This window comes from Protopterus annectens, chromosome 1.part1, assembly GCF_019279795.1.
Source record: "Protopterus annectens isolate FY-2018-M chromosome 1.part1, PAN1.0, whole genome shotgun sequence".
Lineage (NCBI taxonomy): Eukaryota > Metazoa > Chordata > Ceratodontiformes > Protopteridae > Protopterus > Protopterus annectens.
The window spans coordinates 874,143,458-874,287,636 of NC_056726.1; positions in this window are offsets into that span (position 1 = coordinate 874,143,458).

The following is a 144,179-nucleotide window of genomic DNA, read 5'->3' on the forward strand; positions in this document are numbered from 1 at the left end:
TAACAGCCATTATTATGACTTTGCAGAACTAATGTGCATTTTCATGAATGATGTACCATTGCTGCAGTTTGTGTAAAACAAAAATGAAATACATTGCAGTTTTTTATTATTTTTATCACAATCAGGCCATTACTGTGACTTTGTAGAGCAAATGCGTGTTTGTATGAATGATGTACTTTGTCTACAGTTTGTGTGAAACAAAACTGAAATTACAGTGGGTATTATTTCCATCACTCTCAGGCATCCGCAGTGTATGCAGTCAACAAACTGGCTATAGGTTTTTAGTGTGGTGGATGTCTGCAAATTAGAGTGAATGAACCTGCTGTCATTTGATCGAGTTTAATAGTCATGATTTTGGTTTTGCAGGACTAATGTGTTTTTATGAGAAGTGAACTGGAATACTTTATTGTAGCTACTGTTTATGTGAAATAGTTAACATACATTACTGTGAGAATGTTTTTCTTGTTTTCTTCTCAGTAAAACCTCAGATGTATATATCTGACCAACATTTGTAAGTGTAGTTAAGACAGAATGCTGTTGATATATGTCTGTCAGAAACAAGTTGAATTATATTACTGTTGTCATTATTGTTTTCGCGCGCATGCGCAGGCGCAGAGTAGTAGTCCGACGTCGTGTCTCTATCGCATGCGCGGGCAGTCGGCAGGACCAGAGCGCGAGAGGATACATCGCGATCGGACGGGATCTCGCGTCGGGAAGATCTCGCGGGTCTTTGTGAGTATTGCACGGGCAGGATATGACCCACCCATTTGTAAAAAATTGCAGATTTTGATGGTGTAGTAGTAGCATTGTTGCCTCACAGCTGCAGGTTCTTAGGTTTGATTCTTGGCTGGTGATTAACAAATGTTAAATAAAATTGACAGGCATTTGAATTTCAGACTTCAGGTTTCTGAATGTTTAATTCCTCACAGATTTGATGGTGCAGTGGTAGTATTGTTGCCTCACAGCTATAGGTTTTCTGGTTTGATTCTTGGTTGGGATTTTAAAAAAAGATGTCTGCCAGTATTAATTCCCTCGTCTCTAGACTTCAGGTTTCTGAATGTTTATTTCATTTGAATTTCAGACTTCAGGTTTCTGAATGTTTAATTAGATTTGATGGTGCAGTGGTAGTATTGTTGCCTCACAGCTATAGGTTTTCTGGTTTGATTCTACAAAGGCAGCGTCTGCAGTATTACTAAGTTTATAAGATGAATATTTTAAATTTGTCCCTATTTTACTAATAATGGTGGACTGTAGAATTGTGTATATTTACTAATAATGGTGGACTGTAAAATGAATCTTTATCTGCCACTGGCAAAATGTATTTAATGCTAAGTTTTCATTGTGAGACTGCATTGCTTTGTTTAACAGATGACTTAATGTTTGTGCAGTTCAACCATTATTTTGTCAGGGGAAAGGCAGCAAACTCAGGAAATAACTGTAATAATCAAAGTTATAGATTATGCAAGACCTATTCTATTATCTTTCTAAGTTTATTAGAGCAATATTTAAAACACACTCTTCCAGTTGACCCCCCATCCATTCGTCTCCTGCAGCCCCCCTGTGATTTGAAGTCACCAGCCGCCACTGCATTATTGGTAAACTTTATTCCTAATCTAATGTCAGAAAGGTACACAGAATGTGGGTATTGTCATAGTGTAATTTTACTTTCTTCCCAGTCTGGCAATGAGGGGTACACAGAAGGTTATTATCTCTCCTTTTTGAGGATAGAGAAGCAAGCAGTAGTCCCAGAAATGCTGTACCTAACCTTGCAAGATCTGCATTCTTCATTTATTGGGAGTCACTCTCTAGTCACCTTTCAGTATTAGGCTTTGGACACGGTTGATTTCTTACTAAGGAAAAAATAAATTTCTCAATTTACTCTTGATTTCATTGAACCAAGCAATTGAAAAATGTTCTACATTGTACCTCAGATCACCTAGGATCTCATGACTGCTGGAAGCATAGCAGCCCTCAGAACCCCATCTTAATTCAGTTTTCCCCTATAGTTAATACAGTGTTGTTTTAGCCAGTTAATGTGTGCTGAATGGTTGGTGTAAACAAAAAAACAGAAGTATAAGAAATATGTAAAGAAACAAGAAAGAAGTAATATGAGTAGACAATTTGGTATTCAGGATAGGGGAAACCAAGAAGGCACTGGGAATGTAGGAGGACCAGTGTGCAATAGAGAGTCATCAAGGTGTCCTTTATCTAGGGCTCCACTACCCCTAAGGCTGGACCTGTTGGTTGCAGTTTGACATTGTAGATATGTCTGTAGTTAATAAAGTGGGTAGATAGAATGGATATTAAGACAGGCTTTGGGTGGAACTGACCCCAATTGTTTGTTCAAAAGTAAACTGTATTTGACTTGTTGTAATATTGTCCCACCCTCTGTCTTTAGTCTCAGCCATTCAGATTGCTTATTGTATTTTCCTATGCCTTGAAGTTGGCAGCTACCACTAGTAATTTTCTCTCATTTCAAACTAAGAAATGCATTCTTAATCTGCATGTCATTTGTACATGAATGCTATATTTGACATGCTTTTCATATTTTGTATCCCATTTTGAGCTGGACAGTACTTTATGTGTTTGTCCATAGGTATGTTTGTGAAAGAGACGTTCTTGGCTCATACAGTTTTTTTTTTCTATGATGCAAGGAAGTAGTCTACCTAAGCAGTCAGAATGAAGATACTTTGTGTAGAGTCTGACTTCTGTGTTTTACCACATACAATAACTGCACTATTTTGAGTCTTGACAGCAAATTTTTACTTTAAGGCCACTTCCAGGTTGAAATGAAATTGTTCTGAAGATAATTTTGACATGGCAAAGATTATGATTGGCTCTTGTGAAGACAGTATCATTTGCATACATGATACAGTTGGTGGAAGAAGTCAAGGAAGATTAAAAAAAGGAGAGGAATAATGACAGATCATAGAGGAACATTTTTGCAGATAGTATCAGAGATATAGGTGTTACCTGACCCAGGAAGGGTGAAAGTACAGTTGGAGAGGGAGTTCTTAAATTACAGCATGACGTCAAAGAGAAATCTATTTCTGATAGTTAATGAAGTAGAAATAAAGTAGAAATTAATGATAAGCCTTTTTATTTTATTTTACTTTATTTTAAAATCAAGGAATGTAACTCTAGTAAGTTTGCCTTACTCCATGCTTGAGTAAATGTGCCCAGTAAGTGGGTAGATTGTTTTACTGGTACTATAACTGGGAGAGAAACTTTGCAACCTATTCTTGACAATGTCATATTTTGTTATGTAATCTAGCATTTGATCAAAGATGATATTTTCCAGAATTTTGGTGAGCTGACAGAATTGAACATAGGTCTGAACTCATTGATAGAGGACATGGTGATAACTTTCGCAAAAGATAACACTAGACCATGTTTAAAATTGTGGGATGGGGTATTGGTAGTGAGGGTTAGATTAAACATAAAAGCAAGAGGTTTATTGAGAAATGTGCAGCCAAGCCTAAAAACACAGAAATGAATAGTACAGAAGAATGGGATATATGAGCAATTATTTTTTTCTAGATGTTTTTGTACTTCAGCTTTAGTGATAGATTTGAAGTGAAATGGAGGGGGTAATGGTTTATCTTATGTAGAGGAAGGAAAGGTGGAATTGGGGGAGTTGCTGAAAAAATATCAAATGTATATTATAAAAACTGATAATGTAATTTCCCACTTTAAAGTGAAATTATTCTAAGCATGATGTATTATGAGCTATACAAATTTTCTCAAATGCAGCAGTTATGAGACTTAAATAACCTAACTAACTCTGTCTGAAATTATCCAAAATAGTATGCACAACTGCATAGGCTTGAATGTGATAAAAAGCACACAGCACTGCCATTCTCAAATGTAGCTAAACTCCCAGTAAGGTGTTTATATGCTATTGTATACCAGAACTCTTCAAGATATTCCCCCGGATTCTACAAGCCTTGCACAGCATTCAGGATTAGTGCAGGAGCTCTAGCAGGCAATATGTCTGCTGTGCGATCCAGGAATAGCCTGCAGGGGCGTGCACAAGCGCTCCTGCACTAGTCCTGCATGGACTCAGCCCCTGTATGCAAATTACTCCATTTGCAGGAGAAATCCATGCAAATGAGGTAAATTTGCAATCCAGGAAGCTGGAAACTGGCTGTGCAGGACTAGTGTAATCTGCAGAAATGTACTCAATTAGTAACCAAGTACATTTCTGCAAATTCCAAAATGGAGCCGTGACAGCTCCAAATAAAGGATGCATATCAGTCAGGAGGCATGCCAATGGCCAAGTATAAGGCCATTGGCATTGAAAACAGCTTAAAAAAAAATCAACATTTAATTTTTTTTTTTAGCCAATCTCGGCAGTTTAAGCATAGGGCAGCAGCGTGCAAACGGGATCGGGGGAAAATAAGAAAATAAACCTAAAATAAGCATTCTAACTAAAATCACTATTCTGCCTTTAAAGTCAATGGCAGGCAGAAGACAATATGGCCAGTGAGTAGTGGTTGTTAAGGGGGTAGGCTCAGTGTGAAACATGTAACTATGCATTTGCAGGCAGTCCTATGCAAATAAGGGGAATGATAGTGAATCCCAGTTTTCCCCAGCATGCTAGTCAGATCCCAGCAGTGCAGGAGCAGGAATAGCTTGGTGTAAGCCTAGGAGTCAGCTGACATCATGGGGGGGGGGTGTCATGCATACTGTAAGTGGATTGGAGCCCTGTGGCTCAGGTTTGCTCCTAGCTAAACACAGCTAAGCAAGCGGGTGTGTCTGAGTCTGCCTAGCAGTCTTTACATTGCCTAAGTGGGTGTGCATGCTGCGCACCGGGTTTTAAAAGAAAAAAGAAAAGGTAAACCAGGAAATAGCAGCTCTGTGCACATTTGAGCACTGTGTTTGTGCGGCGCACCACTGGGCTTAAACAGGAAGGCAATGGGAAGGGAAAACAGTAGTAGGAAGTTAATCAAGGAGAACTAGCATAGCTGGCAGGTGAAATGTATCAGAATCAGCCGATTACACAGGCAGCAGACCAGCCCAGCCCAGAACTCTACTTTAAACTATGCAAACACCTTCCACTCTGGTTTTTCCCATACTCTACACCACCAGTGTATACAAACGCGGAAGTTTTAACAGACAAAACAACAAAATGATAGGGGCTGCAATATCTATCATACAACTTGTGGAAGAGGCTGAGGGTGGTGAGGATGTGAATGCTGCCGACCAACCCACAGTGAGGAGACGGAGAAGAATGTACAGACCCATGGTAATCTACCAGGGGCTACATGAGCTGGAGATAGTGGAGTGCTATAGGGCAGACAGGGACCTCCTCCTACAGCAAATTGTTGATCTGTGCCGGCCACACCTGACACACAGACCTAACAGGGGGGAACCCATCCCAGTGGATACCAAGGTATGTGTAGGCCTAATAATACTAGCTACAGGTACCTTCCAAAGGCCAACTGGGAATATGATGGGGATCTCACTGGCATCAGCATACAGGGTACTCCGCCAGTTCCTGGGTGCCATGTCAGCACATGCCGGTAAGCATGTATATTTCCCCAACACCCGTGAGGTGCTGGCCAGCAATATGCAACTGCTCCACCAAATAGCGGAATACCCTGAGATAGTAGGTGCTATAGACTACATGCACATACTCAGCAAAGCACCACCCGGTGAGCGGGGTATGGTCTACATCAACCACAAGGACTTCCCCTCCATTAACTGCCAGGTCGTGTGTGATGCCCAGGGCATAATAATAATGAATGTGTGTGCTGGCTGCCCTGGAAGCTATCATGATTCCCACATCTGGCATCTGACACAGCTGTATCAGAGATTTGCCAATGGTGACATCCCTTATGGTCACCTAGTGGGGGATGCTGGATATGCACTGGCGCCGTGGCTGATGACACCCATCAGAAATGCAGACACACACCCAAACAAAAACTCCATAATGAGGCACACGCACAGACCAGGATTATAATAGAGCATGTATTTGGGATGCTCAAGCCACAGTTCCAGTGCCTGGACACATCTGGTGGAGCCTTGCTTGCAGTTCTCACCAGCTACATGTACCCAAATTGTCATTGTATGTGCCATGCTACACAATATGATCCTGTGGAAACAGCTGCAGCAGGAACAGCATGGGGCAGGGCCACACAGACTCCCACCATTGACAAGGCTTGCACAGGCACAGAGTGACTCAGAGGAGGAACAACCTGAGCCTGTGCCAGTAGGCAGAAGGAGGCATGCCTAGTATGCCTTGGCATTGGCAAAGAGGCAACTCATAGCACATACACTGACACAGGAGGGATCCAGAGAATAACACCTCTCTCTGACTCTCACATATAGTAAAAGGGATGCCAAACATGACACTACCTGTGCTCAACCATGTTTAGGGAGTGTACAATGTGCATCCAACATAGGCAGCCTTGCAGCACCACCCTCAATACTGGGACACCCACAAGGTAAGTGACTCACACATGCCAGTCTGGGAGGTTCACATGCCCAACAACAGTCACAGCCAGCAGAACAGGAGTAGACAAACACAAACAAAGGGTGTGCTGTGGCCTCGGAAAGATGTGTATGAGTAACCTCGCCCCCCAGGCCTACACAGACAGACTACAGCAGGTCAGGCAGTGGGATGTTAGTACTGAAGGGTAGAAAGTCAGAAACTAATATGTAGGTCAATCAAAGCTAAGACCTGTAGTACACTAATATGCCTCTAGTCAGCATGATAAGTTAGAATACAGAATGAAATGGAGTACCTGACATACCAGTACTTTCATAGCAAATGTGTACAAGTGTTAGGTGTGCCCCCCCCCATCCTAAGCAGAAATGTAATAACAGTCAGGTGTGCCTCTCCCCATCCTGTGTAGAAATGTAGAAACAGTCAGGTGTATTCCCACCAACCTTACCTATTTATGGAGGAATGGTCTGGTGTGCCCCCAACAATCCTGTGTAAGAATGTCAAAACAGTCAGGTATGCTCCCCCCAACCCTACGTATGTATGTAGTAATGGACTGGTGTGCCCCCCCAATCCAATGTACACACGTCTTAACAGTCAGGTGTGCCCCCCACAACCCTATGTAGAAACGTAGGAACATGTATGTGTAGGTATAATACCAATGGAGCACAGATGCACAGAGGTGGCCAAGGTAGCAGGATAGGTAGTAGCATCTGCACAATATGCAGCTATGTGTGTGTTAGGTTGGTGTGTGTTTCATATTGTGTGAGAGTGGTCAGTGTGTATGCATGTTGAGGTAAGACCTGGTGGCCAATGCCCACTAATGCTGAAGACAGGGACAAGTCCTCACAACTGCAGTGCCAAACATAATACCCACCAGTATAACACAAGCTAGCAGTAAGCCACTGCAAATGTATGGTGGTAATATGTGTCACCATCTGAAAGACTGACATGGCATAGCTGTTGGGCTACATATACAAGCAGTACACAGGCGAAAGTACCCCAGACATACAGTATATATTGTGTCATTGTGAAATGGGCACACTCTTGGAATAGTACAAACAGGTATGCATCACATTATCTGGTCCTGTAGTAGGGGATACCGGTGTTGTCTTCCCAAACACTCGCAGATCACAAAGGAGGTAGGACTGATGTAGTGGGAAACAGCTGATGCAACTGCACATGCAAAGCATAACTGGAATGCCCAATGCATATCTGTGTGTCAGATGCAAGTAGTGTCCATAGCACACATGCACCCAGCTCACACAAACACCACTCACAGGTACCTCCCGGGTTGTAACCCTGCTGTGGGGAATGGGTACAATATGACCCCAGCTGTATATGGTAATAGCAAAAGAATGCAGCATGCAGTGCAGGTGTCTGATGCAGGTGTGCCGCCAGCTGTAGGTAGCACCCTGCCAGCATCCCCACCACCAATCAGAACTGATAGAAGGTATTAGCATGAACACCTATCACACAACCCTGTCACCCCGGGGGAATATACTGTATGGCAGTCTGAGACTGTAGGACAGACAAAATGCAATGACCTGCCACATCTAGCCCGCATCAACAGCCAATGGCCCCAGGCCTCTGCCCAGGGCCTGTGTCTCACACATACTGCCAATGCATGTTATGTAATGAACACCCAATTAACAACACAATGCACTCCACATATGCCATATGCAAAGCCATGTGGATAAACCACAGTGACATGTCCACCATGTCCCCCTGCATGAACTGTCAACCAACAACAACACACTGTTATGACGGGGTGATAACCACAGGGAAAGTATCAGAGAATGTATGCATAATGTATGGAAGGGAGAAGATAACTGAGGGTGGGGTGGGAGCGTAGCCAGCATGGAATATGCAAGGTCCGACAAAAAGCTGTGTACACACACTATCCCTGGCTGTAAACACATAAATGGGTGCCTACATACCTGCCCGTACACCACAAAAGGGGTAATGTCCTGACTCATGGCCCCTGACTCTGGGTAACCTGTGTGAATCTGTACAGCTGTGAGGTATTGCCATAGCAATATAAGGCTATACTGTCATGCTGCTGGATGTACATGTATGGGATACCCTGCCAGCACTGTACTAAGGTGCTGAACCGGATATGCAGACCCAGCAGCAAGTGTCTGCAGCACCACTTCCAGGATGGCATAACCTACCATGAATATGTAAGCATCTGCCCACAATACTGCACACAGCTGCAGTCACCCTTGTCCCCCAAGACATAACTGTGATCCCTTGCACACTTTGTCCCCATATTGCCAAATGATCAACAGATACCCTGCAGAAACAGTTTGCTACCAGTAGGTGTACAACACAAAGGTTTGCACTGGAGTACAAACTACCTGGAGTTGTTCCACACATACAGTACAGAAGGGCATACTGTGCATGCTCACACACTTAGAGAAATGAAGGCAATGTCAGACAACAACATACTGAAGGTCATACTGGGAATGCTCACACACTTACATACATGAAGCCCATGCCTGCAAACAACAGTGGACCAGACATATATGGCAGCTGCAGATGTTAGTGCAGAAACTCCTCAGTATGCACCACTCATGCTGTGCACACACAGTGGATAGAAATACAGACATATATCCAAGGACAACAAACTATAATAATCCAAAAGTAGACGTACATAGATGTGTGAAAGAGAGTGACTGTGACAAGGAGCCATCCAGGCCTTTTCCACCCAGCACACAGCTAAATAGCTACAACCACATGAGGTTCAGATGTCACTCACTGTAGATACTAGCTAATGGTATCTGTCATCAGTACCAACTATGTGGTGCACGTGCTAGCTGTGCAACATGGCTGTACAAGGAAGTAGTCATCTAGCAGCTGTATACATGTACCTGTGGAATATGGCCCTGCGTGTGCCCACATGTTGTGTGTCAACCCCTAGATAAATGGGTTATGGCCCATGCACACACACCGGTCTCCCCATAGCCCTACTATGACAAGCCTGCTAAGGTCCTCCACTGTGAAATGCAGCTTTGGGAAGTTGTAGCCCAGTAATCTCCGTGGTACATCCTATAACTGCATACTGCTGTAGTGTGATAAAATAGTTAGGTAGAAGTTCTAATCCCAGACTTGGCAAGTGTGTGTGTGTGTCTGTCTCTGTCTGTGTAGAGAGCAATGCTTTTTAGGCTAGTCACACTCCCTACAATTCAAATGCCCTACTTTGGCAAGGCTGCTGATGTCATCCACCTTGAAATACACCTTTGGAAGGGTTGTAGTCCAGTAATCTCTATGGCACGTCCTATAACTGCGTACTGCTGTAGTGTGATAAAATAGTTAGGTAGGAGTTCTAATCCCAGACTTGGCAAGTGTGTGTGTGTCTGTCTCTGTCTGTGTAGAGGACAATGCTCTTTAGGCTAGTCACACTCCCTACAATTCAAATGCCTTACTTTGGCAAGGATGATGTCATCCACCCTGAAATACACCTTTGGGAAGGTTGTAGCCCAGTAATCTCTGTGGCATGTCCTATAACTGTGTACTGCTGTAGCATGATAAAATAGTTAGGTAGGAGTTCTAATCCCAGACTTGGCAACTGCGTATGTGTGTGTGTGTGTGTGTGTGTGTGTGTGTGTGTGTGTGTGTGTGTGTGTGTGTGTGTGTGTGTGTGTGTGTGTGTGTGTGTGTGTGTGTGTGTGTGTGTGTGTGTGTGTGTGTGTGTGTGTGTGTGTGTGTGTGTGTGTGTGTGTGTGCGTGTGTGTGTGCGTGTGTGTGTGTGAGTGTGTCTGTCTATGTCTGCGTACAGAGCAATACTTTTTAGGCTAGTCACACTCCCTACAATTCAAATGCCCTACTTTGGCAAGGCTGCTGATGTCATCCACCCTGAAATACACCTTTGGGAAGGTTGTAGCCAAATAATCTCCTTGGCACATCCTATAACTGCGTACTGCTGAAGTGTGATAAAATAGTTAGGTAGGAGTTCTAATCCCAGACTTGGCAGCTGTGTGTGTCTGCTTAAAAGAGAGCAATGTTTTAGGCTAGTCACACTCCCTACAATTCAAATGCCCTACTTTGGCAAGGCTGCTGATGTCTTCCACCTTGAAATACACCGTATGAGAAGGTTGCAGCCCAGCAATCTTGGTGATGTGTCCTATAACTGCGTACTACTGTAGTGTGGTAAAATAATTAGGTAAGAGTTCTAATCCCAGACTTGGCAAGTGTGTGTGTGTGTGTGTGTGTGTGTGTGTGTGTGTGTGTGTGTGTGTGTGTGTGTGTGTGTGTGTGTGTGTGTCTGTCTGTCTGTCTGTTTGTCTGTCAAGGAGCCATCCAGGCCTGTCCCACCCAGCACACAGCCAAATGCCTACAACCACATGAGGTTCAGATGTCACTCACTGTGTAGAAAACAATGCTTTTTAGGCTAGTAACACTCAGTACACTTCAAATGCCCTACTTTGGCAATCCTGCTGATGTCATTCACTGTGAAATACACTTTTGAGGAAGGAATGCTCCAGTTATCCCCGTGGTGTGTCCTATAACTGCATAATGCTGTAGCGTGATATAGAACTCTGGTAGGGGTTCTATCCCCACACATAGCAGCTGTGGATGTTTTGTGTGTGTTTCTATGTGTAGGGAGCAATGCATTTTAAGCTAGTCACACTTACTACACTTCAAAAGCCCTACTTTAGCAATCCTGCTGATGTCATTCACTGTGAAATACACCTTTGGGGAAGGAGTACTCCAGTAATCTCCATGATGCATCCTATAACTGCATAGTGCTGTAGTATAATAAACTTGTTAGGTAGGAGTTCTAATCCCAGACATGACAGGTGTGTGTGTGTGTGTGTGTGTGTGTGTGTGTGTGTGTGTGTGTGTGTGTGTGTGTGTGTGTGTGTTTGTAATTCGTATCCTGTGTGGAGGTGGTTGTGAGTGTATAACAACTTGTGTCAATGCAGAGAGGATTTGCAAATCTCTAATATTGTGGCCCTAGTATATATCACAATGTCCACCATACAGGGATAACAGATGTGAAATAGCCAAGAGGCTGGGGTGTATATCCATACCCCTACATTTGACATGAAGGCCAGGCGAACAAAGTGAGTGACCCTAGTATTACCCAGATAAAACTCTCAACCCATGTCTCACACACACACACACACACACACACACACACACACACACACACACACACACACACACACACACACACACACACACTTGCCTAAGCAAAAGCCACTATGTTTGCAGTACCCTGCATATTGCACACTGATAGTAACCATGGTGTGATTGCAGTGGGCTACAGTGGGCATGGCACCCCAACCATCAGTCCAATAGACACATACATGCTGACAGTGCACCTTCCCCATGTTCCCCACTGGACACCTCCAACAACTGTGGTGCCTTGAAATGTGACCCACAAAGGATATACCATGCCTGAAAACATGCCCTGTATGACAAATGCCACGGACACCAGGGAATACCGGTATCATGCTATCTATGTAGGTGCTTGGTCAACCTACCATCCATTAATAGTTCCCACCACATGAGGCCAGGACTGGCACATCTGATGATAACAATCTGTGTACACAACATTGGCCAGACATTCCAGGTACAGTTCCACATGTCACTGTACATGCATGTGGGAGGTGTGCACATCTCAGACACCCTCCATGTCATGGACTAAGGAACACATACATGGCAAGCAATGCACAGCATTGGCCACATGCATTAGTCACCCAGGTGACTGGATGGTGAATACAATACCCACCTGTGTGGACAGATCCAGACACTACACCCCTGAGCCACAATGAAGGCCATTGTCATGTGACCTGATGCCAATGTATACCCATCACCTAGCCTTGTATAGCCATCTGGCACAGTCAACCATGACACAACCTTGCAGCACTGCACTCATGCATGTCAGTACTGGCACCCTGTGTCTGTGTGTGTTGTATGATGCATATGACCACATTCACACTCACTACAAACCCATTGGTATACTGAAGCATACTGTCTGATTTCAGACAACTCCATATACCCTTTGCCCATATAACCTCCATATGACCCCTGTGGTGTATGTGATACCTGCACTGTATTGTGTTGTGGCAATCCCACTAGTGATGATTTGTATTCCTGGCCCTGCCAAATGTGTCAATGTGTGTGTGTCCCCTTGAGAGTGTAGCTGTGTTGATGTTGGCACCTGTTCGTGTGGACAGGCACGTGTACTACACCTACCATATAGCTACCATATCCCTGTGGCAAATGTCACTCGCCATCACATATACATTTTGAGGGCTCCTCAACATGTAACCTATGTGGTGCATCAAATAACTGCATAGACATGTGATAGCAATACATAGTCATCAGGGGGTTTATACCCTTGTACTGGTATGTGTGTGACACAAACATGCTTATGTTTTACTCTCCCACTCCTCCCTGACTATTCTTTGATTTTGCCTGCCTCTCTCACTCCCTCTCTGGTGGATGTAGAGGCTTACACCTGCTGTGCTTAGGCAGCAGCATGTGTATTTTAAGTGTTGGTCATGATCAGTTGATTGCCACTGCATGAATTGCAGCCCTTCTCTAGCTGATTGCATGTGGAACAGCTGAGTTAACATAGTCAATTGCATGGAAACACTCTCCAATATCTAGGAACATCATGTTGGTGTTGGGCCTTTAGATTCATCGTGAGCAGGAACTTGATCTGTTGTTTGGCAAACAGCATCTCAGATGGATTGGTGATCTACATCTAACAACATACATTGTGGAAACAGGGCAACACACAGGTGGATGATGTGCCTGACCTGACTACAGACTGCAAGTGCTGCTGTACTGCATTTGGAGTAATGCTGGTGTAACAGGGTGTGTGTGAATATGGCTGTCCTACATGTTTTAATAGCTGCCATGTCAGTGCTATGTTTATGAGGAAACCCCCATCTGTAGGGATTTCTGCAGACTGGGCAGTGTGTGGTGCCTTTTGTTTCATGTGTTACCCACAGACCACCTGTCTGTGAACTGCAGAAGGTAGTGTGAGGATTGCAGTCTGTAGATGGTAGCAGCCATGAGAGTTACTGACTTCCCATCTCTCATAGGACATATGTTGCAACAAACCCTGTTACAACAGTAAATGTATGAGGGTATCATAGCAACCTGTCAATATTGGCCATGTGTATGCACATCCAACCACAACTTTGTCACCCTTTGTATGTATGTCATGCAGCAAGAGGTGCATATGTGCTGTACACCATAATCAGTGTCATCATATCTGATAACAAGCCAGTGAGATATCAGACTGCTACACATGTTATGTGTAGTATGGGTTACAATTTATGACATAACCTGGACATTCTGTGGTTGTGTGTACAGTATTGAGGTCTGTGTACTCATGGTGATTGTTGACACTGTGTGTATTCATATGTACTTTGACCTGTGTACAGACTGTGGTAGATGTCATTGTTCATGGTCCTGTTCTATCTGATGTTACCTGCTGCTCCACTGTATGTTATCCTATTGGCTTACACGTTTGTAGGGCCATACAGTACACACACATGTCCCATACCACAGTCAGGCTTCGGACAACACTGTGGAGTGGCCCAGTATATGTAGGGTTAGTGTGTGAGTGGCACATATGAGGATGGTGTTGCACAGGTAGTCCATATACTGTAATATTATACTAGCTTACCATATGTTGCTGTGGCTGTGTTCACATTGGCTGTGGTTATGCACTTTCACACAGGTGTATCATACTCTGTGCTGTGACATACCTGTAGAGCCTGCTATACATGCTGGTACATGTGTATTCCCCCATAGGAAGTGTAGGCCAGTGTTGAGCCAGTCTGCCTGCAGCCTGCACAGTGCGTTGTTATATGCCTAGCAACTTAGTGTACTTACCCAGTGAGATTTCATGTCCAGATACTTGCCAGATGTACTGCTGCCGGGCCACCATAACAGTCATGTATGTCAGACAGAGCAGTGGGATGCTGTACAAATGTATGTCAATATCTAGTGGCTAGTATGTGGCCATGGCACCTCAGTACCAGCAGTTGTCATGTGTCAGGACAGACAGGGGTGTGTGAATGCATAACCTATGGGGGCAAATGTGTACCAGTAGTTACATGTTATACCCATCTACATGGCTGTTAACATCCACATTGTCAGGCTTGGTACACATGTCTTGCACTAAGGGTTTCTATGTATACCTCTGGACTGCCCAGAGTGTGTCAAACTGTCCACATATATTGGCCAATATCTCTGCTGTAGTCCACAGGAGCATTACGTGCTAGCAGTGGTTCTGTCCTATGATGTCATTAGGATGTCTGTCAGTAGCCAATGGCACACATGATATAAGCAGATGTGACCACTCACACACACCATGTCTACAGTGCCTTAAGGTATCTGGATGTACATTACCATACAATCCACCGTGGGTAAATGCAGGCCTACCGCCTCTTGCCATACAGACTGTTCTATCTGTCAGTGTGCTTGTGATGGTGTCAGTTATGCCTTGCTATGTAACAGTTACATCCCATTGTATCTACTGAGTTCTTTACCACCTACGGACTGTGTACAGCCTGCATATAGAGGCTGCTGAACTACACATCTGCATTACTTACTGTTGATTGTTTGGTATCCTGTGGCCCAGTCTCTCTTTACTATTGTACTACTTGAAGGCCTCTGCCTGGACAGCAAAATTTGTAAACCATTCTGGACTAATGTATTAGTATAACCGTTTCACAGTTGCATTACTCTGTCTATATGGATGTCAGTGCCTAAACTGCTATGTGACATGGCATATACAACTTTAGTAGTTCACAAATAAAGCTTCCCCATTTATGCAAACCTTTGTGTGGTGTTATATCCTTTGACCTCTCTGTGAGTATATGTTGCAAGCAACGATTGTCATTTGTATGGGTGGCTCATTCAATGTCCAGTTGTTAAGGTGGTAACTGTAGGCATAGTGGCTGTTCCATATTGTGTGCACCTTCTACATAAGTATCTTACTATACATATATCTGGTGTGTATGTATAGTTACATCTCTCTCTCTCTCTATATATATATATATATATATATATATATATATATATATGTATATCTGTATCTGCATATATGTGTCTGTGTACATGTATCCTAGGGATCTTGATAGCTTCTACATTGTACATTCCCTATTAGAGCCAGACTGTACTGCATGATATGTTACTGATACCAGCCTTGCATCATACAGGTGGGATGGAGTACTGTAAATATCCTGTGCCCATGTCGTGTCAGGGCCTGGTTATGGGATCTGCATAGTTGGTAGTGTATTGCAGGGCAGACGTGTTTGGCTGTGGGGGGGCTATACCTATTTGTACAAAATGTATGTTGATTGGGGCCTCTCAACCCCATTAATGGTGCATGTGGACATATATGTTTTTGTTATGTTCCCATTGTTATCTACAGATGTCTGTCCATATATACCTACATACATTATATATATATATATATATATATATATATTATATATATATATATATATATTATATATATATATATCTGCTTACATATATATCACTTGTTGTATATATAAAGATATATAGATGTAGACTTATATATCTATAGATGTATGAATTTGCATGTATATATGTTTATATTTATATATATATATATATATATATATATATATATATATATATATATATATATATATATATCTATCTATATATGGGTTTATACTGGAACATCGAACGAACAAAATCCTGAACCGCATTAAATCAAACATGGAACATCGAACGCAAAAGAACACAGAAAGCCCATAATTCCGAAAACAGAGTTTACGAACAGCAACACTTGGCCATCTACTCACCCGGGCAAACTGCCACTTCACCGTAGCAAACAAAACCACACATCTTCAGTCATTCCAACACCATCCAGTAAAGCAGCACACAACCATTCTTCCAATACACAAAACAAAACACACAAACACTAAAAACTATTCCTTATGTAATGGGCTTCACCCCCCTCACCCCCCAACATGGGGGGCTGTGCCCCCCACCCTCCTACTTATATATGCCAACTCCGAGATCACACCATAGCCATGAAAGCCTCAGTTATCCATGGGGGCGTTGCTCATATTATTGAACATTTCTCACTGACCTCAGGATGTGTAGCTTTGGGAAGGGCAACCATGTACGTCCGGGGTTTCCAGTTTCGTTTGATGTAATGTGATTTGATATTTTGTGATTTCATTGTAATAATACACCCTATATATATATACCTATATATGTGTGTGTGTGTGTGTGTGTGTGTGTGTGTGTGTGTGTTATATATATATACACACACACACACACACACACACACACATATATATATATATATATATATATATATATATATATATATACCACATATATAGATATGTTTTATCTGTTGAATGACTGGTTTGTATAAAACAGCAGGGTTGTTGTGTATGTCTGGATATTAGTGGTAAATTACTCTGGCTATGGTGTGCAGGTCCTGGTTCAAGACCTGCAGAAGCTGTTTAGTTTGTTGGGTTGGGCAGAACAAGGGCATTTGATTTGGGAGGATTAGTTACCCTTTTTTTTGTAAGTAAGTGGGTTTACACGGGCAAGCACTGCTAACTCTGGTTACTGTTTCTTATATTCAGTTTTTAGCTTCTTGCTTAACCTATGTAGACATTGCTTACCCCCACACAAACAAACTTAAACCCGCCCTTTTACTGCTGCTTACTCCCGGGAAGGCTGTGGGAAAGTTGATAGCTGCTCATTTCTTCTACAGCAACAGTTGTGCACATACACTGGTTAGCTATAACAGCATGTATATATATTCCCATATTCCCATTAACCCAGACACCAACAGTAGAGCTTAGCAAACAGAACAAGAACACATGCACATATGGGGTGGTAATAAGAATGAGAACAGCATACAGGTACAGTGATGGCACACCACCAATGGAATAACATAATATAATACATGCTACCAATGGGAACATAATATATTTATCAAACACAAGACAAACAATTAATATTGTTATCACACATACCGGGTTGGGGGGGGTATGTTGTTTATTGCTTTATATGGGGTTGAGAGAAATATGTCAATTGACTACTAGTATATTCTGTAGTCCACATTTCTTCCTAGTCAGTGCTGTTATTTCTACCCACAATAAGTCTTACTACACCCTATAGCATTATTTTGGACAGAAGGATATAGCTTAGTGTCATAATATACCTACCTGACTTTTTACCTGCTGCAGTATACCTCTTACCTCCTGGTATACCTGTGGGAGGTTGTGTAATGTAATAATAACTGTTCTCTCTACACACATACTCTTCCGGTTGATGTTGTGCACATTGCTATGCAACTCTCTCTGCACATACTCTGGTCATGTGTTGACCACATGCAGGTGTACTGAGACATATCAAGCATATTGCCCTTTTCAACCTTTAGTGACTTGTCACACACATACATGCTTTCCTACACAGTTATATTATGTAGGACAGTGTGGGTGATAGTGATCAATGATACTTTATTATCCAGAGAAACTGCAACACTTACAATTCCCTACAATACCAGAGTAAACAGTACCAGTGCAGGGTATAATGGTTTTTATTTCTCAGCACAGTCTTCATATCCGACATACCTGTGGGAGCAATGTTTGTTAGCACTACCTGAATGTTGCCACTCAAAGTTCCAGATTACACATTAGTATTATGCACAGACATCTCACTCTCTTACTGTACACACTCTGATCACAGTTTGACAACATGGGGGTGTAGATGGGACATACTTGGTTTATTACTCTCCTAACAGTTTTGGGGGTTGCTACAGTGACAGGTTTGTTCTCATGGATGTTTGACAATCACTTGTTTTCCCTGTTTGCTGGCTAAACATCTGGAATTATCCCACAGACCTACAAAGGGGACAGCAGGACAGGCAGCAGATATTGCCCCATATACTGGACATGTTGGTCTTATCTGTACAGTTGTGGGGTATGATTCTGTATGCAGCCTGCTTCCTCTCCCAGGATTCAGACCATTGCTGTGTCTGCTACAACTTAAACACTGTCCATCTGAGTTGTGTGTGCTATATAGATATTGTTGTATATCTCCTATCTGCTTTCTGTGTTATAATTCTCCTGTGCTTTTGCATTCTGACCTTGTATTACAACACTCTTATACAGATTTCCTAGACAGTTATATTTTGTAGGACAGTGTGGGAGACAGTGATGAGCAATACCTCATTATTCAGAGCAACTGCATCACTCACAATGTGATACAATACCAGTGTAAACAGTACCAGTACAGGGTATCATTCTTGTATTTCTGGGCACAGTGTTGGTATCTGGCAGACCTGTATGAGAAATGTTTGTTAGCACTACCTGAATGTTGCCACACACAGTACCAGATTCCATATTAGTGTTATGCACATACATCTCACTCTGTTACTGTACACACTCTGGCCACAGCTTGACAAAATGGGGGGTGTAAATGGGACATACGTGGCTTCTTAGTCTCATAAGATTTTGGGGAATTGCTAGTGTGCCAGTTTTGTTCTCATAGATGTGTGCCAATCAGTTGTATTTCTTGTTTGATACCTATACATCTGGGATCATCCCAATGATTTCCCAGGGGGACAGTTTGACAGGCAACAGATATGGGCCACTCTACTGAACATTCTGGACATATCTGTACAGTTGTGGAGTATGATTCTGTATGCAGACTACTACCACTAACAGGATTCGAACCATGGCTGTGTGTACTAAAAAAGACAGCAGTTCACATCTCAGTTGCATGTGCTATTCAGGTTTTGTTGTCTACCTTTTTCCTGTTTTCTGTCGATGTGTCTCTCAGTTGTACTACATGGCCTCTGGGGATTACACCAGTCATATACAGGCATTCCTACACATTCTATTTATTGTGCAAAGCGTGGGTAACAGTGCTTATTACAACAGTACTATTACGTGAATGTAAATCTACATTACCATATGATACCAGAGTATGCACATGCAGTCCAGCAGTTAGACATTTACTGTCAGGCTATTACACTTTTATTTACATACATACTATTTGAGTATTTTCCTGCCATATTCTCCAGTGTATGCAGTACTTGCCTTAAACAATACAGGCTTTATACAGGCAATTAATTTACTAATACTTTTAGATGTATTTCCTATGATAGGACATGCAAGAGTTTTACTGGCCTGCCTCACATTGCAACCTCTCCAGGTGACTGCCATGGGCCTCCTGGTTTGCGGCCTGTTCTATTGCAGCTGTGGAGGACATAAAAGGAATATTTAGCCATACCTATCCATGATATACATGAGCTGGCAATTATTACACACTTAGTGGGGTGATACACACAGCTGGGACATCCCCTGCCGTTCTAGCCTCTTGGATCCACTGATCCAAGTAGTCCCCCTTATGCCACTTCAGGTCAGCATAGTGATGCCTGACCTGCTCACCAGTTTGGGGTATGCCAGTGGCACTGGTGAGGTCATGGGCGAGATGGTCCCAGGCATCCGCCTTATATTGGGAGCCCTGGTACTGGCCCTGCAGCAGTCTCTGTTCATGTTCTTTGACAAGGAGTCTTGCCATGACTCTGGACTCCTGGATGCACCAGCGCTGCGCCTGAAAGTGCACACCCTCTCCCATTCCTGACATAGTGCCTGCAAGGGAAGCTATAACCAGTTATGAGATGTATTCTCACCTCTTGCATTTAAGTAAGGCCAATTTCCCGCACTTTTTCATGATTGGTCAGTTTTGAAAAGGCTAAGCTATGGGCAAACCTGCTTACCTAAGGTTGGCATTGTTTAAAGGGATATAACACTGGGCTCATTGAGTTAGCTGGCCTACACATTTCTGACACCTCCTAAGTTGGCCTGTGCAATGCTTTGCATTGCTTACATTTGACTTTGCATTATATTTCCTTTTTGACATTGATTTATTATTCATTACATTTTATATGTATGCCTGGTATCCATGATTCATGTGTACGTACACTGTATGCGGTCCTTGTGTTTTACTGGGGACTTCAACACTGTATTACAATTACACCTGTCTTCTGACCTTACTGCTGTACTCCAGTTCACATATTTATGTTATGTAGTTGGTTATGGAACATATGTCTGTATACTGATTCCTTTCACAGGTTCAGTTTGATTTTACTATAGTGAAGACTTGTTTGCTGATACCTGTTTCTTTCAGACTGCTGTGATGGCTTGGTGGTTAACTACTATGACTATGGTGTATAGGGTCCTGGGTTCAAGACTTGCACCACTGTTTTTTTTTGTTGATGGGCAGAACAAGGGCCATTGGATACAGAGTGATTAAGGTTCTTTGGAGCATTTGTTAGTGGGTTTGCATGGGTTTGTGCAAGTGTAAGCACTGCTAATGTCTGGTTACATATGCTTACAGAGAGTTAGCTTTAAAATTACTTAACCTGTGTGCGCATTGCTTACCCCTGCACAAATGGGCTTAAACTCACTTACTAGTGCTTAAATATGCTTACTACTGCTTATTGGTGCTTAAACCTGTTTACTACTGCTTTATTCATTATGACACTGACACCTCACATGTGCATTTACTGCAGTAGTCCAGTTCAGAAATATATGTTATTTAGTGGATTATACAACAAAAATATTGGTCATAACGATAACGTGCTTTGCCATGGAAAAAGGAATGTGTTGTAGTGGGACTTGAACCAGGAATGCCTGCCTGCTCGGAAGGCGAATGCTCTGCTGCTTCATTTGCATATATCTTCCTTGTTATCCTCTTCAGCCATTTAAACTGCATTAACCATAGCTAAGCGATGGGCACACCTGTGCACCTATGATTAGCTTTAATCAGATTTTTAAAAAAATAAAGAAATACAGGGTTGTTCATTTTATTTGTATTTACTTGCTGTTGTACACCAGGGGGAATGTTGGTGGGGATATGCAGACACCTATGAGCAGTCTCACTCATTTCTTGAGGCTTTCTGCTGTTCTTCATTGTGGGGGGGGTGTATATTCTGTGATCTCTGCTCTCAGACACACTCCCTGCACTCTTACACACTCTGTGTAAGATTAGGAGGTCAGGCAGCGTGCCTCATTAATATGCATGGTGCGCTGCTTTCCTGCTCCGAAATGGCCACTTCTGTGCAGGACTAAGCTAGTCCTGCACAGAAGATTAGTAAATCCGGGGAACAGAGTATGTATGCAAAGGTTCTCCAAAATCTTCCATTACTCAGTAAAGCATGTACATCTACAAGACATCTATAGGTCTACAACCAGAGTCTTAGCTCAGATACAAGAGAAAAGCAGATTGAGATGTCCAGGTGACCATGATGTTCTGCTTCATAACAGTATTGGCTTTTTAAGAATGAAAATGGCACAAAACAATAGTTTTAAATAAAGAGATATAAATGTGTATCCCATAGATCACAGGTGTATATATGTATGTCAGTACCCTTAGTAGTAGTAGTACCAGCAGGAATGTGAGTTATTTCTCAGAAACATATTTAAAAAACAGAGTGATAAAAATGATGGACAAATAGAAGTACATTTTCAAAGCACAAGCGAAAAAAAATGTAGACTTTAATGTACTCTACTGCAAAATTCTAAAAAGGGAGATGCAAGATGTGTGTCATTTTTCTTAAAGTTATTGGTACCATTAGCATGATGGTCGAGTAATATGGCTTTCTGTACAGAAGATAGCTTCAAAAATTGCGTGTGAGGAGGGGGAATTCAAAACATTGTGTGAAGGGTAAATCAAGCCTTAAAATAGGGACATTCCTCCAAAAATAGACACACCATCAGCATGGGCAAATCAGACCTAAAAATAGAAATGTCCCTCCGAAATATGGACAGATGAGAGGTCTGCTGCAAACTCCACACAATGAAATCTACTCTTTCCCTATCCTGGTTGTTACTGCAGTAGGCTGCATATGTGCTCACCGCTCACTCATGTCAAATTTGTGCTCCCTAAATTTCAGCATAGCTGCCACTCTAACTTGTGCACCCTAAAAGAAGAAAGTATAAGGCTCTTCAAGTGGCTTCCCATATCAGTGTCTTGCTTGGGTCAAATTTGTGCTCCCTAAATCTCAGCAAAGCTGCCACGCTAACCTGTGCTCCCTAAAAGAAGAAAATATAAGGCTCTTCAAGTGGCTTCCCATATCAGCATCTTGCTCGGGTCAAATTTGTAATCCTTAAATCTCAGCAAAGCTGCCACACTAACCTGTGCTTCTTAAAAGAAGAAAGTATAAGGCTCTTCAAGCGGTTTCCCATATCAGCGTGTATGTGATATATTACTTTGTAAAATGGTAGTTATTGTAATATAATTGCAGTGTTTACACTTGCAACCTGCAGCGGCCATTGTCTCTACTCTCTCTGTCTCCTCGTTAGCTACCCCATTGCCTCATTCATAGTGATAACATAAAACTATGTACAACAGATATTTCTCTCTATTTTATTACCTCATACTCTAAAATAATCTAAATGGTTTTGCCAGTACCAATTAGCAAAATAAATATGTTAAAAACAGACACTTCTCTATTTTAGTCCTGTATACGTTTAACATAAGCTTGCGTTTTATGCCACTAAGTGGCACTACAAATGCTCTCATCCATAAATTCAAAGGGAAACTGTAACTCCTAATCCCAGATAAGCTTCTACAAACCTCTGCTAAGCATTTTCATTTCCCCGTAAGCTTCTACAAATCAAACAGGCTTCTAGTGTATGTTATTATCTCTGCACATTTAGCTTCCCCCAAAAACAAACTTCAGCAGGAACATACAGTTTAATGTTGTTTACTGTTTTGTGCTTACCTCTGTGCAAGCCAATAGCTCATTGTGTCTCCTTGAGACTACGTGTGGCTGATTGTTTCCCAGACCCCTTCGTACTCCCCTTTCTTGGCTCTATAGTCAGACACCTCCCCTTTCCTTCCCACTCTTCTCTTTTTGCCCCCTCCCCTGCACTACCCACTCCCCCCCAGTCTATAATGCTCTGGTGCCATCTGTGGCACCATTTTTAAATCTACTCTTTCCCTATCCCGGTCGTTACTGCAGTAGGCTGCATATGTGCTCACCGGTAAGTCTTGTGTGTTACTGTATAACCCTGCTCATGTGTTGTATTTGTTACTTTGTGGCTGCACTTAGAGCCAGTGTCTACTAAGTATAATTACAGCTCTCTAAATACACAGCTTGTTGTACTGAAACATTTGACTAGATATAGGAAACAGTGCAAACACATGTAATTTAGTATCACAGTCTCTTCCTAGCGACCAATTGAATCTCTGGACACTGTATTGCTAAATCTGTAGTGTACCTGAGTGTCCGGCATTAGGTCTGGCTACTTTTACCATATCTTTACTTTTTCTGCTCCATTACAAAGTATTTGCGAATTAACAAACATTACAGCATCAATGAGACCTTATAGTCTTGTTTTATGTGTAAACCTTCATCCCATACTATAAGTTAAAGGGCTGGCAGAGGTCCACATCTACTTATAAAGTTTTGTATATTTGTCTCAGCTGTTCGAACGCTCTCAGCTAATCAGCCATTTTGTTTTAGTTTACTATAGCTCCAACCCTAACAAGTCTCTCTATTAAACTTGTAACCTTCCCAATAAAATTGAATGTTGTACTGCTATCCCAGGTGAAATTCTCTACCCATTCTCCATGTATGTTAAAATGAACTAGTAGTGTAGTAATGTTTCTGCTTGCTCACCAAGTGTTTTATTTTAACAAGGAACAGCAGTTGCCTCTCAGTGTTAGCCGCATGTTCTTGTTCACCAAATGATTTCTCATATGGACAGTAGTTGCTTCACTGTGTGAGTTTCATGTTATTTTTCTGGTGACCTTTGTTATTTTTAGAAACTATGCTAGGGTGATGTCTCTGCTGTGCACTCCTTGCCCACTGTATTTTGTTTGCTGAACATATTCCTGCTGTACAATAATGTGCTAATGTTCTTTTTTTTGTTGATTTTAACAAAGTCTAAATAGTGTAAGACCTGCTTACTTTATTAACTGATGTTATACTGTTTTTGTGGCTATATTCTCTTCCACTACTCTATCCTTTCTATCTGTATCCTTTATATTTTCCTTCTGCCTACGCCCCTCCGTTTCTGACCTTCTCAGCCTAAGGTGAAGTCCCAAGACTGGAAAAACTCCCTTATCAGCCTCAACAAAAAGTTGAGATCTCTCATCAAATCCTCTAAAGATAGCTATGAAAACAGAATTGCAGCAGATAGTTAAGACAACCACAAGGCCTTCTATAGTTATGTAACGAATGTCCATGGCAATACCCAGATTTGCCCAGAGCTGTTGCACAATGGCACCTCCTATACCGAGCCAGCAGATATTGCCAGCATACTGGCTGACATATTCAGTGTCAAATTTACCCCTCCCCTCCAAAGGACCAATCACAATACCAGTAGGTTGCCAGTCACCCAGTATTACTGCTGCACAGGTTAAAACAGCAATGTCCTAGGCAATAATTCAGCTTCTATGGGACCTGACAATATCCCTGGATGTGTCCTACATGAACTACAGAGTGAACTGCCACCTCACCTGTGCGCCCTGTTCAATCACAGCCTCACCTCAGGCTTTGTCCCTTCCGAGTGGTGCACTGCTATAGTCATCCCTCTCCATAAAGGAGGATCGACTACAGACCCTGGGAACTATCGCCCCTTAGCCTGACAATTCTGATATGCAAAGCTATGGAACACATCACCATGGACCTAATAAACAAGGATATAGGGAATCTACAAATTCTGGATCCCACACAGTTTGGTTTTGTGAAGGGTAGATCATGCCTGCTCAACTTGGTTGACTTCTTTGAGTCAGTCACCAGAGCTGTGGAAGAAGGCAAGGTGATTCATACAGCCTACCTTGATCTAGCCAAGGCCTTTGATACCATTCCCCACTCAAGAATCATAGAAAAACTCACTAAGCTAGGCATCAACCCCTATATCACTAGGTCGGTTGCAAACTGGCTAAGAGCTAGAACCCACAGTGTAAATGTAGCTGACTCCAAGTCAGACTGCCAACCAGTCATGAGTGGAGTCCCACAGGGAACAGTCCTGGGTCCTCTCCTGTTTGGCATCTACTTATCTGAAGTCCAGGCCAACACAAAGGGACTTTGGATGACAAAGTTCACAGACGATTGCAAGTTGGGAGTCATTATTGACTCCCCAAGTGATGCTGACATCCTACAGAAAGGCCTCACTTAGACCAATGACTGGTGTCAGAACCACGGCCTTAAGCTCAATGACAAAAAATGAAAAAAAAGTGTTGTCATCCCATTTGGGAAAAAAAAACAGTTCCCATGAATTACCACATCAATGGTAGTCCACTGAACAAAGATGGTGTTATAAGAGATCTGGGAACACAGGTTGACAGCAGCCTCTCTTTTGACCACCACATTGCCACTGTGGTCAGAAAGTCCTTCTATGTGGCACATCTCATTACCAAGGGTTTTGCATCCAAGAAGAAAGAGGTCATCATCTCTTTCTCCACTTTTCCCTCATTAGGCTAATCATTGGGTATAATGCCCCATTTGGCATGTACCTCACTAGACACATGCAACAGCTGGAAAGGCCACAAAAGTACCTCACAATGAGGATCCTAGGCCTTAAACACATGTCCTACATGGACAGACTCAACAAACTCCAGCTATTCTCCATCTCATATCGTCTACTAAGAGGTGATCTCTGCTTGATTAACAAAGCCATGTCTGACTCAGCTCTGTTAGAAATGCTGCATCTAAAGAAATTCCAATCCCTCCGCACCACACATTACAGAGACCTCAACCTCATTACCACAATCAGCAGAACATGCTAGAGGGACAGGTTCATAACCCAAAGACTGCCCATGCTCTAGAATAGACTTCCCATACATGTCAAGCAGAGCACCTCACTGGCCCTCCTCAAGAGAAATCTTGATGAGTTGATGGGAAATAGAAAGTTCACCCCAGGGATTACCGCAGTGGCTCTGCTTGATAGAGGCACTGGGAACTAATGTCTGGCAGCACGATGCCAGGGGACTTCTCTGGGCTAGGCTTGTAAAGGCTCCAGGGCCATTAGCCTAGTACACACCTATGAACCTAGGAACGTATGGACTAACTCTTCAGTGTAAAGGTTTCACCAAGGTGCTATATCCTTGATACCAACTATGATGCCCCTGCGCTGTCCCAGTAATCAAGGAGCCTCAATCCTCACTACTGGCAACAGTGGGGCATGGACGTACACACTAGGAGTATGACAAGTACATGCACAGTAAAGTGCAATTTCCCTTAAGAGGACTCAGAGACCACAGTCAGTTTGTGGCTGGTTTCTCCCTCTTTCTGCAGATTCCCAATAAGACTCCCCACTGGCACAGCTATAGAGCTGAGTCCTTAGCCAGGGTTCCAAACAAAGTCTTCCAATACTCTCTATGTACAACCAGTGCTTCATGTCCCTGCCCTAGTAGCTGACGCACACACTGCTGGAGATTTGTTTCACACACACACACACACACACACACACACACACACACACACACACACACACACACACACACACACACACACACACACACACACACACACACACACACACACACACACACACACACACACACACACACACACACACACACACACACCTGGGGAAGGCTGGCACAGGTTTACTAGCTATGCTCCCTTCTGCCCAGACTATAATAGTTACCACTGTCACCAGAACCCCTTATCAGCTACTTTAATGTCCTTAACAAAGGGTGTCCAATCCTACTGTGTAATATTACTATTAATCCAAATGGTAGTTTGACCAAGAACCAGGAAAGATTGGCACACAGTGTCACCAAATAGATATGCAAGTACTCTAAGAGTTTAAATATGTCTCACAAATATTAGCCACAAGGATAAGTTTAAATATATTTAATAATAAATAATAAAACAACAAGACAATATTTAATAAATCATCACAGTAACTTTAGAGTGAAAAATTACAGGAAATATTTAAAACAACATTGCAGGACAGTCTCAAATAAAGACAGAAAACATCTAAACTAATCTTACTATGTACCTAACTGAATCTAAAAGAAATTACTGTACCCTAGTTAACTTACTTACAGCGAGGAAAGTGCACAAGTGATGAGTGGATATTGCAGGTCAAAGATAAATACAAAAATGCCCTCTCTCTCTCTCAGTCTCTCAGAGAGTTCTTTAATTAATATCAAATATTACTGTTGGGTTAGCTTGGATGACATCACTTACTGTCACTTGACTTTAGTTCCCAAGCTAAACCCCTATTGTCAGAAACTACCAACATTTACCATATTCCTGTGAAAAAAAATACATAAAGGCTTTTCCTCAGATGTTTGCAGATCCTGTAAGTCCTATAACAATAGATCACTTACAATATACGGCAGAAGGCTCCCTAGTACTAGACATCCTGTCTCTTCACTGCATTGAAACTAACTTTTGTAGCACAATCATAAAACAATTTAATTTTGAGTATTTTCTTGAAGTTTTGCAAGTTAACCCTGTATGTTCTAGTTCCCACTGTTAAAACATATACATTTACACAGAATTGTTTATATACATTTCTGTTCTAATCCAACAGAGTACACTGTTGTCACACATCTAGGCTCAGTACTATACAAACCCTGTTCAACATACACTTCTGCACCAGCAGTTTAATATGCACATAACATACAGATCTAATACATTTATAAGATGAGCATATGAATCATGTTGATATTCACAAATTACATATGATCATTTACAAAATTCCGGATAGCTGGGCTGGCAATATTTCCTTTTGTGATACCAGCAGTAGGACAGGACATATTTAAACAACTCTACAGGTGCACACACACAGACACACACACACACACACACACACACACACACACACACACACACACACACACACACACACACACACACACACACACACACACACACACACATACATTGACTGCTATAAGATTAGAACTCCTTACCTACCTAGTTACACAATCTGTCAATAACAGTACTTGGCACAAGTGTCACCATGAAGTCCAACTACTACTGTGTGAGAATGCATGTTATAATTGATGAAATCAGTATTGTATTGCAGAGAAGATGATGCTGGAAGAAAAGTCTGATGATGATGTGGACTAACCCTTTAGTGTAAAGGTTTCACCAAGCTACTATTTCCTTGATACCAACAGTAGGACAGGCCATATTTATACAGATAAACACACACACACACAAGCATGTGCTTCTGTGCGCGTTCACTGCTGTGAGATTAGAACCTCCTTTCCATCTAGTTATACCATCTTGAAGACACAGTGCTTAATGTGAGCACCACCACAGAAGTCAGAATTTTACACTGTGACAGTGCAGTGTCGATAAGACTAGCTTTTCATTGTGCGTCAGAGTAGATAATTATGATGTTGAAGGTTCTGTGCAAATTCATATATATGTTGATAAGGAGTAAGTGCAGTCTTATGATTAATAATAAATACATGCGTCTGACTTAGGTCAGCTATGATGTCGTTAATGTGTATTGCAGAACTGAGACTGAAATGTATATGTATTGTGTACATGAGACACACACTTGTAAAAGACAAGATGGACAATGAAGCAGTCATGGATCATCAGGTTATGATGATGGTATGTAAACCATAATGAATGGTTCTGATATTAACAATGTCATATGCTCATGCATAGGCAATAAGCACTGTCAGTACCATACAATACTTAGTGTTCCAATAGAGGATTGCTAAATAATGATGAAGTGTATGTCCAAGGCTATGTGTTGTATATCATTTAAGTGTAGACCTGACTATTCAGAATGAAGTGGTCAGTTAACTGCACAATTCACTACATTTCATTTGAGTCCATTAAGCAACTTCCATGTAATGAAGTAATATAATCCAGTAACAATACTTATTTTTGCTCAAAATCTCTTCTTAAAGTGCAATGCTAAAAAACATATTTGTGCAGATGTGGTAAAGTGTTAGTGCATGCGTGATTATATGTTGAGGTACTGAACTTGGACTGTAAAGTAGCAGTGTTCAGTGTTGCTCCCTGCCAGCCTTGTATATATATATATATATATATATATATATATATATATATATATATATATATATATACATATATATATATGTATACATACTTGATCTCATCATCACGAACATGGGAGCACAATGTTCAACACCGGAGGTGTACCCCTCACTGGTGAGATCAGACCACAAACTAATCTCGCTGGAGGTCCTCATCCCACCCCCACCTGAAATAAAAAAGACCACAGTAAAGAACTTCTCAAAAGCCGACTTCACACTTCTAAAGACTAGTGTGGTCTCCTTTAAGGCCCCCGAGCCGGCGGAAAACAGTACTCAAGCCGCTGAATCACTTACAAATGCCTTCTACCAGCACCTGCAGGACTGCATGGATAAGGCAATCCCAAGCAAAACAAAGACTCTTTGTACCAAAGGCAAGCGTCCAGTCTGGTGGACCCCAGCCATAAACAAACTCTACAACAAAAGGAGGAAGCTACTACAAGATAGAGCAAAATCCTTAAAAGGTAAGACACCCTTGATCACTATAAGTAAAAACTAAGAGCTCTCATAAAATCATCCAAAGCAAATTTCGAGAGAAAAATAGCTAAAGACTCAAAAGACAATCATAAGGCCTTCTTTAGCTATGTTAGAAACCTGGGAGGAAACTCCCAGATATGCTCAGAGCTAGTTCAAAATGATGTGAAGATTACTGATCCTACAGACATTGCCAACATACTGGCTGACAGGTTCAGTGCAAACTCCCCCCTCCCCAAAAGGAGAGATATCTATACCAAACGATTGCAGCCCCCAAACATCTCCAGCGCCCAAGTGAGAACTGCTCTCTCCAAAGCAAAAACACAGCATCCATGGGACCTGATGGTGTCCCCGGCTGTCTGCTCCATGAACTCAATGAGGAATTAAACCCACAGCTAGGACAGCTGTTTAATCAAAGTCTTACCTCTGGATACGTACCCAGGAGTGGCGACTGCAACTGTGGTACCACTTCACAAAGGCGGTGCCTCCACCGACCCTGGAAATTACCGCCCATTAGCTTGACAAGCCTTATCTGCAAAGCCATGGAGAGGATCATAATGGACCTCATAAATAAAGACATAGGAATTTGCAGACTTTGGATCCAACCCAGTTTGGCTTTGTCAAAGGCAGATCATGCCTTTTAAACTTGGTTGACTTTTTCAAACAGTCACCAAAGCCATTGATGAGGGAAAGGCAGTCCATACAGCCTACCTCGATCTGGCTAAGGCCTTGATACAATACCCCACTCGGGTATCATTGAAAAACTCATCAGCTTAAATGTCAACCCATACATCACAAGATGGGTTGCAAACTGGCTGAGTGACAGAACCCACAGGGTCAGAGTTGCTGGCGCCATGTCAGACTCAAAGCCTGTCACAAGTGGTGTCCCACAGGGCTCAGTCCTGGGCCCACTCTTGTTTGGCATCTACTTTTCCAAGTACAAGCAAACACAGGAGGGTTATGGCTGACAAAGTTTGCAGATGACTGCAAACTGGGCCATAGTAGAAAACACATCTGATACAGATATCCTTCAGAAGGGTCTCACAGAAATGGATAACTGGTGCCAGAGCCACGGCCTAAAGTTAAATGCCAAAAATGCATAGTCATACCCTTCGGGAAAAACAAGGTTACCCCTAGCTACCAAATAGGTGGCAATCCACTGAGCACAGAAGAAGTTATCAGGGACCTGGGGACCCAGGTTGATAGTAGTCTGTCATTCGACACCCATGTAGCTAAAGTAGTTAGGAAGACCTTCTACATTGCCCACCTTATCATGAAGGGATTCTCATCTAGATCAAGGGAGGTCATAGTCTCCCTTTACTCATCACTCATCAGACCAATGATTGAGTACAATGCCCCATTCGGAATGTATCTGACCCGACACTTGCAGCAGCTGGAGAGGCCACAAAAGTTCCTCACCAAAAGGATAAAGGGTCTCAAAAATCTGTCCTATGCTGCCCGACTGAAAGAACTCCAGCTCTATTCAGTCGCTTACCGCTTGCTCAGAAGTGACCTTTGCCTAACATACAAGGCCATGTCAAACCCAGATTTGATGAATATGCTTCACCTCAAAAAATCTAGATCCATCAGAGCCACAAGGGCGGGAGACTTAAACCTTGACACGGCTATTAATAGGACGTGCTGGAGGGATAGATTCATCACCCAAAGACTCCCTATGCTGTGGAACAAAATCCCGGTACATGTGAGGCAGAGCACCTCGCTGGCCTTGTTCAAGAGAAATCTTGACCAATGGATGGGAGATCACAGATATACCCCAGGGATTACCTCAGTGTCACTGCTCGACAGAGGCTCAGCAAAATAATGGGTATAGTTCCCCATACTAAAGGGGTGGCGTAAGCCACAAAACGATGGGCTAGGCTTGTAAATGCCCTCGGGCAGATAGCCTAGTATGAACCTATGAACCTATGAACCTATGAACTTTGCATGTTGTAGTATACCTTTCATGTTAGCACCAAAGCTCAATTCAAAAATGAATTTTTGTGGCTGCTTTGCTTTTTTGTGTGATGTTAGGTGGACAGCAAACATCAGAAAGAAGTGAAAACTTTAATTGGGTTAGACTTCCGTAGCACAAACAGACAGTTGCAATGCACAGCTGTCAGCACTCTGGACAATACTGAGTGGAGAAAATCTACCTTTCAGACTAATTTTCTTTGGAGCACAAGGTGTAAGCTTAGTGAGCTAAATGAAAAAACAGAGATGAAATAGGGTTCAAGTCCAGTATGCAGATCATTTTATAAAGGGTGTCAGAATGTTATTATCATAATTAATTTTGGCTATGATTGTAAGAATACATAGGAATGATTATCCTAAATAAGTTGATTGCCCAAAGTGTGTCAGTACTATATATCAGACATGCTTCAAGGGAAATCACAAGTTAATTGGGTGTTCAGTGTTGTGTAAGGCAAAAATGCACCACATTTTGATAACACTTGAAATGCCATTTAGCATCACATGCTGTGCTTGCATGTTGCCAAACCTTGTGCAAATACTGAGGACTACAGCTGTTAAAACAGAAGGGGGTTACACAGATGCATAAGCAACATAGTCACAGCAAAGACACTTATAAAACGAGCCAATAAGAGTTTCACCTAATGCTGGACTTGAACTGTTATCAAGATGAAAATGTATGTTTCTAGGCTTGATAATTATTTCAGCACACAACAAAGGAAATCATACTTCACACATGTCAAAATCACACTTTTGAAGTAACAGTGATAACCTGTTCAGCCAATGGAGGATGTAGGTATTATTGTTCAGCAAAGTAATGACAGTATGAAAATGCCACAAAATGACACCTACATCCATAAACTTAAAGAATATTAAGAAAGAAGGGATGGTGATATACACAGATGGACAGACATATATGAAAGGATGGTGTTATAGGTCATTAATGTACATCCTTATGGGGTGTTCTCAGTATTCATCTGTCATGCTCTTTATCATAAACTGATGGCTCTGAGGATCAAGAAGCTGTAGGGCAAGCAAAACCTGATAAAGACATGAATAGAATAAGGATAGTTTAGTAAGTCTTTCTTATGGTCATGTATGACTGCAAATGCATTTTGTAACATTATTCAAAATCTGTTAACTAAAGGTTGTAACTGGATAAAAAAAATAAAATATGTGTCACAAAACATCTCAGAGAAGTACATCACAAAAATAATGTAACATACATGTAGAATCGAAACCTTATGTCAACACTCCCCAGAAGAAGGTGCACTTAGCTACATTCAATAGTCAAAGAACTGTAGGAGTAAATGTTGCCAGTTATTTCCTTTGCTCTGCCATTACTCTGAAATCTGATAGTGCAGCATATTTAAATGGTTCCCTATTATGTGATCAAAATCTTAGGTTATTGAACACCCAAAGGTCGATCACTAAATGTCAAAGTCTGAAAATTGCGAATGGCTGTTTCCACACAGGGAAACAAATTGTTTGACTATTACACGGATTTTGTTCTTTCTCCACTGTAGAGTGATCTTGGAGTTGGTATATTTATTTAGGGGGTGTGGGGGTCAAATCCCCCACTTTATTTCTGTTTACAATTTTTTTTTATTTAGCCAATGGCATTGTTTCCCTGTGTGGAAATGGCCATTTTTGATCTTAAGGGTTCGACATTTAGTGATCGACCTTTAGGTGTTCGATAACCTAAGGTTTTGATCACGTAATATAGACACTATTTAAGGACCTTTGTGCAAGGATTACTGGACTACTGCAGGTGATGGCAATGACTAATCAAGTTTTGCCATAGGACATGAACAGCCATTCACTGTCACTCAGCATTTTTGTGTGATGCCAATGTCCATGGAGATGCTGAGTGGAAAAAAGTGAAGGCCTTCTTGTGTGTCATGTCTGGCTATGTGTATTGTGTTTGATTCTATTTTTTGACCAGATTAAACATGTGAAAAATGAGTTGACAATAAAGCAATGAAATGGGGGGGGGGTAGAGGTTTGGACACACCGAAAGAATAGAGGATGTGAAGAAAATAGACACTATAATTTGTGTTAGCATATCTGACTGAAATTTGTGTACATCAGTTTCAGATTAAACTGTGTATTATATGCCAGCATGACTAGTTATGATATTGTAAATCAGTTCTTACATGTTGATTTATAATCTGCTTTCACAAAAATGTTAAGACTTGAACAGTGTTGTTTTACAAGTGTAACTGTGCATATTTAAGAAGATTCTAAATGGAGACTGTCTCAGGATCAGCTGATCTGTAGACAATGTCATCAGAATGTTGACAGTTGCTATGTGCTAATGTCAAAAGCTGAAAGACAGGAAGGAACTTTAGTAAACAGCTATTGGTTGATTTTCAAAATATGAAATGAAAATTAGAGTGGAACAAGGCTATTCTATAAAAGAGCCCGCCGAAGACAGTTGTTGTCAATTGTTGTCAGTTAACAGTCAGTTAACAGCCAGTTGCAGTTGTTCACAGTTGTACCTTGCAGTGGATACCAAAAAGGACTCGCCAAGAACTGTAAGCTTGCCTTTGCTCTGTTGTAATAATTTAGTTTAGCTCAGGAATAGTTTTCTTTAGTTAGATAAGAACATTATAACTAGTCAGTTTTTCTAAAATGTTGTATTTCTATCCTTCAGTATTGATTTCATTTTCCTGGTCATTGAGTTCTGTTTGTTTATTAGAAATTACTGCTTTATAATTTTAATCATTTTTCTCATTATTACATATTTTTATTAACTTACATTGTTGCTGTTCAATCATTGATCTCGTTAGTGATTTGAGAGTGCTTATACAGGCTTTGATAACTTCCCAGGCCACTCTGAAATTCTAGCTGCTTTAGATCATTTACTATCATTTGTTTTAATATCTAATTTTCATAATTGGACACCCCTTTGAAAGGGCATGTAGGGTCTCTGATTGGGTGGCACAGCTGGAAATATGTGTCATACTTTCCCAGAAGTGTTTGGATGTGTGAGATTTAATTTATTTAGTTATGAGAGTATCAGAGGTCATAAACTGGGATACAGTGCTCTGATGTTTGCAATACAGAGTTACTTTTGGGGTGGACAGAAGTACACAGTCCAGTCACAGGTGATAGAGCATGTTTCTGTTGTACTCTTAAGGTAATTTGTGAAATTTTACTCCTGTTTAAGTGACGGTCTTCTATTGGAGTCAGTAATGAGTACTGAAGCTGCTTAGTTACTGACCCAGGATAGTAAGGGATGTCACATTATTTCTGGCAGTCCAGTGGGGTATTATCTGAATGTCACATTATTTGGTGGCAGTAGTGTGGGATTTTTAATTAGACTTCAGGAGTCTGCATGTAATTGACATTAAGGTGTGCACTCTAGACAGCCACAAAGTAAACATACCAAATCTCAGTTCCCCACAGTTTTATTTATTTTTAGTTAGTAAGGGACATCAAGCAAAGATGTCAGCAGAAGACTATAGTAAGCTGTCAAAGAACCAGTTGGTCAAGGAGTGTGAAACCAGAGGACTGGTGCATGCCACTATGACTAAGGAAGCAATTATTTCAGCCTTAGTGGCAGCTTCAACAATGACCAGCTATTCAGAAGATATCCAGGTTGGCATTGGGGATGTGCAACCTGTCGAGACAGGACAGTCCACCTTTTCTTTGCAGGACCTGATAATCCATCTGGAGTTAGAGAGACTGCACCTGGAGCCTAAATGACTGGAGCCCAAAGAGACGCAGCATTGATTTGAACTGGAGACTGAAAGAGACTGTGCCTGGAAGCCCAGTGATGGGATGCTGAGGAAAGGGAGAACCAGCATCAATATAATCTGGAGGTTGAGGAGACACAGTGTCAGTTTGAACTGGAGGTCAAACATTTAGAAGTCAAGGAAAATGAGATACAATGCTTTCATGAAGTGGAGCTTCTTACCCTTTGAGAGGGTCATGATGGTATTGGGAAAGGGAATGACCAGACTCCAGAAGCTGTAAAGGTCAGTAATTTTTTTCCACAATACAGGGATGGGGATGGCTTTGATAAATTTATTCATATATCTGAGAGGGTATGTAGACAGTTTGATATTGACAGTGAACTCTGGGATCAGCTCCTTACTCGCTTATTCCATGTTAAAGCTGTTCAGGCCATGTCAAAATTGTCTGATGTAGAGTATTTGAATTATGATAAAGTTACGAACTGTATTCTTGATCATTTTAAACTAACACCTGAAGCTTACTGAAAAAAGTTTTGTTAACATAGACACAAGGCAGATGAAAGTGTATGTGATTATATTGCTGATTTAAGTACTTACTTTCACAGATGGGTGAGTGGGTGTCAGATTACAACTTTTGATGGACTGGCAGACCTTTTGGTGAGGGAACAAGCTCTCAGTACTTTGTCTGATGACATGATAATCTGTTTAGCAGTCCAAGAGTATAAGTCTGCAGAGGAGTTGGGGAGAAAAGGGGATCTCTACTTAATGAGCAGAGCACTGATGCATAAGAAAGGGATACCCAGTGCTGCAAATGGACATAAGGGAACCCATGGCGGGCAGTCTAAACCACTCCAACAGAGTACACCAGTAGCAGGGGAAACTACTAGTCCAAGTACACGATTAAGGATTAGATTTTCCAATGTAACCAGACAAACAACATGGCAGTCAAATGTCCATCAAGGCAAGGTGATAAACAAAAAGTGAGGGACCCAGCATGTGAGGATGACAAACTGCCAGGGGTAAGTTGTTTAGAATCAACAGGGGTGCCAGTCTGTTACCAAAATGTGTATCTTATCTTAGTAGATGGTAAACAGGTTTCCGCTAAGAGAGACACAGGTTTTGATATAACCATTGTGAGGTCTGCAGTGGTTAGAAAATAGCAGTACTTGCTTGGACAGTCCACTCCAGTCAGAGCTTTGGGAGGGACCACATTCCAAATACCTTTGGCTACGGTTCATTTTGACTGGGACGGCGGAAGAGAAAGCAAGCAGGTAGGTATGTAGATGTCCTGATAGGGGAACGACTTTGATGATGCAGTACTTTATGTGCATGCAGTGACATGCAGTCAAGCTTGGAGACAGGTATGTAGGTCTGGTAGCCTGGGGGAGACCCAGTCAGATCTCATATCTGAAGCTGGGACTGGTGTGGTGGCTGCTTCAGAGAAGGAGCTACCCTGTAGCAGTAAGTCTGAAAGTGAGCCACAGCTGCTGGTAGGTGCTGATGTTCCCTTGGACATGGTGACTGCAAAGATGGAGGGGAGTGATAGTACCCAGACTGACAGTGACGTACAGCTGTTGGATGTTACTTAGGCTTCTTGCAGAAGGGGAGCTTGGGAGGGTCAAATGTAGATTAGAAACAGGCTCAATTTACAGATCCTATATTACAAAGCTTGAAGGAGATAGCTAAGGAAGCACCTGAGGCTCAAGGAAGAGCAGAGTTTGTATACAGGAACAAAGGCTTGCTGTATAGAAAATGGACTCCTAACAGAGAGCTGGAAGGTGAGGTAGTATGGCAGTTGGTAGAGCCAAGAGCCTACCATCTACTACTTTTAGCTATAGTTTCTAATATTTCTTTTGAGGTGATATTGATATAGAAGACATCACAAATGCTTTCCTAGACATATTCAGTAGGGTATGTTTCCAAGGGAGATACTGTCTGGCCAAGGTGTCAACTTTAGGTCAGATATGCCGACTTGTTTGTGGAAGCATTGTGGGGTGACACATTTAGAGACCAACCCCTACCATCCTCAGATTAATGGTCTTGCGGAGAGGTTAAACTCTACATTAAGGACTATGCTAGGAGCATTTGCAGACCAGTTTAAAAGGGCAAAGTTAACCATTAAACCTAGCAAGTGTCAGGTAAGTAAGGCAGGGGTCACTTACTTAGGACACAGAGTGGGAGTAGTAAGATTAGGCCAGAACCAGTCAAAGTAGAAGTTATTCAAGTGTGGCCAGATCCTGTTGCTAAAAGCAAGTAAGAGCATTTCTAAGGACAGCGGGGTACTATAGAAAATTTGGGCCCACTTGTGCCGCAGTGGCTGAACCCCTTAAAGAGATTCTGGGATGACCCCCTGTATTAGCTAGCCCAGATTATAGTAAAAAAATAAATTATGGGGTGGGGGCTGTACTCAACCAAGTTTCCTCAGAAGGAGTATAACACAGCAGTGGGGTTAATAATGCAATTGCAAAATGATTGCCCAGGAGTGGAGTGGGTTGATATTCCCAGACAGACCTTTTTTTCTCAAGCATCATTTTTCAAGGGTCACTTGAAACCATGCCTGAGTCATGGTGAGGGGAGGAATGTGAAGAAATTAGACATTGTCATTTGTGTTAGCATGTCTGGTTGAAGGTTTTGTACATACATTTCTGATTAACCTGTATATTATATCTCAGCCTGACTAGCCATATATTGCAAATATGTTCTTACATATTGATTTATAATCTGTGCATAATGTTTTAAAGACTTGAACAGTGTTTCTTTACACTTCTAACTGTGTACATTTGTGAAGAAGATTCTAAAGACAGACTGTCTCAGGATCAGCTGATCTGCAGATGACATCATCAGAATGTTGACAGTTGCTATGTGTTATTGTCAGAGGCTGAAAGACAGGAAGAAACTTTAGTAAACAGCTGTTGGTTGATTTTCAAAATATGAAATGAAAATTAGAACTGGAACAGTTGTAACAAGTAAGTAGTCTATAAAAGAGCCTGTTGAAGACAGTTGACAGTTGTTGCCAATTAACAGTCAGTTAGCCAGTTGTAGTTGTTCACATTTGTGCTGTGCAGTGGATACCCAAAATGACTCACCAAGAACTGTAAGCATGCATTTGCTCTGTTGTAATAATTTAGTTTAGTTCAGGGACAGTGTTCTTTAGTCAGATAGGAAAATGTTAACTAATTAGAGTTTTTCTGAAATGTTGGATTTCTGTCCTTCAATATTGATTTCATTTAACTGGTGATTGAGTTCTGTTTGTTTATTGGAAATTACTGTTTTATAATTTTAATCATTTTGCTCATTATTAAATATTTTTGTTAACTTACATTGTGGGTGGTCAATCAATGTTCTCTTTAGTGATTTGAGAGTGTATACCTGCTTTGATAACTCCCCAGGCCACTCTGAAAGCCAGGCTGCTTTAGGTCATTTGCTATCATTTGTTTTATTATCTAATTTTCATAATTGGATATTCCTTTAAAAGGGCATGCAGGCTTTCTGATTCATAGCAGCATGCTACAGTATTATTTTGAGAAAGTAGCACAGCTGTAAATCTTTGTCATGCTTTCCCAGAAGTGTTTGGATGTGTGAGATTTAATTTATTTAAGTCTGAGTATATCAGAGGTTTTAAACTGGGACACATTGCTCTGAAGTGTGTAATAAGGAATTATATTTGGGGTGGACAGAAGTACACCGTCCAGTCCCAGGTGATAGAGTGTGTTTCTGTTTTGCTCTTAGGGTAATTTGTGAAATGTTATGGCACTTACATATTATCGCAACCACCACATTCTGAATGACTCACTCTGGTGTGGTACTATCACTGAAAGTGAAAACTACTTCAGCGTTGGTACCCTCGTCTAAATCAGTGGCATTTTGTGTATTCAAACTCCCTTTTGCAGCATTCCCTTCAGCAGGCAACAACATACTGAGTCTGCCTGAAAACAGTAGGATTTCCATTGCCATGTAAGACATTAAATATAATGTTTGCCACATCACAATGTTGTTTTTGCCCCCCATCATAACCTGTCATTGTTAGTAAAAGCATTTTGTTGTTTTTCCTGTCAAGAAGTATTTCCAGTAAAACCTCTGGGAATTGTTTACTGTTTGTAGGATTATTTTGACAAAAATGTCTGGTCTAGCTAAGCTGGTAAACATTGACAGACTTTGTACCAATGTGTGGATCACAGGTCCGCTCAACGCCAAATTAGGATACAGCCGCTGCTGCCTCAGAAATACTCTGAACTATTTCATTTTTTTTCCCAAATTTCAGTGTATTATCATAATTTTGTACTACACTAATTTCACCATGATACACTTCAATTGTGTTTTGTAACATAACAATCTAAACAGACCACTTTTACTTATAATCATGCTGTTTACCCATCTGTAGCATGCACACCTGCAGAGTGAACCGTGTAGAACGTGGCAGTTGCGATAATACATATGTACCAATTTTACTTCTGTTTAAGTGACAGTCTCCTATTTCAGTCAGTAGGGAGGATTGAAGGTCCTTAGTTACTGACCCAGAATAGTAAGGGGTGTCATATTATTGCTGGTAGTCCAGTGGGGTATTATCCAAATGTCACAGGGGCATTTGCAAGTAGGTAGTTCATAGGTTCATAGGATGTACTAAGCCACTGACCCGAGAATGTTTACAAACCTAGCCATAAAATCCCAGTATAATACTAGATGAGAGATATCGTCTATGTCCAAGATTTTTCTAGCAAGTTTTACCCATGTCAAGGAGAGAAGCAGGGACAATTCCCAGCATAAATTTATGGTTTACCATCCAGTTGTCCAGGATGTACTTAAACAGGGACATGGGAGTACTCTGCTTGACATAGACTGGAAGCCTATTCCAGATGAGTGGCAACCTCTAGAAGATGTATCTGTCTCTCCAGCAAGTCCTATTTATGTCACAGGCTGGATTGAGTTCTGTGGAACAGGTGAGTCGAGTTTCATTTGAATTATAGATGCGTGGCATTTTCATTTGCTTTGTGCCAGAGATAGCCCTGTCAGCAAAACACAAGTCACCTCTATGTAGTCTATCTGTACAATCATAGAAATCTGGTTCAAGACCAGAGAAAGTACTCTGGCCTTGCAAGGGTACAATGCTTTCCACATTTTTAGACCACAAATTGAAGGTATGAGAAACAAATGAGGTGGAGTATCTTATCTTCATTAAAGATAATTATGCCTCTAGACTGGCTAGACAAGATAACTCCAAGTCCAAATTACTATAGGTAAGACACCCTTTCATGTCATTGTCAGTTACAGGTCTCCTTCCATGAACCAAGAAGCCCACACAGCTTATTTTGACCTACTTGGAACAATCAAAGTACAACCTAACACTCTAGTTATCGGAATCGTATTCATGCCCAAACTCACTCACACAAAAGTTCTTGTACTTTGTAAACTCAAATGCCCAAGAACCATTAGTGAACCACCCCACAAGGGGCTCTAATATTCTAGCCCTGGTCCTCACCAATATGAGTGATTGATGCAAGCCCTCAAGTGTAGGGCCCTCACCGGTTAAATATTGCCATATATCAGTCATTTTTGAAGTAGCAATAACAGCTGAACTCCCCAAAGGAGAAGTCAGGCTAAAAAAGTTCACCAAAGCTAACTATTCCCTCCTAAGGGATGGTATAATTGACTTCCAAGCTCCATTTTTCACAGATGTCATTGGCAGGTACATTAAGCTATACACTGATGCCCTGTACAAACATCTACACAAATGTATAGACACAACCGTGTCTGGTAGGATTAAGGCAAGATCCTCAAGAAAAAAACAAACCATCCTGGTGGACGTCTAATATTAATAGAGTATACAATAAGTGAAATAATCTGGTGTCTAAAAATACAAAAGTAAGAACCCAGAACTGGAAGAGCACCCTTCTCAGCCTTAAACAAGCAAATACGATAACTCATAAAAAAATCCTCAAAGACCAATTATGAGAAAAATGTAGCAACCATAACAAAGGATAACCATAAGGCATTCTTCAGCTACATCCATAAACTAAAATGTAGGACGTAGATGTGTGTTGAACTAATAGTGGATGATATCACACACACACTAACCCCACAGAAATTGCAAACCTGCGCTCAGACAGTTTTGGTGAAAATTTCACCCCCTAGCCCCCTCAAGCATAACACAATCCATGTTTGTCAACATCATCTCCTCCCTTCATCTCCATAGAACAAGTCATCAATGCTCTCTCCAAGACTAAAAACACAGCCTCCATGGGACCATATGGCATTCCAGGCTATATTTTTAATGTTCTTAAACAAGAACTAGCTACTCCACATGGCACCCCATTCAACCACAGCCTGAGTACTGGCTTTGTCTCCACTGAATGGAAAGCAGTGATTGTTATCCATCTCCACAAGGGCAGCTCGGCAACAGACCCAGCTAACTATTGACCCATAAGTTTAACCAGCCTCATCTGTAAGGCAATGAAGCAAAGCATCATGGATCTCATAAATAAGGACATAGGTGATGTCTAAACCCTAGATCCATCCCAGTTTGATTTTGTCAAGCATAGATTGTGCCTGCTAAACCTGGCAGACTTCTTCAAGAATGTGTCCAGAGCCATAGACAAAGGCAAAGTTGTGCACACAGCCTATCTTGACTTTGCCAAGCCCTTCAACACAATCCCACATTCGAGCATCACTGACAAACTAACCCATTTTAATATCAACTCCTATGATGTCAGATGGGTTGCAAACTGGCTCACAGATCAACAACACTTAGTCAAAGTAGGAGACTTTACTTCTAACAACAGACCTGTTACCAGTGGGGTCCCACAAGGGTCAGTGCTAGGCCCCTTCTTGTTTGGAATATACTTCTCTGAAGTTCAGGTCAAAACAGAGGGGCTGTGGCTAACCAAGTTTGTGGCTGTCTGCAAATTAGGTGCTATCCCTGATTCCCATAGCAATGTCAGCATCCATCAAAAGGGGCTTACACAGACCAATGATTGGTGTCAAAGCCATGGTCTTAAGCTAAATCTAAAAACTGCATCATCATTCCCTTTGTTAAAAACAATATTCCTGCTGATTATAAAATAAGCACTAATACCCTAAATACCCATTCAAGAGACCTGGGAACACAAGTTGACTGTGATGTCAACTACGACCACCATGCATCTAATGTAGTAAGGAAGGCATTCAGCGTTGCACACCTGATTAGCAAAGGCATCCCCTCAAGAGCAAAAGAGGTTATAACTCCCATGTGCTTGTCTCTTATCAGGCCTATTATTGAATATAATGCTACTTTTGGTATGTACGATACCAGACACCTGCAGCAGCTTGAAAGATTTCAGAGATGTCTGACTAAGAAAATTCAGGTTTTCCAACACATGTCTTATTTGGACAGACTGAAGTTGCTGTCAGTGTACTCAGCAGTGTATAGACTACTATATAAATAATGACAATAGAGTCATATACTTCTTTTGCTTCAGAAAATGTATATTATATTCACATTCTCTTAATCTAAAAGTGTCCCTGATTATTTCTGGATCTGTCCCTGATTCTTTTGAGAACTGTCCCTGATTGGTTGAGAGCTATGATTGCAGTACCACCCAACATACATACATGACTCAGCTCAGCATCACAGTGAACCAAGCAACAGAGAGGCCATCCTCTACTTCCCCCAGGATTCAATAAACAGAAATGTCTGTGCAGGAGCAGTGCAGCCATTTCTACACAGAATATGGTCGCCGAGCGATCCAGTAAACTACTGTTCTGACATGCACAAGCCTGCCTACACTATTCCTGCACGGGCACCACTGCATAATGATAATTACCTCATTTGCTGGTGAAAAACATGCAAATGAGGTTAATCAGTAATTCAGCAAGCAGGTCTGTACAAGAATAGTGTTAGTTGCAGAAAGGTATTTGGCTACTAGCCTACATTTCTGTAAAAATTAAAATGGAGGCATGACAGCTCAAAAAAAAAGCATGTATTATAATCTTTAGGCATGCCAATGGCCATACGGAAAAGTGTTTAATTTTTCTAAAAATAAAAGTTTTTTTTTTTTGGCCGATCTCAGCCATTTAAGCATAGGGCAGTGGCACGCAAATGGGATTGTGCCGAAAATAAAAAACAAAAATGTGAAAACACAATTTTAAGGGAAATCTGCATTTTGCCATTATAGTCTATGGCATGCAGAATCAAAACAATACCAGGGAACAGTGGTTGCTAAGGGGAAAGGCTATGGTGTAGTGCAGTAACTATGGACTAAGGCAGTGGGGTATGCAAATGAGGGGAAATTTACTGAATCATAAAAGATTTCTAAGTGCCAAACTGCACCTAACCATGTATGGTGCTATAAGGCAGTGGTGTAAGCAGAAGGTGTAGTAGACATGAAAAGGGAGTGTGTCATGCTTGGTGTAAGCACATTGGAGCTCCACGGCTCACAGATGAGCTTAGCTAAGCACACCTAAGCAAGGGTGTGTGTGTCTCAGGCTGTATTGACTTATTCCATGAAATGAAAATCATGTTCGTGCCCAGGGGAGAGACATTTCTCATTGTTTACCTTAGCGAAATGGGTTTGCGCAGTGTGCACCGGGTCTTAAAAAAAAAATAGAAATAGCAGGACTGTTTACATTTGGGCTCCGGGTTTGTGAGGCATGCCTCTGGGCTTAAAAGGGGCAGAAATGGGAAGTGGAAAAAGAAAAAAAGGAAAATAGCAGAATTAAAGCAATCAAGTACAAATAACAGCTGGCAGGTTGAATGCATCATAGTCAGCCAATCATACAGGCAGCATCTGCAGCACAACAGTATAAACTATAGAAACACCTTACAGTCTGGTTTTACTCACAAACTCTGCACCATTGGTGTACACATGCAGGGGAATTTCAATGGAAAAAATGGTAGGGGCTGCCATTGCTTTGATCCATCAGTATGTGCTAGAGGCTGAGGGCAGTGAGGAGGATAATGCTGACAACTGCTACAGACCAATGGGGAGGAGAAGAGTGCTCAGGCACAGGGTAACTTACCAGTGGCTACATGATATGGAGATAGTAGAGCACTACAGGGTGGACAGAGACATACTGCAGCAAATCATCGAGCTGTGCCAGCCTCAACTCAGACCCAGAGCCAACAGAGGGGAACCCATCCCAGTGGATACAAAGGTATGTGTAACCTTAATAATAGTAGCTACAGGTACTTTCCAAAGACCTACTGGGGATATCATGGGAGTCTCACAGGCATCCACATCCAGAGTACTCTACCAGTTCCTGTATGCCATCCTACCACATGCCAGTGAGCACATTTACTTCCCCAAAACCCATGAGGAGAGGACCAGCAATATGTGTCTCTTCCACCATGTAGCAGAATACCCAGAGGTACTGGGAGAGATAGACTGCACACACATCCACATCAAAGCATCACCCAGTGAACAGGGTAGGGCCTACATAAACCACAAGGGCTTCCACTCCATCATCTGCCAGGTCATGTGCAATGCCCAGGACATTATCATGAATGTGTGAATTGGCATCCCTGGAAGCTATCATGACTCACACATCTGGCATTCCTCACTTCTGTACTAGGCATTTGCTAGTGGGGATATTCCATATGGCCATCTGGTGGGGGATGCTGGCTATACACTGGAGACGTGGATGATAATACCCATCAGAAATACACACACACCCACTCAAGAATGCCATAATGAGGCACACACACAATCCAGGATCATTACAGAGAGTGTGTTTGGGATGCTCAAGTCATGGTTCCACTGCCTTTACATATATGGTGGAGCCTTACAGTACTCTCCAGCCACATGTGCACACATGTTCATAGTATGTGCCATGCTACACGATATGATCCTGTGGTAAAAGCTGCAGCAGGAACAGCACGTGGAAGGGCCACACAGTCCACCACCATTACCAAGGTCGCCACAGACACAGAGGGTCTTAGAGGAAGAGGCCTCTAAGCTTGCTCCTGTAGGCAGACTGAGGTATGCCCAGTATGCTCAGGCCTTGGCAAAGAGGTGATGCATAGTACACTGACACTGGAGGGACCCAAGGACTGACACCTCTCTGACATGCACTCATAGTAAAATGGATGAAAGATACATCACATTACCTGTAACTTACCATGTTTAGGCAATGCACTGTGTGCATCTAACATAGGTGGCCCTCAAGCACTGTCCTCACAACTGCTGCAGGTACAAGGAAAGTCAGTCTTCTTAACAATAAATTAATGGATTAGTATGTTTTGGTAGCATATCTATGGTAATGCTGCATGCATGCAAGGGAATGGGGTGGCCTACTGGTGTAGCAGCAGACAACTGACAGCTATGTGGGACACTATAAAATGTCTGCCCAACACTGGCCTCCCTACACTATGCAGTAGTACCCAAGGTGACAAATCCTACTGAAGTATATATGTGGGGCCAATTAATTGGGGGGTCATATGTCACAGACATAGATGTCAGTGTGGGGGGGGCCATACCCATCCTTCACACCCACACAGCAAGTCAGCTGTAGAAAACTAGGGAAAAATGTCTGGCAAAGGCCCACAAATGGCAGCAATGTTGAATTACCCCCCTACAGACTCACACAGTGATAACACAGCAGGTATTGCAGTTTCAGTAAGGCTATGAAGGGTAAGAAGTCTGAAACTCAAATATATGCCATTACAATCTGATTTGTGGTCTTTACTGATATGCCTCTTGTCCCCAAGGCAGGGCACAATAGTATGGTGTAAATGGAACCAAAATGTAAAGCAAATATCAGCACAGTCTGTGTAAATGTGTACAGTTGACAAGTGTACCCCCATATACCCACAGAAATGCAGTAACATGTATGTTTGCAGGGAACTAGCATCATTGCAGATATTGGCAGGGCTGTCTCAATACATATGAAAACATGTTGCATATTCGCAATATGCAGGGGTCAATGAACTATGTGTATGTGTGGTTAATACAGTCAGCATCTGGCCAGCATGTTATCCTGGCTGTCATCTTGTAGTGCCCTAGGTACATTGATGTCTTTGATAGGGGCATGTACAGATAACTGCAGTGCCAACTATTATGCATGCAAGTTACGCCTACTTCTCTGCCACTGACATACCTAGAAGTCACAGTGCTATGTAGAATATACTACACATATAATGGACATCTTGAAGGCTGTGTAGCCGAGGTGCTAAAACTTTTGTGAATATAGCAACATATGTCAAGCATACAAACACATAGATGTAGGGAAGTGAGAGACAGACAGTAATAGAGAGAGAGAGAGAGAGACAGACATAGGGGGGCACAGAGTGAGTCACACACACGGATACCATGAATGGCATACAGTGATGTCCTGCTGTGGACAGTGGCATACCAGCTGTAAGCAGTTGCACATGCCAACATAAAAGGTGAGCCCCATTGTATAATAGTACTGAGGCTGGGGTTATAATATCACATCACCTGCCTATGTGTTTATGTCCATACATCTAAGTATTAAGAGACTGTTCCCACTCAGTACACTTCACATTGCCCTACTTCACAAGATCTGCTGCTGTCATTTACCTTAGAAGTACCACTGGACACCTACCACTCCTATAAGCTCTGTAGCCTGTGTGATAACTGTGTAACACTATAATACAAATAACTAGATAGGTAGAGGCTCTACCCTCAATACTGGCAATTGTGTGTGTACACGAGTGAGGCAGTGTGTGTTTATTCGTAGGTGAAACAGTTTTAGGACATTCCCATCGATGGCAATTCCCAGTTTGATGTCATTCCCCTTATCAGCATGCCAGTTGTCAGCCCAGTAAGTTCTATAGCACATGTGGTAACTGTGTAATACTATAATAAAAATGAGTAGCTAGACAGGGGTTCTACTCTCATATCTGGAAAATGTATGTGTGGGTGTATAAGTGTGTGCATTTGTAGAAAGAAGTATTTTGATAAGTTTCCCACCCAGTGCTCCACTTTATCTGTCCTGCTGATGTCATTCCCCTTTTGCCAGTTGTCATCCCAGTAAGCTCTGTAGCATGTGCAATAACTATGTGATACTACAGTACAAATAAGTAGATAAGCAGGGGTTCAACTCTCAGATCCTTCAAATGTATGTGTGGGTGTATAAGTGTGTATGTTTGTAGGAATAAGTATTTTAATAAGTTTCCCACCCAGTGCCCTACTTTATCAGTCCTGGTGATGTCATTCCCTTTATCAGCACCTTTGGCCAGTTATCAGCCCAGAGAGCTCTGTAACATGTTCCTGTGTGGGTTATACTATTTTGAGTTGTGTACCACCCTGTACACTTCCCATCACCCTACTTTACAAGGCCGTCTGATGTCATTCACCTTGGAAGTACCTTGGGACAAGGGGAAGTCATATAAGCTCTGTGGCACATCTGATAACTGCATAACACTATTGTAGAAATAACTAGTTAGGTAAGGGTTCTAATCTCAATGCTGGCAACTGTGTGTGTGTGTTTGTGTGAGAATCATATCCTGTGTGGGTTATACCATTTTGATGTGTGTACCATCCACACCTGTTTGCCACCTCCCAATGGCATTACTTTATATAGCGTGTTAATGGAATCTGCCTCACATGCAGCATGTTAAACTGTTGTACAGGCCATACCAGTCACCTGTAAATATGTCTATGGAACATCCAGATGTTTGCAACCTATATGTGGTCTGTGTCCCCAATCAATGGCCATGTATTTGATATTGTTGCCAAATAGATCACAGTTAGTATAGTGACATACATGCCAGCATCAGATATCATACCTGACTGAAACATCATGCTGATACAATGTCTGTTACCCTATCACTTGTCCAGGCTTGTAGGAGCAATAGATGACTCCAGTTGCTATTCCTGGTAGGTGATCTCACCATCCATGAAGGCATTCACAACATTACATGTTGTAAGAGGTAGTGGGTTATGTCCCATGCATATAATCTATGTGGGGCATGTCATGTGTATGCAGCACTATAGTATATAACAGTGAATATTTAGGTTTACTAATCTGTCTATAGCCAAATGTGTTTATGTTACTGTATGCACATCCCCTGTGTCAGTCTTTACTGTGTGTATGAGAAGGATAAACTATATTCTCTCCCTCTTCCAGCCTGTGAACTCAGGAATACATACCACAAACCTGTCACACACAGTACCATGTATGCCTTCACCAAATGCATCAGGGTTGAGTGTATGAGAAAGAAATGGCAGGGGTAACAGGTGCTGACAGGTGAATCTGTTGCAGTTAATCTAATGGTTAATCTTGTGAGGAGCCTACTGACAGTACTCAAGTAACCTGTTCTGTACGTATGAGCCTGTGGTACTACGCAACACTGAGGTTACATGCCTGAAGCCTACCTGTCTGTGACAAGGAGTATGTATGCAAGGTCACACTGCCTGACAACAGTGTCTCTCACACACTGTTGCATGCATACACATCTGGTAAACGTGCATATAAAGCTGTACCTTGGCTATGAAATGGTCAATGTATTTCAACTATACCATATTCCATGTTGGTAATGTCTGCAGAGCCACAGCCTGCAGACACACAGACACCTGGGACACAAACAGAATACAGCATGTCAGACTACATTCAGTCAGTATTACTAACAGCAATAATGCATCATGGCTAATAAGGTACATACACCTTTATGTGTACCCTTAACAAATGCAAGCAGACAGCACCTTACACAGTATTACATAGCTACACTGTAATATATTCATCCTGTGCATCAGATGCATATTAGCATGTCCCTGCATTGATGGTATGGATGACAGGGATGTGGCAACGGTATCATCATATGCACAGGGTGTGGTGTGGGTTTGCCAAAGGCCTAGGCTGAGCCATACGGTTGACATCATGTGTGTATGTTTGGAGGTGTATCATATAGATGGGCTGTGCAGAGGTGCTGTGTGTGTCTGAAGGTGACCTAGAACACCAAAAAGGAAAAAAACTAAGGGTAATGCTGCTCAATGCCAGAAGTCTCAATCTCAAGATGCACGCACTCGAGGCCCTTCTCAATATGGAGAACATCGATGTCTGTGCTGTGACAGAAACCTGGTTCAAGGCTCCTGAGAGCACCCCAGCACTATCAGGTTTCACCTCATATCATGCGTTCCGGCCCCAAAATCCGGACAACACCAAGAAAGGAGGGGGGGTCCATATTCATAAAGGACACCCACACCTCAAGGTTGGTGGCAACGCACGATGCATCGGAGACCATCCAGGTGCAATTAACCATAGGCAAGACTGCTCTGCAATTTGTAGCATGTTACAGGCCACCCTCTCAAACTCACGAACCTCACATGGCCTTCCTGAAAACATTGGAGGGGATAAATGTATCTCCAAACAACATCATACTAGGTGACTTCAACTACCCTAATATAGACTGGGAACACTACTCAAGCCTGAACACTCTAACCCAAAGATTCCTGGAGTTCATAAACTCAAATGCCATGGAACAACTAGTCACCATCCCCACAAGAGGAGAAAACATACTTGATCTCATCATCACTAACATGGGATCAAAATGTTCAACACCGGAAGTATACCCCTCACTGGTGAGATCAGATCAAACTAATCTCGCTGGAGGTCCTCATCCCGCCCCCACCTGAAACAAAAAAGACCACAGTGAAAAACTTCTCAAAAGCCGATTTCACACTTCTAAAAACTAGTGTGGTCTCCTTTAAGGCCCCTGAGCCAGTGGTAAACATTACTCAAACCGCTGAATCACTTACAAATGCCTTCTACCAGCACCTACAGGACTGCATGGATCAGGCAATCCCAAACAAAACTAAGACTCTCTGTACCAAAGGCAAGTGTCCAGTCTGGTGGACCCCAGCCATAAACAAGCTCTACAACAAAAGGAGGAAGCTACTACAAGATAGAGCAAAATCCTTGAAAGGTAAGACACCTTTGATCATTATAAGTAAACAACTAAGAGCTCTCATAAAATCATCCAAGGCAAATTTTGAGAGAAAAATCGCCAAGGACTCTAAAGACAATCATAAGACCTTCTTTAGCTATGTTAGAAACCTAGGAGGAAACTCCCAGATATGCTCAGAATTATTTCAAAATGATGTGAAAATTACTGAACCTACACACATTGCCAACATACTGGCTGACAGGTTTAGTGCAAACTTCTCCCCCAAAAGGAGAGATATCTATTCCAGAGGATTGTAGCCCCCCAAACATCTCCAACGCCCAGGTGAGAACTGCCCTCACTAAGGCAAAAAACACAGCATCCATGGGACCGGATGGTGTCCCCGGCTGTGTGCTTCACGAACTCAATGAGGAATTAAACCCACAGTTAGGACAGCTGTTTAATCTTAGCCTCACCTCAGGATACGCACCCAAGGAGTGGCGACCACTGTGGTCCCACTTCATAAGGCGGTGCCTCCACAGACCCTGGAAATTACCACCCCATTAGCTTGACAAGCCTTATCTGCAAAGCCATGGAGAGGATCATAATGGAACTCATAAATAAAGACATAGGGAACTTGCAGACTTTGGATCCAACCCAGTTTGGCTTTGTCAAAGGCAGATCCTGCCTCTTAAACTTGGTTGACTTTTTCGAGACAGTCACCAAGGCCATTGATGAAGGAAAGGCAGTCCATACAGCCTACCTCGACCTGGCAAAGGCCTTCGACACAATACCCCACTTAGGTATCATCGAAAAACTCATCAGCTTGAATGTAAACCCATACATCACAAGATGGGTTGCAAACTGGCTAAGTGACAGAACCCACAGGGTCAGAGTTGCTGGAGCCATGTCAGACTCAAAGCCTGTCACAAGTGGTGTCCCACAGGGCTCAGTCCTGGGTCCACTCTTGTTCGGTATCTACTTTTCTGAAGTACAAGCAAACACAGGAGGGTTATGGCTGACAAAGTTTGCAGATGACTGCAAACTGGGCACCATAGTCAAAAACACATCTGACAAAGATATCCTCCAGAAGGGCCTCACAGAAATGGATAACTGGTGCCAGAGCCATGGCCTGAAGTTAAACGCCAAAAAATGCATAGTCATACCCTTCGGGAAAAACAAGGTTACCCCTAGCTACCATATAGGTGGCAATCCACTGAGCACAGAAAAAGTCATCAGGGATCTGGGGACCCAGGTTGACAGTAGCCTTTCGTTTGACACTCATGTTGCTAAAGTAGTTAGGAAAACCTTCTATATCGCCCACCTGATCATGAAGGGATTCACATCTAGATCAAGGGAGGTCATCGTCCCCCTGTACTCATCACTCATTAGACCTATGATTGAGTACAATGCCCCGTACGGAATGTATCTGACCAGACACCTGCTGTAACTTGAAAGGCCCCAAAAGTTCCTCACCAAAAGGATAAAGGGTCTCAAAAATATGTCTTATGCTGACCGACTGAAAGAAATCCAGCTCTATTCAGTCTCATACCGCTTGCTTAGAGGTGACCTGTGCCTGACATATAAGGCCATGTCAAACCCAGATTTGATGAATATGCTTCACCTCAAAAAATCTAGATCCCTCAGAACCACAAGGGCGGGAGACTTAAACCTTGACACGGTTATAAATAGAACGTGCTGGAGGGACAGATTCATCACCCAGAGACTCCCTATGCTGTGGAACAAAATCCCGGTACATGTGAGGCAGAGCACCTCGCTGGCCTTGTTCAAGAGGAATCTTGACCAATGGATGGGAGATCGCAGATATACCCCAGGGATTACTTCAGTGTCACTGCTTGACAGAGGCACAGCAAAATGAAGGCATAGTTTTTATTCAAACTAAAGGGGTGGTGAAAGCCACATAACTATGGACTAGGCTTATAAATGCCCTTGGGCAGATAGCCTAGTATGAACCTATGAACCTATGAACCTATGAACCTGCCTATGATACAGATGTGTGTGTGCGCATGTATGTGTAAGTGTATGTGTGTGTGTGTGTGTGTGTGTGTGTGTGTGTGTGTGTGTGTGTGTGTGTGTGTGTAAGCACACCATCACACCATGTGGCTGCCCTACATATGGTTATGTTGGACAGCTGTGGACCGTACATGGCAGGGTGTCCAGTTCACTGTCTCCTGCCATAGACACGGGAACTGGTCCTACCAGGGGTCTCACTGGCACCACCAGACTCAAGGCCGGATGCAGTACTGCTTCCTGATGGTGACTGCTGTCTGCTGGATCTATGTCCCTGACAGGACTGACCAAGGCCACATGCTCATGACCTTTTCCATTGTGGTGTGGACAGCAACCCCCCCTATGGTAGTGCTGATGCCACTGCCACTACAGGAGTGTGAAGGTACATAGCCTCATAGACTCTCAGCTGATGTTGTTGCTGACCTATGTCTACTTGACCAATGCCCATCTCCCACCACATGCTCTAGCACAGACATGCCAAGATCTCACCCGACCGTCTATTCATGACCTCAGTATTTTTATGTGTGGTCTCAACAAGGTCATGTATGTTGTCACCTAAATCAGGAAGAGTTGCATCCAACACCCTGAGTATTTGTCTGGTGTTGCATTCACTGCATGCCTGTGCATCCTGAACAGCCCAAAACATGTGTCTGGTGGCACCTGCTGTGGCACTTGCAACAGTGGCTTGATGAGCAGCAGTCCTCCTATGAGCACCCCTGTCCATCCATCTGTGTTGGACCTTGGCTACACTCTGGCTATGGCCAGTGTCTACACTCACACCTGCCATAGTCACCTCACTAGCCTGTTCCATGCCATCACCTGCCAACTGTCGATCATCTGTGGCTGCTGAGGACAGGGTATGTGTGGGCATTGTGACTGTGTGCGTGGACATTGTGGATGACTGTGTGATGCCAACCAATGGCACAGATTCAGCCCCTTACAACCCCACCTGTGCCTGACTATGACCATCATCATTGTCAGAGTCTGCAGACACACTAACATCAGATTCTGAGCGGGAGGGACCACAACCACCATGTCCACCTGTGGAGAGAAGACAACATATGTAAATTAATACATGCACTGTAATGTTTGCTGCTACACACACACACACACACACACACACACACACACACACACACACACATGCACACACAAAAGTGAGATGGTGGGCAGGCATTACACAGACCTCACAATAGCGACCTGGTGACATTCACAACACAGTCAGACCACTACATACACACCTTGGACAGGCCATTGACATCATGCAGTGCAGCCCTTTCTACTTAATGTTACTACTTATATACAGCCAAAAGCACTGTATCGAGGAGAAACCAAGCACCAGACAGCTCTAAAAGCCACAAACAGTTTATTCAACCACATACAACGTGAAACGCTTGACGAAACTCCGCGTTTTTTGTCTATAAAACAGACTTCATCAGATAACCGGTTGTCTGATGAATTCTGTTTTATAGACGAGAAACATGGAGTTTTGTCAAGCATTTCATGTTGTATGTGGTTGAATAAACTGTTTGTGGATTTTAGAGCTGTTTGGTGCTTGGTTTTTCCTCGATACAGTGCTTTTGGCTGTTTATTAGTGTTTGGTTTGCACTGTTCTTCATTTGTGGTTTACTACTTATATACACCTCTGTTATACGTAAGTAGTGTTAGTAGGTGATGGGCCTTCAAGTTGCACACACTGTACCTAAATACACATAATTGTTGTTCACCTGTATAGCACAGTGGTAACTCCTACAGAACATACCTCTTAACTGTGCAGAGTGTCACTGAATGTCTACATGTGTGGTGCATGTTTCTGGTCTGTTCTTCATAAACCCTGTGTTTGTCTGACACATTACTGGTATGATCTGAGGACAGGTGTCACTAATTAATGACATATTTTGAGTTTGACACTTCACAACCTGCAGTACATGTATGCTACAACAGAACCAGTTACACTAACAACCTTCTGAGCTTACAGTGGATATTATAAGTGTAGACACCCCTGTTAACATGTCAGGTTTGTCTGATATATAACATGAGACTACAGAAATCATGTGATAACATTTCCCACCTTTAATGTGACCTATAACTTGTGCAATCCAATTGAAGAACAAACACATTGGTTAAGGGTAACATACAGAAGATGAAATACGTACAATATTCTGATTGCATGACTGTGCACACCCTTAAACTAATACTTTGTTAAAGCACCTTTTCATTTCATAATAGCAATCAGTCCTCTAGGGAAGGTGTGTATCAGCATGGCACATCTCGACTTAGCAATATTTGCACACTCTCCCTTACGGAAGCCCTCCATCTCTGTCAGATTGCGAGGGCATCTCTTCTGCACAGACCTCTTCAGGGCATCCCACAGATATTCTATTGTATGTAGGTGTGGTCTGTGGTGGGGCCATTCCAAAACATTGATTGTCTTCTGGTGAAGACATTCTTTTTTGAATTTGCATGTATGGTTTGGGTCATTGTCTTGTGGAAAGGTATAATTCCTTTCCATCTACAGCTTTCTAGCAGACACATGAAGATTTTAGGCCAAAAGGGACTGGTATTTGGAACTGTTCCTAATCCCCTCCACCTTGGCTAAAGGCCCACTTCCAGCTTATGAACAGCAACCCCAAAGCAGGACACTGCCATCACCATGCTTCACCATGGGGATGGCCTTCTTTTGGTGATGCACAGTGTTGTTATTGTGCCAAACAAACCTTTTGGTATTGTGGCCAAAAAGTGCAACCTTGGTCTCATTACACCATAACACATTTCCCCACATGCTTTTGGGAGACCTGATTTATTTTTTGAGAAACTCTCCAGACCTGGATGTTGTTCTGTGTGAGAAAAGGCTTCCATCTTCCAACCCTACCTCATAGGCCAGACTTTTGGAGAATATAGGAGAATGTGGTCACATGTAGTACACAACCAGTACTTTCCAGAGATTCCTGCAACTCCTGTAGTGTTGCTGTAGGTTTCCTGGCAGCCTCCCTGACCAGTTTGGGTCTTGTCTTTTCCACACATTTGGAGGGATGTTCAATTCTTTGCAATGTCACAGTTTCCCCATATTTTCACCACCATTTGATGACTGTCTTTACTGTGTTCCATGGTATATGTAATGCTGTGGAAATGTGTGTGTACCCTTCTCTGGGCTGATACCTTTCACAAATGAGATCCCTTTGCTGCTTCGTAAGCTGTATGTGAACTATGGCTGTTGCAGGCAACTGAGTAAATATTAGAATAATCCTGGTAGGACAGCTGACCATTATTTGCTGTTAATCAAAGAGTCTCTGTAATTGATGGCAGGTGTGTACCCAAGAAGATGTACTGCTATAATTATATAAAAAGCTGCTTCAACACAGTATTAGCTTCAGCCTGTGCACACATATGCATCTAGCATCATGTACATTTTTTTATGTGTCATAATTGTTCCCCTAACAGGTTTGTTTGTTTTACAATTGATTTGTACAGGTTATAGGTCATATGAAAAGTTGGAAGGGTTTAGAAATGTTTTATTGTGCTCTCATTTTTATATATCACAAATACCTGGCATTCTAACAGGTGTATGTACACCATTTATATGCACTGTATAACATTAGTTTATAAAATATGTCCCTTGTTTTGGGCCTTTGTCCCCCCAATTTGTCACTTTTTGTTCAGAATTCTTCAATGACAGGTTGTGAGGTATGCTACAGATATGTGACATCTCTGTAATGACCACTGTGATGCAATGCATTTCACCCCACCCACCACAAGTGAACATGCAGATATAGCAATATGGTTGAGAGTGACAGTGTGTGCATGGTCAAATGAATGACCTTAACATGCCTGGCTGTACTGGTAAGCCACAACAGGGAAATCCCATACTCACTGGCTTCAGGCTGCTGTCCCATATGCAGACCAGAGGGACCTATGTAGTTGTGGGGGAGAGGCATTGTCAGCAGACTCACATTTGGCATTGGTACAAGATGAGTACTGCTTTTCTGAACCTGTACAGTACAAGCTCTGATAGTACACAATTTGCTGTCCTTCACCATAGATGTGCACTTGCGTGCATTACTAGACCCCACCCACAAATGCAGTTTGAACTGACTTATGCATCTACTGACAGCATGACTGCTACATGATTAAATTGATGTGCACTGTCCCCTTACCTGGATGCTCCTCACCTGTTGGCTAGGTGCCATCCACCTCCATGATTTGTGTTTCTTTTGTTGGCTGTTGTGTGGGGGCTACCCCAAGGTTGGCAAGGAGCTCCTCTCTTGCCGTAAGTGGGGCCTATGTGGCTGGACCCCCACCTGTAACAGCATGGTCCCTGGCCATGGAAGCAGCCCTTTGTTGGGCATGACGTATCAGGTCAGTTGCCCGATGCCTGACCTGATCATATGTGCATCCATGGAAGCCCAGGGTGTTAACCCTGTGGACAAGGTTGTCCCACAAGGCAGTCCACTCCCACAGATTCTGTCAGCTACGGTCAAACATCATGCCATGGTGCAGGATTATAGCACTGGTGATGGCTGTCTTTTCAGATACAGTATATGTTGGCTACCTGTGCATGTCACCTGGAAGACATGAACAGGGAAACACATCACAGGACCTCAGACATTGCCCACAGTTATTCATTAAGCCTAGCCAATTACCCCATGTGAGAATCAAACCCTGCATCTTGTGTCTGCAAGGTAAATACCTTAACCATTCTGCCATCCTCCCACCTCAGAACATCAACATTGCCTATCAATAGCCTCCACATACAACCACAACATTCCTCTGTCATCTATCAGCACAGTATGAACCTGCATTGCACTCCTGGTCCTGATGTGTCATGTTCCCCCCAATGAGGGCCAGTACATTACATAAACCACAATTCATCATTCACATTTATGTAGAGGGATGAAAGTGGCCGTCTTCCTTGCAGAAGGGAAGTCAATGGTGTTCAGGCATTGCTTGCATACAGTGTGTAATGGAGCTGGAAGCATATGCCTGAGTTCATGTAGGATGTAGACAGGAATGTTATCAGGTCCCATGGAGACTTGCTTTTGTTGTCTTTGATTAGGAAGTGTGCACTTGCTCCCTGATGATGAGGGGAGGGGTGTGAGTGCTGCACCCATCCACTTATACTGATGGTGAGCCGGGGGGGTGATGTTTGCCCTAAACCTGTGCAGGTTGGCTATAGCTATGATGTGTGTGTATGTGGTCTGATTGACCACCATTACAGGATGGGTTGGGTTGTTGCCTCTGAGATTGCAGACATATGTGAAGAAGGCCTTGTGAGTGCCCTTGGTGGATGCGTCCAATTTGTACTCATAGTTAGCCTTGCAGTATTCCACCTATGACCTTATATACTCGTTCAGACAAAGTTTGACTTGCTGCCAAGTTGGTGCCTGCTCCTACTTTGTCCTGTACATCCAAAATAATGACTGATCATGTTGTTTTTGTATTGCTGCTGTCCAGCTAAAGGAGTTACTCTACCTTGGTGGAAGCAGGTTTTACAAATAAGGTGTTGCTGCATCCATACAGCTATGTAGGTGGTCATATATCTCTTTGTAGTAGGCATGGACACAAGGTCATAACACAGTTGGGCACCTTTCCAATTGCAACCTGATAATCATGCTTATTCTAGTACCCTTGTCTGTGTCAGGGCAATGCAACAAACAGTAGCTGCAGAAATAGAACTCTGTTAAATGCAAAGAAACTAAGATTACACACTTATACAACATGTACAGCTTATTTACCTGACATTTTGCATCCCATGTCTGTTGTTATGAGGCAGCCAGGTACAACTACTAATACATACATGTGCACAGGTAATACCTGATATACATTTCTGTTCTATGTCAGTATGTCACACTGTATTTACACTCCTGCTGCTCTGTCATTCCTCTCAACCTGTTAGAGCAGGACATCTGGAGAACAGCAAACATACATAGGGGGTGATGGGCCAAACTTAGTGACACTTTCTTAATATTGCTGTAACACACTTAAGTCATTTGATAGCACAGTAGCCTTTGCATTCATTGACATACCCTGGAGGATGTCTGACACTCATATGGCAGGAAGTGGAGAAAGGCTAGGAGTGTGGTAGTGAGGGTAGGGACTTTAAATATTGGCAGTATGACTGGTATAGGGACAGAGCTAGCTGATATGATGGACAGAAGGAAGGTATGGTGTTTGCAAGAGACCAGATGGAAGGAGGGTAAGTCTAGTTATATCGGAGGTGGGTCCAAATTGTTCTATCATGATATGAATGGGAGCAGAAATAGTGTAGGGGTATGCTGAAGGAACAGTATGCCAACAGTGCTTTTATAGGTGAAAAGAGAGTCAGATAGAGTGATTTTTATGAAGCTGGAAATTGATGGTGTAATGATGAATGTTGTTAGTGCATATGCTCTGCAATTTGGGTGTGCGATGGATGAGAAAAAAATATTTTGGAGTGAGTTGGATGAAGTGGTGATGACTGTACCCAAGGGTGAGAGAGTGGTGATTGGAGCAGATTTCAATGGGCATGTTGGTGAAGGGAACATAGGGGATGAGAAAGAGATGGGTAGGTATGGTGTTAAGCAAAGGAATGCAGAAGGTGAGATTGTAGTTGATTTTGCAAAAGGGATGGACATGGCTGTGGTGAATCTTCTTCTTCTTTCGACTGCTCCAGTTAGGGGACGTCACAGCAAATCAACTGTTTCCATTTCTTCCTGTCCTCTGCATCTTGCTCTGTCACACCAACCATCTGCATGTCATCTCTCACCACATCCATAAACCTTATCTTAGGCCTTCCTCTTTTCCTGTTACCTGGCAGCTTCATCCTTAGTATCTTTTTCCCAATATACTCTGCATCCCTTCTCAGCACATGTCCAAACCAACATAATCTTGCCTCTCTGGCTTTGTCTCCAAACCTTCCAGCCTGGGCTGACCCTCTAATATACTTATTCCTAATCCTGTCCACCCTCATCACACCCAGTGCAAATCTGAACATCTTTAACTCTGCCACATCCAGCACAAACTCCTGCCTTTTTGTCAATGCCACTGTCTCCAACCCATATAACATAGATGGTCTCACTACCCTCTTGTAGACCTTCCCTTTCACTCTTACAGGTACTCGTCTGTCACAAATCACTCCTGACACTCTTCTCCACCCACTCCATCCTGCCTGTACCCTCTTCTTCACCTCTCTTCCACATTCACCATTACTCTGAACTGTTGATCCCAAGTACTTAAAATCATCCACCTTCGCCACCTCTACTCCCTGCATCATCACCATTTCTCTATCCTCCCTCTCATTCACACACATATATTCTGTCTTAGTCCTGCTGACCTTCATTGAGGGAGGAGCAAAGGGTGACATACAAGAGTGGAGGAAGATGCACACAGGTGGATTATATCCTATCCAGGATGGCCAGTTTGAAGGAGATTGGACACTGTAAAGTGGTGACAGGGGAAATTGTCATTAGGCAGCATAGGATGTTGGTCTGTGGGATGATGTGGGTGATCAAGAGATGAGGAGGAGTGTGATGGCAGCACCAAGGAACAAATGGTGGAAACTGAAAAATGGTGATTGTGAGTTTGAGTTCAGGGAAGAGTTAAGACAGGCACTGGGTGGCAGTGAAGAGTTATCAAATATCTGGTAACTACAACAGAGCTAGTAAGTGAGACAGCTAGAAAGGTGCTTGGTGTGACATCTGGACAGAGGAAGGAGGCTAAGGAGACCTGGTGGCAGAATGAGGAAGTACAGTAGAGTATACAGGGAAAGACGTTGGTGAAGAAGAAGAAGTGGGATTGTCAGAGAGATGAAGAAAGTAGACAGGAGTATAAGGAGATGAGGTGCATGGCAAAGAGAGAGGTGGCGTGGGCTAAGAATGAGGCATATAAAGAGTTGTATAAAGGTTGGACACTAAGGATGGAGAAAAGGACCTTTACTGATTGGCTACACAGAGGGACTGAGCTAGGAAAGATGTACAGCAGATAAGTGTGATAAAGGATAATGACGGAAATGTACTCACAAGTGAGGAGAGTGTGTTGAGCAGATGGAAAGAGTATTTTGAGGGGCTGTTGAATGAAGAGAATGAGAGAAAGAGAAGGTTGGATGATGTTGGTATGGAGAATCAAGAAGTGGAACGGATTAGCAAGGAGGAAGTAAGGATAGGTATGAAGAGGATAAAGAATGGAAAGGCTGTTGGACCAGATGACATACCTGTGGAAGCATGGAGTATTTAGATGAAATGCCAGTGGAGTTCTTAACCAGATTGTTTAATGAAATCTTGGAAAATGAGAGGTTGTGTGAGGAGTGGTGAAAAAGTGTTTGGGTACCAATTTTAAGAATAAGGGTGATGTGTAGAGCTGTAGTAACTACAGAGATAGCATTATCAGTCACAGCATGAATTTATGGGAAAGAGTAGTGGAAACCTCCAATGAAAACTCCTGCACATAAGGAGTTGCACGGCTACATAATATGCAAAAACAAAAAGAAAAAAGCCAGCAACTGGTGAACCGCTGAGAAGAAGTAGTTTAATAATAAATAAATGACATAAAGCTCATAACATACCGGTTTCGGCCCGGGTTTAAACCTGGCTTTCTTCAGTGTATTACACATAAGTGGTAATACACTGAAGAAGGCCAGGTTTAAACCCGGGCCGAAACCGGTATGTTATGAGCTTTTATGTGGCTTTGGTAGTTTATTTATTATTAAACTACTTCTTCTCAGCGGTTCACCAGTTGCTGGCTTTTTTCTTTTTGTTAAAGAGTAGTGGAAGCTAGGTTAAGAAAGGAAGTGATGATTAATGATCAGCAGTATGGTTTAATGCCAGGAAAGAGCACTACAGATGTTATGTTTGCTCTGAGAGTGTTGATGGAGAACTACAGCGAAGGTCAGAAGGAGTTGCATTGTGTCTTTGTGGACTTAGTGAAAGCACATGACTGGGTGGCTAGAGAGGAGTTGTGGTATTGTATGAGGAAGTCAGGAGTGGCAGAGAAATATGTAAGAGTGGTACAGGATATGTATAAGAGTAGTGTGACAGCAGTGAGGTCTGCAGTGGGAGTGATGGATGCATTTAAGGTGGAAGTGAGATTACATCAGGGATCAGCTCTGAGCCCTTTCTTATTTGCAGTGGTAATGGACAGGTTGACAGACAGGATCAGACAGGAGTCCCCATTGACTATGATGTTTGCAGATGGCATTGTGATCTGTAATAAGAGTAGATAATAGGTTAAGGAGACTCTGGAGAGGTGGAGATATGCTCTAGAGAGGAGAGGAATGAAGGTCAGCAGTACTAAGACAGAATATATGTGTGTGAATGAGAGGGAGGATAGAGGAATGGTGAGGATGCAGGGAGTAAAGTTTGCGAAGGTGGATGAGTTTAAATACTTGGGATCAACAGTTCAGAGTAATGATGAGTGTGGAGGAGAGGTGAAGAAGAGAGTACAGGCAGGATGGAGTGGGTGGAGAAGAGTGTCAGGAATAATTTGTGACAGACAAGTACCATTAAGAGTGAAAGGGAAATTCTACAAGAGGGTAGTGAGACCAGCAATGTTATATGGGTTGGAGACAGTGGCATTGACAAAAAGGCATGAGTCAGAGCTGGATGTGGCAGAGTTAAAGATGTTAAGATTTGCACCGGGTGTGAAGAGGGTAGACAGGATTAGGAATATGTATGTTAGAGGGTCAGTCCAGGTTGGACGGTTTGGAGACAAAGCCAGAGAGGTGAGATTATGTTGGTTTGGACATGTGCTGAGGAGGGGTGCTGAGTATATTGAGAAAAGGATGGTAAGGATGAAGCTGCCAGGTAAGAGGAAAAGAGGAATGTCAAAGATAAGAATTCTGGATGTGGTGAGAGAGGACATGCTGGTGGTTGATGTGAGAGAGCAAGATGCAGAGGACAGGAAGAAATGGAAACAGATGATCCACTGTGGCAACCCCTAATGGAACAGCCAAAATAAATAGAAGTAGATGTTGTAATGTCAGTTTTCACGGATTTGCCTATGATTTGTCAGACATAACATGACTCTATGAGAATGACTACAAATATAAGGCACACATAAGGCCAGTGTGCATAACACTGGACATTTGAATGGTATGAGCTCAGTATATTACATGCAGTTCAAAACACGTCTGCAACAGTCGTTTACTATGCAAATAACCTGTATAGGTCTCTCACATTTCTGAGACAAACATGTATATCATAGTTGTATTCACAAGTAACATAGATATCTATGACATCCCAGTAGCTGACCTAGCAGTATCGCAGTCAGTATTGCTCAACACACACTCCAGTTGTAGTGATATGTGAGCCATCCCTTCCTGGGTGACTCTGGGGCCTGAGTTGTGATCTATGCCACTGCAGACAGACCCAGATACTATGCCCATATGCTCTGATCAACAATATATCAGTACAAGTCTTGTTGAGACATATTTGATTAACTTACTATTTCCCATTATTACATGCCCCCTACTGCATTCCATTACATACTTACTTGTTTGACATACCTTTTTTCCAAGTATAGTTGGTTTGATTCCGATTTGTGTTGGTTTTGTTTGTTTGTTTGTCTGTCTGTTTCTCTCTCTCTCTCTCTCTCTCTCTCTCCAAGATGTAGGGCATACATCTGTTTTGTATAGGCAGCAGCTTGTCTTTTGTAGGTAATGCTCATGAGCAGCTGATGACCAGTGCACCAATTGGTGTCCCCCACTTGCTAATTGCATGCAGAACAGCTGTGTTGTTATTCCTATAGCCAATGGCATGGTGACACACTCCTATAATTGAGTACTTCATGTGGGTGTTGCCCCTTTTCCTTGCCTGTGAGGAGGACTTCATGAGGGGGGTGAACAACAGCATCACAGAGGGTAGTGGGAAATACCTCTTACAATGAAAACTGTGGGGACAGCCCAACAAAATGGGGGAGAATGTTCCAGACATAGGGACAGAATGTAAGTATTGCAGTCATACAGTTGGATTAATGCACGTTTAACAGGGTTTGTGTGGACATGGAATTTCTAGATGATTTTAAGTCTCTCAGTGTTATGTGGTTGACATAACTCTCAACTGTAGGGCTATATGTAGAATGTTCAGAGTTTGGACTCTTATGTTTGGTGTGTTCCTCAGACATTTTTTGACTTTGAAAAATCTGTAGAATACTCTGTGGGTTGCAGTCAATAAATGGTAATATCCATTTGTGTTTCTGACTTCATATCCCTCAGAAAATATATGCTACAGCAAACCCTATTACACCAGCAACTTTCTCAATGTATAACAGCAATGTTTCAATTATGCCCCTGTTTTTGGGCTTCTGTCCCCCCCAAGTATGGCAGGCTTTGTCCAGATGTCATGCAGTAAGAGATTGATAGGTATGGTATGTCATTATTTAGTGCCTTCATTCCTGATATCATCCCAGTGATGTATCAGAATGCCAGACGTGTTATGTGGAAGAGGCCTTATATATGAGGACAAAGCCTTGACATTCTATGGGATTCTGTTTGGTTGATAGGTCTATGTATTTCTGGCAATTATTGACAGACTGTCAGGACTGTGTAGCAGTGTAGTGTGTAAATGTTATTTGGCCTGTGTAGGGAGAGGGATAGATGTAAGTGTTATGGCTCCTTTTCTATCTGACTGTGCATGCTGCTCCAGTTTCTGGTGGTCTGTTGGCTGTATATGTTTGTAGGGGCAGACTGAGACATGTCCTGTACCATGGTCAGTATTCATACTACACTGTGAATTGGGCCAGTATATGTAGGGGTAGTGTGTGAGTGACAAACATGATGTTCTTGCTCACACAGTCCTTATACTCTACTGTTCATTTTGCTTACCAGTATGTCACTGTGACTGTGGTGAAATTGGTTGTGGGTATGGACTTTCACACTGGTGTCTGTTTTTCAGTGCAGTTACATCCCTGTAGTACATGATATAGTTGCAAATACACTTGTAATTACCCACAGCCAATTTGGGTTTGCGTTGTGTCAGTCTGACTGTAGTTTGGATGGTGCTTGGTGACATGTTCAGCAGCTCAATGTAGTTCCCCTAATGTGATGAAATGTCCAAATATTTGTAGGATGTACTGTTATCGGTCCCTCATATGTGTTGTGTATTTCTGGCACATTATTGGGATGATGTGAGGACTTAGGTCACTAACTAGTGAGAAGTAATTGACTGCTTGACTTTTGCTATTTCAGTGAATATATGTTAGAACAGACAGAAGGGTGTTACTGCAGCAACTGTGTCAGTTTATCTACTCTAGTATTTCAGATATGTCCCTATTTTAATGGCTTTCTCCCCCCACTTTGTCAGGCTTGGTCCAGAATCGTTGCACTAAGGGGTTCTGAGCATACCTCTCAACTGGCCGGATTGTTTCAGAATGTACAGGTTTACTGCTCATATTTCTAGTCTGTTCCACAGATTTATTATTTTTATTTCTCTGGTACATCACTGTGATGATCTGAGGATTTCTGTCAGTAAATGACATGCATTTCAGTTTCAGACCTCACATCCCTCAGAACATGTATGCTGAAACACACCCTGTTACTCTAGCAACTTTCTACATTTATAAGAGCAATATTTAATATAGGTCCCTAGTTTTGATAGCCTTTGGTCAGATTTCTTGCACTAAGAGGTTGAGAGGTATTATTCTGAGGTATGACTCCACTACATGTTATGATCATATATATATATATATATATATATATATATATATATATATATATATATATTATATGTATATGTACATCATATTTTAAAGGTATGTCTCTCTATATGGTATGTATATATTTTTCCATATATATATATATATATATATATATGTATATACATCTCATTACATATATACATGTGCATATGTATATATACAAAACCTGACTGATTCTACAGAATCTTTTCTCTACTGTTGAATGACTCTACTGCATGATATGTTTGTAAAAGCATCAGACATCTGTACAGCTCAAATTTGTTGTGGTACATTGCTCTGACTATGGTGTACAGGGCCCTGGGTTTGAGACTTGGCAGCGCTGATTATTTTGCTGCTAGGCAGAACAGTGGCTGATGGAGACAGAGTAATTAAAACAGTTTTAAGTGGCTTTAAGTGGGTTTGTGTGGGTTTGTGCAACACTACGCAATGCCAACACACGGTTAACTTTACAAATGCTTAATCTGTGTTGGCTTCACTTAGCATCGCCCAAACTCACTTACTCCTGTTTATACCCATGCTAATTACTTTAAAAGAAAAGAAAAAGGGGTGATAGGAAAGTGGTGAAAAAGGGGCATGCAGAGGGAAAAACAATATGAAATATAGCTAGGGATGTGCAGGACGGGTGTAGGGAAGGTCCCTCGCTGTCCATTTTTTATACGGCAACAGTTGTGCATTTGTACATAATTTGGAGGTGAATTTGAACACTCAAACCCCAGAGACAGGGGTGAGGACAGCAAAATGTGTTGTCAAGCCAATTATACCACATTACATTTGTCCAGTGGACATGTCTGTGAAATAGACAGCTATGTATTGGGTGATTTTTTTTGGGGACAGATGACCTTTTCTATATTTTTAAGGTGAGAGTGGGATGTTGGGGAAGGACTGTAGGTACATCTAGGGAGGTAGGTTGGGTAGGGAGACAGACAAGACAGAGAAGACAGCAGACAGGGGTGGTATATGACACATGAGGGGTAAACACATTTGATGGGGAGGTTGGTAGGGAATCTGAAGCCCGTAGGTCCCATATGGTTACAGTGGAACTGAGATCCCCACCCATGAGCAATCATCACTACATCATCACGGCCCCAAAGGTGGCTATGCTGGGGGCTGGACAGGAGGGGTAGCCTTCTCCTCAAGGTGCACCAGGCAGCCCTCAATCTGGCACAGCTGCTCTACAAACTCAGATCAAAGGGTGCTGCACACCACACCCTGGACCTGACTGTGGTTGACAGGAACCTGTCCACACCTCCTCTCAGGGTGGGGATGGGCCCTGTCCCCTGAGGCGGTTCCACCCAAAGGTGGTGCAGGACCAGCAGACGACGGATATCCAGGTTGGGTCCCAGGTGTGCTGGGGCCCGGTGCTACTTCCAGATGAGGCGGGGCAGGCAGATCCACTGGGATCTGCCTTCCCAAATGTGCTATGGTGTTGAAGTTTTACATAATATGTTGGTTAGTCATGAACTATACATTTCAAGATTAGTTATAACAGCATGTGTGGATGTTCCAATTAACCCCATAAAACAGATTTGAAACAGTTGTATAGCAAACAGAACACATGCATAAATAGAACAACTGTATGCATCACAACAGCTTGCCAGTAACATTGACAGCAACAGGCCACCAACAGTGGTATTTGAACAAGGTATGTTAATATGCAAGCAATCAAACATATTAACAATAATATAACACAAGTTTCAACATTAGGGTTGGAGCACAATATACACATAGTGTATGAGTAATAATTATTGATGCAGATGAGGGGTGGAGGGAGAGAAAAAATGTCCATTAACAACTGTTTATGCTTTTATTTTCCACAACAGTACTGCTCAATACTCTTTGGGATTACCCTCACTTAACATCTACCTATGGCCCATAACTTCTATAGTACAAGCATACCTATTAAACTGTCAGTCTGGAATGGTATGAGGCAAACTGTGACAACTCTGGGTACATGGCTAGAGGGGACTCGTACATGTCAGGGTTACATATCTGGCATAGGAGGGGTACCCTGAACTGATGTTATGTGAGTGTGCTACTGGCATACATCAACTGGTTTCCTATCTGTTTCCAGGATTATTTGCAGCAGTGACCACTAGCCGTGACAGTGTGACACGTAATAGACATGTATCAGGAACATACCTCTCAACCTCTTAGAGCATGACATCTGGACAAAGCCATACATAAGAATGGGACAAGGGCCCATAAATATGGACACTTTTTAGCTATTGCTCTTAGAAACTTAGGAAGTTGATAAAATAACAGGTTTTGCATTTGCATGGCTTTTCTGAAGTATATGACATCTGCTGATTTCCTGTGTCCAGGATTATTTGCAGCAGTGACCACTAGCTGTGACAGCATGACACTTGAGAGACATGTATCGGGAACATACCTCTCAACCTCTTAGAGCATGACATCTGGACAAAGTCATCCAAAGGCAGGCGTCCAGTCTGGTGGACCCCAGCCATAAATAAACTGAACAACAGAAGGAGGAAGCTACTGCATGATAGAGCAAAATCCCTAAAAGGGAAGGCATCTCTGATCAGTACTAGCAAAAAATTACGATCCCTCATAAAATCCTCCAAGGCCAGCTTTGAGAGAAAAATTGCACAGAATACTAAAGGCAATCATAAGGCTTTTTTCAGTTATGTTAGGAACCTGGGATGCAACTCCCAGACTTGTTCTGAGTTGATTCTAAATGACAAAAAATACACTGAACCCACAGACATCGCCAATATCCTGGCAGACAGGTTCAGTGCAAACTTCTCCACCCCCTCCCCACCAAAAGAGCAAGTATCTATCCCGGCAGAGTGCAGCCTCCCAAACATCTCTGATGCTCAGGTGAAGGCTGCCCTCTCCAAAGCAAAAAACACTGCTTCCATGGTACCAGATGGCGTCCCGGGTTAGTCCTACATGAACTCCAAGAAGAACTAATCCCTGAAGTAAAACTGCTGTACAATCTCAGCCTCACTACAGGATATGTGCCCAAAGAATGGTGTACAGCAACAGTGGTCCCACTCCACAAAGGTGGCACCTCTGTGGACCCTGGAATCTATTGCTCCATAAGCCTGACTAGCCTAGTATGCAAGGCTATGGAGAGGATCATCATTGAACTCATAAACAAAGACATTGGGGACCTACAGACACTAGATCCTACCCAATTTGGCTTAGTCAAGGGCAGATCCTGCCTTTTGAACCTGGTTGACTTTTTCGAAACAGTCACCAAGGCCATAGATGAAGGGAAGGTAGTCCACACAGCCTATCTGGACCTTGCAAAGGCATTTGACACAATACCCCACTCGGGCATCATAGATAAGCTATCCAGCCTAAATATAAACCCCTATGTCACAAGATGGGTCGCAAACTGGCTCAAAGACAGAACCCACAGAGTCAGAGTTGCTGGAGCCATGTCAGACTCGAAACCAGTCACAAGTGGCATCCCACAAGGTTCTGTCCTGGGACCTCTCTTGTTTGGTATTTACTTTTCTGAGGTACAGGCCAACGTGGGAGGACTATGGCTCACCAGATTTGCAGATGACTGCAAACTGGGCGCCATAATCGACTCTCCAGCTGACACAAACATCCTTCAAAAAGGTCTCGCAGAGACAGATAATTGGTGCCAGAGCCATGGTCTAAAGCTAAATGCCAAAAAGTGTATAGTCATACCCTTTGGCAAAAACAATGTGCCCACAAATTACCACATAGATGGTAGCCCATTAAGTACAGAGAAAGTAATTAGGGATCTGGGGACCCAAGTTGATAGCAATCTCTCCTTTGACAACCACATTACCAAAGTGGTTAGAAAGACCTTCTACATAGCCCACTTCATCATGAAAGGATTCACATCTAGATCAAGAGAGGTAATCGTGCCCCTTTATTCATCCCTCATCAGGCCCATCATAGAATACAAAGCCCCCTTTGTGATGTACCTTACCCGACACCTGCAGCAATTAGAAAGACCCCAAAAGTACCTCACCAGGAGGATCAAGGGACTCAAACAGATGCCATATGCTGCTCGGTTAAAAAAACTCCAGCTCTACTCAGTTGCATACCGCCTACTTCAAGGCGATCTATGCCTGACATATAAACCTATGTCCAACCCAGAATTAATGGACATGCTCCACCTCAGTAAATCTAAATCCCTTAGAGCCACGCACTCGAGGGACTTGAACTTCAGCACAGAAATAAATAGAACATGCTGGAGGGACAGATTCATAACCCAGAGGCTCCCCTCGCTCTGGAAAAGAATTCCAATTCATGTTAAGCAGAGCACCTCACTGACTCTCTTCAAGAAGAATCTTGATGAGTGGATGGGGATCGTAGGTTTGTCCCGGGGATTACTTCTGTGTCACTATTAGACAGAGGCATAGTAAACTAAACTTTAAAAAGGGCACAGTATACTCAAATCAAGGGGTGGCATAAGCCAAACACAATTGGGCTAGGCTTATAAATGCCCCAGGGCAGATAGCCTAGTATGAACCTATGAACCTATGAACCTATAAGACTGGGACAAAGGCCTGTAAATATGGACAATTTTAGCTATTGTTCTTAGAAACTTAGAAAGTTGATAAAATAAGAGGTTTTGCATTTGCATGGCTTTTCTGAAGGATATGACATCTGACACTTGTATGTCTATCATTATTTTCTAACTTCAGTCTATAATGGTTTGCCACTAATTTGCCATAACACCACTACTTTATGTAAAACAGACCAAAAATTTGAGACAAATATCTGGACATTCAGTGAATATCTGTACAGTTGAGAGGTATGATTCAGGAAGAGTGCATATTGTATGTACCTACCCTGCTGTTAATTTGCTGGCATGTGGTGGGACAATTGAACAGTTGTACACAGTTTATCAGTAAACCCTTCATGCAGCTACTGGCAACATTTACTTACCTGTAAAACCTGTGGGGAAAATATCTGTTAATGTTATCTGACTGTTGTTACATTTATTCCTGATTACTTGTGTGTACATTTGCACACATTTTAGTACCACTCCCTGGATTTGAACTGTGTCTGGGTGTGCAAAGTTAACAACTAAGCTATATTTCATCACAATGAGCTACTTGGGAACTATTGTTTCTTGTCTCACTGGTTTCTGCCTAATAGTCTCTTGGTTAGACAGTCTGAACTTGTAATCCTGTGATGCATGCCTGACAGATAGTTATTGTACTATGCATTACTCCTTTGGATTACTACAGTCTGGAAAGCAAAAGTTAACACAAGCCAATGTTACATGGAACACACTTTGACACTTTACATATTACTATTCAGAGTTCAGGGCTTAGTGCAGTATATATTTCACATTAATTGTATCTTGTTTTACAGCTACACCATCCACAGTTTCTTTTAACAGCTTGCTCACAGATGAATCTCAGTTAATGTATGTTGGCACAGCCATATTTGCTGTGAAGAACCTGTATATATTCTATATATGTCTACAACAACATACCAGAATAAACACAACAGTTTTTTGTAAGAGTCTTTATTGCACTTCAATATTAGTCAGTCAAACTTTTTTTATTTATTCAGTTCACACAGTAACAGTATACCTACTAGCAGTAAGCAATGTACTCCTTCTTAGCTATTTGAACAATATACTGCAAAATAGATTTGTAATCACCATCTTGTCGGCACAGCCTCAGTAATCTGTCACTGTGGGCTTTGATGTTCACAGCCATCTCTGATGCAGCTGTAGGGGAGACAGACACACATTATGCATATCTGTCTATCACATTCTCAAGTTAGTATTTCCTACAAACTACTTCATAGTGATACTTACACACTACTGGAGTATTCTGGTCCCATCCATCTTGGATGCACTGGTCCAAGACCACCACCTTCCTATGGATTAGGTCAGCATAGTGGTACCGTACCTGGTCACCAGTCTGGGGGATGCTAATAGCACTGGTGTGGTCACTTATGAGATGGTCCTAGGCCTCCACTTTGTATTGGGAGCCCTGCTCCTTGCCCTGCCACAGTGTCTCTTCCTGTTTTTATACTAGGACTCCAGCCATGACCCTGGACTCCTGAATGCTCCAGCATTGCGCCCAAAAGTGCACTCCCTCTCCTACACCAGCCATTGTATCTGCACAGATGGATTATAACAGATTATGGCTGTATTCCCATCTGCACCATTTAAATAGTGCAATATTCCTGCCCTTTGCTGTCATTGGACCATTTTGAAATGTTTAAGCTCTGCTAAGCAGTATGCAAACCCGCTAAGCTGGTTTTAACACTGCTTAAAGAAGTGGTTGAGCATTGTTTAACAGTGCACAAATCCACTTAGCTGAGCTACCTGCTGCTTAGCATTCATGTTTTAGCAATGTTTACACCTGCTAAGCATAACTGAGCATTGCTAACCATTGCTCCTTTTTATTTTTTAAATATATCCAAATACTAACTTAATTTATTAAGTATATATGATTTACTTTATATGACATCCCTCCATGTGCTTTCCTTACATTGGTAAGTGGTGTGACTATACTGTATGGGACACTTTTGTATACATGGATGGTTTCACATGCTATATGCACTCACACTTACATTTTACACCAGCTACACTACCCTGGTTGACAAAAAACAGTTACTGCATAATTTAAGTTAAAAAAAATAATTTTAACACTGCCTTCCCATATAAAAATAACTTGCCTGTCTTGATGCTTAAACTGTGAACACCTGCATGTAAAGCAAGGACTCTAACCACTACACTATCTTGGCTTGGGAATTTCAACTGTATATTTGTATTTATCTCCTATGAGATATTTAAGCTATGATAAGCAGAAGGCCATAACATGCACACCCGCTTAGCTACACTTAACCATTACTTAGCCTAGAAAAAAAGTGTATAATATTATTATATTATTATGTTATATAGTGAGTACTGTGGTGTTCCGACAAGTCATTGAGGACTGCAGTCAGGAAATAATGGCATACATTCAGGCTTCTATCCTTCAGAAATTCATCCTAATACAGATCATGTTTGCTATCCACTTTTCTAAGTGTGTGAGGGCAATATTAATTGGTGTCCCTATTTTCAATGTTTGTCCCCCCATTATTTGTGCCTTTGTCACATGGACTGTTGTCAGGGAATATTGGCATACATTTGCTTTCAGACTTCCATCCTTATGAAATTCATGCTAACGCATGCCCTGTTTTCTATCAACTATCTAAGTTTGTGAGGGCAATATGTAAGATGTGTCCATTTTCAAGGCTTTATCCCCCATTATTTGTGCCTTTGTACACATTTCCTGCTTTAGCAGATTGCGAGATGTCATATGGCAGTTTTACAATGCAGGGGGTGTGTGAAAGAACCTGTTCCACACCCCTGCATTGCTTTCCTGCTGCCGCATGTATTTCAGAGTCCGTGGACACTGAAACACTGGCATAATATTAGAGAAATTCTCTAATATTATGCCAGATCATGATTAGAAAGTGCTGTATGGCACTTTCTGAGTGCAGGGGCCATGTTTAATGTCTATGCACTACTTGACCATGCCCCCTGTACCCGTTCACAGTTCTTGTCCATGTAGCTTAAACAGCAGTGTGCCTTTGTGAATATGCAAGGTGCACTGCTGCGGCTACATGGACATGAACCACTCCATGCAGGAATAGCACTATTCCTGCATGGAGTTTATTGAATACCGGGGTTTATCTTTATTTATTCCTGCGGTGTCATCTAGACTCCAAGTATCTTGGGTCCTGTGACCTGTCCGTGGCTTTTCTCTAACAGCAGTTCATAACTGAGGCAAGTTACAACTTTCTATTCCAGCATTCATGATCTTTGAACAACAAAAGTTTATGTTGTTTTCTGTCAGTGTTGTGCATTTTTGTTTTCCATTGCTGGATCTCTCCCTACTCCCCAAGTCTCTGCTAAATGCAAAACATTTTTCCTTATCTCTTCTAGTACATGAATTTAAGCATGCCTTTGTAGCAGTGTGGCACAGGGAAACATTTTATCCTTTTTCTCAAATTCCTTCATCGCAAAGTCCGTCCAGAGTGCAAATAAAGACCAAATTGATTATTCTACCCCACTTGCCCCTAGCTGTCTTGGTTCTTGATCCCTCTTAGAAATCTTTTTGCTGTTTTTTTTTTCTTTTTTTGTGCTCTGATTAGGACCCTTTACTCCCACCAGCTGAGGTACGAGCACCTCACTGGGTCAGTGTGATTACCCACTTCTTTCCACTGTTGTAATAGCCAGAGCTCCAATTCCTAATGTGGATTCAGATGTGGATTCAGAAGCCTTCCACAAAGAGAAACTATTGTGGCAACTGTAAACATTTTTCCATTTGGATGGATAGCAAGTCAGTTCTTCAATCTTCTTTCACTATTTTTCTGTTCTTTTTTAAATTGGTTTGGCCTCCCGCACAGTTTACAGCTTGTTTTATAGCCACTTTCAAGTTTCATAATGGGATTGAAGGTCTGTCCATGTGTACTCTTAAACTTTGCAAACACATTTCTTCAGAGAACTTTTCTTTTTAGATGCCCCTCCCCCATGCACACACATTGAGATTGTACATTTTGAACACATGTAAATTAGGGATGCACTTGTTCTCCTTCAGCTTTTATTTATTTATTTAACAAACTTGCTGTCATTGCTTTTGCTGTGACTGTCTCGAAAGAATGGGATTACAATTTTGTGGCAGTATGCCATCTGTTATTGTTGTTGTTGTTGTGTGTGTGTGTTTGTGTTTTTTCTTCTTTTCTGTTTTCTTCTAAAGCAGTACATTTTTGTCATCAGAATCTGTCACTGGTTTCCTGGGCTAATAATATTCCTGACAGGGTGGACTGCATGCCATTCCCATGTTCAGGGAGGAGTTTTGTGCAGGTTAAGCCCCTACCTACTATGACATTTCCTGCTGGGCCCTTCTCTAGTAGTGTACTAGAACATTTTCCTATTGAATGGTATGCCTTTCATTTTGGATAATAAAAGTGTTTTTTCTGAAATTTACTGTAAATACCTATAAGATACACAGTAGCAAACTCTGCCCTCTAGTTAGGTATACCCTCCACTACTTTTCTGTAAAGAGAGACTGCATAATATCCAGCAAGCCCTCCCTCTCTCAAAGTACAACAAAGCTCTTATTAATCACAGTTGATTTTATATTTATGATGACGGGGGGGGTGCATGTGGATGGTAGCCCCTTTTGCTAGATGTGGACTTTCCTCTCTCACTAGCGGTTAATTTTATTTTTATAAAAGAAAATTGTATTTTAGTTTTACACAATTTCAAAGTTTGATACAAGTTCAAATGTTGATATAAGTTAAACACTATTGCTCTGGTTATATTTTGTGTTTAATATTTTGTCTGTTCAATTTGCATTTGAATGTTGGTATCCCACAATTCCAGTTGAGTGGGTGGGGTTGCATAATTATGTATGGAAATGTTATGTTAATCAGCATACCGATTTTTGGCCAGTAGTACCTACTTTTCATGGGCCTTTTTCCAGATTTTTGATGTTTCCAGGTTAAGAGGTATGGCTTACTCTATTGTACCATGAATCAATTGCACTACTATGATATCATAAATACAACTGTTTATTTCAGTATTGCCATATTGCATATAATTACAATAGTGGTGAGATTTACAGGAAGATCTAATGCATATGTACCCTGTGCCTCTCTGAAGAGAATCAACCTCTCTTGGTGTACCTCCTTATTCGTGACAATGTCTTCAACAGCTGTGCAATACAGAAGAAAAGAAGAAGAGACATGAAAGCATAATGAATAATGTCTTGGCTGTCTACTACATTCAATATCATTTAATGCTTATGAGTCAGTATACTTACATAACAGAGGGGTGTCAGCAGTTGTAAACTCATCCTCCCATCAGCTAAAGAGGATCTTTTTGCACTGCTGCAGGTCACTTTAGTAGTCACAACAATGCTTACCAGTGTGTTGGATGCCATTTGCACTGGAGACAGACTTGGCTAATTTGTTCCAAGCTGCAGCCTTGTACTGAGACTTGGTATAATTCCCCTGCAGCAGCATATGGCTGTAGTACTTCATGAGGAGTGCCACAAAAATGCTGTACTCCTCAACATCTCATCTCTGCTTTAAATTCAGCACTATCTACTCCCTCACCAGCCATGTCTGCAGAAGTCAAGCAACAACTCTATGTGTCAATTGGCATCAAACTTCAATATGTTTAAAAGTTAGTGCACAGTCATAACTATGCCAACTGCATTTGCATGATGGAAAGCAGAGAGAGCTATTGGTAAACAAAGAGGAAGGTATTATATTAAAAAGCAATGAAAGTGTGAAACATGGCAGTGAGATTTGTCATGTGTGATGCTCTGCCTATTCACACTTTTTTCAAATGGTCAACACTGACATGCCTAATGGCTTGACTTTTTATCCCTGGTGTTTGGGAAGTTAAATAGGATGACTTGGCACATAACTTTCTCTAATTACACACTGTAAAAAGTTAGTCACATAATGTGAGAATCAAGCCTAAGGAGAAAACTATGCATACGTTTCAGTCAAAGTGATTATTTGTTAGTGCTACAGAAGATCTCTTTTTCAACTACGTTCATTACAGATAAACTGCATTTAGTGTGAATGGAGACATATGTATGTGTGCGACTTTAAGAAGTCCTGTGAAATGCATTCCCATCAAAACGGCAGTATTAATGTTTGAAAATGGATGGATGGACTTTAATGTGTTAAGTAATACAGTCATACTTCACAATACGTGCTATCCTAAACACAGAGTTGAGCTATGTCAGGATTGAAGATGATTTTATCTTAAGTATTCTGCCCATCATAGATATGCAAGTACATTTTTAATTGATTATCAGAATTATCCTACTTAAGCAATAGCAAACGCATTCAACTGGATTTCATAACTAAATCACTAATGAGATATGCTACCTAGAAAAATATAGTTATCAAAGCATTAATGAGACATTTCTTGCAATCAACCAATTTATGATAGCCATTTGTATGTAGTATTACCTCTCTAATCAGTGTTGCTAGAAATTGCAACTTGACACCCTTAGTAAAAATACGTGTTATCTCAATTTGAATTGTGGATCACCTATGTTCTGTTTCTAACATCAGTGCACTTACTCCTTGTGCCACAGAGACAGTTACACAGCTGGTGGATGTTCTCCACTCAGTACTATCCGGATTGCTGATATCTGTGCATCACTGCTAAAACTGTTTATGCTATAGAAGATAGCTGAAATAAAATTTTTCAGTTTTTTTCCTAAAGCAGGTAAGCTTGATTGTGTACGGCTCAGTAGCTAGCAAGTGCAGAAGGCAAGAAACATTAAAAATGGCATATGAAGTTCTGATGAATAAATCTTGAGAAATACTTTTTGCATTCTATTCATACAGTATGGATCTGAACCAGAGAACAACTCTGTTATAGGTCCAAAATCATTAAATTTACACTTTGTGACACAGAAAGAAGTATGCATCATGTGCACACCCCCCACTCATTACAAATACTACTCACTAGTGGCAAAACCTTTTGCACTAACAGAAATGCTGAAATGAAATTATTCACTCTTTCGTTCACCCATGAGCCCTGTTTGCACTTATATATATATATATATATATATATATATATATATATATATATATATCTATATATATTATTTATCTTCCACACAACAAGCTGCATTTTCATATCTCTTGCAATATAAGGAGCATGTAGCTTCAGGATGGATTCAAACACTACATCCTCTTTCTTGTTTTCTAAAGCTCATTTCATTTACACTCTGAGCTACAGTGATACTTGGGTGAGGTGTGGAATTTCTTCTTTTACTGCTGTTCAGACAGCTGTACCACTCTGTATCTATGCCATTGTAAAATGTGATACTGATGGCATGCCAAATTAAATTACTCATGTTGTACCTTGGCAGGGACTTGTTCACTACTCTGAACTGAGCATCCAAGTGCTCTGAATTATGCGGAACGCTTTGCATTTAACAACGAGTGAAGCATTGAACAGCAGTGGGTCCGCTACATGCATTTTGATTGGTTTGTGTACCGCAATTACTGCCAATCAGCATCGTGGCACACAAACCAATGCATAGGCCAATCATGTTCCGGGAAGCCTTTTCGCACCAAAATAATGGCTTGAAAAAGGCTTCCAGGAAGCAGTGATCTTCCAACAACAGCGGAAGACTGGGAATAAGGAGTAAGCACGCCTGGGGATTGAAGACATCGGGGGTCAGGATTCAAGTGCCAGAAGAAGAATCAGCAGCTGAAGGGACTTCAGGGACATAACCATTGCTTTGGTGGTTCTAGGAGGATCAAGAGTGTCAAGTCTGAGGTTTTGTTTTGCTGCCTGCTAGACAACCGGGGCTGATTTTCGTGTACTGTGTGGAGTCTGTGGATTGTATTGAGCTGCTGGGGACAAGTTGGTAGTGGTAAGAGTTTTTTACAACTGTACAGCAACTGAATCCTTTCTGAATGCCCTGGCCACAGCTACAGATATAAAAACACTTACCTCTACCAACTTGTTCCCAGGCCAGGGCATTCAGAAAGGATTCAGTAGCTGTATTGTTTTGCAGATATTTAAATTAATAGTTTTTTAAAGAAGATTGCCTGCATACAACATGCATTATATAATCTGAGGGGTTAAACTAAAAGTTTTTTTAACTGTTTCCACTAAAATTTTTTTGTCATTGTTTCCTTTAAAAGTCCAGAGCAAGAGTGAGCAAAATGAAAAGTGAATACATTGAAATATTAACTGATTGTGTTATGTATATAATCATTACAGCCTAGGTATCTCTGTAGTTAAAGCTTACTGATGCCACGGGACATCAAACGTTGCTTGGTCATATTTGTTTTAAGAATTCTAAAACCATGCTGAATACAGGGTAATTGCAGATTTTTTTTAAAGCTGATGTGATATCTGACCTCTATTTAGTTCATAGGTTCATAGGTTGGTACTAGGCTATCAGCCCTAGGGCCTATACAAGCCTAGCCATAACAATTCCCTGGCTATTTCTTCCCACATTATTTACTTTCCTGGACCCCTGTCTAGCAGGGTGACTGACATGATCCCTGGGGTGAATTTCCTTTCTCCCATCCAATCGTCAAGGTTCCTCTTTAAGAGGTTCAAAGAGGCACTCTGCTTGACATGTATGGGCAATCTATTCCAGAGTCTGGGGAGTCTCTGGGTCAGGAACCTATCCCTCCAGTATGTTTTGTTTATTGTGATGACAAGGTTTAGATCCCTGGAGCGTGTAGCTCTGAGGGATTGGGATTTCTTTAAGTGTAGCATGTCCAACAGCTCTGGGTTTGACATGGCCTTGTAAGTTAAGCAGAGATCGCCTCTGAGTAGACGATATGCGACAGAGTATAGCTGGAGTTTTTTAAGGCGTTCAGCATAGGGCATCTGCTTTAGGCCTGTGATTCTTTTAGTGAGGTATTTCTGAGTCCTTTCCAGTTGTTGCAGATGTCTTGAGAGGTACATACCAAATGGGGCGTTGTATTCTATAATGGGTCTAATGAGGGATGAGTAAAGTGGGACAATGACCACCTTTTTTCTGGAAGAAAAGCCCTTCGTGATGAGGGGTTAGAGATAGAAGGATTTCCTGACTGTTGTGGCGATGTGGTTATCGAAGGTGAGACCACTGTCCACCTGTGTCCCTAAGTCTCTTATCACACTTTCTGTGTTTAGTGTACTGCCACCTATATGATAATTCATGGATACATGTTTTTTCCCAAAGGGGATAACAATACATTTCTTGGCATTGAGCTTGAGCCCATGGCTCTGGCACCAAGCATCTGTTTCTGTAAGGCCCTTTTGTAGAGTATCCACATCATTTGGGGATTCAATAATGGCTCCCAGTTTGCAGTCATCTACAAACTTTGCTAGCCAGAGTCCCTTAGTGTTGACCTGTACTTCAGAGAAGTAGATGCCAAACAAGAGCGGCCCCAGGACTGAACCCTGAGGTACTCCACTTGTCACTTGTCTGGAGCTGGATTTGGATTCGGCTACTTTTACAGTGTGGGTTCTATCAGTAAGCCATTTAGCAACCCATTGGGTGACAAAGGGATTGATGCCCAACTTAGTAAGTTTATCTATGATTCCAGAGTGGGGGATGGTGTCAAAGGCCTTGGCAAGGTCTAGATAGGCTGTGGGGACCACCTTACCCTTGTCCATGGCTCTGGAGACTGATTCAAAGAAGTCAATCAGGTTCAGGAGACAAGATCAGCCCTTCACAAACCCAAACTGGGTGGGGTCCAGTGTTTGAAGGTTGCCAATGTCTTTGTTTATAAGTTCCATGATAATAAGCTCCATGGCCTTGCAGATAAGGCTTGTCAAACTGATGGGACGGTAGTTTCTGGGATCCAAGGTGGATCCCCCCTTGTGGATTGGGATAACTGTAGCTCTGCGCCACTCAGTGGGCACGAAACCTGAGGTGAGGCTATGATTAAACATGACACTTAGGTGAGGTGCCAGTTCATATTGTAGTTCATGTAGTACATAGCCCAGGATGTCATCTGGTCCCATGGATGCTGTATTCTGGGCTTTAGAGAGTGCGTTTTGTACCTGTGTGGCCATTATTACTGGAATTTGGCAATCTTCCGGTATTGAGATGGGCCATTTAAGGGGTGAGAGGGGGGTGAAGTTGGCACTGAATCGATCTGCCAGGATATTGGCAATATCCTTCGGATCAGTATATTTAATGCCATTCTGTTTTAGCTCAGAGCAGATCTGAGCATTGCCATTTAGATTCTTGACATAGTTATAGAATGCTTTGTGGTTGTCTTTGGAATCTTTGGCAATTTTATTTTCGTAACTAGCTTTGGAGGATTTTATGAGGCATCTCAGTTTCTTACTGAGGCTAGTAAGGGAGTTTTTTGCATCCTGGGATTTTCCTCTTTTCTGCAACAGTTTCTTCCTTTTGTTGTAAAGTTTGTTTATGGCAGGGGACCACCAGATTGGCTTCCTTTTTTTGGATGAGAGCATTTTGGTTCTATTTGGGATGGCACGATTCATGCATGAGTGGATGTGCTCGTACAGTGCCTTAGTGTAGTGTAGTGATGCTAAAATATTTAATATTATTTGTACTATTTATATGTATTATAATACTGGTCATATTTCTGTAAATATCTCTAAAACCAATTGACATTGATATAACTACTTAGCATCACATGAAACCTCACAGGTGTATGAAGAAAGTGTTGCTGGCAATATGTGTTGCATGAATGGTTACTGAGATCATAAGCTGTGTGTATTTTGAATTATAAAATCTAGTTTAAGACCAGGAATAAAATTAACGCAACTTTTGCAAAGATTATTTTGTGCTGAATAGTTTTCCATTCCATTTACAGTTTTTCTAGAGATGAATATTTGTTTTGAACTGAGATTACAACTTTATTTTTTCAAGGCATAGGCTAAATATTATAAGACCAATATTTAGTGTCTCTATTTTTGTGCTGTTTGTCCCCCTAGTATATCTCTGACAGTAATTGCCAGCACAGATTATGTTCTAACAACTTTCTCAGTTTATAAGACAATATTTAATGTATTTTTGTTGTGCTGCTTACATTATGTTGGGCTTTGTCCAGATTTCTTGTACTAAAAGATCAAGATGTATGTGGATGGATGTCAAAAGTGAACATCTTTGTAGTAATGGGATGCTTTAAAGTATCGAGTTTTGTTTTCTAGTAGAACTTTAGTGTAGCTTTAGTGTCTTTTGATAATGGCAAGATCCTGAACTGCTCAAGGAAAATACTGGTGACAGTATTGTGCTGCTGGTTGACATGTTAGAAAATGGGCATTTTTTTCTAATTAAGTTCTAATTTTTTAATTCGAACTTCTAATTCAGAAACATTTTTATTTTGAATTCTGTTGTCAATGCCTCAGGTTTATAGCAGTATTTTTTCAAGTCTGGTTTTGTCCTCTCTGCTCTGCTTTCTTTACTCAGTGGCATTTTTTCAGTAGTATTTCCACAACTGGAAACTAAGAACATTCATGCCAGTATCACTACAGCCTTTGTGTACTTTGGATCAGATTTTTTGCCATTAGCATGCCATTTGGATTTTAAAGTAGGGACCCTACCTTAAAATCCAAATGGCACACTAATGGCAAAAAATCGGTTTCAAAGTACACAACACTGTAGTGATACTGGCATGAATGTGAGGGTTTACAAATGCTGGGATATGTATGTGTGCTTCTGCTTAGTGTGTTTTTATTTTTCATGGTTAAAAATATGAGATCTTGAATTCTTTTGGTCTTAACTGTTCCAAGACATGATGTCTTAAATGACACATTCTTGTCAAAGTAGAGGATCCTGCTTTGAAGTACCCTTTTAGGCACCTTTGCCAGGCCCAGACCTCATTGTAGGACAGGAGTAGAACACATCTAAAGTGGTGAATGTGAAATGAAAGTCTCTACCATGATCCATGGCAATGGCATGTTTCGTGCTGTGTGAAAATAGGGTGTTCTACATTTTGACCATTTGTCACACATTTTTAAGGTCTGTGTTCCACACTGGCCTCTTAAGAGGTTTATGGTTTACAGGTTTATAGATTAGTACTAGGCTAACTACCCTCGCGAGCCATTTTAAGCCTAGCCAATTATCCCTTATGAGACTCAAACCCTGCACTTTGTGTTTGTAAGGCAAACACCTTAACCATTAAGCCACCCTGAGACCTATGGCTCTGAAATTGAGCAAGTCCAAAATGTGCTTTGCCGGAATATGTGCAAATGAGGAACACAATAAAAGAAAAAAATTGTCAGTAGTAACAAATATCAGTGAATAATAATGAAAATGCAGGATTGTGATACTTTCTAAATCTGTGTTGCAACCTGATTGTATGCTTAGATAACAGCACACACTCAGTTGGGTTTCTTATCTCTCTTTGCCACCAACATAGGATCATATGATCCTAGAAGATTACTAGGCTATCAATTTGGAGGTCATTTTAAGCCTAGCTGTTTCAACCCAATGTAATTACAAAGACATGCATCTGGAGTATTTCTCCCCAGGCCTCTGCTGAAAATAGGCTCTGTCCTAGTCTGACTTTCCTGGTCAACAAATGTTAAATGCTAAATAAAATAAATGAATAAATACATAAATAAAAGTGCTTGGCAATACCTAAGGTTGCATTTAGTGATGACTGCCCATGTCAAGGAGGGTTATGGGCACTATCCCTGTTAAGAATTTATGGTGCCCCATCCAGTAGTCCAGGTTCCTCTTGAACAGTGTCATGGAGGTGCTCTGTTTCACATGAATTGTTAGCCTGTTCCAAAGATGAAGCATTTACTGGGAGATAAATCTGTCCCTTGAGAATGTCTTATTTAAGTCACAGGCCATATTTAAGTCCCTGGAACTGGTAGCCCTAGCCCCATTTGATTTATGGATATGGAGCATGTTCATTAGGTTTGGGTCTTGGATTGCTCTGTGGGCCAGGCATAAGTCTCCCCTAAGAAGTCTATACATTATGGAGTATAGTGACAGCTACTTTAGTAATTCTCTGTAAGGCACATGCTGGATCCCCTTGATCTTCTTTGTTATAGACCTCCATGGTCTCTCTAATTGCTGCAAGTGCTTAGTATAGTACATGCCGAATGGGGTGTTATACTCAATTATGGGTTGGACAAGTGCCTAGTATAGGAGGGTTTTATCTTCTTCTGCTCTCGAGATAATGTCTTTACTAATCAAGTGTGTCACGTGGAAAGCTTTCCTTACTAGATTAGACATGTAGTGGTTGAAGTTAAGGCTGTAATCAACCTGTGATCCCAGGCCTCTTACCACTTCATGGGTACTTAGGGTATTGTTGTTGATTTGATAGTATGAAGGGACATTGTTTGTGCCAAAGGGAATGATGTTGCATTTCTTTGCATTCAGTTTGAGACTGTGGCTAATACACCATTCAATGGTCTGCATAAGGCCCTCTTGGAGTATACTAACATCATTATTGTCCCCCACTTACACCTAATCCACTCACTACTACAACTGCCTTTTCCTCCCTCCACTCCAACCTTCTATATCCCTGTGAATACACCCTCACACATTTCATTCTAATCCTCTCCTCTCAAACTTATTAACCATCTCTCTTCCTACACATCCCTCTCACTCAACTCATACTCTGTCTCCCACCATGCAAATAAAATCTGCTTATGCTCTAATACCCTTATTTCTAAGCCTAATCCTCTTCTACTTATTCTACCTTACTAGTCTCCCAAAGTTTCAGCACTCCCCTCCCTTTCATACAACTGCGATTTACATTAAAAAAGACTTTCCCTTTACAACCCAAGCCTCCCCCACCTCTACAAACATAATGAATATTTTCTATTTCAAAGGAAGCTCTTCCTTACCCCTAGTAAACCACTTCCCATACACACCAAACTCACCTCATTAGGTTCCAATATCTACACTATGACCCATTAGAAAATAGATACCTATCCATACTCTACTCAAAATTTATCACCCTCCTCCTCCGTTCTGGAGACATATGCCCTAACCCAGGGCCTTCATACAACTCCACCTCTAAACCACATTCACATAGCTCTCCCTTGCACCATAAATCTCTTCTCCTTGCCACACTTAATGCCAGGCGCTTTTGTAATAAAATACCTTCCTTTCACGCCTGAATCTCTCATAACAAACTTGATATTGTCTCTATCACAGAAACCTGGCTAAAACCACACATAAAAGATGCCAAAATTATGTCCCCTAACTATAAACTTTTAAGAAGTGGCAGACCTCAAAAGAAAGGTGGAGGAGTAGCCTTACTCTTCTCCTCCTCCTTAACAGTAACACCCTATACTAAGCCCATGCCCTCATTTGACACCGCCGAGCTAACCCTCGCCCTTCTCAAAGTAAACAACAATAAAACTTTATGCATTGCCTCCCTGTACATTCCTCCTGGTAACAATATCCCTATACTGGAAGATATTCTTGCCTGGTTCACCTCCAACATAAATAGTGAGACTATAATCCTAGGTGATGTCAACATAAACTGGTCTTCCATTGACTCATCTACTCCTTCTCAAAGCATCAACCTATATCAATTCACACAGCTAATCAAAACCCCTACTAGACCAAATAAAGATTACACCACAGGTAGCATCCTTGACTGGATACTAGTCTCCCACCCAAACCGAGTTTCTGATAGTGGTACTCTCGCAGACTCCCTTAGTGATCATCTCCCTGCCTACATATGCTATTCCCCCTCCACCATCCTCTTTCAACACAGACACATTACCACCCGCAACATGCAAATCTTTTACCCCCTAATTTTCTCTAATACCTTAAAACAGATAGACTGGAACCCTCTAAAGTCCCTCCCTTTAGGTGCCTCAGTCTCACATTTTGATAGAATTTTCACTGATATACTTAACCACTTCACCCCCAGTAGAGCCAAAAGACTCAGATCCAAAACAGCCCCCTGGCTAACTAAAGACACAAAACTACTTATGCATCACTGAGATAAAATCTGGAAATACTACCAAAAATGCAAAACTCCCAACTCACTTGCCGAATATAAGCCACTGCGAAATCATGTAAAAAAACAAATAGCCACTGACTGCAAATCCTACTACCTTAAACTTCAAAATAATCATAAAACCAACCCCAGAAAATTTTGGAATAGCATTTCATCAATATTATCCCCAGGCAAAAAAGAGAACCCTTGCCCTGATCCAGACACACCATACCTCCAACTAGTTAACCAGTTCAACTCCTTTTTCATTGACTCCATAGGCAAACTCATCTCTTCTTTCCCTAATAACAACCCCCCAGCTTAACTGATAACAAAATCTTAACATCCATGAACCCTAAGTCCTCCCCTTTTACTCTCAAATCCATTCCTACCCATACTATAAAAAAGCTCCTACAAAAGTTAAAACCTTGCTCTAATGCCCCAGATGACATTCCATCCAACTTTCTCCAACTAGCTGCTGATGACATAGCCCTTCCAGTCAGCATCCTAATCAATCGCTCCATTCAGGAGTCCTATGTACCACACCTCTGGAAAAAAGCCTTCATTATCCCCCTCCATAAAGGAGGTACAAACTGTTCAATCTCCAACTTTTGCCCTATTGCTATCCTATCCCCTATCTCTAAGATACTCGAAAAATGTATTCACCTCCAGCTATTACCCTACCTACTGGACAACCAGCTCCTAACTTCTACTCAACATGAGTTTAGACCAGGACATAGCTCCACCACTGCCCTTATTTCCTTCCTTGAAATCATTAACTCTGCTGGTGACTCTGGGAACATAGTTTCTACGCTCCTCCTTGACTCATCTAAAGCTTTCAACACTGTCTCTCATGAGCTTCTACTTTCTAAACTCTCCCATCTTAATCTTTCTTCTTCATCTATCAAATGGTTCTCCAGCTATCTCTCAGCCAGGAAACAAGCTGTAAAATGGAACTACTGCACTTCCTCTTTCCTTCACACCCCAACAGGTGTACCCCAAGGCTCTATTTTTGGTCCTTTACTATTTAACATTTTCATCAATGATTTCCACTGAAAGATCCCCAATGCTAAACTGGTGTAATACACAGACGACTCCACTATCATCTGCTCAGCCAAAACTCTTCCTTTACTAATAAACCTTATGCAAGAAGCCTTCTCCTCCACTGAGTCCTGGATACTTGACAATATCCTAGCCCTAAATGCCTCCAAATCTAAAATAATGACCTTTACCCCTTATAGACTTACTGCTGCTGACAAAGCACCCTTCTCTATACTTAGCCTAAACAAAACAACTATTGAAATAATTCCCCATACAAAACTTCGGGGCGTCCTTATTGATGACCAGCTAAAATTTGACATCCACCTACAAACCAATATTAAAAAAACTCATCAAAAACTTGGTAGGCTTTATCGACACAGACGCTACATTTGTCTGTCTTCTAGACAACTCCTGTCTACCACCTACCTCCTACCCTCCCTTTTGTATGGAGCTCTGCTACTCTCTGACCTCCAATCATCCCTAAAATCTAAACTTTCCTCATGTTATAACAAAATTTCTAAATTTGCCACATGATCCAAATCCTCTACTCACCATTGCAACTCCCTACATGCTCTAAATTGGTTGGAACTCCCAAGCTACCTAAATTTCATTCAACTAACTACAGCACACAAGCTAATTTTCAAATCTTCTAACTGTCCATCACTCTCATCTTCCCTAAAACATCATCAGTCACATAGAGCACTTAGATCCACAACTCAGAACCTCTTAGAACTGTTCAAGCCTTTACATGCACCAGGGCAGCTTTTACTATCATTTACCCTTGCCAGATTATGGAACTCTCTTCCCCCTTACATTAGAACCACCCCTAACCTACCATCCTTTAAACCCCTACTCCACTCTCACCTCTACTCCCTCTGGGAGTGCTCCTGTACCCATCCTACCTGATTCCTGATACCTATCCCTATTCTATTCTACTATAATCTCTGCCACTGCTTCAATTCATCTCTCTAAAATTCCTTTGCCTAAATACATGTAGTGTATTAAATGAACATAAATTTATTGTTTTTCTAATATCTTATAAATGATTGACTCAGCTCATATATTACAAGATATGCAAAATCTTGCTTTGCCGTATGTTGAATGTTAAACTGTTCTTCTTATATGCTCTACTAATACATTGTATATTGTATATTGCCTTTCTGTCTGGAGCTTTTCTCCTTGGGCCTCCATTGAAAACAGGCTACCTTGGCCCAATGGACTTTCCTGGTTAACAAACTGAAATAAATAAATAAAATTTGGGGATTCAGTGATTCCACCTACTTTGCAGTCATCTGCAGACTTGGTCAGCCACAATCCCCTAGTTTTGACCTGAACTTCTGAGAAGTATATACCAAACAGTAGGGGGGCCAGCACTGACCCTGTGGTACACTGCTGATAACAGGTTTGCTGGCTGATGTGGAGTCATCCAGTTTGATAGTGTGTGTCCAATTTGTGAGACAGTTGGCAACCTATCTTACAACAAAGTGGCTTATATTCAGTTTGCTAAGTATATCAGCAATGCATGAATGTGGGATTGTGTCGAAAGCCTTTACCAAGATGAGGTATGCTGTGTGCACAGATTTTCCCTCATCAATGGCCTTGGTCACATTTTCAAAGAAATCCACCAGATTTAGCAGGTAGGCTCTGCCTTTCATGAAGGCAAATTGGGTAGGATCCAAGGTTTGGAGGTCACCTATTTCTTTATTTATGAGGTCTATAATGATACATTCCATGGCCTTACAGATGAGGGTGGTCAGGCTTATGGGTTTGTAATTCCCTGGCCTGTTGCTAGGCCACATTTGTGGAGTGGAATAAATGTAGGTGCACTCCATTCCTCGGGAACAAAGCCTGTGGTTAGGCTATGATTGAAAAGGGTACTTAGTGGTGATGCTAGTTCATGTTTTAGCCTGTTTAGAAGACAGGCTGAAATTTCATCTGGTCCCACAGAGGCTGTGTTTTTTTTTTCCTTGGACAGGGCTTTGAGGACCTGTTCTTCAGATATGTAGGGTGGGGTAAGTTTAGGGGATGGCTTGTTGTATGTTAGGAGGGGATAAGAGAGGGAAATCTTCACCAAACCTATCTGCTAGCAGGTTTGCTATCTCAGTGGGGCCATTGTGTGTGAGACCATTAGCCACTAGTTCTGCACATGTTTGGGTCCTACCCTTTAGGTTACATATGTAGCTATAAAAGGCCTTATGGCTGTCCTTGGCAGTACTTGCTAGATTTCTCTGAAAGGAGGTCTTGAAGGATTTGATAAGTTGTCTCATGTGCCTGTTGAGGCTGAGGAAGGTGCTTTTCCATTGTTGGGGCCTTGTTTTAGTTTTCTTGGAGAGCAACTTTTTGCATTTATTGTAGAGTTTGTTGATGCTGGATGTCCACCATGGTAGTTTGTTTCTACTTGGTGCTCTGGTTTTTGATTATTTCTGGTACAGCCAACGTTATGCACTTATGCAAGTGATTTTACAGGGTTTTAGTGTAATCTTTGGCGTAGTTACCACTTCCAGCTTGGACTGAGGCTTAGAATCCATTTATACCTTCACCTAGCAGGGTATAGTATGCCTTGGTGAGGTTTTTTTTGTCTGATTTCACCCTTGTGAGTTCTGGTGTTAGTGCCAATTTGAAGCTGACTGATTTGTGGTCAGTTTTAACTAATGAGGGCCCAACCGTTGCAGCAGTGCACCTGTTTGACATTTTAGTGAGGACTAGATCTAGAATGTTTGTTCCTCTTGTTGGGGTGTGAACAATTTTATTCCAGGGCATTTGAATTCACAAAGTCAAGGAACTTTTATGCTAATGAGTTCAGGCTATTGTAGGTTTTCAACTTGATGGTGGATAATTGAAATCTCCTACAACCAGTGTGTTCGGTAAAATATGGATTATCCGTAGTTCGTTTAAGTAGGCATTGTGGGTGTCATTAGCCATGGAGGTGAGTCTATAACTGGCTAAGGGTTAAATGGGGGTGTTACCCACCGTAACATGGACCTGGAGTAACTCCATGTAGTCATCCAGTCTAACTAGATGGGAGATGAATTTATCTCTAATATAGATTGAAACACCACTTCCATTGATTTTCACATGTTCTTATAACAGTCTGAAAGTGTGGAAGGAATTGTAGCCTTCCAGGGCCAGGGTACTCTCTGAGGTCTTAAACCAGGATTCTTTTAGTTCATAGACATCAACATCTTCTAGTGCTGGAAGTGTTTCCGGGGAGTGCATTTTTTGGTTTAAGCTCCTAGCATTTAGCAGCATGACCCTTCTTTTGTTCTGATTGGTTAATTTCATGTCAGTAATGTTGTTTTTGAGACCTTGCCTAAAAAAGCACTATGTGAGAGGCAAGAGCCTTTGCCAGCAGCCGAAAGCTTAGAGGTGTCAGGTGCAAACCATTCCTGGCAAATCAATGAGGTTTATCGACCATGGCTTCCAAGGCTGACAGAAGCTAGATCCCCCTTTAAATGACACCAAAAACTGAACCAGTTATTGAACTCAATCATTTTTGTGTATACAGTAGTATCATTCTAGGTGAGGGTAGTATGCCACTCAAGGCTAGGGACATACCTGCCTGGAACATAGACTCAGAGATATCAACCATATCTCTCTCCATATAGTCCAGTGAGGTACATCTCAGGTCATTCACAGCAACATGAACTATGACAGAATCATAACGGTACTTGTTGCTGAGAGACCTGAGTGCATGCATGATTTGATGAATCTTGGCACCAGATAGGCAGCTGACCATGACTTTCACCTTATCCAACCTAGTGAGTGGGACATCCATGCGTCTCACTATTGAGTCACCAATGACAAGAAAACTTGTTTTTTGAGTGTTACACCTTATGGGATTGGTGGGTGAGTAACTGTTGTTGCTATATGTCATGGGTGCTGTGGGGACTGTGTTAGATGTAGCAGTCTTGTGTTTTGGAGGTATCTGATGTTACAGTAAGTTTTTCAAGAAATCCTCCGCGTATGTGGATTTAGTTGTGTGATGCATACTATGTGTATGAGTAGTGGTATGTGTATGAGTAGTGGTACTAAGTGAATATGTGGTGGTGGGTGAGTTGACAGCTTTCTATGTGTTATTATTTTGAGTGAGAGAGCATGGAATATAGATTCTTGTCTTGCACACTGTACTAGATTGTGTTATTAGTAGAGGGTTGTCTGTGTTCAAGAGGAAATTGCTACACTGTCTCAAGAGACCCAACTCAACAAGGTGGGCAGGAGAAACAAGGGTTGTCCAGCTGTCCATAATGCCGGGTTGAGCACTGTTGTCAATAGAGGTGACTTTTCAAAAATGATCACAGATGAGCTCAGTGAATGGATATTTCTGCCTGTGTTTTAAGGGAATATTTGTTGATTTTAACTGTCTGGCTTTGGTGCAAAATTGCACAGTAGTGTGCAGTACTGCATGATGCACAACCAATCAGAAAGCTGTTCATAGGTTCATAGTTTAGTACTAAGCTAGCTTCCGTTGCAAGCCATTTTAAGCCTAACAAATTATTTTTTGTGAGACTCAAATCCTGCACCTTATATTTGTAAGGCAAACACCTTAGCCATTAAGCCACCCCCTGTTCAAATGCTGGGCTTGAATACCAGAAGCTAAAACATGAAAAAAAACTTTAAAATGATTCAAAAAGGCCAATGAGGATGTCTATTCCAAGCCCTAGACTGGCTTCCCTTTACCAGACAAGTCCCAATCAGCACAATTCTCTCACAAAAGTGTAGATAGGCCCCTTCCAATCCAAGATGACCTGGAAAATATGCTCAGAACAAACAAACCACTACAAACAGTTCCGGAAGCAGCAGGCCTGGATCTGGACTATGCAACAATTACTAGCTATCTTAGTCTCTAGGCTTAGAGTAGCAATCAGAAAGTGTGCATACCATACAAATATGACAGAAGACCATCAAAGTACAGGTCCAGCAGTGGAAAGATCAGAAAATGTTACTTTCTCATTTGCTTGAACATGTCAAAATGAATGTGATACTGACAAATATGTTTGGCTAATAATAGCCTACACCATATTAATGTAAGGATGCCAACACTGCCAGCTATTTCTTATTATCATTTTCTGAGCATCTTCCCTTCCTCTTGACTTCCATGGATGTGGTGAAGTGGAATTCCATTTCCTTTTTATGCACTTTCTAACAACTGCTAGAATAGTCCACAATAAATAAAGATTCTCCCTCTTCAAATGAGGACCTTCATTTATATTTAGTAGTACTAAAGCTTTAGATAATATCAACAAATCTGTAAACAGAGCATGCAAAATATTATTAATCTCATTCCAGAATTGTTTTATACTAGTGCAGTCATAAAAATATGTATTCAGTCCACCCTGCATGCTTGAGAACATCTCCAACATAAAACATTACCAAAAGTACTAAACTTGGCTATTTTATCTAGTGTTAGGAATGTGCTATGGAGAAATTTCCAGGTATAAATTCTCCAATGTTGTGACCAAGAGGTTAATTTAACAGAAAGCAAGAGATTCCCCCGGATTCACGAATCCTCCATGTAAGACTTAATAAGTCTTACTCGGAGGCTGCAGTTGAATGATATGATGTCAGCGTGCCATGAATATGCATGAGGGCACGCTGTCCCAACCGGAAGTCCTACACGGACCGTGTAAGAAAGCAGGGGGCATGTCCGACTGCCGAGCAGTCCAAATGTCCACGCCCCTAAAAGTGTTTAAAAAGAAAGTAAATAAACAAGAGCGAGTCCGCTCAAATGTCCCTGCACCCAACACCTCACTGCCTGATAATGTAAACCCCCATCACACATCTAAAATGCATAACCATAGAATTTTTTTTAAATACCCAAAATAGCTGCTCGTATTTGCGTGTGTGTGCACGTATGTGCCCATTGCTTAGCTACAGTCAGCAATTCTCACATGGAAGAGCATAAGAAAGAATATTTATGCAAATCAAAAGCAATAGCATAATGGTAGAGCGTTCGCCCAAAGCAGAGGTATTCACGGTTCGAGTCCCACCCCTCCCTTTTGTATTTATTTTTTAAATCAGTGTATGGAATAATACCCAACATATAAATGTTTAAACATAAATAAAAAGCAGTGAAATGGCCAATGTATCAGTGAATAAAATAAATATTTTAAAGGATCCCAATATAAAATTGCCCGCTGTTAAGCAACGCTTCACCAGCGCAATGTAGTTGCCCCTAGCTAACTCGCGCTTTACCCAGCACAATGTAGTTGCCCATAGCTAAATTGCACTTTACCCAGCGCAAAATAGTTGCCCAAAGCTAAATAGTGCTTTACCCAGCGCAAGCAGTGCGCGCCGTGCCAACCAGCGCCCCATCAGGCAACGTGGAGCAACGTAGAGCAAAGTTGCTTACACACAGCCACGCCCCCTAACTTGTCTGGACAGCAGTAAAATAAAATACAATGATAAGGTTTGAACCCAGGACACTGTGCACCATTATCAAAGTACTGAACCACTAAGCCATGACAGCTTAGGAAGAACATCCACTTTTAACATATATATATGGTAATAAATGTTTGCTTTACCATTGCTAAGCATGTCTGCAGTCAGCTGAGAATATTCAAAAAAGGCCAATCACAGAAAATGCGGCAGCTCCCATCTACAGTTAGAATGTCTGGTGTTGGAGAGGGTACATGCTTTTGAGCACAATGCTAGGGCATCAAGGAGTCAAGATATATGGTTTGGCTGCTAGTCCATCGGCATGAGACTCGAATCCTGCAGGGCCAATTCCAAGGAACGGAGTATAAGGCGGAGGCTTGGAACCGGTTGGATCATGAACTCACCAGTGCCACAGGCGTCCCTCAGACTGGTGAGCAGGTCCGTCACCACCATGCAGACCTGAAGAGGTGGAAGCAGGATCTTCTGAACCAGTGGATCCAGGAGGCCCATCAAATGCGGGATGCCCCACTACTAAGTAGGTAGCCATGGAATGCAGTATGTAAGATAAGCTAATATAGTCTAAATAATGGATAGGTATGTCTCAATATCCCTTTATTTACTCCACAGCTGCAGGTGCATGCACTATGAATCAGCAAGCATATGCAGATAGGCTGCTAAGGCTGTGCCACCAACAGGTTAGTAAATATTCTCCATGTATTGTTACATGATATATGTGAGTGAGCATGATAAAAGTGTTAAAGCCCAATAATACAGCAATAAAATGTCCTGATTAAATCCTCTGCATGTACTGTTATATAAAAAACATCAGTGAGCCAGAACCTGAGTGTACTAACCCACCAATCAAGTTGTAACCCATCAAGAAAGGTATAATATGTCCTGAATATGTCTTCCATATGCACTGTAATAACAAGTAAAGGAGAGAGCCTGTAGAAAAGATTTTTCAATGTAATTAATAAAGGTATAAAATTTGGAGTGTGTCTGTGTCACTTACTTTGAAATGTTGTTGTACCCTTGCAATAATAAATAGCAGCTTTGTATTAGGTGCTGGCAACCCACAGTTGTGCAGTCCCATAGGAAATGGATGAAGGAAGTGGCAGTAGCTGTGAAGTATAAAACATTCATTCCCTGAATAAATCATCTGCATGCACGGTTACATATCATAAGTCAGATAGGAAGGAATAGAGTGTAGTAACCCATGAATAAAGCAAAAACATGTCTGGAATACTATTGCTGCATGCACTGTCATAGATAAAATGTGAATGAGCCTGTAAAACAGTCTTGTAACCTATCAATAAAGGTATAACATTTCCTGAATATGTCTACTGTATGCAGTGTAATGTCAAATACAGGAGAGAGCCTGTGGAAAAGAGTTTTAATGTAAATAAAAAAGGTATAATACTTGCAGTGTGTATGTGCCAGTTACTCAGAAATGTTGTTGAACCCTTGCAGTGAAGAAATGTTACTCTGTTGTAGTAAGTGCTGACAACCCCTAGTAGTGCAGTCCTATATAAAGTGGATGAAGGAAGTGCCAGTAGCTGTGAAGTATGCAACAGTCCTAAACAGTTGTGAAATGGCTGACATGCATAGGTAAATCTGGCACACAAGTAGCATGTCAAGGTGTTCCCCAGAAACTTAAGTGTGTTACCTGGAAAGTAGGTTTGTGTAGAAAACAAGTGAAAAAGCCATGTGAACACATCCAGATGTGCACATACATAAACAAGTCAATTTAATGCAAGTATGTAGCAGTAACATCTGCATCCTGCACAGTTACCATGTCAGATATAGGCCAGGTATATCATGAAGTAGCAAAACCCATAACGCAATCAAATGCATGTTGCTTAGTGTAAGAATACATGTAGGGGATATACACCTGCAGTCAATAGGAATGTAGTGTACAGTTAAAGTACTAACAAGATGTTAATGGAGGTTTTTTTTTACACCCTACTCCATGTGCATAAACAATGCAATTCCACACCTCAATGGGTATGTTTAATCTCATAACATTTGTTGGGACATATGTCCTATTGTTATTTAAATTTGCACCTACTTTGATGCATGTCCCCTGTTAAAACACCACAATCTTGGTGGCCTGTTGCTACCAATCATCCCTGCATGCTGTTGAAATATCCACTATCATTCAATACATGCATGTGTTATGCTTGCTGTTCAACTGTTGTAACCCTGGTGTGTTGGTTTAATGGGAATATTACTGCATGCTGTTACAACTAACTTGGAATGCTGTTGTCTATGTTGTAATTAAAAACACCTAATCACAGAACATATGGGAAGGCCGGTCCCAGCAGACCCACCTGTCCCACCTCAGCTGGCAGTTGCACCTGACACCAGCAGGTCTGGTGCGCAGCCCAGGCCACCCTCCTCCGTAGGTCCTGTGCCACCTTCGGGTGGAAGCACTGCAGGGGATGGGGCTCACCCCCCCCCCACAAGCGTGGGTGGAGAAGGGCCTCCTGTCACCCTCCGAAGGGTCCGGGTTGTGGTGCGTAGGGAGATCAGCGTTTAGTCGAGGCAAGAGTGGCGTGACTCACAGGTGAGCCTGCCCCTCCTATGCATTCCCCAGCACAGCGACCCTCTGGTCTGTGAAGGTCCAGTGGTGACTGACCATGGGTGGGGATATCAGTCCCACTGTTACCATCTGTGGGCTCATGGGCTTGCGATTTCCAAACATCCACCCCCGTCAATTGTGTTTACCCACCCCATGTGTCATACTCTGTCCCCGTATGCATCTTGTTTGTCTTGTCTGTTTACCTACCCAACCTACCTCATCAAATATACCTACTTCGTCTACCTCACTTACCACTCTCCCCGGAAAAAAAAGGGGCAATCTGTACCCGAAAAAAAATTACGCCCCATACATAGCTTCCCATTTCGCACACATGTCCATTGGACATGTACACTGATAATTCTAATTGGCAGTACAACTAACTATGTTGTCCTCACCCCTCACTCAGGGGTGGAAGGTTTCAAATTTCACTCCAAATTTTCAATATATGCACAGCTGTTGCTGTCAAAGAAATGGGCAGCTATGGACCTTCCCTACACCCGTCCTGCACATCCCGAGCCTGTTTTACTAGTGTCTTTCCCTCTCTTTGTCCCCTTTTTCACCACTTTCCTATCTCCCCATTTTCTTTTCTTTCAAAGAAATTAGCGCGGGGGTTAGCGGGAGTAAGCACTTTGAAGCAGTAATACGCGGGATTCATCATGTGTGCGCATGTGTGCGCTTAACTAAGCATAGCTAAGCATCATGCAAACCCGCGCAAACCCGCTTACTACTGCTTAAAAATGCCTTAGTCACTCTATGGCAGGGCCCTTGTTCTTCTGAGCAGCAAAATATAAAACCTCTGCCAGTCTTGAACCCCAGACCATTGACACAATAGACTGCATGAATTACCACTAAGCCACAGCAGATATACAAATAGCTTGGTTCTGAAAGAAATATATCATGCATTACAATGAGGGAATGTAAATGGAAATTAGGAATGGTATAACACAAACCCTTTTCTGTGTGTCATTGCCAGCAGTGGTTGTGGAATTGCATGACATGACTGTGAAAGGGGAACCAGCCATCCTAGCAGGGAATAATGTTACAGTAGCACCTTACAAACACCACACAGTATCAGACCATGATAAACACTCGCCACAGGAATACAGTGCAATAACCACATTTGTATGGCAGTTAATTGTGTAAGTGAGAAAAATGTACATACTCCCATGTATCCTGTGTTAGCATTTGGAGGGGTGCGTACATGTCTATACTGAGCTGTGTGTACTGGAAGCAGCAACATGCAGGTATGAGTACAACATGCACATAACTGGCTACAACCCTAGCATCAGATAAGAGACATATACCAACCTTCAGACTGACACAACGGTGTCCAGAGCAAACAAGAATGGGCCCCACCTTTGAAATCTGAAAGGCCTATGGCTACCTAACCTAGCATTTTATAGCAGTGGGCTGCAATCACAGTGAGTAATGCAATCACTAAACAGCAGGCTGCATGCAATTACTGAATGGTGGGCAGCAATTGGTGCAGAGTCTGTCACATGCACAAGTGCAGATACCTAGAAAAGCAGGCTGTACCTGCAGTCCACACATGCAGTTATATCATTGCAGGTGTCGTGAGACAGAGAGTGAGAGAGAGAGAGAGACAGAAACAGAGACCGAAGCTGAAATAGAGGGCAAAAACCCAAATCAAACCAGCCAAAAAAAAAAAAAGACCGAAGGTGAAATAGAGGGCAAATACCCAAATCAAACCAGCCAAAAAAAAAAAAAAAGACTGAAGGTGAAAAAAAAAAAGATACAAAACCGTAACACATGGAGCAGGTAAATACAAAGGTAAGGTATGTAACTCAAATGTATGTGTTGGCATGTTGTAGATGTTTCCGAAGAGTACTCCACACAATGCAAATCATCCATGTGTGGCAGCAGTATGTATCTATCTGTATCTGCACATGTGCATAGGACAAGGGACATACTGCAACTGTTAGTGAAGGGTGGACAGCTATCTGTCAGTGAATGTTGATATGTGCATATATCCATGTAGGTTGTAGTGTGTGGCCTAGAAGACAGCATGCAGTGTGGTGGAGTGGCCTTAGGTCAACTGGTGCCCTAGGCAAAAGGGCCCCACGGCGCCCCCCCACCACACTTCCTGGTGCCCCCATCTTTGTGTCCACATAAATAGTGGAAAAGCACCCCTGCTAGAGTGGTGCCCTAGGTGGCCGCCCAGTAGGCCTATGTCTAAGGCCAGCTATGGTAGTGTTGATATATGTCATGTGGTGGTTAAATGCTGTGGGACAGATTTGTCAGATCTAATGTGTTATAGACAGTGAGGCCTGCTAATGCTACAAGGGCTGAGGACACCCACATGCATTCTGCACAACACTGTGTAATGTAATCACATACCTGTACATCTCACAACTGTCGCATAAGTGAGATCCCCACCATGAAAGGTGGACTGTACATGTGCCTATATCTACATCCATGTGTACAGCAATGGATGTGTACATGTATGTGTATAGATAGGCATATATATAATATATATATATATATATATATATATATATATATATATATATATATATATATAGATATATATATATATATAGATATACAGATATATATATATACACATATAGAGTGAGAGAGAGAGACACACACAGAGACACGGGGTCATATGTACCACAACAGGTGTGTGGTGAACAAGGCATCGACTGTAGACAAGTGTTGATACTGCAGGGCCATTCCACCTTCCCAAAAGAGTGTACCCATTAACTAACACATAGGCAGAGATCTACCTAACAGTAAAGGTGTGATAAGGGAACATGGGACACAGGTGGACTGTAGCCTCCACTGTGATGAAGACAGTGCCACACTACACCTGTAATCTGTCTGTGTGGTATGTGTCATGACAACAGGTGTGTCATCTATGGAAGTATAGGGTAGGGTTCCCCTCTACTCATCACAATGCCCTGTGTGGTATGTACTTCACATGACAACTACACCAGGTGAACAGGCCACAGACAGACCTCCCAAAGGGTAATACTGTCCGCAAACAGATGCCCTATGCAGATTGACTCACAAAACCACAACTACACTATATTGCATACTGGCCACACAGAGGTGACCTCTGCTGGACATACAGAGGTATGTCACACCCATAGCTGAGTTACAGCCACCATGGCAACATATCACAACCCCTCAGGGTTACACAGTCTAGGGCCCTAAACTTTGTCAACTCACTAAACAGCACATGCTGGAGGGATAGGTTCCCATCTCAGACATATGCCATGCAGCGGAATAGACCACATAGCAATAGCAAACAAGGCTCCTCCTTAGCAGTTGTTATAAATACCCCTGATGATTGTGTGGGAGATTGTTAATACACCCCAGGAAACACCTCTGTGGTTCAGGTTGGCAGGGGCAAGTGAAATCAAAGTACATGTGTGTCAAAGGCCAGGGTAGCATATGGCTAGGCTGCCATAGGCCCTAGGGCCAATAGCATATCACCTACCTATGACACTATGCACTCACACATGTACTTAATGCAATAGCTGCTATGTGAGGTTGAATGAGTGTAACGCTGAATGTGTGCAAGGTGTGTAAATGTGTGATAGCTTAGTGTGATGTTGTATCTGACATGGTAGTGCCTAACCTAGCTGTGAGGACAGCAACTGATGTGTAATGTACTGTTAGGCAGACATAGTAGTACGGCATATGATGTGACATAGTTGTCCGTTGATGAATGTGGTGTCTCATTGTAGGCTAAAGCAATACATGTATGCTTAGTGAATGGTACTGCAGGTGAATCCATCACCAATATAAACTGTAGTACTACCCGAAGCTGTAGGGCTAAACAGCACAGTATGGTGTGCGTTCACATTGCTTGGAAACACTGTCATGTGAGTTTCCTGTAGTCTGCACAGAGGACAGACTGCAGGCATAAGGGTGTGTAAGTAGTGGTACACAACACCATATGGTACACATGTAATGCTCATCTGTGTTGGCATACAGTGATGCATTGTATGTTTGCCTGATATGTGTGTGATTATGCCTGTACAATGGCTGCAAACATATGTGTGGTACAGGGTTGACGTGTGTTTCCAGCAACATCTATAGTCTGTTACAGCAGTATGCCACCTATAGTAACAACTGGACACATCTGTTAGGCAGGGTTATGGCATCAATGACTAGGGTGTTTGATTGGTACTACTGTACCTGTCCTTTACATCCATTGCAATGGATGACATCTCTGTTCGTGCGTTGGTGTGATATACACCCCTGTCTTGAAGTTGTGCAATGTGTCACAAACAGTGTGTTGGGTACTGTTGCATAGTCATGTGATATATAGAGTCTGCCAGGCAGTGTTAGTTAGTTGTGGCCTGAGAACCAATAAGTGTTAGTGAACATGTGTAACCACTGACAGACAATAGGATGGTATATATGTCAGTAAGGTGATATCTTTGGGTAAAGGTGTAAAGTGTGCCACAGGACACTCTCACACAAACTGCTTATATCTTTTTCAGCCAGATGGCCCGCCAATGTAATCCAGCTTACACTGCAGAAGAGGAAGAGGTGATAGTCAACAGCCTTTTGCAGCAGTACACCATGCTGTTCTCCAGAACCAGCCAGCACCAGCAGGAGTGGACTGCACTTTGGCAGGAGCTTGTTAGTTGGGTAAATGACATAGGCATGCATAACCAGACATATGAGCAGGTACGCCATCACTGCAGTGATTTAATTAGACAAGTCTGGCGGTGTGTGTCTGATATCCAATGACAGCAGCTTGCCACAGGTGGTGGGGTGGCCATACACCCCCCCCTCACCAGAGCGGAGGAGCTGCTCCTAACCGTGGTGGATCCTGGACAACAGCTACGGCAACCTCTGACATGTGTTGTAATGGAGGCCGGAGCCACCCAGCACATCCACCTGGAGCAAGCAGGTAATACGCCCTATCTGTAGACTACAGTTAACTGTATTGTTAGATTATGTGTACGTGAGATGTGTACTGTGTGTTTATCAGTTCCGCTGCCTACTGTTGTGCAATACGGATTGTTTGTATAATATTCCTACACCTGTGACTGTTGACTGTTGTTGTGCTGTAATTTAGCATACCTACTGTAGCAATGCCACAGTTGTGGCCACTGATGAACCCTCTCATATTCTCGTAGGTCCCTCTGGTGTGACGGCAGGGCAGCCGATCCATGCTGGTGAGTGTGTTATACTTGCAGTCTTGGTAATGAAATATGCATGTCATAGGTGAGGTGTAGGCCATGTACACGTAACACACCTACACATAATGCATGCCATGCATGTTTGCTGTGAGACGTTGCTCAGCTCAGTAATGTCAGTAGCTTCCTCAATGACATGCAATACACAGAGCATGACACACAGTTGTGGCAACCTCGTACTGCACATTGGATAGGCATAGTTGCAACACCTGTACACAACTTAAGACATTTATCACATACAGTACACAAAGTCATGCTACATATGGCATAACCACACACCCACTCTAAGGTCACACGTCAGTATCCCACATGTCATCCACACACACAAGATGTACCTCAGGGGTACAGGCCTATCATGGGGCTGTGCAACAGTCTTCAACACATAACGCAGTCATGTTAGACAATGCTCCCTACTGGGCACCTCATACACCCATGTACAAAGTGGCTGTGTAATAGTGAATGTATCCACGGCACTGCAGTTCAGGTACAGCATGCTAGGCAGTGGTCTGTCACACAGTAGTAGCTGTGAGTGACCAAAAGATGCATGATGATGATGATGGCACATGATATTATACCCCATCCAGTTACAGTGACCACAGTACTACACATAGCAGTCTTTGCTGTGCACCTCATTGTTCTGTGTGTGCAAACATATGCACCTATACACACCATGCATAGCATGTTGTGTGTGTGCTTACATATGCTAGTATACACATTTTGCACAACAGCAGCCATCTGTACAAAGTGCCACATATATGTCCTGGAATGCTGTTGGGTGTATAGGTCACATGACACACATTGGGTATGTGTGGTGTTTAATGTTGCAGTCATGTAGCATGCCATGTCCTGGTTGGCAACAACATATCTGCAATATGTCCCACATGTACCATAACCACTGTGCAATGTCCATGTCGTGCATTGGGATTCCTTCACGTCTACATGCACCACTCACCCCATGTTCTGTACATTGCATGCATTTGCTACACCTGTGCCCACTATTATGTGATATGGACACATACACTGTCATCACACATGCCAACCTATGTGTCACACAGATGGCACATGCAGCCATGGTATGTATACCATTGAGTGATGGTGCACATGACATTGCAGAGCAGATAATACTTACACAGCAATGTAGTGTCCATGTACACATTGTGTTTCAGGTTGTAGCCAACCACTGTACAACTACACACATGCATTAAAGCCATGTATAATGTCATTATAAAGGGCTGTTTACACTTGCACTGCATGGTGTTGAGCAACACAAGGTCTGCCTGCTGACACATGTGTGGTGACTGTTTACCTTGAGATACTGTCACCCACCATCACCCAATATTGTGTATGTGTTGGATTGCTGGTGTGTGTGTATGTGTTGTGGTGAGCAGTGTATTTCTGTGCTTGTGTGCATGTGTTCATGTGTGCATGTGTGCATGTGTTCATGTGTTCATGTGTGCATGTGTTCATGTGTTCATGTGTGCATGTGTGCATGTGTTCATGTGTTCATGTGTGCATGTGTGCATGTGTGCATGTGTGCATGTGTTCATGTATTCATGTGTGCATGTGTGCATGTGTTCATGTGTACATGTGTGCATGTGTGCATGTGTGCATGTGTTCATGTGTGCATGTGTTCATGTGTTCATGTGTGCATGTGTGCATGTGTGAATGTGTGCTAACATCATGTACAGATTGTAAAGTGCGTTTCCTGTCTTCCTTCTACAGGTGCTGTGCTAGGCGTGGCTGAGTGTAGCAGGGAACGTGATGTCACAGCCACTAATAGTGGAGATGATGAGACATGTATTGTGGCACAGGAAGGTCTGACAGAGTCTGTCATTGGTCCACCAATCGACAGTACACAGTGGTCAACCCCATCTATGCGCACACTTATACTGCCAATACATCCCTCGTCACCAATGGCTGTAGCTGAGGGACAGCATACAGTTGGCATTGACCAGGAGAGTGTGGTACCTATGGCACGTGCATCCCCTCACAGCAGCCATAGCCAGATTACCAGAACTGTACCACACAGGTGGATGTCCAGGGGTTCTCGGGGGAGCATCACTGGTCGTACTGCCCCTGGCAGACGCACCCCCGGAGGTATTATAACCTCCAGTATGTTCCGGGCTGTAATGCAGGCATAGGCATGTATGGAACGGTACTCCCAACAGGGACTAAGGGTGCAGAGGACCCATTACACTGCTATCAATGACAGCATCCGTGACCTTGCCGGTGCCATCTGGAATTACACCGAGGTTATTGATAGCCGTTGGAGGGAGACATTAGATGTCCTCCACAATGTGTTAGCCATGAGCCAGGACCGTGCAGGAAGGATGAGAGGCTGGCATTCATTGCGGATGGACCACAGATCACAGCCGCTCTCGTAGTGGCAGTACCAGCCCCAGCAATGCTGGGGCTGGCCTGTCCATTGACCGTCCTACTAGACTATGTGCATGTGGTTCTGGCCAGTCCCAGCAGGGACATGGGTCCAGTCATCATACCTCTGCCTCTGATGATAGCACCCAGTCAGGGTTGGTACCCGATACTGCCCGTAGCACCCCAGCTAGGCACAGGTACGGTTTCTGTGGCCGGAGACAGTGATCTATATGGCCTAGCAGGTACAGTCTGTGGCTGTCCCACAACCACCCGTATATGGCAGCCACATGGTGGAGTTGTGTGCATGCAGACATACACATTTACCATACAACTAGGGCTCACACATACACGCACACATTACATCAGCATTGGCCCATGCAGTACTGTTGTCCCTCACACACACACACACACACACACACACACACACACACACACACACACACACACACACACACACACACACACGCTGTGCATATGATGACACCTGTGCCACCTGCTGTCATCTGTCACATTGATGCAGGAATAAGCTAACATGGTTCTGATGCACAGGGTGACATAATAGCAGTGTAGCAATAGAAGCAAGTTGCCAACAGGAAGTTGTACTGATATCCTTGTAGGTATATCTGAGCAGGCATTATGCATCACAGCTCTGAGTCATTGTAGCATTGTTTACACCAGTGTTAGGTCTGAGTATTGTCCACCCATGTGCCACTTGGATGAAGTGTACAGTGTTGACAGCATGTGGGTGTACATCTGTAAACATGGTGTGTGTTGTTAACATCTCATGGTATCTTTCGATGGCCAGTATGCATTCTACTACAGATATGTACTAACATGGGTACAAATGTGTGTATGACATGGGTTGGCACTATGCTGTGGGTGATACTGTTGATATCTGTCCTTGATCTGCAGTCTGGCAGTATACACCACCTCAACAGCATGACTATAACCAATCATTAGATGATGTCCTGACAAATGACTCACAGTTGTAGGAACTCAGTAACAGTTAGAACCTTCCAGTACTATAAAATGACAGTAACCAGTGGTATTGACCGCCACACGTTCCTGGGACCACACCTGTGTGGCATAAAGCCCTCTTCAGTACATGCAAACATACTAGGGATATGTCCATCCACATCTGGTAATGCATGCATTGGCCTACACTGCATTCCCCAGATGGGACGCATATCCTACACAAGGGTATCATACAGACAGATACCTGTTGTCCAATACATGCTGTATAGCAGTGCGCTGTCTATGGCATGGTCATCCACATTTACTATACATACTATCCTGACAGTACCACATAGGTGGTAGCCCTGAACACGTATGTTGGGTACCAATGTGTACAGACAGACACATGTTATGTAATCTGTCCCTCAGTATCCACATATCCATAGGTATTGTGGGGTCCCTCAGTGTTTCACATAAGACTTTAGGGGCCTGCATGCATATCCACAGGGCTGGTGCACACCTATCATGACTGTCCATTATTGCCAGTCATTGTTGTGTATGAACATGTCTGACATATACCCCAGCAATTACCCTCACTCACAGTACTCTACAGTACGTGTCATGGATGTGTGTGGCAGGGATGTCCTTGGCCACAGGTCACTACATTGGCAGGTCTTGATGCAGACATACATATGTGGCCTATGATCTGAGAAGCAGCGGAACAATCTGTCGAAGGTTACAAATGTATTCATGTAGTATGCAGGCTTGATTGAGGTCACATGTACACAAATCTATTTGACACGCAGATACCCGATGTGTGCAATGCACATACTGTTTGAAACATATGTCATACTGTAGTAAAAGCAAAACTCACACCGCATTGACTACCTGTGGCACAAACACACACTCAGCGCTTGCAGGATTCAAACCCTTACCTGACTATATTATGACACTAGTGAGATCTATATTAACACAATGCGCTATTTGCTTTACTAGGGAAGTTCTTTTCCAAAGCTCTGTTTGTAGGATGCTGACATCATCACACTTGGTAAAGAGGGATTCACCGCTCCTAATATATTTTCACAGTCTCCAAAAAGGACACTTCTCTCAAAGGCAGTTTTACACACACATTCACAGGATTCAAACTCCTACCTAACTATGGTATGCTACTGGAGAAATATGCATTAACACAACACACTATATGCATTACTGGGTGGTTTCTGTTCTCCTTGAATATTTGTAGGATGCTGACATCATCAGACCTTCCAAAGAAGGATGTACCACTTTAAAAATGTTTCAACAGTCTCCTCCTCTCAAAGAAAATCACACACATACACCCCCCCACACACACACACACACTTGGCATTTGCAGGACTCAAACCCCTACCTGACTATGTTATGACACTAGTGTGATACGCATTAACACGATGCGCTATTTACTGCATTAGGTGCTTTCATTTCAAAATCTCTATTTGTAGGATGCTGACATCATCACACTTGGCAAAGAGGTATTCACCACTCCTAATGTGTTTCTACAGTCTCCAAAAAGGCCACTCCTCTCAAAGTCAATCTTACACAAACACACACAGACACACTCAGCAATTGCAGGATTCAAACCCCTAACTAACTAAGTTATGATACTAGTGAGATACGCATTAACACAATGCGTTACATGCTTTACTGTGTGGTATCTATTCACATGCTATGTTTGTAGGTTGCTGATATCAGACTGAACATGGTTATGTGTGTGCACGTAGTGTTATGCAATCCCACAAATGAACCTTGTGGGTCAGCAGGTGTAAACATCTTGAACAGGAATACACAATTCATACCTGGTGTGATCTATCTGTGGACATATTACCATTCCTTCATATGACAATACATATTCATGCACGGATTGTAGGTTTTGTGGATACCACATGTGTCTGTGATGTTGGTAAAGGGCTATTCAAGGTCTATGTGGGACCTGTGTTGCTCCTGTCAGTGATGTTTGTCCTGGGTGGCTGCATTGCAAGATATCTAGCAGGTTTGGGGAACATGATGTGCTCATTAACATACCACAGACGTTTGTGTTGTGCGTTTGTCGGTTTACAATATCTCTATTCCTGACTGCAATCATGATGGACTCCATGGACTAGCATTTCGGACTTCGTAGGCTTATAGGAATATAGTTCCCATGGTGTGTTGTGCACCAACACTTGTGGGGTGTGCCACATGTTGCTGTAACACATTCAATGGTGTAAGATCCTGTAGAGAGTGTGAGGCTCAACAGACTGTTCGGGTGCAGTGTCTGCTTGTCCTGTCATTCACTTATGACACATATGGGGAAACATTGTTATCCACATGATGGGATTAATTTGGCATTGTGGGGACCCATTTACACATTCTACATGTGATATCTCCTGGTATGATGTTAGGGCCTTTTGTCACTGGGAGGTTGGGTATGTATGTATGGGCCTGTCTGACAGGATGTTGACATTGTCAGTCAGGTACAGTTGACCCTGACTCAGGACATATATGACTGTACATCGATATTTCTCACCTAGCTAAAGGAGGTGTAATGTTTCTGTCTGTACTCCTTTCCAGATTATCTTTCCACAGAAACAACAAACCTGAACACTAAAACCCTGATATACTCTTTTGCACAGTTGACACACTACTGATCCTTTGTGATCAGTCGACAGTGTATGTCATCATCATATCCTGGCATGTCCAAAGGTCGGTTTTGTGTGTACTCTCCAGTCCAGCTGGTGCATATTGGAATTCTGACGCATTGTTACAACTTCCTTATGTACACAGGAAACACTGTCCTCCTACCAACAAACTCAGATATCTGTGAGAGGTGCAGCTGTATAGACGGACAGGAGGTTGAGCTCTCCCAAGCCATGACTGGCATAGTCTATCGGGTGGTGAAGGTAACCACACACACCACAAATACAGTCACACATGCACCTATGACAACAGCAAACCATATACATTGACACACAATGACATACTTAGAGCATCTAATTGTACTCTGCCTAAGCAGCTGAGACATCTAAAGCAGACACACAAACAACTGCTAACACACTACCATGCACACATATCATCACATAGTTCACAAAGTCATTGTGCCACACAGTCACTGCCCTTAGGCCTACACAGCACACCTCATACAACTGCATTAGGTGAGTGTAATTGTCGGTCACACTGACATCCCACTCACCAGGCTGAACAAGGTGAAGGTCACTTTGTGCTGTGTGTTGGGTACCAGGATATGCCACATGACACATGCACTGTTGTCAGTCCACTGCAAGTACAAATATGGCTCCATCACTGAGCATTCCGGTGTGTAGACCCTCAGACATTCCTCCCTGGACTACATGACAAGAGACATAGAGGGGCTCTCTGATCATGTAGACCAGGACAGTATGAACCTGACCTTGTGTAGCATCTTACCCTCACCAAGTACTATGTCACAGTATACAGATGACATGATCAGTTTTAACAGTTGCCTAACATATTGTTGTCATTCACAGGGGATCCAGTGTCTGTCAAACTGGGATTACATGCTCAACATGCCATGTACATTCGCTATGGACACCATGCAGCTGTCACCCCTAGGCTTTCACAGACTGCCTTTGGCTCTTGACACACACATAGTGGCTATTTGAAGTGAGGGTCAGATGACATAGCCACAGCCATAGACGTTACAGGGTACAGGAAACGGAGAGTGATGGTGCTCAACAACTGATGTCTAACCCTCAGAATGCATGCACTCAGGACTCACATCAGTATGGAATCTGTCGATATATGTGCAGTAACAAACACCTGGTTCAGGCTCTCAAAAGCACAGCAGCACAAACATGTTTTACATCATACCATGGTTTTCAGACACAGGACTCCATCTGGACAACAACAATAGGGGGGGATTCCATATACATCATTCATACACACACCTCCAGGTTGGTAGCAGTACACAAAGCATTGGGGAACGTACATGTGCAACTGAGAATGGTCAGAACAGCATTTCAGTTTGTAGACTGTTACAGACCACACTCCCAAACATGGGAACAACAGTCGTTATTCCTGGGAACACGGGGAATGTGAAGGTCTCACCAAACACCATTATATTGTGTAACTTCAAATACACAAACATTGACTGGGTATACTACTCAAGCAGTGACACCCTCGCACAACAGTTGCTAAGATTGTTACACTCAAATGCTAGGGCAGACCTGGTCACCACACCCACAGGAGGTTATACATGTGGTACCTGATCATCACACACATGGGGACTCTATGTTCCACAACAGAGGTATACCTGTAATTGTTAAGGTCGGAACATACATTCATCTCAATAGACATACATATCCCATACACAGACATCCTATGTGATCTCAGTGACATACTTCTCATGAGCAAACATCACACTTGTACAAACTGAGGTGGTATCCCTCAATGACCCTGGGACAGTGTTAATTACGGCTCAGACAACTACATACCTTACAAGCACATTCTATGGACAACTACTGGAATTCATGGGTCATGCTATCCCAAATAACTACAAGACTCACTCCTCCAAAGGCAGGGGACCTGTCTACTGGACCATGGCCATTACTGTGCTGTACATGGACAGGAGGAGGCCACTACATTATGGAGCACAATCACAATCTGGTAGGCATCTCTGATCAGTACTATGGTATAGCTACGATCAGTTGTTGATTCATTTAAGGTCCACTTCTAATGGACACTTGCAACAGACACTGTGGACAATTACAAGGCCTTATTTAATTATGTCAGGAACCTGTGTGGGAACTCACAGATATGCTGTGCGTTACTGCATAATTACAAATGATACAGTGAACCCACTGACATTGCGAACATCCTGGACAACAGGTTCAGTGGGAATGTTTCCCCACCATCCCCCCTGTAGTGAACATGTCCATCACAACAGGTTGTAGCCTCCCTGACATCACAGATGAACATGTGTGTGCTGCCCTCTCCATAGCAGACAACACAGCATCAGTGGGACCAAATAGTGTCCCAGACTGTGGCATACACGAGATTCATGACAAACTTCACACTCACATTATGTCACTGTTCAATATCACAGTTACTACAGGATGTATACCCATGGAGTGGCGTACCCGCTACACAGGGCTGGTGCCACACGGGACCCTGGACATTATCACAATATATGCCTAACTATCCTGGTCTGCTATGCTATGGAGTGTATCATCATGGAACACATACACACAGACACTGGATCCTACACAATTTGGTGTTGTTGTGGGCATATCTTACCTCTTGCAGATGTTTGATGTCTTTAAACAGTTAACAGGTCCATAGACGTACACAGGGTTGTCCACACAGCCTACCTGGAGCTCGCACACCACTTCTACACAATACCCTACTTGGCCTTTACACATTAGATCACCGGATTCAATATCTACACATATGTCACAATCTGGATTGCTAACTGGATCATGGATAGCACACACATGGTCAGTATTGCAGGCACCATGTCTGACTATACACCAGTTACACATGGCATCCCACAGGGCTCAGTCCTGGGACCTCCCTTGTTCTGTATATATTTCTGATACATACTGGCTAACACAGGGGGAATATGGATGACCATGTTTGCAGATGGCTGGAAACTGTGTGCCATATTGGACTCCACAGCTGGCACAGGCATCCTCAGAAAGGGTCTCACAGAGATAGCTGACTGGTGCCAGAGCCATTGCTTTCAGCTACCTTACTTTATATGCATAGTCATCACCTTTGGTAGTAACATCGTGCACACACATTACCACATAGGTGATGATACATCACGTACAGTGTGTGTGGTTTGTGATTTGTGGACATGAATACTTAGTACTCTTGCCTTTGACATTCACGTTGCCAATGTTGTTGGACACACCTTCTATTTAGGCAACCTTATCCCATACAGTTTTACATCCAGATCAGGTGGGGTCATTGTAGTTATCTGGCACATGCTTGGATACAATGGCCCATTTCGGATGTACCTTACCCAACACCTGCAGCAACTGGAATGTACACAGATTTACATACCAAGTGGATCTAGGGACTCACACAGATGGTATGCACAGTTTGGCTATGGTGACCCCAGCTCCCTCAGTTGCTTACTGTCTACTTGGATGCAGTCTGTGCCTTTTCTTTGATGCCATGTCCATCACAGCATTGATGGACAGGCTCCACATGAGGATATCAAAGTCCCTTATGACTACATGCTCCAGGGACAGGTACATGAGCAATGATGTTAATAGGACATGCTGGAGGGGCATATTACCATCACAGAGGCTCCACTCACTTGGGAATGTGATCACAGTACCACATATGCACAGACCCATGCTGAACACCTACAGGTGACATCTTCACAGGTGGACGGGTGATCGTATGTTTAGCCCTGGGATATGTTATGGGTCCTTGCTAGACAGAAGCAGAATGAAATGAACATATGTGAGATATCTTGTGTGACCTACTATTGACAGGCACAGTCTACTGATCTAGCATGATTGCAGACTACAAACACACTGTGACTAGGCTTCTACATACCCTAGGGCAGATAGCCTAGTGTCAACCTCTGAACCTATGCTAATGTTCAGGATGGACATTGTTCAGTGATGGTACTGATTGCAGGTTTTGTTTCTTCTTTGCTTTACCACTTCCTATGTACAACCTAGGTATCTGCATTACATATTTGATTGTGACAGTATTTCACTATTTTATATTGTGTCTGTTGTCATATCACTGTGTGCAGATGGTGGATTGGTGAATAGTGCAAGATTCCTGGGTTGACACTTGCAACTGTGGGATATGTGTGGCCCACTGCTGTACTCAAACTTTACCTAAGTGTGTGAGCATGCCCAGTGTGACCTTGCAGTATGTTGCTGTCTGAGGACCACTATGTTTGTTGATGTATGTGAACATTACCAATATTAACATTTATACTATGTGTGTTGAATATCAGGTTCTATTATTACTGCAGGCCTCACCTTTGTGTCTTGACTCGACAGGGATTATCCTATGCATGCAAGGTTTACATTAGATACTTAGCATTGACTTATAGGTTCATAGGTTCATAGGTTCATACCAAGGTCCTGCCCGGAGCATACAAGCAGCCTAGCCCATTTTTTTGTGGCCGCCCACCCCTTAGTATATGGGGATACCCACCCATTATTTTGCTGTGCCTCTGTTGAGCAGTGACACTGAGGTAATCCCTGGGGTATATCTGCATTTTTTCATGCAAGCTGACCATTGACATACTGTTATGGTTTAGTGGTTCTGTTCTCTGACTATAGTGCACTGTATCCTGAGTTCGAGGACTGTCACTGCTTCATATTTTCATACATGGCAGAACAGACTGCTTCAAGAAAAGTGAAGCAAATATGAACTTGTTAACCTGCTTTTGATGAACTATACCCACATTTGAATAGACTTGCACAACATTGCTCAATGTTGCCCAACATTGCTGGACAGTGCACAGTATTGCTGAACATTGCCTGTAGTTGTGCTACTTACTGTGTGCAATTTTATTCACATATACTAAATAGTGGTGAGAGCTGTTTAGCAGTGCTTTATATTGCTTAACACATAGCAATCATGCCTCAGGTGGTGCTGCAGGGCTGCCTATGCTGGATGCACATTTTGCACTCCATATACATGTTTGTTAACAGGCAGTGTCAAGTTAGGCATCACTTTTACTATATGTGTGAGTCGGAGAGAGGTATAATTTCCAGGGTTCCTACTGAGCCAGTGTATATGCTATGCATTGCTTCTTTGCCAAGGCCAAAGCATACTGGGCATGCCTCCTTCTGCCTACTGGGCCAGGCTCAGGTTGTTCCTCCTCCAAGTCACACTCTGCCTGTGATGGCCTTGGCAATGTTGGGGGGCTGTTGTGCCCGGCCCTATGCTGCTCCTGCTGCAGCTGTTTTTGCAGGATTATATTGTGTAGCATAGCACATACCATGACTATTTGGGTACATGTAGTTGGTGAGTACTGCAAGGCTCCACCAGATGTGTCCAGGCACTGGAACCTTGACTTGATCAGCCCAAACACACGTTCGAATACATTTCATGTTTGTGTGTGTGCCTCATTATGGTGTTCCTGTTCAGGTGTGTGTGTGCATTTCTGATGGGTATCATCAGCCATGGCTCAAGTGCATATCCAGCATCCCCCACTAGGTGACCATGAGGGATGTCCCCATTGACAAATGTCTGGTACAGCTGTGTCAGATGCCAGATATGAGAGTCATGGTAGCTTCCAGGGTAGCCAGCACACACATTCATTATTATGCCCTGGGCATCACACACAACCTGGCAGTTGATGGAGGGGTAACCCTTGAAGTTATAGTAGACCCTACCCCACTCACCAGCTGGTGCTTTGATGCGAATGTGCATGCAGTCTATTGCACCCACTACCTCAGGGTATTCTGCTATTTGCTGGAAGAGATGCAAATTGCTTGCCAATACCTCACGGGAATTGGGGAAATATACATGATCACTGACATGTGCTGCCATGGCATTCAGGAGCTGGTACAGTACCCTAGATGCTGATGCCTCTGAAATCCCCATCATATCGCCAGTTGGCCTCCGGAAGGTACCTGTTTCTAATATTATTAGGCCAACACATACCTTGGTTTCCACTGGGATGGGTTCCTCTCTATTGGTTCTGTGTGTGAGGTATGGCCTGCACAGCTCAAAAATTTGCTGCAGGAACTCTCTGTCCACTCTATAGCGCTCCACTATCTCCAGCTCATGTAGCCCCTGGTAGGTTACCCTGTGTCTGTACACTCTTCTCCGTCTCCTCACTGTGGGTTGCTCAGCAGCATTTGCATTGTCACCACCCTTAGCATGTTGCATATGTCGCCTTATGACAGCAATGGCAGCCCCTAACATTTCTTTGTCTCAGCAAAGCTTTTTCAGTTTTCACTTCTATTAGCTTACTGCAGTGTTGCAGTGTGTCTGAGAAACACATACTGGAATGTTTTTTGCTGAGTTTTAAGTGCTGGGCTGGGCTAGTGTAATGCCTGTGTAATTGGCTGATTTTGATTGTTTTCACCTGCTAGCTCTGCTAGTACTCCCTGGTTAACTTCCTACTATTTGTTGCGCTTCCTTTTCCCTTTCTGTTTTCTCAGGGGGCAGCACTGCGCAAACAAGCGCAAACACGCGCACACCAGCTGACATGCGCGCACACATGCTTACATGGACTAAAACTTGCTTATTCTTGTTAAAACGTGAGCACACCGGCGCAAACACACTTACAACTGTTTACACAGCCTTACATATGCTTACTCAAGCATACACGCATGCACACACGCTTACACGCGTGCACACTGTCTTACTCGGGTTTACTGGTGTGCACACGCATGCATGCACACTCAGCAAGAAACTTTGGTGTTATCCACAGCATACACCTTCGATTTCTTGACTTTACCTGGCCTACCTGTTGACACACCTCTTTCACTATTATGTAAATGTAAGACACATGTCACTCTGCTCCAGTGAGCTGCACTCCTTTCATACATACCCCCCTCATGATGTCACCTATATTCTACTCTACCTCCTTTATCCTACTCCTACACTCCACTGACTGTGCTCATTTGCTATGTGAACTTGCGATTCACTATCATAACTCTCATTTGCATAGGATTGCCTACTATTGCTTAGTTACATCTCTTAGACTGAGCTTCCCCCCTTAGCAACCTCTACTCGGTGGCCATGTTGTCTTCAGCCTGCCATTCCCTTGCATTGTAAATTAATTTTAGCTATGAAATCCACATTTGTGGATCTTAATTATTCATTTTCTGCTTTTTAGGGCGCAGCGCATTTGCATGGCGCTGCACAACTGTTAAACCCCGGAGATCGGGATTAAAAAAAAGTTTTTTTATTTTTAATTTGCATCACTTCCCATTGGCAATGGCCATATTTTTGGCCATTGGCATGCTTCCTCCTTTGAATGCATGCTTTTTGTACTGCAGACATGGCTCCGTTTTGTTATTTGCAGAACCGTACTCGGTTATCAACTGAGTACATTTCTGCAGATAACACTACTCCTACGCAGACAGGTTTGGGTTTCCTGGATCGCAAATTTACTTAATTTGCATGGCTTTCGCCTGCAATTGAGGTAATTTGCATATCCCAGCCCTGTCCATGTAGGACTAGTTTAGAGAGCTCAGTTGCATGCCCCTGCCAGCTGTTCCTGGATCGCTCGGCGGACATGTTGGCTTGCTGGAGTCTTACTCTACTCTTAGACTCTGTGCAAGCCTTCGTGAATCCGGACCATTATTTTTACTTTCTGTAGTTAAAGATAAGGAAAGCCCCATAGTAATATAACTCCAGTATTTTTCTTGAGGTTTTGTTCATATGTTATTAACATTTTATACAAACTTGAGGTGATGTTATTTAAGTTGAAATTGTTATGAACAATCTCATATAAATAGATGACAAACTTTGGTTTTCCTTTAAAAGAAGAACTATTAATTATTCTGCATAAATAATGGGAATATAACAGAACACTTTTAGAAGTAGCCAATCTTGCGATGATAGTTTATATTGCATTACAATGTCTTGTCTATCTAGTACCTTATGTTCATTCATACAATGTTGTCAACATATGAAGTTTTTAGATGCCCAGATATTTAAAGTGTTTCGGTGCAATTTGTCAGAAAAAAAATTTGTAATACTAAAGGGAATCACTGTCTCACACCAAAGTGTGATCACTATATTCATATTAATAAATTTCATGAATGTATTAAATATAAAATAATGGAATTTCATTGTGTAGGTTTTGATATATTATATTGTATACTAAAACATAGGGCATACCATAACCTATTAAATTATTTGGTTAGTGGAAAGTTAACTGAAGTATGACTTTTGTTTAATAATATGGTTAAATGTAAGCACTTCCAGTTTGCAGTATAATTGGGGTCTACCCAATTTATAATGCTTTTAATTACAGAGGCCTTGATATATGTTTCTATATCAGGAAATGTAATTCCTCCTTGTTCCCAAGGTCTAATATGATGAGTAAAAGCTATTCAGTTTTTGTTTGGAAACCATAACAATTTTAATAAAAAAACAGTTTATGTTTTTAAGAAATGTTCTTCTTGGAATCATAGATATAGCTTGTGAAATATATAATATCTTTGGTAAAAGTATCATTTTTATTAGTTGTAATCTGTCCTCAAAGGTTATAAACATTTTATTCCACATTTCTGTATAGATTTCAATTATTTTTATAATGTTATTATAATTCATGTTTATTGTTTCTTCAATAGTGGTGCATAAAAAAGGGTTGTCTGTGTACATGAGGTAGTTGCTACACTGCCTCGGGATGCCCATATAGACCAAACTAGCTGGAGAAACTGTGGGAAATTGCCCATTCATAATGCTAGATGAATTTATATGGTCAGAATCAGGAATATGGTGGGAAAGGGGGTCATACATAGGAATAACTAGTGGGCAAGTTGTGTTAATACCTCAGAGGCTAAGCATAATGCTACACTAGTAGTTAATGTAGGGCCTCAAAAAAACTCTTGAGGCCATTATTACAATGGAGGGCTTACACAGCTCCACTAGTACTGCTTCTTTGCCCAAAAATGTGCTAAAGATGAGGAACTACACTGTTGGGATACAGCTGTATCCAAGGAAAAAATAGTTGAAATTATCTATCCGGCTATGGTGCACAATTGTGCGGCAGTCCATGGTGCTGTGTGATGAGCAAACAAGCAGAAACCCACTCAAAGGTGGAGGTTAAATACTAGAAGCTTAAAACCTAAAACAACTTAAAAAAAGCTCAAAAGAACCAATGAGGTGCTTACTCCAAACCCTAGACTGTCAGCCTTTACCAGCCAGGGACCAATCAGCACAATCCTCTCACTAAAGTACAGAAAGGCCCTTTCTAATCCAAGAGGGATTGGAAAATGTGCAAAAATATACAGTCAATACAAACAAACAACCAGGCCCAGAAAGAGCAACCATGAGTCTGGACTATGCTACAGCTGCTAGCTGCTCTATTTTAGGCAGAAAATACTACAGAAATGTTTACCACAATAGAAAAACAGCAGCGAGACACTAGTAAAAGTTTTAAACAAAAAAAGAGCAAGGAGACTCTAGAGAATTATTTTAACTGCAAACAAATCAGTTGTATGATACACTCCTTGTCAAGAAAGTCAGAACAAACAAACATGCTTAATAAATGGAGAAAATTTCCAGTTAATACCCTTCAAGCAGTGAAAATGGCTAAAAAGCTTTACAAACAGTGAAAACAGTAACTAAAATTATTTAACAGGCCCAGTAAGGCAGACAATACCAGTACAACTGTTCAGTTTGCTTATAGTAATAAAATACAGTAAAAAAGTTGGCAGCAGATAATAAAATGTGCAATAAATGGTAAGAATAAGCAATAAATAGTAAAAAATAAGCAAAAAAAAAAAAAAACAGGCATTTATGTTTTTAGGAACCTCAGAAGCCTCTAGTTGTCTGAAATCTCAGCACAGATTTGTGGCTGTGCCCCTCCTCTGTTCAGCTCAGTATGAACAAGCAGAAACCCACTCAAGAGTGGGGGTTAAATACCAAAAGGTTAAAACCTGAAACAGCTTTAAAAAAAGCTCAAAAGAACCAATGAGGTGTTTACTCCAAGCCCTAGACCAGCCAACATTTACCGGCCAGGGAACAATCAGCACAATCCTCTCACTAGAGTGCAGAAGGGCCCTTTCTCCTCCAAGATGTCCTGGAAAATGTGCTCAGAACAAATAGCCAATACAAGCAAACAACCTGGCTTTGAACAGCAACCCTGAGTTTTAGAATATAATAATGTTTTTTTGTATACTTACCCAAGATCAATTACATGAACTTGAAGGTGTACAGAAGAAATTCACCAAAAGAATACCTTCAGTCAAGGCTTTAGACTATTAGAACAGATGTAGGCATTTAAAGCTTTACTCAATAATCTAATCCCTATGTCACTCGAAGGGTTGCCAATTGGCTTACTGACAGAACCCACACTGTAAAAGTAGCTGATTCCAAATCCATCTCCAGACAAGTGACAAGTGGAGTACCTCAGGGTTCAGTCCTGGGACCACTATTGTTTGGCATATACTTCTCTGAAGTACAGGGCAATACTAATGGTCTCTGGCTAACAAAGTTCATAGATGACTGCAAACTGGGAGCCATTATTGAATCTCCAAATGATGTGGATACTCTACAAAAGGGCCTTACAGAAACAGATGCTTGGTGGCTCAAGCTCAATGCCAAGAAATGTATAGTTATCTCCTTTGGGAAAAAACATGTACCCATGAATTACCACATAGGTGGTAATACACTAAACACCGAAAGTGTGATAAGAGACTTAGCGACACAGGTGGACAGTGGTCTCACCTTCGATAACCACATCACCACAACAGTCAGGAAATCCTTCTATGTGGCACACCTCATCACTAAGGGCTTTTCATCCAGAAAAAAGGAGGTCATTGTCCCACTGTACTCATCCCTCCTTAGATCCATTATAGAATACAATGCCCCATTTGGCATGTACCTCTCAGGATACCTGCAACAACTGAAAAGGCCACAGAAATACCTCACTAAAAGAATCACAGGCCTAAAGCAGATGCCCTATGCTGACCGTCTTAAAAACCTCCAGTTATAATCTGTCGCCTATCATCTACTCAGAGGCGATCTCAGCTTAACTTACAAGGCCATGTCAAACCCAGAGCTGCTGGACATGCTACACTTAAAGAAATTCCAATCCCTCAGAGCCACATGATCCAGGGTTCTAAACCTTGTCATCACAATAAACAAAACATGCTGGAGGGATAGGTTTCTGACCCAGAGACTCCCCAGACTCTGGAATAGACTGCCCATACATGTCAAGCAGAGCACCTCTTTGGCCCTCTTCAAAAGGAACCTTGATGATTGGATGGGAGAAAGGAAATTCCCCCCGGGGATCACGTCAGTAGCCCTGCTAGACAGGGGTCCAGGGAAGTAAATAGTGTGGGAAGAAATAGCCAGGGAATTGTTATGGCTAGGCTTGTATAGGCCCTAGGGCCAATAGCCTAGTACCAACCTATGAACCTAAGAACTACATAAATGCACTGTCATGAGCATTTATTTGACTTTTTGCTTCAATTTATAATATAACTGATGAACATTTCAGAAAGAATTTTAAGCAGAGGATGGACAGTGTGCTATTAGTACAAGAATATCAATGTTGTTAAGGTTGTTTTTATAGCTCTCAAGCTCTCAAGGTGTTTCCACTTTTTATTTTAAGACTACCCTGTATGATGCACACACTTCAGAGAGAAGAGACTGTTCAGTAGTGCTTGTTGTGGTAGTCAGAGTAATCATTAGCACTTGCATGTCATTAGCAGCTTAGAATGGCTATTGATCCTTCCTACAGTACTAAGGTGTGTGCATGCAATAGTGTAGCTACTTACATGATGGGTTTGCTATCATAATATCGAACGTGGATGCTCGGCACATAGAAAAATGTATTTATTTTTATTTTACATTTGTTAACCGGGCTAGTCCAGCTGGATTGCATGTCCATTTTCAGTGGAGGCCCAAGGAGACAAGCTCCATTTGTGAACACAGAGATACAGTAAGGACATCACAATATCATAGAAAACATTTTTTTCCCCAGATCATATCACACATAATACAATGAAATTATGTTATCATGCTAAGTATCAGATAATTCTTGAGGAAAGAAAAGATTTATTTCCAATGATTATACAGAAAATAGGAAAGGTCATTTAGAGAGTGTTATTTGAGAAAAAAATATACAGAAGGATTGAGACAGAACAAAATATACAGAAGAATTGAGACAGAACATTCATGACAAGACTTGTGAAAAATTACTTGAGATATTCACTACTTAAAAGGGCTATAGAAGAGTATATAGTATAGTGGTAAAGTAGAGGAAATCAGAGGATTAGTCAGCATTGGAACAGGGGCATAACCAATGTGTCTTAAGGTGTTTCTTGAGTCTTTGTTTAAAAAGCTGCAGCAAGGGAAGTATAGTTAACTCTTGTGGCAGCATATTCCAGTTTTTTCCAGCGGTATTGTTGAATAAGGAGTCACCTGACAGGTTATTAGACTTGCTTGTATTAGCAAGAAGTTTCCTGGAAGATCGTAAGGAATTGAGATTTCTGTATGGGGTAATAAGGTTGGAAAGTATAGGGGTGTTGTTTGGTTGGTAAAATATTTTATGAACTATGGTAAGTTGTGAAAGTATCAAAATGTTTTTTAGTTCTAACCATTCAAGTTGCTGTAGGTTCAGACAATGATGAATTCTATAATGGCTCCCAGTTGTAAATCTGGCTGTATTGTTATAGGAGTTGGCTAGTTTGACAAGATTAGTTTTTTTTTAGGTTAGTGTATATGGGTAAAGCATACAGAAGAGATGAGATTAAATGGGAGTGAGCAATTTTAACTCTAGATGTTGGGTTAAGAAAGGTTTTATTCTATATAAGGAGCCTAATTTCCTGTTTACTGTTTTAATGGTATTGTTAATATGGTTATCAAAGGTGAGATTATCAATTGTGATGCCTAGCAGTTTGGTGGAGGAGTCTGGGGATATAAGGGTGCCATTAGTGTATTTTATTGAGAAATCAGTGAGGGGGGACTTAGTGTTAGGTGAGAAGAGCAAGAGCTTGGTCTCTTTAGCATTCAACAGAAAGCAGTGTTTCAAGAACCAAGCTTCTACTGTGCTAAAGACTTTCTGGGTTAGGGTTTGAAGTTCAGATGAAGTATTGGCAGTACATATGAGCATGGAATCATCTGCATATTGTATAGTGGTTGCTTGAGGGATTACAGCATGGAGGTCATTGATGAACAAGGAGAAAAGGAGAGGACCTAGAATGGAACCCTGAGGGATTCCAAGGGAGATGGGCAAGTGGGAGGATAACTCATTCTCCCAGAGAACTGCTTGTTGCCTATTATTAAGGTAGGATTTAAACCAGAGGATAGCCTTGTTGTCTAGAGAGAAGGATTTAAGGATCTTTATAAGCAAGTAGTGGTTAACCATATCAAAAGCTTTAGATAAATCAATAAAAAGTGCTGAGGAAAGGCTATTGCTATTACGGTTATGGTTGATGGAGTCTGTGAAAGAAAGGAGAGCAGTAGTGGTGCTGTGGTAGGGCCTGAAGCCATGTTGGCAGTTTGCTAAGATATTGTGTTGGGCTAAGTGGCCCATTAGCTGGTGATGAATGCATTTTTCCATAACCTTAGTTAGGGGTGATAAGAGAGCTACAGGCCTGTAATTGGAATAATCATTAGAGTTATCACCTTTATGTAAAGGGATTACATGGGAGATTTTCCAAATGTCTGGGATGTTTCCTTCGTTGATGGTTCTATTTATAAGGATAGATATAGGGTAGACTACTGATTTAGCAGCTCTCTGCAGATATTCTGACGGTAAATGGTCAGCAGAGGGGTGCACGGCTTAAGGTTTTGGATGATTTTTTGGATGTAGGCAGTAGAGATGGGTTGAAGTTGGAAGGTAGGTAGAGTGTCAGGTAAAGGGATAGGGAGAATAGTGCTGTCTATGGATAGTTGACAGGCTAAGGATTGTATAGTGTCTGTAAAAAAGGTGTTAAAGGCATTGGCAATTTGTTGGGGGGGTATTATTTTAATTTCCTAGTGGGGATGGTGTGCTAGAGTGACTCGGATTAAGTAGTCTATTTAAGCTTGACCAGAACATTTGAGGATTATTATGGTGAGTTTGCTGTAGTTTACAATAGTAGTTCTTTTTATCAGTGAGAATAGCTCTTTTTGTGATATTTCTCAGTTGTCTAAATGTCTGATTATCAGAGATGGATTTAGTAGCTCTCTATTTCGACCAAGATTTATTCCTTAGTAATATCTTTTGTCTAGTATCTTTTGATAGCCAAGGAGCAGTCTTGGACTTCATTCTAATAGTTCATTTGGGTCATGCTCATCTAGGATTGTTAGGAATTTAGAGTTGAAATATTTAACAGCCTCTTCAAGAGGGAGGGTTTTTAGAGGGTTCCAGTCACAGGCGTCAAGTTTATTTTGGAAAGATATAGGGATAAAATGCTTATTTAACCTTAAAATCCTGAATGTGGGGGGGTTAGGAATGTCATTCTTTTGTCTTGCAATGTAAGTCAAAGTATGATCACTCACATCATCAGGTAAGGTTCCAACTTTATAAATGTATCTGTTTGTAAGAATCCAATCTAAGATACTATCTTTTTTATTTGATTTGTTAATTCTACTAGTGGAGGTGATTGCTTGGTTAAAGCCATGTAGGTTAATATGTAAGGAAGGGTTGTCAGTGTTGATACACTTCCAGTCAATATTAAAGTCCCCTAATATTATTGTTTATTGTGGATAGATAGTGGAAATCCAACTTAGAATATTCCCTATAGTAGTGTGATTATTACATGGAGGAAGGTAGGTACAGATGATGTTTAGGGATTTGCTAGTGTTTAGTTTAAGTCTAGATATAAGGATTTCTGCCTTAATGTCTAAGGAGGGGATAAAGGGTATTGTGGAGATTTGTAAACCAGTCCTATATAGAATGGCTACTCCTCCACCCCTACATTTTGCACAGTCTAATCTCAGCATATTATAGCCTGGGGGTGTTATCTCATTGTCCTTAGTTCCTGGATTTAACCAAGTTTCTGTAAGACAGAGGATATCAAAGGAATGAGTGTCTAGAAGAGCATGGAGATGGGCAACTTTGTTGTTGGCACTGCGGATATTAAGATGACCTATTAGTAAGGAGTTTGGGAGACTGGTTAAGGTGGTTAGGTTAGAAGAAGTGGTGTTGTGAGCTGTGACTGTGCTAACATTGGTTGGGCCTGGGTTGGGGTGGATATCACCATCTTTTAAGGTGAGAGCTTTTAGTCTTGAAGTAGGGTTGTAAAATTAACTAGTTAGATTCTTTGGTTTCCTTATGGAGGAGTTAAGGACTTTCATATGTGTGAGGCGATGGTATTTGGCTAGCAGGTAGCATGGAGTAGATGTAATATTTATATGAGTATGGGTAAGGCTAGAATTTAGACAAGCTGTTTGTTTAGGAAAGTTGTTGTAGTGAACATAATTCACTTTTTCAAAGAAGGTGAAGAGAAATGAGGGCTGGTATAAGTATGGCTATAAGTATTAACTTAGTTTGGGGAGCTTTATTTTTTGTGGGCATGTTGCTAAGATTCACTGTGGTAGTACAAAAAGGTAGCTTGTACTATAGCAAAAAGATGGTTGGGCAGGAATAGGGGAATTGTATATAAAGAAGGAAATGAAGAGTCTTTGGAGGAAATATTTTAGGGGAAAAAGGAAATTGGGAAAAGTACTCAGGGTAAGGGTGTACAAGAAAGTGGGAAAGGAGATATGTAAAACTAAGGAGGGGAGTGGCTAGGTAGTCTAGATTGGTTGGAGTATTTGATAGGTAGGGGGGTGTGGCAAGGGGAAGTATAAAGCTAGGACTACTGGGGGTGGATGGGAATTGGGGGTAGAGTTGGGGAATGGAGTGAGCCCGCAGGGCGAATGGAGGAGGAAGAGCCAAGGAGATGGATGAGCAAGTCAGCGAGGAAAAAATCAGTAAGGTGGATAGCAGCACAAGTCAGTAAAGGCTCAGAGGTAAGGTACAGTAATGCTACAAGAGACAGAGGGGAAGGAGATAGGTTACAGAGATAAGGGAAGAGCAATAGAGCAAAGTAAGACAGAGAGTAAGAAGATAACTTGTATGAGCTCTATAGTTATGTAGTACAAAGGTTGGGGAAGGGCAATAGAGCAATATAGGACAGTCAATATCTAGTAGCTATTTAGTTTACAATGAAGTATTTATAAGTAGGTGAGTGCTACCATCTAGTGGGTGGATCAGTTTAATACAGAGGAGGGCTAGGACTCCTAAGGAGGGAGTGATGGACTGGGGAGAGCAGGCTGAATGGGCTAAGTAGTAGGCTGATAGCATGTACATGTAGGATTGCAATATTGCTATTGGGTATGCAGAGTACTTTATAAAAGGTACATACACTTGGTTTCTTTGGACAATTAATTACAGCTTCAGTTCGGGAGACCAATACAATGCTGGAAAATAAGGATTTGCTTTAGGATGTTTTCAACAGTCTGCAATCCAGGGTACCTCAAGACAGGATAGACCAGGGATGATTTAACTTGGTTTCTCTGGACAATTAATTACAGCTTCAGTTTGGGGGACAAATACAATACTGGAAAATAAGGATTTGCTTTAGGATGTTTTCAACAGTCTGGAATCCAGGGTACCTCAAGACAGGATAAACCAGGGATGATTTAACTTGGTTTCTTTGGACAATTAATTACAGCTTCAGTTCGGGGGACCAGTACAATACTGGAAAATAAGGATTTGCTTTAGGATGTTTTCAACAGTCTGGAATCCAGGGTACCTCAAGACAGGATAGACCAGGGATGATTTAACTTGGTTTCTTTGGACAATTAATTACAGCTTCAGTTCGGGGGACCAATACAATACTGAAAAATAAGGATTTGCTTTAGGATGTTTTCAACAGTCTGGACTCCAGGGTACCTCAAGACAGGATAGACCAGGGATGATTTACTACAAGTGGAGCCAGCAGCCTGCGCAAACTAGGATAGGAGATGACTAGGTCATTCTACACCATTGCCTTTATATAATGTAGATTAATTCCTCTGAGCATGAATTACAGATGTCCGAATTTCCATGTTACTGAGCATACCATATTCAAAAGTCATATCAGCGAATGCTACTATGCATTCATTGATATGAACTTGAAAAACTGCACATAGATTGTGGTAGTGTGGTGTGGGAATATTCATCTCTTTCCTCTCTGTAGTGTGATCTCAGAGTTGGAATATATAGCTAGCAGGGGACATGGAAGGTGCAGCTCACCACAGCCCCCCTGAAAACTGTGATGTTAACTATAGGAGTTGCACATTATTTGTGTTCCTATATGGCAGTCACATGCTATGTTTGACAACAATGTCACATCTGCTGAATTCATTCAGCAGATTCAGTATTATGTGTAGTCAATTACGCTCACATTCGTACTTTGTTTTGATGTTGAGACCAGAATTATGTGTTGCAGGTGAACATGTTGATAGTAAACCTACACAATGTTTACATCCCCTACACTGTGTTTTTTTTTTTTTTGGTATTCAGGAATGCTAATGATTTCACACCTCATTTGCATATTCACAGTGCTCAGAGGAATGAATCTACATTATATAAAGGCAATGGTGTAGAATGGAAGTGGAAGGAAGAGAGATGAGGCTGATTGGATAGTGGAAGACCATTACTGCAATTACTTAGAGGAGATTTTTCTACAAACTACTGCAGTATTTCATAAGGTATATTTGCCCTCTTTATAAACTTCTTACAATTTCATATTTGGAATATATTTCAACATGCCATACATAATAGTAATTTTGATCTGTATCCAATTTTTTTCATTTACTTTTAGTATACTGCACATATGTCAGTTCTTGCAGTTGGTCAATAAATGGTATGGTTATATCACAGTATTGTGTTACCATTTACTCTTGGAATTTCACCAGTTACTGCTGACAAGTGTATTGTGTTTATTTTCAGCTTTAATGGGTTGTGCATGTGTAGCTAACAGAGGTGTTACATTTCTCAGATGTTCCATTGCAACCTTATCAATGGCGTGCTTTTGAATTTTTGTCTAGTTATTAATAATCCTGCAGTCCAGTAGCCAGTTACACATTTATTATTCTCATTAAAGAAATCTTAACCAGATGGATGCAATGTTAATGTATCATAGTGTCTCTTTTTTTGGGGGGGATCTACTTTAGCTTGTGTGTAGTCCAAAATGAGCATATTGTGTTCAATTGTTTTGTGTTGAGAATGGGGGCACAGATTTTCTTTGAAGATAATGATTTCTGTATATGCTATTAATGTGTTTTGTCTTTTTTCTGTTTCATGTCGGACATGATTATGGCACCCAGACCATCTGTTCCATGCAAGCCACCATTCAGTAATGCAGAGAATGAAGTCACCATCTAAGCCTTATGTTGTCATGGATTCTTCCTGCTTACCAGATGCAGAAGTGATATCACTGCCAGAAAAATCATATGGCAGCAGATGATTGCGGATGTAAACACAGTGTGTGGCCATGCCAGAAACTATAATCAGGTGTGGCATCATGCCATTGACATGATTACAGCAGCATGCAGGAAGGCAGTTGAGATAGCCCTCCAACAGATGGCTACAGGGGAAGATCCTCCTTTGGAACCACCACTCCCTAAGAATGGACATTTCCTGTCCACTGTCAGAGGTCCAATCAGCTCATTAGGGGGTTAACATAAACTTCTTGATGTTAGTGCTGATGTGGACAACAGGCCAAGCATGTCGAAAGAAGAAATTACAGATATGCTATTTATAATAAATTTACTTCCATTCTAGGCATCATTATTTATTATTATTTGTACATCTGTAAGTACTGAGATGTGTGCCTTAGAAGATACAAAAGTCCAAAAGAGATTGTGTTGGGGTCAAATGGTCTGTCACAGTAATTCTGAGATATTTCTTAAGGGGAAGATAGCACAGCATTATAGTGTCATAGATTCGATTACTATTAGGCTAACTTCCCTTGTGGGCTATTTTAAGCCTAACCAATTACCCCATGTGATAATTGAACTCTGCACCGTGTGTTTTTAAGGTAAATACCTTAACCATTGTGCCAACCTCCCAACCCTACTCCTGTCTTTATGTCTTTTGCATTGTGATGCTTATTAGCTTTCTTTCCACTGCTTCCCTTTTTCCAGGGGGATCAGAATTACAATATGAAAGACCACCTGCATGAGCTAAGCACAAACTTTCTTTAATTAGTAATAAGCATTAGTTAGTTGTAAGTCTGAGGAGAGAATAAAAGTTTGATATTCCTTTAACATCTAAAATCATTTCACATAAATGTTTAGAACACAGTTTAGATCATTTCCAGTCACTATTTCTCTCCTTTTTGTGTTTGTTGCTTATTATCACAGGTGATCCTGGCAGTGGTAGCCTAAAACACATACCACCTGATGTCAGAGTATTGGTAACCTTGGATGATGATGATGATGATGATGATGATGATGGTGGCGGTGGTGCTATAAAGGTACAGCCATGGGGTGCAGAAGTTCAGTCTGACACTGAGGTTATGGCTCACACATCAACTGGCCTTATTCCGGACACAGTCAGTATGTCTTCATATACCTATTCCACTGAGGCAACAGATATAGAAGTGGTTGAGAATGACATAGTTGATCGGGTTAGTGTGGTTACTTCAGTTGTAGAGCTGGTTGAGTCTACCCCTAGCCATTGTGAGGACGTGGTACTACACAGCAGGGTTGCTAGAGGTGCTCAGAGGAGGCCTACTGTCCACCCTCATCCTGATGCTGTTGTGTCATTACATGCCACCAGACATATCTATGTGGCCATTATGGAGGCATTAGCATATTGCACTAGGACCAGAGAAGAGATTGTGTAAGTCCTAAATGTGGCGCATTCTAACATGAGTAACTGCATCAACCATGTGGCTGATTCACTGGGTAGCATGTGTGACACACTGGTTCTGGCACTGCCTGTTATGTAATGTCTCCAGGGGGTGGGTCAGCATCCATGTGCCCATAGAACCACAACATCCTCTGGTGTTAGCTGATGTGGCCATGTAAAATCACACTCACGTAGTGGTACTAACTCCACTGCTCCATTAGTGATTGAGGTGTCGACACCCTGACATTGTAGGCCATGGGGTTCATGGTCCTATATGGAGTAATGATGATAGTTCATCCAGTAGACATCACTCACATTCAGGTAGCACTTCCACATCTAAATGGGGACATGAAAGTGGCTGGGTAACTCCTAGCAGAGGCAGTTCTCATGTTCAGGAGTGATGACAATGAACTGACAACTCTACCAAGCATGGGTAAAAGCTGTTTAATATGGCAGAACATAGTGTTAGCACAGAACTTGATTGTGTTCATGCAGAGACACACACATTTCACAAAAATTGACCACACCCAACCACATACATGCAAGCTAAGAAAACATTAATTTTCTTTGGGAAACTGTTGTTAGTGGCCTTGAGCTATTTCCCACTTTACTGAATGTTCTGTGTTTCTTACTCAAACACACACACTTTGGTGTCAGCCTTGGCCTACTGCCCCCACTACCACCACCACCCTATGCAAATGATGTTGACTGTGCCATTCCTTTAATTATTTGGGTTTGACTTAGGGTTGCATATGTGTCTGATGCACAGACTGGATAACTAAGAGAGTATTTTCTCTATGTTGATTTTATGCATATTTATGACATAAGGGAATTTTGGATGTTTTTGAACATAGTCATATGCAAAGGCTTTTTTCAGAAGGAATTGTTAGTCATGCATTCGAACCACTGATATTACATTCCTGCTTATTGCTTCTACTTGCAAAACTGTTGATATGTACAGTGGGTGAGTGACTGGCTTGATGCTGATTATTGTGTATAATGCATAGATGTATACTGCAAATATAATTCTGATAAGCCAAGAATGGCATTGGTGGACATCTCATACAGCTCATGATTAAGTGCATTTATGACTAACAGTATCAGATGTATCATTTATGTTTTCTTTTTACACATTTGTTCATATAATACAGGTTTCAGACTTAACTTGACATTATTGCAGTTATGAGTCATGTGCTTTGGGGCTGTTTCTGTATTATGCATTCCGTACACAACCATTATATAGGGAAGTAAAGTCTGTGAGCATCAGATGGCATCAGTTTTAATATCTGTATGTGTGTATGTTGTTATAAGTATTCCTTCACTGCTGACCGTGTGTGTACTATCATTTGCCTCTTAGCTGGTGAACGTGTGCTAACCTTTGAGTCTTAGGTGGGAAATGTGTGTGCTATTCTTTGCCTCTTAGCCAGGGCATCAGAATATTGTGTATGCCTACAAAAGCTGCCTGCCTCTGCAGCTGGAAGTTCTGCCTCAGAATCATTGTCTGTACGTGCTGTAAGTGCTGGCCCTGCCTTTGGTCTGGGAGTGTGTGGTTCTGGCCCTTGCTGTTTCTTTTGCAGCTATTTTCTCAATATTATATTGTGCAACTTTACAGAGACTGTGAGAATTTCTGTGCAAGTGCCAAGGTCATACTGTAAGGCACCCTCTGATGTGTCTAGACTTTGGAACCATGAGTTCAGCATGTCAAACACATGATCTGTGATGTTGAGCATGGGCATCATTGTATCCTTCTTCTGTGGGTGTGTATGCATTTTTGTTGGTTATCATGAGCCATGATTCCAGTCCATAACACGCATCACCCAGTAGATGGCCTTGTAGAACATCACCACTAGCAAACCTTGTAAAAAGCTGTGAGGTGTGCCATATGCGTGAGTCATGGTAATTCCGGGGGTAGTCTGCACATACATTGAGGATGATCCCTTGGACATTACAGACAATCTGTCAGTTAATTGAGTAAAGCCCCCAAACCTTCAGAGAAGTATGCTACAGCATAAAATTCCTGCATTGTTTTTGCTCTCCCCTCTGGTGTGTTTGGAAAATAAATTTATCTCCTTGCAAATTCTAGCATAGCATTAAGACATTGATGAATTATTCTGGAGGCTGAGGCCTGTGACACCCTTAGTATATCCCCTGTTGGTCTCTTGAATGTACCAATAGCTAGTATTCTTAATGCTTCACATACCTGAATTTACACTGGTATGGGTTCTCCTCTAGTTCCCCTGGGTCAGAGGTGGGGGCAGCAGAGGTGACAGAGTTCATGTATCATTTCCATATCAACTCTGTATTGCTCTAATATTTTAATATCATGCAGGCCATAATATGTTAAATGGGGTGTGAACACCCTTCTTTTCCTTGGATTAGGTCTGTTAGCAGCAGTGGCAGCATATATTTCAACACGTTGCGCACACACATACACACACACACACACACACACACACACACACACACACACACACACACACACACATATATATATGTCTTTTCAGGCTTGTTGGCTGTTGGTGAAGCACCCACCAAGAGGAGAAAATGCTGAGAGAAGAAAGGAGCCACTTTTGAGACTTTAAGTATTTTTCCTCTGTTTACTTGCTAAGTTTTTCTGCATAGCCGCCTATTTTGAGCATTTTCTGGCTTGCTAAATTTGATTTCTGCATTAGTAACTGTATTTGGAGCACAACCTAGAGCTGTTTACTGAATTTCCTGTTTGCACTTATTTTTAAAATCGTTTTTTTCTCAAAACTTGCATTTTATCTGTCTTTGGCCTAGCACTCTTGTGTGGGGTCATTTACTGCACTATTATAACTTGCTGATACTTGTTAACCTCTGCTATCTCTGAAAAAACAAAAAAAATCTTGCTTTTTTCCCACTTTTCTGAGATTTAAAAAAGTTCATTTACAGGCTTGCTGTTCTTGAACTGTTTGTAAGTTTCTGTGAGGCCATTTTTTGCTTGGGCTAAAGGAAAGTCTCTCTGTTGATCAGTGGCAGTGAAAAACATTGAGTAGCCTGTCTGCCCCTGTGGGAGTGGTTACTGACTTGAAACTGTAGTTTTATTGGCCATTCTGGGTCAATTCCAAAACTCCTTCATCTTCCTTTCTTAAAACCTGGTTGCCTCATGGTTTTGACATCTTTTCAGGCTTGTTGGCTGTTGGTGAAGCACCCACCAAGAGGAGAAAACGCTGAGAGAAGAAAGGAGCCACTTTTGAGATTTTAAGTATTTTTCCTCTGTTTATTTGCTAAGTTTTTCTGCATAGCCACCTATTTTGAGCATTTTCTGGCTTGTTAAATTTGATTTCTGCATTAGTAACTGTATTTAGAGCACAGCCTAGAGCTGTTTACTGAATTTCCTGTTTGCACTTATTTTTAAAATCGTTTTTTTTTTCTTAAAACTTGCATTTTATCTGTCTTTGGCCTAGCACTCTTGTGTGGGGTCATTTACTGCACTGTTATAACTTGCTGATACTTGTTAACCTCTGCTATCTCTGAAAAAACAAAATAAACCAAAAAAAAAATCTTGCTTTTTTCCCACTTTTCTGAGATTTAAAAAAAGTTCATTTACAGGCTTGCTGCTCTTGAACTGTTTGTAAGTTTCTGTGAGGCCATTTTTTGCTTGGGCTAAAGGAAAGTCTCTCTGTTGATCAGTGGCAGTGAAAAACATTGAGCAGCCTGTCTGCCTCTGTGGGAGTGGTTACTGACTTGAAACTGTAGTTTTATTGACCATTCTGGGTCAATTCCAAAACTCCTTCATCTTCCTCTCTTAAAACCCTCTTTATGCTTTTGAGCATAGCGCAACAATGGGCAGTGCCGCCTAATTGGGTTTAAACTATTCCTGGCTCCACAAAGTCTGCTCTTTACTTTTTCCTTTAGAACTGCTCTATCTCTCAATTTAAACACCATATTCTCATTCTAAGGTCCTTCACTGGTCCAATTAAGTAATCCTACAAGTTAGCACTATTAAACCATAAGCACTGCTTACTCTTATACTCTCTACAATTACCCTGTCCTCTATTGGTCCATCTTAAATTCAGTTTCCCTATTACCCTAGCATGTCCAAAGGTCAGGCAATGGTTTCCTCTCCATTCCAGCTGGTGAATCTGGGAATTTTGAGGCAATGTTACAACTGTCTCATGTACACGGACAACCCTCTCCTCCTCCAAACAGGTTCAAATATATGTGAGAGATGCAACTATTTAGCCAAACTGGAGGCTGAGCTCTCTCATCTCAAAAATGGTGTAACCAGTCAGGAGGAGACGGTAACCTCACACAACACAATTCCAGTATCACATAGTCCCACCACATCAGCGAACCAAACACATAAATACACAAAAACATACTCGGAGGCTCTAAATAAAAATCTACCTAAGCAGCAGAGACCTCCAAAGCAGACATCCAAGCAAACGCTACCTCAAAACAAAACACACACAACACATAACCCACAAAGTCAGTGTGCCAAGCAGCCATAGCCCTTAAGGCTGAATAACACACCTGATACTCTTGTTATAGGTGACTCTATTGTCAGACACACTGACGTCCCGCTCACCAGGCTGAATAAAGAGAAGGTCACAGTGAGCTGCCTGTCAGGCGCTAGGATCCGCCACATAACGCAAGCACTCAAGTCACTCCAAAGCAAATACAAATATGACTCAGTCATTGTACATGCTGGTGTGAATGACCTGAGACTACATGAAAAGAGAAATAGAGGAGCTCTCTGATCATGTAGCCCAGGCTGGTATGACCCTGACCTTGAACAGCATCTTACCCTCACCTAGAATGATGCCACAGTACAAAGACAAAATGATCGATTTTAACAATTGCCTAAAATTTTGGTGTCATTCAAAGGGGATCCAGTGTCTGTCAGCCTGGGATGACATGCTCGACAAGCCACGTTGCTTCACTAGGGATGGCTTGCACCTGTCACCACTGGGCTTTCGGGTATTGGCAAAGGCTCTTGCCACCCCCATAGTGCCTTTTTTAGGCAAGGCTCAAAAGTCAAACCCACCCCCATAGACAGCACAAGGAACAAGAAACTAAGGGTAATGCTGCTAAACGCCAGAAGTCTTAACCTCAAGATGCATGCACAAGCTCTCCTCAGTATGGAGAACATTGATATCTGTGCAGTGACAGAAACCTGGTTCAAGGCTCCAGAGAGCACCCCAGCACCACCAGGCTATACCTCATATCATGCTTTTCGCCCCAAAACCGGACAAAAGGAGGGGAGTTTCCATATTTATCAAGGATATCCACACCTCCAGGTTAGTGGCATTGCAGTATCGGAGACCATCCATGTGCAACTAACAGTGGGCAAGACTGCTTTTCAGTTTATAGCATCCTACAGACCACCCTCTCAAAGTCAGGAATCCCATTTGGCTTTCCTGAAAACATTAGAGAACATGAAGATCTCTCCGAACACCATTATATTGGGCAACTTCAACTACCCAAACATTGACTGGAAGCACTACTCAAGCCCCAGCACCTTAGCCCAAAGATTCCTGGAAATTATAAACTCAAATGCTATGGAACAACTAGTCACCACTCCCACAAGAGGGGACAACATACTAGACCTGATCATTACCAACATGGGGACTCTATGCTCCACACCAGAAGTATATTCCTCATTGGTAAGATCAGACCATAAATTAATTTCACTGGATGTCCACATCCCGACCCCACCCCAGCCCAGAAAACCACAGTGAAAATCTTCTCAAAGCAAACTTCTCACTTCTCAAAGTGGAATCCTTCAAGGCCCCAGGGCCAGTGGAAACTACAGCCCAAACTGCAGAATCCTATATAAATGCATTCTACGGACATCTCCAGGAATGCATGGATCATGCTATCCCAAACAAAACCAAGACCCGGCAGGCGTCCAGTCTGGTGGACCCCTGCCATAAATAAACTGTACAACAGAAGGAGGAAGCTACTACATGATAGAGCAAAATCCCTAATAGGGAAGGCATCTCTGATCAGTACTCGCAAAAAATTACTGTTTCACATAAAATCCTCCAAGGCCAGCTTTGAGAGAAAAATTGCACAGGACGCAAAAGACAATCATAAGTCTTTTTCAGTTATGTTAGAAACCTGGGATGCAACTCCCAGACTTGTTCTGAGTTGATTCTAAACGACAAAAATACACTGAACCCACAAACATCGCCAATATCCTGGCAGACAGGTTCAGTGCAAACTTCTCCACCCCCCCCCCAAAAAAGCAAATATCTATCCCGGCAGAGGGCTGCCTCCCAAACATCTCAGATGCTCAGGTGGAGGCTGCCCTCTCCAAAGCAAAAAACACTGCTTCCATAGGACCAGATGGCGTCCCAGGTTGTGTCCTACATGAACTACAAGAGGAACTAATCCCTCAAATAAAACAGCTATACAATCTCAGCCTCACTACAGGATATGTGCCCACAGAATGGCGTACAGCAACAGTGGTCCCACTCCACAAAGGTGGAGCATCTACGGACCCTGGAAACTATCGCCCCATAAGCCTGACTAGCTTAGTCTGCAAGGCTATAGAGAGGATCATCATGGAGCTCATAAACAAAGACATTGGGGACCTACAGACACTAGATCTTACCCAGTTCGGCTTTGTCAAGGGCAGATCCTGCCTTTTGAACCTGGTTGACTTCTTTGAAACAGTCACCAAAGCCATAGATGAAGGGAAGGTAGTCCACACAGCCTATCTGGACCTTGCAAAGGCATTTGACACAATACCCCACCATCATAGATAAGCTATCCAGCTTAAATATAAACCCCTATGTCACAAGATGGGTCGCAAACTGGCTCAAAGACAGAACCCACAGAGTGAGAGTTGCTGGAGCCATGTCAGACTCAAAACTGGTCACAACTGGTGTCCCGCAGGGTTCTGTCCTGGGACCACTCTTGTTCGGTATATACTTTTCCGAGGTACAGGCAAACGTGGGAGGACTATGGCTCACCAAGCGACTGCAAACATAATCAACTCTCCAGCTGACACAAACATCCTTCAAAAGGTCTCACAGAGACAGATAACTGGTGCCAGTGCCATGGTTTAAAGCTAAATGCCAAAAATGTATAGTCATACCCTTTGGCAAAAACAATGTGCCCACAAATTACCACATAGGCGGAAACCCATTAAGTACAGAGAAAGTTATTAGGGACCTGGGGACCCAAGTTGATAGCAATCTCTCCTTTGAAAACCACATTGCCAAAGTGGTTAGAAAGACCTTCTACATAGCCCACCTCATCACGAAGGGTTTCACATCTAGATCAAGAGAGGTAATCGTGCCCCTTTATTCATCCCTCATCAGGCCCATCATAGAATACAATGCCCCTTTTGGGATGCACCTTACTCGACACCTGCAGCAATTAGAAAGACCCCAAAAGTATCTCACCAAGAGGATCAAAGGTCTCAAACAGATGCCATATACTGCTCGGTTAAAAAAACTCCAGCTCTACTCAGTTGCATACCACCTACTTCGAGGCGATCTATGCCTGACATACAAAGCTATGTCAAATCCAGAATTAATGGACATGCTCCACCTCAGTAATTCTAAATCCCTTAGAGCCACACGCTCGAGGGACTTGAACCTCAGCACAGAAATAAATAGAACTTGCTGGAGGGACAGGTTCATAACCCAGAGGCTCCTTCCTGCCTGAATAGAATTCCAGCTCATGTGAGGCAGAGCACCTCACTGAATCTCTTCAAGAAGAATCTCGATAAGTGGATGGGTTTGTCCCAGGGATAACTCCTGAGTAACTATTAGGCAGAGGCACAGTAAACTAAACCTTAAAAAGGGCACAGTATACTCAAATCAAGGGGGGGGGGGCGTAAGCCATAAAGAATCGGCTAGGCTTATAATTGCCCCAGGGCAGATATGAACCTATGAACCTATATATATATATATATATATATATATATATATATATATATATATATATATATATAGGTTCATAGGTTCATAGGTTCATACTAGGCTATCTGCCTGAGGGCATTTACAAGCCTAGCCCATAGTTTTGTGGCTTACGCCACCCCTTTAGTATGGGGAACTATACCCATTATTTTGCTGTGCCTCTGTCGAGCAGTGACACTGAGGTAATCCCTGGTGTATATCTGCGATCTCCCATCCATTGGTCAAGATTTCTCTTGAACAAGGCCAGTGAGGTGCTCTGCCTCACACACAGCTCTGACTCACATATATATATATATATATATATATATATATACATACAAGAGAGCAGCAGCAGCCCCTAACATTGATTTTTTTTCTAAGTGTGGTGGTGGTTATATTCCAATAGGTTCTAGAGTTCATGGCAAAGAGCTACATCAACTTTACATGATTATGTTTTAGCTTTCTGAATGACTGCACCATCTTGGACTGGTTAATTAGCATGTAATTCAGTTTAATTATGCTTTCATTAGCATACTCTGCTGTTTACCTTTGTTTGCTGGAAGTACATGGTGTGCAGAGCCATTTAATGAATACAAAATAGTGTGTTATCATGTGTACTTCATGGCACGATGCGCACACAATAGCAATACAGAGATTAGCTGTTTATGAATCCAGCTCATGTTTTTGTATTATCCATATCAATGGAATTTGGTATAGGAAAGGAGCTAGATAATGAATTATCATTAACTAAATTATTAATCTGATATCTATAATGTAAAATAGGTGCAAAATTCACACTTCTATGATTTATAATATTTTACTAATACTTTCCAGTTTCAATCAATTGCAACCTTTATCAATAAATTGTCTTATTGTAAAAATCTCTTTCTTTACTGATCAAATGACTTAACCTAATAAGCACCCCCCTAATAATGTTCCACTTCATAAGGGGAAATGTTGACTGTTGAAAAAATATAACTAGTAACAAAGATGTTTTTGTGATGAGCATTACTTTCAAATCTACTCAGACATAATTCTGCATCAAAAATGAACTATACTGCCTATTTCAGCAAGTAAAATATAAAAATGTTGTACTCACATTCATATTATTAAATAGTGAAAAAAGTATTCATTTGTACCATTCCATAATATTATTAAATCATCAATATATAATTTCTAAATAACATTTTATTGTAATATTGATGTTTCACTAAAAAAATGCTGTTCCCACTAGCCCATTAATAAATCTGCAAAAACTGGCACCTTACGCTTGCTCATGGTCACACCCTTTTCTTGCCAAAAATGTCATTATTGAATTCCAAAAAGCTGTTTCCCAGAACTATATCAAGTAATAAACAAATTATGTTCATAAATTAATTTGTAAACAAGGTATAATTAGTCCAGTAATGTCTAAAAATTATATACCAATATCATGTTAAACAGATGTACAGTATATAATGACACTGCAAATAATATAATGAGCATACATTTGGAGTATTCAACTCTAACTTGTTTAGTAGATCTAAGTACACACAAGAATCAATAAGGCAAATTCTGACTTCTGTACTATAGGATTTAGTACATAATCAAGAGAAATAGAAATGGGCTTAGTTTTACTGAAGGCTGTTGTAACAGTGGGGCAAATGTGGATCTGTTTGATATTTATTAATGTTTGGATGCCAAAGATTTTTGCCATCAATGGAAGTTATGTGATAAAAAAATGTAAATAACTAGTGATCAATATATCCTTGATTTTACAAATCCAGTAATAAAACAGCAATACACTTATATCTACTTTCAAAAAACTACCCAGTGATAAGATTACAACATTCAGTGTTGGATGACTTTGGAGCTATTTTTTTTTATTTTATGTTTCAAAATCAAATAATGACCATGCTGCTAGTTGTAACAGTTTTCATGATATTAATATTGTTATTTCCCCTCAATTCATATAAAATCTTTCTTACAAAGATGGTGAAATTATAATTCTTAAATGAGGGCCTTTGATTAGACGTAAGGCTAAAATAATTTTTGCAAGCTCTAATGAATACTTCTAAACTATTATGTAAAACTTAATTGTAAGTACTTATAGATCTAAAACTAGAACTGGTTAAATTAGTGTCATCATGTAAAATATAACGCAAATTTAACTTATGAGTATACAATTTCAAATCCTTTATCAGTTTGACAAATTTGCTCTTTTTGATGGAACAAATGTGAAACCATTGTTCAACACTATGTCCTTCTAAATTTACAGAACTTATATTTATAACTGTGACAACACAACCACTAGTTGCAACTAAATTCTTCTGCCTCATCCCTGGATTCTCCCTTTTTGTTTTTCTCTTTCTCTTTCCTTGTCATGATGTGTGGTGAAAAGGTTTTGTTTAACAAACGGTGAAACTACAAGAAAATTGAAAAATTGAATATTGTTATTTCTAATTGGAATGTCAGTTCAATCAATAGATGTGTTAGTGGAAGAACAAATATTGTGAACATCAACTGAAATAATTTGCTTCACCATGACAATACCATCACTGCACAGTTCAACAATATTTAAGACAACAGCAGAAATGAACTATCATTAGCAATAATCATGGTGTTACTGGAGTCATTATTGGAACTTGCAACAACTTAGAATCATGAGAACCATAGTTTTCAGTTTGTAATTTGTTATCTTTTTTAAAAGACATTGGGCCAGATTTATGAAAGCTTGCATGAAGTGCAAGAACAGTGTAGGTGCTCACGGAGGCAATATGTCTGCCGGGGGATCCATTTACAGCCAGCAGGGGTGTGCACGAGAGCTGCTAAAGCTACTCTTGCACAGAGAGCATCATGGTATGCAAATTACTTCATTTGCTGCTGAAAGCTGTGCAAATGAGGTAAATTTGCAATCCAGGAAACACTAACATGTCCATCGAAGATTAGTGTTATCTGCAGAAATGTACTCCATTGGTAACAGAGTACCATTCTGCAAATAGCTAAACGGAGCTATGACAGCTCCAAATAAAGGCTGTATACAGTTGAGGAAGCATGCCAATGGCCAAATATAAGGCCATTGGCATTTATAAATGTATAAAATGATTAAAATTAACTTTTTTTTCCCCAATCTCCAATGTTTAAGCGTAGCGCAGCACCGCACAAATGTGCGGCACTTATAAAAACAAGAAAATAATAAAAAATAGTCAAAATTAGCCATTTTCACTGAAAAGCTTATCCTGCCATGCAGATGAATGGCAGGCTGAAGACAACATGGCCACTGAGTACTGGTTGCTAAAGGAGGGAAGCTCAGTGTGAGAGATTTAACCATGCATTAGTAGGCAATTTTATGCAAATGAGGATAAGGATAGTGAATCCCACTTTTCCCCAGCATGTGAGCCATGTCCCAAGAGCGTAAGTGTAGGAGTAGGTGAGTAGTAGCGTAGAATATAGGTAACATCATGAGGGTGTGTGTCAGAAAGACTGTAAGCTAATTGGAGCACAGTGTCTTGTGTTTGCCCTGAATTCCTCAGGATTGCATAATGCATGACTACAGTTGTTCTTTTTGAAAACCAGAAACCAAAGGTGAACACTGTGAAAATATCTGAAATTTCTGGCAAACGTGCACACGTGTGCGCGTGTTTGCGCGGTGCTGCCCCGGGTGGAAACAGAAAGGGAAAAGGAAGGAAAAGAAATAGTAGGAAGTTAACCAAGGAGAACTAGCAGAGCTACAAGATGAAATATATCAGAATCAGTCAATTACACAGGCAGCAAACTAGCCCAGCACAGCCCAGCACTTTAAACTCTGCAAACAGCATTCTTCCCTGTTTTTTCCCAAGACCTCTGCAACACTGCAGTATACAGAGAGGGAAAGCTTAAAAACTTTAAAATCAGACAAAATTTTAGGGGCTGCCCTTGCTATCATAAACCAACATGTGCAAGGTGCTGAGGGTGATGATGTTGTGAATGCTACTGAGCAACCCACAGTGAGGAGATGAAAAAGAGTGTACAGACCCAGTGTAACCTACCAGGGGCTACATGAGCTGGAGATAGTGGAGTGCTATAGGGTGGACAGAGACCTCCTGCAGCAAATTGTCATGCCTCACGCACAGAATCAACAGAGGGAAACCCATCCCAGTGGATACCAAGGTATGTGTTGGCCTAAGAATACTAGCTACATTACCTTCTAGAAACCAACTGTTGATATGATGGGGATTTCACAGGCATCAGCATCCAGGGTACTGCACCAGTTCCTGGATGATTTGTCAGCACATGTCGGTGAGCACGTATATTTCCCCAATTCCCGTGAGGCATTGGCCAGCAATATGCGTCTTTTCCACCAAATAGCAGGATCCCCTAAAGTAGTGGGTACAATAGACTGCACGCACATACACATCAAAGCACCACCCGGCGAGCAGGGTAGGGTCTACATCCCCTCCATCAACTGCCAGGTCGTGTGCAATGCCCAGGGCATAATAATGAATGTATGTGGTGGCTGCCCTGGAAGCTATCACGATTCCCACATCTGGCATCTGACGCAGTTGTACCAGAGATTTGCCAGTGGGGACATCCCTGATGCTCATCTAGTGGGGGATGCTGGATATGCACTGGAGCCATGGCTGATGACACCCATCAGAAATGCACACACACCTGAACAAGAACTCCATAATGAGGCACACACACAAACAAGAAACATAATTGAGTGTGTGTTTGGGATGCTCAAGTCATGGTTCCGGTGCCTGGATACATCTGGTGGAGCCTTGCAGTACTCACCAACTACATGTACCCAAATTGTCATGGTATGTGCCATGCTACACAATATGATGCTGCAGAAACAGCTGCAGCAGGAGCAACAAGGGGCAGGGCCAAACAGCCCCCCACCATTGCCAAGGCCTGCACAGGCACAGCGTGACTCGGAGGAGGAATAACCTGAGCCTGCCACAGTAGGCAGAAGGAGGTGTGCCCAGTATGCCCTGGCCTTGGCAAAGAGGCAACGCATAGCACATACACTGACTCAGTAGGAACCCAGGAAATGACACCTCTCTCTGACTCGCACATACAGTAAAAGGGATGCCGAACTTAACACCACTGTTTTCAAACATGTATAGGCAGTGTAATATGTGCATCCAACATAGGCAGCCCTGCAGCACCACCTGAGGCATGAGTGCCCTATTTCAAGCAATATAAAGCATTGCTAAGCACATTTTATCGGTATTGAGCATATTTAAATACAATTGCGCATAGCTGCGCACCATGCTAACTAGCACAATGCCAGGCAACGTTGGCCAATATTGGGCAAAGTCGGGCAAAGTCGAGCAAAGTCGGGTAAACATGCTCACACCTACTTTACTGTTCCCTAACCAGTCAGGTCTGCTCAGCAGGAAAATAAAAAGCAGTGACAGGGCTCAAACTCAGGATACTGTGCACTATAGTCACAGTACTGAACCACTAAGCCATGACAGCATTTCACTGGCACAGACACAACTTAAGACACTCACACATACTAGTTGGGGGGGGTGTCACATAACTAACAGTCACAGCCAGCAGGACAATTGTAGACAAACACAAACACAAACAAATGCTGTACCATGCCCTCTGAAGAGGCATATGAGTAACCTCCCCCCAGGTCTATGCAGACAGATAACAGCAGGCCAGGCAGTGTGATGTGGGTTGGGTAGGCTATGAAGTCACAAACTAATATGCATGTAATTGGAAGATAAGGTCTGTAGTACAGTGGTATGCCTTGAGCCAGTATGATAGGCAACAGTACAGACTGAAATGGAGTACCTGACATAGTGCAGGCCTAGCAAATGTGTATGTGTCAGGTGTACCTCTCTTCCTATGTACATCCACAGTAACAATCAGGTGTGCCCCCCTGGGTAGAAATGTACAAATAATAGCTGTCCCCCCTGTATGTAGAAATGTTGATAAGTCTATGCAAATTGACTCATGGAAGCCCTGCAGGCACAGCGTGCTTCCTATCGATGTACAACACAAAGGTGAGCCCTGAAGTAAAAACCAACTTGATTTTTCACACACATATAGTGTATATGCCCATAGTGGGCATGCTCACACACTTAAACAAATTTAACAAATTTCAGTCAGCAACATACTGAAAGGTCATATTGGGCATGCTGACACACTTAAACAAATGAAGCAAATGTCAGTCAACAACATACTGAAAGGTCATAATGGGTATATTCACACACTTAGGCCATGTCTGAGTACAGCAGCGGGCCACACAGTGCTTACTCCAGACACTTGTCACTATTCACCAATCCTGCCTTGCGCACACAGTGATATGAAAACAGACCCATATAATATATTGGACCCCTGTCATAATCAAACTATGTACTACAAGTACTTAGGTTGTTCAAAGAAAGTGAAAATCAAAAGAAGATCAATAAATCTCCGATCAGTATCATCAAGAAACAATGAGCACTCCTAACATTATCCAAGCCATGTTCTGGCAAAAATATTGCCAAACAGTCCATAGAGAACTATGAAGCTTTCTTTTGCTATGCCATAAATATCAAAGTAAACTCATATATGGTCTGAGTCAGTGCAAAGTGTAAATGAATACATGTACATGACTGACATTGCCAGCATCTTGACAGACAGGTTCATACATATTTACCGCCTCTCACTGACAAAAGGGCCCATTACCATACCTGGAGATTGTGAAAACCCAGAATTCACATATACAATGGTTAAACAGCTCTATCCAAACCTAAAAACACAGCGTCTATGGGACGACATGGTTTCCCTGGCTGTGTCATATGTGAACTCCAAAACAAACAGACCCTGCACCTTGAACAGTCTGTTGAGACTCACCCACTGTACAGGATATGAAACTGTTGAATGGGTAACAGCAACGTTTGCCACACCCCATAGGTGTTGGTGCACAACACACCATGTGAACTATAGTTTTATAAGCCTAATAAGCCTGATCTGCAAAGCCATGGAGTCCACCATTATGGAACTCATAAACAGAGCTATTGGGAGCCTACAAACACCCAACCCTACCCATTTTGGTTTGGTCAGGGGCAGAGCACGGTTCCTAAACCTGCTAGACAGTTTTCAAGGCAGTTACCCAGGGCATACATCAATAAAATGAGCTACACACTGCCTACATAGACCTTGAAAAGCCCTTTTCCAACATCCCACAGACATGTCGTATCCACAAAATCAACAACATGTGCATAAACACGCATGTCATCTGATGGATTGCCAACTGGGGCACAGATAGATCCCACAAGGTAAGAACTGTGGTCTCCCTGTTGGACTGTAAGCTGGTAACAACTGCTGTTAGCCATGGCTCAGTCCTGGGACCCCTCCTGTCTGGTGTATACGTTTCAGAAATACAGTCAAACACACGAGGGCTATGGCTAGCAAAGTTTGTGGATGACTGCAAAAAGGTTGTCATAATCGATGTTTGGGACAACAGAGACATCCTTAAAAAGGGTCTCAGTCAGACAGATGTGGTGTCAAAATTATGGCCTCGAGCTACAGTCATCCAAATACCACATAGGTGCCAACACCCTAAATATGGAGGTAATAATAAGGGATCTATGGACACATTGTGGATAGTCATCTCTACTTCCAGAAACACATTCACAAAGTGGTTAGAAAATCATGCTATGTGTTCCCACAAATTGCCAACGTCTTTGCATGTAGGTGAAAAAAGGTTCCCTCTACTCATCAGTCATCAGACCCATCAGAGAGTATCACGGCAGACTTGCGATGAATCTGACTAGGTACCTTCAGCAGCTGGAAAGACCACTGAAGTACCTCAACAAGAGGATTACTGGCCTCAAAGAGTTTCCCCATGCAACAAGACTGAAGTTAACTCAATCTGTACTCTGTTGCATACTGTCTACTCAGGCGATCTCTGCCCAACAGACAGGTCCATGTCCAATGTAGAATTGATGTACATGCTCTATATGAAGTAAACCCAAGCTCACTGTGCCACATGATCTAGGGATATCGTCATCATAACAATAAATAGAACATGTTTGAGGGATACATTACTAACCCACAGACTTCCCTTGCTTTGGAACAGGCTCCCAACCTACATTACGCTGAGTCCCTCACCGACACTCTTCCAGAGGAGCCTTGATGAGTGTATGTGAAACTAAACTGTCACACCATGGATCACTTCATCAGCTGTACTCCACAGAGGCCTAGGGAACTAACCCCATGTTTGGTGATAGCTGCACACTCAGGCCATACTAATAGATGCCTTCTGGCAGATAGCCTATTACCCACCTATATACCTATATATATGTAGGGGGAACACAGTATAATAAGTCAAAGATGGATGGGCAGAGATGTGTGTAAGAGGGTGACCATGACAGAGAGCCATCCAGGACTGTCCCAACCAGCACACATCCCAATGGCACAAAAGACATGAGGTGCACATCTCACCCACTGTACATAACAGCCACCAGTATCTGTAAGCATTACAGTGTATGTGGTTCATGTGCCTACTGTACAACATGACTGTACAATGAAGTACACATCTACTATCTGTAGACATGTACCTGTCACATAAGTTCATAGGTATGTAGTAGACTATCTTCATGAAGGCATATATCAGCCTAGGTAAGTTGTGCAGCTTTCACCATCCCATTTGGTAGTCTCCTAAGCCCTAGTTCTAATAGTTAATACCCTAAGCCCCTTTCTAGTGGGGCTGCTGATGTGATGCCTGGCGTGAATTGTCTGTTTCCCATCCACTCATCAAGGTTCCTATTGAAGAGTGTCAGCAAGGGGCTCTGCCTGATGTACATTGGGACTCTGTTTTACAGTAAGGCAAGTGTTTGGGATGGTACTCTATCCCACCAGCATGTTGTATTCATTGTAGTGATGAGGTTCATATCCCTAGAGAGTGTAGTGTGACTCAGTTTTGTTATCTGTAGATGGAACATGTTCAACAGTTATGTGTTGGACATGGCTCTGTATGTTAGGCAGAGTATGCCTCTGAGTAGGCGGTATGCAGTGGAGAACAGATTTAGTTTTACCAGTTGTGTTGCATAACACAACTGTTTGAGGCCAGTAATCCTCTTGGTGAGGTACCTCTGTGGTCTCTACAGCTACTGGATATGCTTAGTCGAGTACATCCAAAATGGTGCATTGTACTCAATGATGGGTCTGATGCCTTAAGAGTAGAGGGCCACTACTAACTCTTTTGATCCTGATGCAAACCCTTTGTTGAGTAGGTGGGCCACATAGGATTTCCTAATCACTTTGGCAACATGGTTGTCAAAGGAAAGGTGACTATCTACTTGTGTCCCCAGATCCCTTATTACCTTGTCAGTTTTTAGGGGGTAACACCTATGTGGTAGTTTGTGGGTACTTTGCTTTCACCAAAGGGGATTACTATGCATTCTTTCACATTGAGCTTGAAGCCATGATTCTGACACCACACATCTGTCTCATAGAGTCCCTTCTGAAGAATATTTGTGTCATACGGGGAAGCTATTATGGCAAACACTTTACAGTTCCCAGCAAACTTAGTCAACCACAATCCTTCTGTGTTGGCATGTACTTTTGAGAAGTCTATACCAAACAGGAGGGACCCCAGGATTGAACCCTGGGGGACACCAGTTGTTACCGGTGTAGAGTCTGACATGTAGCCAGCAACTCTTAATTTGTGAGATCTATCTCTGAGCCAGTTTGCAATCCATCTTGTGATGTATAGATTCATGCCCAGGTTGGTGAATTCATCTATGATACCTGACTGGGGAATGGTGTCAAAGGCCTTAGTGAGGTATAAGTAGGCTGTGTGGAGCTGATTTCAATCATCTGTAGCCTGGGTAACCGTCTCAAAGAAATACGCTCAGTTCAGAAGGCGTGATCTGAATTTGACAAAGCCAAACTAGGTGTGCTCAACTGTGTGAAGGTTCCCAATGTCTTTATTGTTGACTTCCATTATGATTGGCTCCATTGCCTTGCAGATCAGACTCGTCAGGCTCATTGAGAATGAATGCCAAGGGTCTTTTGTGGCCACACCCCTGTGGAGTTGGAAGAACATTGGTGTGCAACATTCTATGGGTACATATTTTGTAGAGAGTATGTGGAGAGAGGTGTAGGTATCCTTGATGAATATGGATACATCCCCACCCTATGTGCTATGATCCAGGTTCTGATGCTGGAAGCTATGGAATGAATAGTATCCTGGTAGTGCTGGTGTGCTCTCTGGAGCCTTGAACTAGTTTTTTGTTACTGCACAGATATCAACATTCTCCATACTGAGAAGTGCCTCATGTGTGTGCATCTGGAGGCTGAGACTTCTGGCAATGAGTAGCCTTTAGCTCACTTTGTGGTTATTTGTGTTGGTTATGGGATTTGGTTTGTCCTGAGTGACTGGTGTTCCACACCTGAAGTCATCGCCTCATTGGTCCCATCTGACCATAAGCTAATTACCCTACATATCCACATTCTGGCCCCACCCTCCATTATGGCGGCCATGTTAAAATATTTCTCCAAAGCCAACTTCATGCTTCTTAATACAGAAGTGGTGAACTTCAGGACACCCATGCATATGAACAATACAGTTACGACTACTGAATCCTTCAGAATTGCACTTTATAAGCACTTATGTGAGTGCATGTATCGTGCTATCACAAACAGAACCAAGACTCTATCCTCCAAGAAAAAGAAGCCAATCTGGCGGTCCCCCTGCCATAAACAAACTGCACAACAGAAGGAAGAAACTGTTGCAAAAGAGGGTAAAATCCCATGAGTGGAGGAGCTCCCTGGTTAGCCTCAGTAAGAAGCTGAGATCCCTGATAAAATCCTCCAA